Source organism: Blastocystis hominis (assembly GCF_000151665.1).
Source record: "Blastocystis hominis, Singapore isolate B (sub-type 7) whole genome shotgun sequence assembly, scaffold_13".
Taxonomy (NCBI): Eukaryota; class Bigyra; order Opalinata; family Blastocystidae; genus Blastocystis; species Blastocystis hominis.
Window position 1 is genome coordinate 38 of NW_013171820.1, and position 139,424 is coordinate 139,461.

At 41.1% G+C, this 139,424-nt stretch overlaps 36 protein-coding genes; 21 read left to right on the plus strand and 15 right to left on the minus strand.

Annotated features, from left to right (window-relative positions):
- Window positions 1–888: 888 nt before the first annotated feature.
- GSBLH_T00001653001 (uncharacterized protein) lies at window positions 889–1,473 on the plus strand (the record flags this gene model as incomplete). XM_013040080.1 has 3 exons in its annotated part: window positions 889–924; window positions 956–1,082; window positions 1,115–1,473. 3 exons carry the CDS (start codon window positions 889–891, stop codon window positions 1,150–1,152), a joined length of 201 nt encoding a protein of 66 aa, XP_012895534.1. The 3' UTR covers window positions 1,153–1,473.
- A 17,108-nt stretch (window positions 1,474–18,581) lies between these two features.
- GSBLH_T00001655001 (uncharacterized protein) lies at window positions 18,582–19,911 on the minus strand (the record flags this gene model as incomplete). The annotated part of the gene is made up of 2 exons (XM_013040081.1): window positions 18,582–19,654; window positions 19,686–19,911. The coding sequence occupies 2 exons, from the start codon at window positions 19,909–19,911 to the stop codon at window positions 18,582–18,584; spliced, it is 1,299 nt and encodes a 432-aa protein (XP_012895535.1).
- A 12,415-nt stretch (window positions 19,912–32,326) lies between these two features.
- GSBLH_T00001656001 (uncharacterized protein) lies at window positions 32,327–32,431 on the minus strand (the record flags this gene model as incomplete). The annotated part of the gene is made up of 1 exon (XM_013040082.1): window positions 32,327–32,431. One exon carries the CDS (start codon window positions 32,429–32,431, stop codon window positions 32,327–32,329), a length of 105 nt encoding a protein of 34 aa, XP_012895536.1.
- A 1-nt stretch (window position 32,432) lies between these two features.
- Window positions 32,433–32,567, minus strand: GSBLH_T00001657001 (uncharacterized protein; the record flags this gene model as incomplete). The annotated part of the gene is made up of 1 exon (XM_013040083.1): window positions 32,433–32,567. The coding sequence occupies one exon, from the start codon at window positions 32,565–32,567 to the stop codon at window positions 32,433–32,435; it is 135 nt and encodes a 44-aa protein (XP_012895537.1).
- Window positions 32,568–32,686: 119 nt separating this feature from the next.
- On the plus strand, window positions 32,687–33,823 carry GSBLH_T00001658001 (uncharacterized protein; the record flags this gene model as incomplete). Its single annotated transcript, XM_013040084.1, has 4 exons — window positions 32,687–32,785; window positions 32,821–32,898; window positions 32,932–33,247; window positions 33,285–33,823. 4 exons carry the CDS (start codon window positions 32,687–32,689, stop codon window positions 33,821–33,823), a joined length of 1,032 nt encoding a protein of 343 aa, XP_012895538.1.
- A 2,496-nt stretch (window positions 33,824–36,319) lies between these two features.
- Window positions 36,320–37,000, minus strand: GSBLH_T00001659001 (uncharacterized protein; the record flags this gene model as incomplete). The annotated part of the gene is made up of 1 exon (XM_013040085.1): window positions 36,320–37,000. One exon carries the CDS (start codon window positions 36,998–37,000, stop codon window positions 36,320–36,322), a length of 681 nt encoding a protein of 226 aa, XP_012895539.1.
- Window positions 37,001–45,558: 8,558 nt separating this feature from the next.
- Window positions 45,559–46,909, plus strand: GSBLH_T00006303001 (uncharacterized protein; the record flags this gene model as incomplete). Its single annotated transcript, XM_013040086.1, has 2 exons — window positions 45,559–45,787; window positions 45,837–46,909. 2 exons carry the CDS (start codon window positions 45,559–45,561, stop codon window positions 46,907–46,909), a joined length of 1,302 nt encoding a protein of 433 aa, XP_012895540.1.
- An 18,177-nt stretch (window positions 46,910–65,086) lies between these two features.
- On the minus strand, window positions 65,087–66,070 carry GSBLH_T00001660001 (uncharacterized protein; the record flags this gene model as incomplete). Its single annotated transcript, XM_013040087.1, has 1 exon — window positions 65,087–66,070. The coding sequence occupies one exon, from the start codon at window positions 66,068–66,070 to the stop codon at window positions 65,087–65,089; it is 984 nt and encodes a 327-aa protein (XP_012895541.1).
- Window positions 66,071–68,214: 2,144 nt separating this feature from the next.
- GSBLH_T00001661001 (uncharacterized protein) lies at window positions 68,215–69,217 on the minus strand (the record flags this gene model as incomplete). XM_013040088.1 has 3 exons in its annotated part: window positions 68,651–69,217; window positions 68,416–68,620; window positions 68,215–68,385 (listed from the first exon to the last, which is right to left on the minus strand). Exons 1-3 carry the CDS (start codon window positions 69,145–69,147, stop codon window positions 68,215–68,217), a joined length of 873 nt encoding a protein of 290 aa, XP_012895542.1. The 5' UTR covers window positions 69,148–69,217.
- A 1,530-nt stretch (window positions 69,218–70,747) lies between these two features.
- On the minus strand, window positions 70,748–72,832 carry GSBLH_T00001662001 (uncharacterized protein; the record flags this gene model as incomplete). XM_013040089.1 has 8 exons in its annotated part: window positions 70,748–71,229; window positions 71,261–71,351; window positions 71,383–71,504; window positions 71,534–71,621; window positions 71,653–71,873; window positions 71,903–71,958; window positions 71,989–72,205; window positions 72,641–72,832. The coding sequence occupies 8 exons, from the start codon at window positions 72,830–72,832 to the stop codon at window positions 71,026–71,028; spliced, it is 1,191 nt and encodes a 396-aa protein (XP_012895543.1). The 3' UTR covers window positions 70,748–71,025.
- A 1,025-nt stretch (window positions 72,833–73,857) lies between these two features.
- Window positions 73,858–74,859, minus strand: GSBLH_T00001663001 (uncharacterized protein; the record flags this gene model as incomplete). XM_013040090.1 has 4 exons in its annotated part: window positions 73,858–74,535; window positions 74,568–74,645; window positions 74,681–74,762; window positions 74,795–74,859. 4 exons carry the CDS (start codon window positions 74,857–74,859, stop codon window positions 73,888–73,890), a joined length of 873 nt encoding a protein of 290 aa, XP_012895544.1. The 3' UTR covers window positions 73,858–73,887.
- A 577-nt stretch (window positions 74,860–75,436) lies between these two features.
- GSBLH_T00001664001 (uncharacterized protein) lies at window positions 75,437–75,822 on the plus strand (the record flags this gene model as incomplete). Its single annotated transcript, XM_013040091.1, has 4 exons — window positions 75,437–75,505; window positions 75,535–75,607; window positions 75,643–75,778; window positions 75,816–75,822. 4 exons carry the CDS (start codon window positions 75,437–75,439, stop codon window positions 75,820–75,822), a joined length of 285 nt encoding a protein of 94 aa, XP_012895545.1.
- An 11-nt stretch (window positions 75,823–75,833) lies between these two features.
- Window positions 75,834–77,145, plus strand: GSBLH_T00001665001 (uncharacterized protein). XM_013040092.1 has 8 exons: window positions 75,834–75,905; window positions 75,934–76,070; window positions 76,136–76,220; window positions 76,252–76,576; window positions 76,608–76,717; window positions 76,747–76,885; window positions 76,916–76,973; window positions 77,005–77,145. The coding sequence occupies exons 2-8, from the start codon at window positions 76,028–76,030 to the stop codon at window positions 77,130–77,132; spliced, it is 888 nt and encodes a 295-aa protein (XP_012895546.1). The 5' UTR covers window positions 75,834–75,905; window positions 75,934–76,027; the 3' UTR covers window positions 77,133–77,145.
- A 3,222-nt stretch (window positions 77,146–80,367) lies between these two features.
- Window positions 80,368–80,633, plus strand: GSBLH_T00006304001 (uncharacterized protein; the record flags this gene model as incomplete). Its single annotated transcript, XM_013040093.1, has 2 exons — window positions 80,368–80,412; window positions 80,445–80,633. 2 exons carry the CDS (start codon window positions 80,368–80,370, stop codon window positions 80,631–80,633), a joined length of 234 nt encoding a protein of 77 aa, XP_012895547.1.
- A 49-nt stretch (window positions 80,634–80,682) lies between these two features.
- Window positions 80,683–84,103, minus strand: GSBLH_T00001666001 (uncharacterized protein; the record flags this gene model as incomplete). XM_013040094.1 has 1 exon in its annotated part: window positions 80,683–84,103. One exon carries the CDS (start codon window positions 84,101–84,103, stop codon window positions 80,711–80,713), a length of 3,393 nt encoding a protein of 1,130 aa, XP_012895548.1. The 3' UTR covers window positions 80,683–80,710.
- Window positions 84,104–86,295: 2,192 nt separating this feature from the next.
- Window positions 86,296–86,871, plus strand: GSBLH_T00001667001 (uncharacterized protein; the record flags this gene model as incomplete). XM_013040095.1 has 4 exons in its annotated part: window positions 86,296–86,376; window positions 86,408–86,575; window positions 86,611–86,740; window positions 86,773–86,871. 4 exons carry the CDS (start codon window positions 86,296–86,298, stop codon window positions 86,862–86,864), a joined length of 471 nt encoding a protein of 156 aa, XP_012895549.1. The 3' UTR covers window positions 86,865–86,871.
- An 85-nt stretch (window positions 86,872–86,956) lies between these two features.
- Window positions 86,957–88,667, plus strand: GSBLH_T00001668001 (uncharacterized protein; the record flags this gene model as incomplete). XM_013040096.1 has 3 exons in its annotated part: window positions 86,957–87,230; window positions 87,261–88,091; window positions 88,125–88,667. Exons 1-3 carry the CDS (start codon window positions 87,180–87,182, stop codon window positions 88,665–88,667), a joined length of 1,425 nt encoding a protein of 474 aa, XP_012895550.1. The 5' UTR covers window positions 86,957–87,179.
- A 2,166-nt stretch (window positions 88,668–90,833) lies between these two features.
- On the plus strand, window positions 90,834–91,179 carry GSBLH_T00006305001 (uncharacterized protein; the record flags this gene model as incomplete). Its single annotated transcript, XM_013040097.1, has 2 exons — window positions 90,834–90,903; window positions 90,935–91,179. 2 exons carry the CDS (start codon window positions 90,834–90,836, stop codon window positions 91,177–91,179), a joined length of 315 nt encoding a protein of 104 aa, XP_012895551.1.
- Window positions 91,180–91,377: 198 nt separating this feature from the next.
- On the minus strand, window positions 91,378–92,444 carry GSBLH_T00001669001 (uncharacterized protein). XM_013040098.1 has 5 exons: window positions 92,402–92,444; window positions 92,297–92,370; window positions 92,167–92,265; window positions 91,998–92,136; window positions 91,378–91,967 (listed from the first exon to the last, which is right to left on the minus strand). The coding sequence occupies exons 1-5, from the start codon at window positions 92,427–92,429 to the stop codon at window positions 91,399–91,401; spliced, it is 909 nt and encodes a 302-aa protein (XP_012895552.1). The 5' UTR covers window positions 92,430–92,444; the 3' UTR covers window positions 91,378–91,398.
- Window positions 92,445–92,566: 122 nt separating this feature from the next.
- On the plus strand, window positions 92,567–93,356 carry GSBLH_T00001670001 (uncharacterized protein; the record flags this gene model as incomplete). XM_013040099.1 has 4 exons in its annotated part: window positions 92,567–92,686; window positions 92,718–92,797; window positions 92,830–93,179; window positions 93,210–93,356. The coding sequence occupies exons 3-4, from the start codon at window positions 93,096–93,098 to the stop codon at window positions 93,354–93,356; spliced, it is 231 nt and encodes a 76-aa protein (XP_012895553.1). The 5' UTR covers window positions 92,567–92,686; window positions 92,718–92,797; window positions 92,830–93,095.
- A 329-nt stretch (window positions 93,357–93,685) lies between these two features.
- GSBLH_T00007026001 (uncharacterized protein) lies at window positions 93,686–94,446 on the plus strand (the record flags this gene model as incomplete). Its single annotated transcript, XM_013040100.1, is given in 5 exon segments — window positions 93,686–93,783; window positions 93,818–93,864; window positions 93,896–94,152; window positions 94,168–94,259; window positions 94,290–94,446. 5 exon segments carry the CDS (start codon window positions 93,686–93,688, stop codon window positions 94,444–94,446), a joined length of 651 nt encoding a protein of 216 aa, XP_012895554.1.
- A 2,767-nt stretch (window positions 94,447–97,213) lies between these two features.
- Window positions 97,214–100,572, plus strand: GSBLH_T00001671001 (uncharacterized protein; the record flags this gene model as incomplete). XM_013040101.1 has 6 exons in its annotated part: window positions 97,214–97,348; window positions 97,378–99,245; window positions 99,278–99,470; window positions 99,504–99,673; window positions 99,703–99,863; window positions 99,894–100,572. Exons 2-6 carry the CDS (start codon window positions 98,892–98,894, stop codon window positions 100,570–100,572), a joined length of 1,557 nt encoding a protein of 518 aa, XP_012895555.1. The 5' UTR covers window positions 97,214–97,348; window positions 97,378–98,891.
- Window positions 100,573–102,973: 2,401 nt separating this feature from the next.
- GSBLH_T00001672001 (uncharacterized protein) lies at window positions 102,974–104,184 on the minus strand. XM_013040102.1 has 8 exons: window positions 104,060–104,184; window positions 103,932–104,029; window positions 103,847–103,901; window positions 103,738–103,818; window positions 103,569–103,706; window positions 103,271–103,537; window positions 103,128–103,240; window positions 102,974–103,099 (listed from the first exon to the last, which is right to left on the minus strand). Exons 1-8 carry the CDS (start codon window positions 104,168–104,170, stop codon window positions 102,988–102,990), a joined length of 975 nt encoding a protein of 324 aa, XP_012895556.1. The 5' UTR covers window positions 104,171–104,184; the 3' UTR covers window positions 102,974–102,987.
- Window positions 104,185–105,373: 1,189 nt separating this feature from the next.
- GSBLH_T00001673001 (uncharacterized protein) lies at window positions 105,374–106,542 on the minus strand (the record flags this gene model as incomplete). XM_013040103.1 has 1 exon in its annotated part: window positions 105,374–106,542. The coding sequence occupies one exon, from the start codon at window positions 106,540–106,542 to the stop codon at window positions 105,973–105,975; it is 570 nt and encodes a 189-aa protein (XP_012895557.1). The 3' UTR covers window positions 105,374–105,972.
- Window positions 106,543–107,134: 592 nt separating this feature from the next.
- Window positions 107,135–109,184, plus strand: GSBLH_T00007027001 (uncharacterized protein; the record flags this gene model as incomplete). The annotated part of the gene is given in 5 exon segments (XM_013040104.1): window positions 107,135–107,286; window positions 107,318–108,196; window positions 108,225–108,392; window positions 108,403–108,753; window positions 108,788–109,184. 5 exon segments carry the CDS (start codon window positions 107,135–107,137, stop codon window positions 109,182–109,184), a joined length of 1,947 nt encoding a protein of 648 aa, XP_012895558.1.
- Window positions 109,185–115,438: 6,254 nt separating this feature from the next.
- GSBLH_T00001674001 (uncharacterized protein) lies at window positions 115,439–118,090 on the plus strand (the record flags this gene model as incomplete). Its single annotated transcript, XM_013040105.1, has 2 exons — window positions 115,439–117,385; window positions 117,422–118,090. The coding sequence occupies 2 exons, from the start codon at window positions 115,439–115,441 to the stop codon at window positions 118,088–118,090; spliced, it is 2,616 nt and encodes an 871-aa protein (XP_012895559.1).
- A 998-nt stretch (window positions 118,091–119,088) lies between these two features.
- Window positions 119,089–120,016, plus strand: GSBLH_T00001675001 (uncharacterized protein; the record flags this gene model as incomplete). XM_013040106.1 has 2 exons in its annotated part: window positions 119,089–119,513; window positions 119,558–120,016. The coding sequence occupies exons 1-2, from the start codon at window positions 119,277–119,279 to the stop codon at window positions 120,014–120,016; spliced, it is 696 nt and encodes a 231-aa protein (XP_012895560.1). The 5' UTR covers window positions 119,089–119,276.
- A 24-nt stretch (window positions 120,017–120,040) lies between these two features.
- On the plus strand, window positions 120,041–120,253 carry GSBLH_T00006306001 (uncharacterized protein; the record flags this gene model as incomplete). Its single annotated transcript, XM_013040107.1, has 1 exon — window positions 120,041–120,253. The coding sequence occupies one exon, from the start codon at window positions 120,041–120,043 to the stop codon at window positions 120,251–120,253; it is 213 nt and encodes a 70-aa protein (XP_012895561.1).
- A 2,041-nt stretch (window positions 120,254–122,294) lies between these two features.
- GSBLH_T00001676001 (uncharacterized protein) lies at window positions 122,295–122,968 on the minus strand (the record flags this gene model as incomplete). The annotated part of the gene is made up of 4 exons (XM_013040108.1): window positions 122,295–122,471; window positions 122,502–122,696; window positions 122,727–122,849; window positions 122,891–122,968. 4 exons carry the CDS (start codon window positions 122,966–122,968, stop codon window positions 122,295–122,297), a joined length of 573 nt encoding a protein of 190 aa, XP_012895562.1.
- A 1,279-nt stretch (window positions 122,969–124,247) lies between these two features.
- GSBLH_T00006307001 (uncharacterized protein) lies at window positions 124,248–125,262 on the minus strand (the record flags this gene model as incomplete). Its single annotated transcript, XM_013040109.1, has 4 exons — window positions 124,248–124,347; window positions 124,373–124,998; window positions 125,050–125,145; window positions 125,215–125,262. 4 exons carry the CDS (start codon window positions 125,260–125,262, stop codon window positions 124,248–124,250), a joined length of 870 nt encoding a protein of 289 aa, XP_012895563.1.
- A 2,842-nt stretch (window positions 125,263–128,104) lies between these two features.
- GSBLH_T00001678001 (uncharacterized protein) lies at window positions 128,105–130,027 on the plus strand (the record flags this gene model as incomplete). The annotated part of the gene is made up of 1 exon (XM_013040110.1): window positions 128,105–130,027. The coding sequence occupies one exon, from the start codon at window positions 128,105–128,107 to the stop codon at window positions 130,025–130,027; it is 1,923 nt and encodes a 640-aa protein (XP_012895564.1).
- A 17-nt stretch (window positions 130,028–130,044) lies between these two features.
- GSBLH_T00001679001 (uncharacterized protein) lies at window positions 130,045–130,988 on the plus strand. XM_013040111.1 has 5 exons: window positions 130,045–130,205; window positions 130,253–130,391; window positions 130,425–130,555; window positions 130,588–130,796; window positions 130,828–130,988. Exons 1-5 carry the CDS (start codon window positions 130,176–130,178, stop codon window positions 130,946–130,948), a joined length of 630 nt encoding a protein of 209 aa, XP_012895565.1. The 5' UTR covers window positions 130,045–130,175; the 3' UTR covers window positions 130,949–130,988.
- Window positions 130,989–133,578: 2,590 nt separating this feature from the next.
- On the plus strand, window positions 133,579–135,677 carry GSBLH_T00001680001 (uncharacterized protein; the record flags this gene model as incomplete). XM_013040112.1 has 1 exon in its annotated part: window positions 133,579–135,677. The coding sequence occupies one exon, from the start codon at window positions 133,579–133,581 to the stop codon at window positions 135,559–135,561; it is 1,983 nt and encodes a 660-aa protein (XP_012895566.1). The 3' UTR covers window positions 135,562–135,677.
- Window positions 135,678–135,961: 284 nt separating this feature from the next.
- Window positions 135,962–137,017, minus strand: GSBLH_T00006308001 (uncharacterized protein; the record flags this gene model as incomplete). Its single annotated transcript, XM_013040113.1, has 8 exons — window positions 135,962–136,062; window positions 136,093–136,225; window positions 136,263–136,437; window positions 136,470–136,625; window positions 136,658–136,771; window positions 136,792–136,817; window positions 136,840–136,944; window positions 136,979–137,017. The coding sequence occupies 8 exons, from the start codon at window positions 137,015–137,017 to the stop codon at window positions 135,962–135,964; spliced, it is 849 nt and encodes a 282-aa protein (XP_012895567.1).
- A 717-nt stretch (window positions 137,018–137,734) lies between these two features.
- GSBLH_T00001681001 (uncharacterized protein) lies at window positions 137,735–138,963 on the plus strand. XM_013040114.1 has 3 exons: window positions 137,735–137,912; window positions 137,943–138,661; window positions 138,694–138,963. The coding sequence occupies exons 1-3, from the start codon at window positions 137,767–137,769 to the stop codon at window positions 138,924–138,926; spliced, it is 1,098 nt and encodes a 365-aa protein (XP_012895568.1). The 5' UTR covers window positions 137,735–137,766; the 3' UTR covers window positions 138,927–138,963.
- Window positions 138,964–139,299: 336 nt separating this feature from the next.
- Window positions 139,300–139,424, plus strand: part of GSBLH_T00007028001 (uncharacterized protein) — a gene marked incomplete at both ends in the record, with an annotated part of 904 nt that continues 779 nt past the window's right edge. The window contains 2 exon segments of the mRNA XM_013040115.1: window positions 139,300–139,314; window positions 139,319–139,424. The exon segment at window positions 139,319–139,424 is cut by the window's right edge and continues 20 nt beyond it. Of these exon segments, the coding sequence (XP_012895569.1) occupies window positions 139,300–139,314; window positions 139,319–139,424 (121 nt within the window).

The following is a 139,424-nucleotide window of genomic DNA, read 5'->3' on the forward strand; positions in this document are numbered from 1 at the left end:
GTGGTAGCAAGCTACCACAATGCAAATTCTCGGTACCAGAACCTGTTTGGAATCTCAAGCAGAAAGAGATATTGTGTAGCATACGTTTGCAGGCAAAGCAAGCTCGTATCGACCTTGGCTGGAGAACTGACTTGGATGACCTGAACAGCTAACCAAAGTAAAGAGAGTGGTCTATTTTCACTTTGGTCATCACAGTTAAGCCAAGTCGTACTTGGAACGTAAGCCACGCTTGCCCTTTCTAGCTGTGGAGCTTGGCGGACTGGCATGGGGCGGCTTCGTCACACCGGCGGGATAATATCCCGCCACGCCATCTCTCGGCTTTTGTACGAACTGGAATTCCTTGGTGTTGATGGCTTTGCTGTAGTCCTGTGGTTTGATTTCAACGGCTTCTTTGATGTCCAAGAGATTGTACGTGCGACTCTTGTCTCTCTTGTCTCTCTTGTTTCTCTTGTCCTCACTTCTCGCTATACCCTTGCCTAGTTCCTCTTCGAGTTGCTGCACTTGTCGTTGTTTCTCTTCCACTTCTTTGCGTTTTCGTTCATCACTCAATGCCTTCGGTAACTTCGATCGCATCTTGTTGATCGCTTGTTGTTTGCTACTCAGCTCGTATGGGACGTACTCGACCAGTGAATCATCATCCAGGTAATACCATCGTGTGTGCATGCCCATCTGGATATCACGAAGTACCTCGCTCAAATTGGACGGTGGTGGTATCTTCATTTTGCGCCACAGATCCTCTCGTCCAAGGATGTCATAGTACAAGAAGATTCGAGTGGCGTTGTCCAGGATCTTGCTGCTCAAGTGAGTGAATCCTTGGAATGCAATGAAGCAACTGGTCTTCCGATGTCGACTCATGCAAGCCATGGTGTCCATGAAGTTCACTACCCAATGATCGTTCGGCTTCGTGTACAAGTCGTCGAAGATGTAGATGGACGGATACGTGGTGTCGTTGTAGATCGCCACACTTGATCCATCCTCATTCAATTGTTTGTACGCGACGTCCTCACTATCGGTAAAGTCAGGACGTACTTCGTTGTCAGTGTTGATCCATTGTGTCTTGATGCCTGCTTTGTTGGCGACATGTTTGAGCACTTGTGGACACTTGTTTTCATAGCTAACCTTTCCCATGAAGAAGCAGATCTTGTCGAATGAGTGAGGTATCTCGTAGCACAACTGGTTGATGAGGAACGACTTACCTGACTTGGAAGGAGCAATGATGAGTGTGAATTGATTGAGGAATGTGTCCTGACAATCGAGTTCCCAGTCGAACTTCATAATGCCCATGCTCTCCTTGTTTTGTCGAAGGTCTTGCAACTGCTCGTCAATGGTTTGCTCTGGCTGGATATAGTCGGCTAATTCTTTCAGTATTTTGGCATATTGCTTGCTCTTCTCCTCATCGGTCTCATTCTCCATCCGTTGTTTGATGGTATCCTGCATTACTTCGGCTTGATTGAGCGTATTTTCTGTTCTTCTCGTCAATCGTTTGTTGTTGTACGGACATCGATGGTTAAATCGTCTTATTCGGTTCTTGATAGCGAGCAATGTTGTATCAATGTTGGGAATGTACGGACTATCTTCCATTTATTAGGGAGGAACGAAGTTCCTCCCGGGGCAACTGCGTTGCCCCTATTTACTTTGGTTATCACGACATCCGCGATGCCCAAAGTGAAAAAGGAATCTATCACACATACCTCTTACAAGAAATCGCAATCGAAGACACTATTCATACTCTTGATCTTGATTTGAGTTGCTGTGAGAGATATGTACGAAAACATATCACCATTTTTACCCTCGAATTCATTGCTCGTACCAGTTACTACGATATCGATCGTTGCGTCCTTGTATTCACGAAGATCAGTACAGGGTACATTTCGTAGATCGATCTTGATCGGTTTCTTGTCGTTATTCACGATCTTCGTGCTCGGACTCAATTTCACTTTGAACTGGATCTCACCTTCGTATTCACTGTACGGCTGATTCTCTCTCTTCGTCTCATCGAGGATTCTTTTGAACTCTTCCGATTGCTCCTTGGGCAGTGTGATGGAGAAAGTGTTGAACAGTTTCTTCTTGTCTGTTTCGAACTTCGAGTTGTCACCCACGAAAACAATGGTAGCATCGGTGATCTTGCAAACATACTTCGCCGATTCGCCTTCTTTCTTGAATCCAGTCGAGGTGAGAGACACATTGGAAGCATTGGAAAGATCGAAAACCTGAATCTTGTTGCTCATATCTATTTATATTTATTTATTGAAATCTTTAAGTGATATTAGTTAGGCGGAACGAAGTTCCGCCGGGAGGCTTTGCCTCCCAAGTTACCATACAAACCTGCGGCTCCCCTTACGCTCCCACCGTGTTGGCACGGATCATGATGAGGTGCATCTGGATCGTCGCTGCAACATCGTCTTCCAACTCGATTTCGAATTGGATCTGATTCGCTGCTCGCATCGGGAACCACTCGGCCAACGGGAAGGCGAAGATTCGGAACTGATTCAACCACGTCTTGTACGTCAACAGCGTGTCGTACTCGTCGGAACGACTATTGCAAAGATAGTCCATCCATTCGAAGAACGTGTGATCAATTCCATCAGGTGTGTTCGTGTTGTCCACATTGATGATACGCTTCTGTTCACCAGCGATGTTCAATGAGATACGTTTGAATCGCACATCAAGGAGTTCCGAGAAATCACCATCGTCGTCCGTGAACATCATGAACACCATCTTGACGGGGAAGTTGACCAGCACACGATCATCGATGAAGTTCTGGCCAGTAGGAATACGGAACGTCTTGGTCATGATCTGGTTCTTCACCAACTGAGTGTCTTCAGGATCGAAGGTCGAATCATCGCTCGTCTTGTAACTGTGATACCAAAGCGTGCACGTGTCGAAGTATACACCGGTGAAAGCCGTGGCTGATGGAACAGCGTCCGGACTTGTAGCGGTATTGATTTTGCCAGCATCGATGTAGAAGTATGCATCGTCGTTCGTGGGATAGATCTGAGCATCCATCTGCGTGAGATTGATGAATCGTTCCTGGGAACAACCTTCAAAGATGTCTGCAAAGTTCACATTGATCGTCGTGTACGCCGTGGTCGATCCAGGTGGCTGTACGAACTTGAGCATGTTGTAGAACAACTTCCCGCCATAAGGTCGACCCAGGATGGCCGCAGCTCTCTCGGTTTCATCGTCAGTATCGTAGTCCAATGCATCGTAGTAGATGTAGGACAGTTCCTTCAATCCTTCATTCACCACATTGTTGTGCTTGTTGTCCGTGAGCGCATTCAAGAGTGACCGGATCTGGCCGATGTTTTCATTGTCTGCACTCAGAGGCAAGGACGCCAAGTTCTCACCATTCCAATAGGTGTACGTGACCTTCGTGTTGTTCACGATGCCCGACATGTTCTTCTTCACCGGAACATAGAATACCTTGGGTGAACCTGTTGCGTTATTTGCCAATCCGGTGATCTTGAGCTTGAACGTCATTCGAGACTTGTACAGATTGAAGTACACGTCATCACCGGATGGTGCGATCGTCCAATTGATCACATCGGTCGACTTGATGTTATTGGACTGATTGCTGAACACAATCTGCGATTCGTAGTTATGCACAGGAGGAATTGTAGTTGCCATTTACTACAGGGAGAAAATATTTTCTCCACAAAGTAATCAAGGGGAGCCTGCGGCTCCCCCGGGAGGAAACGAAGTTTCCTCCCTAGTATAAATGTCAAGCACAGCAGAGAAACTTGTATATCTCCAGAATGGAGTGTTCAAACGCAAGGAGATGACGAATGGTCTCCAGTACTACCATAATGGAGCATTCAAGACCTTCCCACTACCAAGTGGGAATGGCACCTTCGTGCTCAGCAATTACAACAACGACTTCACCTGGGTTGATTCGGGTGCCGTAGTACCTGAGCAGCCTGAAGAGTTCACCACGCTCGACAATTCGTACTTCAAAGGCAGTGACAACCAGGCGATTACCATTGATTCCAAAGGCACGATTCCATACTTTACCAGCAATAGCACCTTCGGTGAACTCGATCTGCCGGGTAGTGGCAAGTACGTGCTGAACATGGACGAAGATGGCAATCCTTCGTTCTTGTTATTCAGTGCGACTACGATCAACACGGCTATCGGCCTCGGTACCACATCGAACAAGTACGCGATTGCCAACTGGAACTCGACAACGAGCACTCGTAAAGATCTGTTCCTGCCAGATCAGTCCGGGACGTACATCCTGAAAGGAGTAGAGGCTGGAGCTTTCGGAATTCAGTACACATTCGAGACAATGAACGCCTCAACTCTATTCCACGATTGCCTCGGCGTGCAGTCGACGAACCTGTGTCTCATTGCTTACAAGGGCAATAGTGCATTCGGTGTGAACGTGCCTGCGATGAATAACTCTTCTGGCTACTTCGTCTTCAAGAACGAGACAAATACTGAAGTACCCACAACGAGCATCCTTGACTCCAATGTAATCTATAAAGATATTCTTGGATGTACGAATGAAGAACAATGTATCGTGATCAATTATGGAACGGGTGTGAGCAAATTGACCATCCCGTCCAACTCAGGATCGTACTTGCTGAACGTGACTAGCAGTGGAATATCCTTCGAGCCACAGCCTGCCAAGCTCTCCAAGACGTTCACGTACTCTTGGTCTGGTAGTGGTCACACCGTCGTATCCGAGATACTCGGATCAGACAATTCGAACTTGACGGAAGAACTCATGTTATCTTCGAACAGCAAGTATCTGGTCACGATTAATTTGAGTCTCAAGTGTGATAACTACGAACAGGCATTCGTAGGCTTTACAGACACGCCGACCTTGGTAATCACTACGTCTCAAGCAACGTTGCTGAAGACAACACTTGACAACCCAACCCCAACAATGAACGTCTCTGGCACATCTATATTTTCACCGTTAAAAGAGGGTGGATTACAACTCGTTGTGACACGCGGTGGTGATACAACTATCTCGCACTTATACTCGAACTTCCAAGTCACGATTGTAGAACTTTAAGGGACAAAGTGAAATAAGGGCGACTTGGAAACCATAGCTTCCAGTCTTTTACTTTGGCGGTAATCGTTTACCCGATACACATTCGAGTTGATCAAATGCAACACCATCGATATCAATGATAATTATATCACCACCTAATGTCATCACACGATGACCTTCGATATCATAGATATTCTCATTGAAAGCACGGAGTTCAGCAATGTTTCGGGGAAGGTTCGCTTCCCCGGCGGGACTTTGTCCCGCAAGTCCTCCTACTTCGTGGGGAGGCGAAGCCTCCCCGGGGCGACTTTGTCGCCCCACTTCACCCCACTTCACTATGTATTTATCATCATTACATGATTTCACAAGAAGATGTTGAAGATCGGGTGAATTTATCAACATATATGGAGGATTATACTCATTATGATAATTTGTACCTTTTGGGTCCTCAACAAATGAATTAATCATATCATGCACGTATTTACGTGTGATATCAAGACGTTCATCATTCATCCAACAGTTCATTTGTATTTCTATTTATGTTTACATTATTTAAATCTATTTAGGCATCCCTCATTTCACTTTAATCTCTGTCGGACTGATCGATATGTCACTTCCACTGTCGTCATCGGATCCATTCTTCTCATTGTACACGCACAGGCAGTGACATCTGTCCTTGCATTTCGAGTCCACCACCAGTTTGTGGTTCTTCCTTCCACTCATCCATTTCCATGCACTTTTCAGCCATTGAATAAAGCGGTTCATTTATGAATGAAATCAAGGAACTAAGGAAACCAGCCAAGCGAAAAGGTGCAACTCGAGTGATCATCAGTGGCTTCAAGAGAAACATATACTTCATCGATCTCATCGATTTCTCTTACAAACAAGACAAATGGATTCAGGAAGTGTTGGGCAGACAGAAGAGTACAGGATTCCACAAGAATCGTGGATACAAATATGTCCTTGTGTGCATTGATGGATATTCGAAATACCTGATGGCTCGGCGACTGAAAAGCAAGAGTGCCACAGAAGTCACGCATGCGATGAAGGATATCATTCAAACATACGGACCACCAAAGCATATTTGCTCTGATCGAGGTACCGAGTTCACCAATGCCATCTTTCGTACCAACATCTTGGACAAGTATGACATCACCATGTATCACATGGATTCAGCGAATAAGGCAGTACTAGCCGAACGAGCAATTCGAGATATCAAGGAAGACATCATGGTTCCATTCAATCAATCGAAAGGTGTGTGGTTCGACTTGATCGATGGTGCGGTTCGTAGACACAATGCAAGGAAGAACAGAGACACCGGATATACACCAAATGACATTTGGAATAACAACATCTTGTACGTGGAGAAGACAGAACCATCCAACATGACAGCGAAGGACACAACACCTCAATTCGATGTGGGTGATTATGTTCGAGTGACACGAAGACCTCGCGTTCTGGAAAAGCGATCATTGACGATTAAATGGTCTCAGGACTTGTATCAAGTTGTTGACATTGACGATCGATTCATGCCATTGATGTACGAAGTGAAGAATATGGAAAGCGGTAGCAAGCAGAAGTGCTATCATTGGGAACTCCTGGCGAGCAAATGCAAACCACAGCCAGCACCACCAGTCACGCGATCCAAGAGTCGAAAGGAACCCAATGCATTGCGAGATGCAGCAAGGTCACATCGACCCATTACGAGGAGTCAAAATGGGACGACGAAGTGGGGCGACAAAGTCGCCCCGGGAAGCCGAAGGCTTCCCACGAAGTCGTCCCGGCGGAACTTTGTTCCGCCACAGAAACAACGTCGCCTAAATGTTCGAAAACGATCGTGATGCTCTTTACACCACCTAGAAGCATGAGAGGGAGATTCGAATACGTACGAAGGACAGGAGAGTTGTAGGGGGAAGCGTTGCTTCCCCCAATATTCACAACAGCATAACCAGTATGAGACACAAGACTATTCAATGTATCGATGTAGGGTCTGTCTAGGATAGGCGTGTTGTCAAACGTGACTAGCACTCGATAACCCTTTTCAACCACCGATTCGATTGACATGCAATCGTTGAACATGTCTTCAGGAAGGTACGTTATGACAGTCGTGGTTATCAGGTACGATCCGGACGGCATAGGCGGCATACCATCACCACCCCATTCGCTATTGAATGATTCGGTAGCTTCTGGTGTGTACTCGAAGACAAATGCTTCGTTCGCTTTCACGATGTAGGAAGGAGTACTACCCCACGAGTATTGAGGAACACCATCCACTGTCTCTCGAATTAATACATGATGACCGTCCTTCTCTGGCATGTTGATGAGCATGTTGTCGAGCTTCTTGAACGTGTAGTTGTTTCCATTGCTACTGAAAATGTACGACATTTACTTTTTTTATTTACTTTGGGGGGAGACATCGTCTCCCCGGGGCAACACAGTTGCCCCCCGTTTGTCTTTGATATGCACGAACGTACACACCCTTCAAACACGCTCCATCATCGATGAACAGATCGGACAACTCGGGAGGCACTTCATCATCCACCACCTTGAAGACCACGCGTACATAGTAGTTGGAGAAGAAGTAAACAGCACGATTCTCTGTTTCCACAGACACCACATAAGGATAGATTTGCTGTTCCCGTCCGAAAACATTCAGAGGCACACCGAGCAAACCGTTGGATTTCAATTGAGGCAATAGATACTCCCATTCATCCTCGGTAAACAAAGGTGGACGAGTTTCATCCAACGTCATCTCCATGCAATCATAGTCGTGCAATATTAAACCACAGTTCACATTTGCTTGCGGAGTGCAAACACTGAAACCGAATAGACGCTCGGAATTGATCGGATACTTGGTGTGAATGATGATGTCGGCGAGTTCGATATTCTCGTCCTCACAAGTGCGTACCAGGGAAGACCATGTGTTGTTCTCTGTTTTCTTGTACTTCATTTAGGGAAGCATCTAGGGTTAAAAGAGAAAATATAAATATATAAATATATAAATGAATAGACCTACTCACACTTTGAATCCCAATACTGGCCGAGAAATCCAAATCAACGGAGTTCGCTTCTGGAACCTTCTCAAGCGTGGATACAAGTACGACGAGAAATTGAATCGCTTGTACGATACACCATTACCACCAGGTACGACGAAGTACGTTCCCAAGTCGAGAATTCTTTCTCCCAGCAATCGCTCCATGATTATTGGTGGCACAGCATACTACGAGTTACTCCATGACAACTACAGACGCGTAAAAGGACAATGGGTGAAAATGACCAAAGAAGAAGCTGAGGCATACGATAATGATCCAGACATTAGCATTGCATTCGCTGACCCCAATTCTAGTGATTCTGATTCATCGGAATCCGAGTTCTACGACATCGATGAATTCGAGTACGATGCGGATGGTCATGCCATTTTCCCATTCTAGGGATGCCTTCGGTAGCTCAAGGAGGAAGCCAAGCTCCTAACTATTTCACTTTGGTCACACGTGTATCACCACTTAAAGATTTTGTGACCCTTATATAAATGAGTTCACAACGCGTAGGATATACTATCAACCCTGAGACTGGAAAACAAATCAAGATCGGTGGACCGACCTGGAAGCGATTGGCCGCCAAGTACTACATGATCGGCGATACGTTCACCGATCAAACCATGCCTGACACGAGAGCCTATGTGTCGAACAAGATATTCGGGAAGAAACTAGCAACACCGAAAGCACAGGCAACACGTCGTAAGCGAGTAGCAAACCCTGCCATCGAGGGAAAGCACGTGTACGTAGGAAGCGAGGCATGGAATGACCTCTACAACCAGTACGAGTGGGATGGGCACAAGTTCGGTGAGAAGCGACAACGTCACTTACCCGCTTACCTGAACACCGTGGAGAAGAGACGTGAAATGAGACGCAATAAGGCATACGAACGATTCGATCGCAAGGTATCACAGGGACGATTGAGTGATGTGATCGATTCAACTCTCGGGTATGCACTCACGTACTATCACACCGTACAAGGAGATATGTACAAGGAATGGGTGAAAGAGAAACGAACCAAGAAGGACTTTCGCCTCAACAACGATTTTGACAACAGGTTGTGGGTTCGACTACCGGGTGAGAAGAGCGATGAGGAAGTGGAACCGATCAATCTCATATTCGATGAGACAAATGAATTCAATGAAGTCTTGAAGAAGTACATCCTCAATGGTATGCGCGAGTACAATCAGTGCTTCATCACCATCATGGCATACAACCTCATGTTGACACATGACGGAGATCCCAAGATCCTCAACCTCACCGATGATCGATTGGGACACCTTCGCATCGTTCGTCGAGAACGCATCGATGATTGGATCGAGGAGTACCTGAAGTGGTACCGAAATGCCGTGGAGGAACAAGAGACAGAGGGAAGTGGCTTCGTGTACGCTGGGTGGATCGGCTTCCATATCGAGATGTTCCCACTACGGACATTCGTGGGGTACAAGCAGCACACACCGTACGTCATCGGGCGCACAGCGCTCAATCCGGATTTCGATGATAACCGGTGCCTGCAGCGGTGTCTCATTCTGGCCAGTGAAGGTGGGCACAAGATCGTCGCGAATTGCAAGATTGGCGATGCAACCGTGTACAACAAGTGGTGGAAACAACCCGAGAAGAACAAGGTATTCGGAGTGACAATTCACGAGGTAGAGGAGGCGATGGGCATTCGCGACAACGTCCCATTCGATGCGAGTGAAGAGAAATTCGCCGCATTGGAGGCATTGTTGAACGTATCACTCAACGTCTTCGAGGTCACACTCTTGCCTGGATACACCGATAAGACGAAGGAACAATTCGACTTATTCACATGCGATGTCGTGTACAAAGGTAAGGGAACGAAGCTTCCTCTCTCCCTCTGCATCTTGAACGATCTGAATCTACCTGAGGGAACGCCCAAACACTTCTTGTACATCAAGGACTTGAACGACTTCAAGCATCGTATGATGCGACGAAGTGATGCAAAGAATTGCCATACATCGAGAAACGCAAAGTGCAGATTCTGTGACGACTTCTTCGGGTCTCGCAAAGATGTTCATAACCATGAAGTACAAGTGCACCGAGAACTCGTTGATGAAAGCGAGCAGTACGACTTGTCAACCAATGAGACTCGGTTACGATTCACCAACCAGCGATATGAAATGCCGGCACCGGTTGTCGTGTACGCTGACTTCGAGTCAGCAATTGACGACAAGAACAAACACAAGCCCATCATGTTATCCTGTCTAGCCGTGTCACGCATTCCTGCCATTGACAGCCAACTGCGAGTCTTCCGTGCACCACGGGAGAACGAAGAGGACCTTCGTCCTTTCGTGGACTATCTCATGCAATTGCGGGAGAGTGTGAAAGGGTATCTCTTCAATGAATTGCCATTGGAGAACTCGGCGAAGATCGAGAGGGACTTTCGTGCAACAGCCGCATGTCCCTTCTGTCACAAGAAACTCGAGAACGACAAGGTACGACATCATGCACATGTGGCAGGCGATTACACAACAGGGAATGGAGAGGTACGTCACTTCGAAGCCGGGCAGTACATCTGCACCTGTTGTACCAAGTGTAACCTACAACTCTCGTTCAACAAGAAGAACTATCGTCTACCCGTCTACTTCCACAATGGGTCACACTACGATTTCACCTTCATCATGAAGATCATCGCGAGTCATTCAACCTCTAGTGACTCCTTGGAGGTCATTCCAACCACTGAAGACAAGGAGATGCAGATCGAATACAATGGCATACAATTCAAGGACTCGTTGAAGCTCATCAGCAGTCCTCTCAGATCCATTGTGGCACAGACACTCGGTGGCAACCTCGATTTGTACGTGCACACCAAACAACAACTACGCAAGTATTGCGAGTCACGTGGCAAGCAATGGAGTGACGAATACATCGATCTGTTGACACGGAAGGAACCCATGTTTTACAGTCTCATCAAATCGTACGACACATTGAACAATACCACCATTCCTTCTCGTGAACAATGCATTGATGATATGAAGGGAGAAATGATGCCCCAAGGCGAATATGATCACATGGTGAAACTGTGGAAGATCTTCGATATCAAGACATGGGGTGAGTACTACGAGTTGTACAATGTACTCGATGTAACTCTCATGGCTGATGCATTCGAGCACTTCCGCGTTACCACACTGAAGGCATTCGGTGTTGATCCGATGCACTACATCACAGCACCACAAATGGCCTATTCGCTCTTCTTAAAGGTCACAATGGAGGGCGATCATAGCGAGAGTAGCCTCATGACCCTCGCAAGGAAATGGGCTCAGTACATCATGCGCATCAACGCGAATGAGGGACTTGAGGAGAAACAACTGGTGAAAGTGTTCTTGAACCGCATGGGTGAGTTCTATGAGAGCAAGGGCATTCGATTGATGGAGACAAATGAGATCGATGACTTCATGCGTCTACTCAAGAATCTGCGAGGAGGCATCACTCAGATCGTGAAACGACATGCCAAAGTCAACCTTGACAGCACCGCCAACAACGGAGGGCAATCATCCATCTACTACCTCGACGCCAACAACCTGTATGGTGGAGCCATGCACAGAATGATGCCTTACGAATTAGTGGGTGTACCCGAACGACGAGAAATAATGGAAAGGATCAACCGTGATCCGAATGGGTGGGTGCAATCACTCAAGACATTCGGTAAATATGGGTTCTTCATCGAGTGTGATATCGAGGCACCAGTGGAGCTGCACGACAAGTTCAATGACTTGCCATTCTTCCCCGTACAGAAGGCAGGTATGTACTCAGACGGAATCAAGAAGTACGCAGCGAAGAACGATATTGTGGACAAGGTCAAAGAGGTGAATACACCGAAACTCATCTGCGATCTTGTACCTCGACGCAAATATCTCGTGCACTACTCTCTGCTGCAATTGGGTCTTCAACAGGGTTATCACGTCACGCACATCCACCGCATCATCCGTTTCAAACAAGCACCCTTCATCTTCGAATACGTCAATATGCTGAGTGAGAAACGAGCCAAATCAAAAACCACTGTAGAAAAGAACCTGTACAAATTATTAGCAAACTCCACCTATGGAAAATTCGTGGAGACTGGGTTGAAGCGAATGAAGGTGAAGTTCGCTAGCACATGGAATGAACGTGAAGCCATCATCCAGAAGCATGGATACGACATGATCGCAGGAACCACCATGTACTCCGAAAATCTGATCGGCATCAAATTGAACACACCGGTGCGCAAGGTAGAAAAGCCTTTCTTCATCGGGTTCGCCATTCTCGACATGTCCAAACACATCATCTACGATTTCTACTACAACGTGCTCAAGACGACATTCGACACCGTGGAGCTGTTGGGACAGGACACGGATTCGCTCATCGTGCAGTTGCACGATCGCGCTAACATCGTTCACAAGATGTGTGACATGTACAAATCATTCGACTTCTCTGAACTCGATAATACGAGCTACTTCTACGGAGAACTCGTAAAATACTACGAGCATGAAGTGGACAAGAGAAAGTTCCCTTCATTGGAATCATTCCTCAACTTCAACAAGAAGTTGCCGGGACCCATATTCAAGGATGAGCATAACGGACATCGTATCACAGAGTTCGTGGGACTAAGACCGAAGATGTACTGCTTGGTTGATGAGAAACATGTAGTGCATAACGCAGCAAAGGGAGTTCCTCGCAACGTCGTGATCGATGGAGAGAGGATGAGCGTGAAGAACATCGAACTATACAAGCGTGTCCTTAAGGCAGAAAAGAAGGGAGATGCAGTGATCGAAGGTACTTTCAAGCGTATCAACAACCAGGCCTTCAACATCAGCACGAAGGAGCAAACCAAGACCCTCATGACTTGCACGGATAACAAACGTTGGATCTTGGACGACAACATACACACACTTGCATTCGGGCATTATAGACTGAAGTAAAGGAAGCAATCTTTCACTTTGGACAACCATGGATACCATGGCCTACAATGGAAGTCAGGTTAACATTGCAGAAATTGGCCGAAATTGGCAGCCATGGGTTTCCGCGCGTTTCTTGTTATGGACATCGAGGTGAGCAGGTAGACAATGGCAGAAAATGGCCGAAAATGGTAGAAAATGGTAGAAAATTGATTTCCGCGGTTATTTGGTAGAAAATGGATTTCCGCGTGTTTTACGCCATTCCCCTACTACTGTGGGTATTCATTCATTGACATAAATACATATAGTTAAGAATTAGGATTTTACAAATACTTTGTTTTTTTCCAACCCTTGTTAGTTATTTGCTATCTGCCTTACTATTGTTTTCATAGCATGTTCATACATATATTTGAATGAAAGCCAATGACCAACACAAAATAATAATGAGTATTATTTCTTCATTTTACACACTTTTGAAAAAGTATTTCTATTTAGTAGATCATTTAAAAAGTGTGGAATTACATTTTTGTGATAAACTCATTTTACAACTTATCAGTCCATATCAAAACTAGAGTTTAAAAATGCCATTGATTGCTCGCTCACAAGCATCGTACGTAATAACAACAAACTCATAATTTGGTGAAAAAATAGATATGCAATTAATATCAGCAATAGTGATATGAATAATGATTTTCATAGCTGTAATAGATAAAAATAACTAGAATCAATATTGACTTTATTCTGTTAAACGTGTACATGTACTTTTTCACTATATCTACTTAAATATATGCCAGTATCTTTATAATACATTATCATAGTATAGAGAATGATTTAGTGCCTAAATGTGAATATATAACCACAATTTCACACTGTAATAAGTTCCACTTAGTTTGTATTATAAAATTACTTGTTTTCTATAATAGCAAATATATAATAACTCTTTTTTGATTTTTGTGTCAATAATATATATATAATATAACATTTTTAGACAATAATTACTGTATTCATTAGAGATATATTAAATCAATTTCTTAAATTACTAATGTGTTGGAAACAAAGGAGTCTAATGGTCGATGTAGTAATCAGTACCAAACAGTACCAGTGTAAAAAATGTAAAATGCTCGTGCGACTACAAACACTATTTCTTGTAGTATTAGCGCCCAAAATGCTAAATAAGCTTTAAGCTCTATATTTTTTATTATTCGGGATTTGTATATTCGAGCTGCACTACTTTTCAATTTACTACATTTCTAGATTTGCTTAATGAGTCCACATATTTTTCTAATTTGCCTATATGTATTATTTGCACAGCTCAATCGGAAGTAATAGATGATTCAATCGTGTTACAAAACGAGATAATACCCGATCATATGGCTCTATCTCACATAGTTATTGAAATATTAATGCGAAGTCAATAAGACTAGTTTTCTGTGTCGATTTGTTTGGTTATGTGGCACATATTATTATTCAGTGGTTAAGAAATACAGTTCAATCAGAACCTTGCGTCAATGAACAGACCTGAGGTAGAAAGAGAACAGAAAAATACAGAGGACATAGAGGTTAGTATTGGAGGTATTATTGTTAGATTTTGATTTGGTAAAATGAAATAAATGCAAAGTATAATTTATAGAAATGCGACACGCTGCCATTATGCTGATTTGTACCACTGAATGGAGTCTTACAACAATGAGTTGCTTTGCATAAGCAGCTGGCATACATATTTATAAAAATAAGGCAAGAATTATAAAATAATCGAATATTACTATTTATTATTTTTCTTAGTATTTTCTTCATTGCATTACTACATATAGAATACCAAAATGTTGTTAATAAAATAGTTTTGTAAATGTTCCTTACAATAAAAATAGTATTACCAAGAATTAGAACGAAAGAAAAGAAATACCGTTGTAGAGGCATAATTTATGAAATAATTGTCATTATTCGTTCACGATATAAATGGGAGAACTCTTGTGATATGAAATAAAAAAGAATGAAATATCAGTGATAAAAACATAGAAAAATTACAGAAAATATGTCATGCATGTGATATTACGGTAGTATCATTATAGTATACAATATCACATGCATACTATAATTCAAATAATGGCTGTAATGCAACATATATTGATTCTAATATGATAAATATTCTTATTAATTGATTTGCCGTTTAATAGCACATACCAAAATAATGTGTGGTGCATTGAAGGTTTTTTGCAATCATGCATCCATAGAAATTTCTATTATTGTAGAATGAATTAAAATAAAGGCACGAATAGTGTTAAACTATTTGTGCAAACGGTAAAAGTGTAAATATTGTGATTTCTCTATTAGATAGTACTATTCTTGAATGTTCATAATTTTATATAAATCTACAAATTAGTTATATTATAATGCGATGGCAGAGTAAAGAAGAATAAGTAATACACAAAGCATTAATAAGTAAGCACCATAACTTGTTCATAACTATTTCTTTTTCCATGATTAAAACAAATACAGATAATAATAATAATAATAATAATTGCATTGCAATACTAATTTATATATAGTTGATTTTTGATTTTGTTTTTTGGTTGTAAATTTTAATTTCTTTGTCATCTACTCATACAGAATGTGTGGAATAACAAACCTCAATATACTCTTCATATGAAGCCTTACTATTTTCTAAAATGAGGTTTTCCAGATAATTTAGTAAAAATATTCCAACTTTAATATTCTTAGTTTTTTAGTAATTATGAGACCTTTTAAAATATTATTAAAATTGACATATATATTATACTCTTCAAATAAGCAATATGAGCTATCATTACTTAGAAATCTTTCATTACTGCAGCATCGAGTGTGATTCTTGTATTCTTGATTCAGATATCTGTTATATACAATATTTTGTATATAAAATAAAAATATATCCATTGCTTGAATTTATAGAACGCATTTTCCATTTTTTATGATTATAAGCCTTTTATTATTGCATATTTGCTATTTCTTTTTATTTCCTCTCTTTCTAATTGATGTATACCTTTCAATTATTGTTTTCTGAGTTATATGGAATGTAATATAACACTTCTAGATCTTGTAGTAATTGCATCCCTTATTTTATCCTTAATAAATAATCGAAATACACAAGTAGATAATGATCTCCCGTGGAATAGCAAAGAAAAAACAATACTACGGTAAATTTAGACAAATATTAGTGAATATGAGTTACATTTACATCGTATAAATTATCAATAATATAAAAATAGCGAAAGAGGGAATTGACCATCATCAATAGAGATTGAGTTAATTATTACATAATACATTTCGAAAATTAGTATTTACTGCAATTTATGTGTATAGACAACGGTGCATGCTATTTCCCAATCTAGTATGCCAAATAATAATTGTAGAACCCGAAAATATCCTGAAAATCAAAATGAGTTAGATTTACAAAATGACTAATAATAATTATAGAAAACCAAGAGAATGTAGAAACCTGTCAAAAACAATGCATGGAATGTCAATGACATAATGATGACTAAATATAGTATTTATAGATAAAGAGAAAAATGTATGTATATATATATTATCACACATAATAAGATTTATATATTCTATATTACATGGTATATTTTCTATATTCTATATTTAGAAACACATTACATATCATATATTATTTATTAAAAATAATGTGTTATATCATATATATCATATATGATATATGAAATATTATATATGTTATATATTATATGTAATATATTATATATAGTGGCATATATATTATATATTATGTATTATATATTATATGTTATATAATATATAATATATATTATTATATATATGAAACGCCCTTAATTATGTATAATGGCATTTTCTTTTATAAACTATAATTGATATCAACAACTATTATTTGTGATTTACTAATAATTAGTAAACAGGTCAAAGCATGAACTCATAATAATACAACAACTCTTTTTCTAGAATTGGATAGAAATGCAACTACATCCCAAACGATTGATATTGAAACCGTGAGTGAAATAATAAATATACACACTAATATTTACTACTTTTATTAATAGAATAAAAAGAGGAATAGAAAACTTACTTTTTTAATTATTAATTCTATTTTGACAACTGCATCACCAAAAAGGCACATAATATTTGTTAAATATTAATTACGACGATTATCAAGTTGTATCAGCCTCAATAATAAATCCAAATAAATTGTAGAATATCAAATAGTATTGTACGCAGTGATTTCGCATAAATTCAAAAATTAGTATATAACATTTTAGTCTGTATTGGGAAGTTTGCAATATGGAATATGCAAAAATAATCGAAACTACTTATATGAGAAAACATAAAACCTTTTAATTTTGTACTTCACTCTTTTTCTATTGTCGTGAATAATCATGTAGTAAACTAAATAGCAATAATAGCCAATTGCCATAATAGTTGAATACATTACTTATTACTCACAATAATATATTAAGTGATATCACAAAATATATATTTAGAAATTTCACAACTTTTGACATAACACCATTATTTATGCATACTATTTATATTACTCATATTACAACAATGATATTTTAAAATTACTTTAAAATAGATTGTAGAAAAGTATAATATAACTAGAGAACAAGATAATAAATCTAAAGTGTCAATTTGTGAAATATAGTAATTTTCGAAATATCACTTGTATACAAAATACTAATATTGCCTGTTTTTAATTATGTATAATGCAGTCCTTAGATTTCTGAAAGAGAATTAATATTCAAATTGCATCGAACTAATTGATCCGAACATGTTTTTTACTCATAAATGGTTTTATTCTGATGTGAGTTAAAAATAAATATAGTTCAAAATGATACGCATGCTTTCTTGTTCGTTCTTACAAAAAAAGTTGAAAATACAAAAATAAACAAATGCAAACGTGAATAAAATAGCAAATTATCATAACTGTAAATAAAAAAAAACCCTACAACAAAATTCTATTATTTTTATATTTCTTTGAAACACAGTTTGCCACAAAAACAATATTCAACCCAAACCAATAAGTATGAATAGAAAAACAATATCAAAATAAGGCCTAAAAGATTGATCAGCATAAAGAAATGATTTAGTTTTAATTTTCAATATTCTACACCACATACGAAACTTCAACATAGAGAAATTGCTAATCAGAGATTTAGCTATTCAACTACTCATATCAACAGAAATCGTTATGAATTCTATACACACTTTCCAAATTGCAAATCAAGTATAATCTCTCTATTGTTAAATGGATTCAAATATCGTGAAGGATCCATTCTTATTGTGGAGTATTTCAATTTGAAGTGTATGTATGACATAATAGATAAAGGGATGGAAAAAGCGAGTATACGAAATACCTATAATTCCTTATATTTTAAAGTTGAAATTATTCTTTTTCCCTAAAATTATGCACTACATTACAATAATAAATGCAAGCAATTCAATTAACGAGTTTTTTTGATTCGTATTTTGTTCAGAGTAATCAGATATATTTATTCGTAACTCAAGTATTGTACAAATAGCAAATACAATTGATTATGACATACCATACTAAATATATACAAATGTCATTTTAAAAAGAATATTTATTATCTCATCATCATTAACCGAAGGTTATTTACAACAAACAATGCCAATCTTCTAGCTTTGTGGTGCCCATTCTTCATCTACTGGACGAGATACAAATTTATAGTTTATAGGTGTATACGAAATATTGGTGGTTTTGTAATATCTATTTTCGATTTTTATTTGATATGTATTTTGTATACTGATTAAATAGTTGTTCAGAATCTTCGTACAAAACTTTTCATTGTTTCCTCTTTCTTGGCGTAATGCTGGTAGTGCCTGGTATTTTGCATCCATTGATTTGATAGTGCCAATATTGTTCACCAATGCTGATAGAACAGCTTGGTCTTGTCTATGATTTGTCATATTCGATCCTTGTGGAGATATGCACCTCTGTGTATAAGCACATTGTTGATATGGTATTATCACTCTGTTTATGACAGTTTTATTGGACCAATCAGTAATCAAATGACCGCCACAACCCATTCTCCATTTTGGGTCAAATGAGTCAATAAAATGGTTTTGCTCTAAAAACTTGATCGTAGTAATATGTGTCCATTTTCCTGCACCACCACCAGATACAGGAGTATAGATTCCTTCAAGACGAGCATTTGTCACTTCTCTGCTGATTCCATCTCGGATAAGACTTCCTCCATCAATCCAAAATGTGATTGCTTTCCACGAAAACAAAGCATCCATGTAGGACACCACTTTCCAAGTATAACCACCACGCTGATCCTTGTTCTCAAACAGATTCATCCATTTGGGAAAAGACCTCCAATTGAATTTGCGATATGCGATAAACCCAGTGGATTTCATTTTCTTCTGAATCTCATGAATTGTTTCGAAATGAGCAAACAACTTTTCCTTCAATTCAGGTGACAACCCTAAATCAATGTACATATATGAGGCATATGGATCTGCCAAAACCATAGAATATAGACAATTAAAGCTACCATAACCATGATTATCTGATGCACCTGTCATCATCAATATGTCAGAAGTGTGTAAATGATAGGTGGGAATATCTCCAGTTAGAAGAAATGGTAATGATTTATTTGCAATTCCATAGTTCTCGTAGTGTGTTGAAACGTCTGATACTAATTCATTGAAAGGAACAGGATACTCAATATCGTCATAATCATATTCTATACAGTCATAAGAATGGCAATACACTACGATTTTTGGAACAGCATCCAAATCTTGGCAGCTTTACAGGGTAGGAAACAACATCATTTAGTTTATGCAGCGTTTGTACTGTCGAGCCATATACTTCTTTTGCTTCTTTACTTTGCCTTATAATGGAAAGTATGTACATATATACAAAGAATGAGCAAAAGGAAAGTGCATAAAATATAAAATTCATGCTACCTTCTTGTAAAAAAGAATTTGAACTTTTTAACATATCTTGTTATGACCTATAATGCCATTTGATGTTATGCTATGAATGCATAATACTTTATGCATTTGATTCATTCCAGGCTTGTACTATTTGGACATTTGTAAGTATGACCAACAACCAAAATATCATTTTAGTAAAGTAGTATTGAGTCATATTACTTGTACATTGTCATACGAATGAGTGAGATATAGAGATGAATCAAGTTGTTACTAATTACTTGTACAGCGAAAACTATTCGTAAGCAAATGTTACAGAACAATCTCCATATTATTCTAAATTAGTCTTGATATTATTATTACGACAGTATCAGCAAACACAATGAAGTACTATAATGATGTGTTGTCGTATAGATTTCCTTTTTTGTGTATAATATAGATGAGGGAGTTCGGCAACTGCAAGCTATTGTCGTCGATCGATCGATCGATCTTCATCTCCTCCCTGTTCATGTTTGTATCGAGAGCAATTTGCTGATCACCTGTTTACAGCTCTATCATAGTTGGAATACCGTCGATAACCCCGAAAGAGTCGGTAGAAGACAGCTGCAGTTACCCTCCACCGTCTGATCTCTTCCTTCCTATGTAAAATGGACGATTCATCACGCTGAACAAGATATTCGGACCCGCAATCCTCCCATTCCATTGTCTGCAATGATTTCAAAACCATTATCGCGAGTTCAGCTATACGAAGAATCGAGACATACTCGCATCCAGTTCTTAAAGATTTCACCTGTCAATCTCTCTGGCTTTGGGATCCCAATTTATGTCCTCGAGTTACGAATATTTTACTATCCAGGATTTGAAGTGTGTTTTCCCACAGATCAGTATTGATGAACGATATCCTCGACGAATCAGCTATGTGCTTTCTCAGCTATTGTCCACCTATCGCAAGTCCTTGCTGTTCAGTCTTCTCTTTATCGGTTTGGAGAGCAAAACATCTGGCAATCTCTATCGATTCGTTTCTTCCTTCTATCAGAACATCAAAACGTTGGGAGACAATGTGATTACCACTTTATCCAATCGCACATTGTCACTTGTTCGCATGCTTTCCTATGTGAGCGAGTATATCGATGCACAGATCGTGAATATATCTCTGTCTGGAATCGATGTAATGATGGGCTTCACAAGTTGGCTCTCATATTCTTCCAGCAAGTGAATGTTTTAGCAATTCCACACACACTCCATGGAGAAATCACACTGCAAAGTCCCTACATCAAATCGAAAAAGCGTTATTCCTTGCTTGGAAGGCTGTGGAATCAGAATTCAACATTGATATGGTATATGATAGGAATGATCGGAATGGTTTCGCGTCCTCTGCAAATGGTTCTCTTCGATCTCCAAACAATGCGACATTATCTTGATGGTGAACAAGTCAACAAAACGCGAGCCAAACCTCCCAATGTAGCCATCGGAGGTATTGTAATGGTAAGAATTTGAATTGGATTTGATTCATTGTAGCCTTTTGATGAGATTTACAGAAAAGAACGTGAGTTGTTGTCTCGTGTAGAAGATGGAAAATATGAGATGGAAGACTGTATTTCGGTGTATTGGTTAGGCAATGCGTACCTATTAACGACAAGGAATCATTTACTGATTGTTCAGGAGAAAATATCGGAGATTGTTTTACGATGCTGTGTGGCTTTCGATGAATGCTACAAGGTTTATTGTCGGAGGAATGTGGATACGAACAATGTGGAGTTGTGTGTTTTGTGTGTATGAAGAATTGTTCGTTGTTCAAGAGTCGATGGGATCGGATTCAGCTGAAATTGGAAGAAGTGTGTGTGAATATGGGGAAGAGTGAAGACACTGAGAAGAGGTGTGAGAAACTGATTGGTATCATCGAGAATGAGAGAAGAAATCACAGTTATAATAAGTTTTGGAGAGGAGGAATGAGTTATAGTTTGGAGATATCAATATTCGTTGAATACATTAGTCCAGTTGGAGTAACTTGTTTGTTGAAGAGTAAATAGTGGTAGGTAATTGAGGTGTATCGCGCCTAAATAATCGGCCGTCTTTTTCGGGATTCTTTGACCGAAGATACTCTTCAAACTTAGTCAATTGCATTCAGGCACTTCAAAGTCGCCTCAAAAACCTTATCTTCCATTGATCACTGTTTTTCACCCCAGAAAATATGAATTCTTAGGTCTTCACAAAAAATAAGAGGCATAAAAATAACCTTAACTGAAAATCGACGGCGTGCATTGCGCAATAGTATTTGACCGTATTTTTTGCGCCAATAATGCCATTATTACCAATTAGCCTGGTCGGCCTTGCTAAACGTCCCTCTATTCCTCGCTTTCATGGTATTCGAGTTACCTCTGACGCCACACATCAGCAGGAATTAATTTTTCGAGCCAAACCACGTCAATTTCAAACTGCTATGGTGAAGCAGATGCACTACTTCATGCTCATCCAAGGCTCAATTAGTATAGGCAAGTTCGAATGGATCAACCCCTATAAGTACAGGAATCCCTACATCACTTCCTTGACTGTCCTCTTCACACCCAATCAAGTCATATTCAACAACCTGGATTCTACTAATGTGGTCACGAACTCCAATGACGAGGAGCTAACGATTCCTCCTGGATACTACGCGATCGGTCAAATCATTGCCATCCTCAACACCATGACCGATACTACGTTCTCGATATCGACGAAGACTTCGAGATATGGGTGTATTTATATCCAGTATCCACACACCATTGATTTCACCAATGCTCCTGACAATCGAGAAATCCTCGGTTTGGAAAGGCGAGCAGTCATTCTACCTGCTTCGTTCCGTGGATTGAACGTGATTGATATCATGCGAAATTGCCAAGTGATCCAAGTGTACTCGTCTCTCGTACGTTCCTCCGATCTGAAGATTACCAACCAGAACAACAATCTGCTAATTACAATGATTATTGACGATCCCGAGGTTAATTATCTCTGCACCGTGGAAGACATCTGCATTCCGATGATAACCCGATTCGATCAATTGATGATCCTGTTCCGCGATATGGATGGTAATATCATGCGATTGAACGGCGAATTCGAGCTCCAATTGACGATCGAAGATGTGTTTGATCAAGTGTCTTCCTCAATTCTACCGATGAACCAGTTCAGTATGATGGAAGTGTTCGGTAATACTACGAAGAAGGAAGTGAAGCTGGGCAATCCTCTGTCATTCGATCAGTGTTCCATCTCGTCTGTGTCACAGTATACTGATTTCGTGTTACACAACGTACCAACCGATCAAGTGATATTAATCGATGTGGGGACATCCCCACACGAGGTGTTAATACCCAGAGGAGCCTACGACATCGAAACGATCATTGCAATGCTGAATGCGAGTGATGCCCTGTTCGAATTAGTAAATAGCGGTGAGAATGCATTTCACATCACGGTGGATCACTTCTAAACGATCGATTTCACTCGTGCTCCCGAGATCCAATCGATCCTCAGATTCGAATCGAGTGATATGGTGAAAGGACTGGGCAACCCACGGCAATACTTTCTGAATACCTCGTGCAACCAGGTAGTGGTGTTGTCGAATGGCGAAACCTCCCTCGTCCTATCGATGACTACTGGATACTACACGTTCTCCGAGTTCATCGAGGCAGTGGACAACCAGATGGTGAAAGTGCTTTCCCTTGTATCAGTGACAATCAATGAGAACCATATACGCTTCAATATCACTTCCAACAGTTGGTATTTTGATCGAACTAGTGTTGACACGACGATCAATGGTTTTCATTGGACTCCATGGTTCAAACATCTTCATCCGTGCACAACCTGTGTATCGAACGTCCCGTGGAGAGTGTGCTTGATCCAAGAGGTCCAAGTTTACCCGATACGACGAATGATCAATGTCTTGGAGGTCATGCATACCTCGATCAATCACATGTTGTGTATGACTGGAAAATGCGAACCTCGGACTATCGATTCGTGATTAAACCTCTTGCGACATGCACTATGACGAATACCGATGGTTCATTGCTCGATTTCGGCACCTTCTACATCACTGAGGACACGACTACATCACTCACCATGAACTCCTTGACGACGACATGTTTCAATGAACTCAATTCTTGATATGCTGAGATCCGTGACATCCCACCATCGCATCAAGAAGCAATTGTATAGACAGTGAAAAACAACAGAGATACTATGTCATGGAGTGCGAAGGATAACGCAGCGGAACTGGAATTGAGTATCACATCAGGTAATACGCCCGAGTTGGTAATGAATGGTTCCTCGATCGGTCCTTGGTAATCTAAGGATTGTGTGTACAACTATAGTGTCTGGATTGATACATCGCATATCGTTGTTAAACTCGAAAATAACGATAAGACAGTGGATGAAACAATACCACGAGGTGTATACACTACTATGTCAATTGTGACCAAGATTGCAGACGGTTTCAATTCCATCGATAGATATCGAATCCTTGATCAAGAGGAAAATGGAGGTATTATATTCTTAGCACCTCGAAGTAATGAACATCCTTCGATGGTAGTGATATCCAATGACAATCCCTTCATTCCAGTGAGTCCAGGTATAACTCGTAGACTCGAATTCACATTTTATCGAAATTGGGACATCGGAATGCCCGAGTTGACATCGCGATATGAGTTTGCGATGGCGAACATCGACGGACTGACGGCGGAGAATATGATCAATGAGAACACGTACTCCGATCGTACTGTGTCGATAGAATTCATACAACCAACACGCATAGGATTCACATAATCCACCTCGTTTGCGTCAGACGACTTCATTGAATGGTCTGCGGATGACTCATACTTACCCACTACGATGATTCGTTTCCCGTACGGTATGATGACACTAGACAACGAATATGCCGTAGAGATATCCATAACCTACACAGCACATACTGTGAGTCACACGTGGTCCATTTCATCGATAAAGCCAGGCTTATTTGATATGGCATTTGAACCAGCGCTTCGACTCGGCTGCACTGGACATACAGTGGATAACCGAAGCAGATGGTTATTACAGTCACGTGGACCACGTATTCTCATTGAGTGGCAACCATGGTACGACAATATCTATATATGGATCACTATCGCATACCTAGCACATTACTTACGATAAGGGAGCATATTATGTCAACTACGGTCCGATGGTCAGTAAGTACCCTGTTGATATCACGAATGGTCTATCAAACATCCGTCTGTATTGCAACATCGTGAAGGGCAAGACCACTCCATTGCTTACCAATGTTCCGATGGACAGTTTGTACAAGAACTACTTCTACAAAAATCGCATGTTGATTCTGTGTTCCGAGTTGTCTGATTTGTTCATCGATGATGGCGCATGTCTGAAGGGTGTATATGTCAAACCGTACGAACGAAATCAACCAAAGTAAATTGAATGAATATATGTGGTACATATTCAGCAGCAATGGAAACAATTACACGTTCAAGAAGCTCGATAACATGCTCATCAACATGCCAGAGAAGGATGGTCATCATGTGCTAATTCGAGAGACAGTGGATGGTGTTCCTCAGTATTCGTGGGGCAGTGCTTCATGCATCGTGAAAGCGAACGAAGCATATGCTTTCGAGTACACACCAGAAGCTACCGAATCATTCAATGGCGAGTGGGGTGGTGATGGTATGCCGCCTATGCCGTCCGGATCGTACCTGGTGACCACGAATGTCATAACGTACCTTCCCGATGACATGTTCAACGATTGCACGTCAATCGAATCGGTGGTTGAAAAGGGTTATCGAGTGCTAGTCACGTTTGACAACACGCCTATCCTAGACAGACCGTACATCGATACATTGAATAGTCTTGTGTCTCATACTGGTTATGCTGTTGTGAATATTGGGGGAAGCGTTGCTTCCCCCTACAACTCTCCTGTCCTTCGTACGTATTCGAATCTTCCTCTCATGCTTCTAGGTGGTGTGAAGAGCATCACGATCGTTTTCGAACACCTGGGTGACGCTTCTTCTTCTGTGGCGGAACTTCGTTCCGCCGGGACGACGAAGTCGTCCCATTTTGACTCCTCGTAATGGGTCGATGTGATGTTGCTGCATCTCGCAATGCATTGGGTTCTTTACCACTCTTGGATCGAGTGATGGGTGGTACTGGTTGTGGTTTGCATTTGCTTGCCAGCAGTTCCCAATCATAACACTTCTGTGTGCTATCGCTTCCACATTCTTCACTTCGTACATCAATGGCATGATGTAATCGTCAATGTCAACAACTTCAACCAAGTCCTGAGACCATTTAATCGTCAATGATCGCTTTTCCAGAATGCGAGGTCTTCGTGTCACTCGAACATAATCACCAACATTGAATTGAGGTGTTGCTTCCTTTGCTGTCATGTTGGATGGTTCTGTTTTCTCCATGTACAAGATATCGTTGTTGTTGTTGTTAAACCAAATGTCATTGGGTGTATATCCGATGTCTCTGTTCATCCTTGCATTATGTCTACGAACTGCACCATCGATCAAATCAAACCATACACCTTTCCATTGATTGAATGGAACCATGATGTCTTCCTTGATATCTCGAATTGCTCGTTCGGCTAGTACTGCCTTATTCGCTGAATCCATGTGATACATGGTGATGTCATACTTGTTCAAGATGTTGGTACGAAAGATGGCATTGGTGAACTCGGTACCTCGATCCGAGCAAATATGCTTTGGTGATTCACCATATGTCTGAAGGATATCCTTCATCGCATGCGTGACTTCTGTGGCACTCCTACTCTTCAATTTCCGAGTGATCAGGTATTTCAAATATCCATCAATACATACAAGGACATATTTGTATCCACGATTCTTGTGGAATCCTGTACTCTTTTGTCAACCTAGCACTTTCTGTATCCATTTGTATTGTTTGGAAGAGAAATCGATAAGATCGATGAAGTATATGTTTCCCTTGAATCCACTGATGATCATTCGAGTGGCACCTCTTCGTTTTGCTGGTTTCCATAGTTCCTTGATCTCATTCATGCTCCTCACACACCTCGATAAATGAATCGCTATATTCAAGGAATGAACAAGTTGTGTCAGAGGAAGAATCACAAACTGGTTATAGACTCGAAATGCATTTTCTCCACTATACACTATTTCAAATAGAGCATCACTCGCATTCAACAGTGCAATGATGGTTTCGATATCATATGTACCTCGTGAAATCGATAGAGTATGGAGACTGGATCCAAATACACTCATAACTTGTATCCATTGTGGAAATTGAGAATGTAGTATTAATCATGGTGTTCAGAATGGCAATGATTTCAGTCAGTGTATAATAACCAGGCGAGATCGTTACCTCTTCACCATTGGTGTTTGTCATCACATTGATTGAGTCCACAATATTGAACATGAATTGATTGGGTTTGGATAGAACAGTCATGGAAGTGATAAATGGATTTCTGAACTTGGAAGGATTGATTGAATCGAATGTACCATTGATAGGTGAATCTTGTATGAGAATGGAATAATGCATGTTCTTTCTTTACCAAAGACACTTATGACTTGCACAGACAACAATAGATGGATTTGTGATGACAATGTACACATATTGGCTTTCAGCTATTACAAATAAGCAAACAAACATGTAAATACGAGAGAAATAACAATAATTCACATTAGCTAGGTATGTCTACTGCTTTCTAGCATCCAATTATAACTGACGCAACAAACAAAAATAGAAACGAGCACTAGGTTGATAGTAAAAAAGAATTGGCGTAGGAAAGCACGAAACCTGGTTCCTGACCGATGATTGTCGACCAGACAGCCTAGGAACGATAGCATCATAGAACCTTATCACGAATCGGTTGGTCGATTACAACGACAGACCAAATGGTGGATGTCGTCATGGCGTAAAATAGCACATAAAAGTCGATTTATAGGTTTCGTGCGAATCGCTTCGTGTAAAATAGTGTTGTATCTTGTTGGTTTTTCGTCCTATGGAGCATAATATATTGGCCTTAATATCATTGGACAAAAAGCTTCATTCTCTCAATAGTTTAATAATAAATCTTCTAAATGCTATTAGTTTTTGATTCAGTCATTTAGAGTTGAAAGAATGATGCTAAGAAAAGCAAGAAATACTATGTCTGCAAATATTATTATTATTCTTTACTGAGTCCAATATTTTGATGAGGGTGATAATAAACAAATAAGCATCAAAAACTAGATTGTTCAATCATACTAACGAGACTATTGTCCAAAACACTTATCCTTATCATCCGTTAATGTGATAGGCGGATTACCAGATAGTGCACATCCAGCAAATGCAAATGTACTGTCTTTTGTCATGATACACGATTTACTTTTACCCAATATGTACAGATCTGCCACTGCTGTATATGTAGCTAAAGAAACACTGTCTAAATTCATCACTTGAGTATCTGAGAATAGAGCTTTCTCATTCACAAAACTCACATTTCGATTCAACAGATGCCGTTTCAGATAGTTCTTTGCATACATCGAATCAGAAGCAATATAAATGTTATTTGTTTTAGAGTATGATTCTATACAACGAACTGCTACAGAAAGAGATTTCATTGATAACCATTGTTTAATCATGGGATAATCTGAAAGACTTCCACCCATTCTCAGTTGAATCGCATCAAATGGTTGCGTGTCGACGATTGAATATCTCACTCTCATGATCTGCTTTGTCAGGTCAGTGATTTGCATAACGTTTCTCAAAAACTCTCCATAACAATAGTATTGCTGCAGATAGGATGAAATGTTCTTCTGATAGCTCACTATTCCATTATACTGTAGAATATAATGATATTCCACAGAGTCGATCACAAACTTCAGCAGGAGTGAATTTCCGATTACTACTGTTATTCTTGTTGGGAATATAGGATCAACCTTTCCTGTTTTGATTGCATTGCTTGTGTATCGCATATCTTGTATTTTGAACTTTCCATAAGGTTTAGCCACCAGTAAAAAACTATAATGAAATAGATAGTTTATATCTATGTAATCAACGATTTTCTAGACGATACCTTCATCAGGAACATAAACAATCTGTCCAGTATAGTTCTGCCGAATGTTCCACACTCTATGCCACATTGCAGAATAAGGAACTATAATTAAACAACGGTTTTGAATGTACTGATAATAGGGATTCTGTGCCTAATTGAAAGAAAATACAATCCACTGAACAGCTGTAAACGATTTCCCAAGCCTTTATAATTGGGCAATAGAATCAATCGCTGGTTTGATCTCACTCTATGCAATAATAAAGGCAATCATGAGTAATACAAAGACTTTAACTCAGCAGACTGTAATTGATTAGTATGTATTGGCGATTTTCGCTTACCCTTAACTCTATCGCTACTTCATAATTCATAATCATCCAACTATTACCCAAATTTGTTTATGAATCCAGGCAGTGAATCTCGAATCTTAGCTCCTTTTATTAGCTGATGGGTCTGGTTTGTATTGAGTATGGTTATTACATTGATATCTGTTGTTATATTGCTACTCCAATCTGCTGGTCGAACTAACTGCCCATTGTTTCCCAAAACACTTGTAGAGTCCACTTTGATTCCATTATCACTCTGCTGAACTAATGGTACATTATACTGTTGACTTGGATTTCCAGAACGTCTACATCGAATAAACAGAGTGATTTGATACCTGAGTGATAATAGGAGTGTATGGCTAGCTTTAATTGAATAGTTACATAAACTATTGAGGAAAGTGTTCGTTGATGACAGTTGTGACCTACATAGAATAATCTCTAAGAGAATTACAGCAAGTAACTTGCAATTACAATCAATATTAACTGCACCATACGAATACCGAATTACCAAGTAACTATAATGATCTCCTAATTCCCAATATTTCTTGTTTTCCAAAAATCATATTCTACTAGTAGTTGTATGATTATTATGCAGGTATTTTACAATAACATTAGATCAATCTTTCTCTATAATAATATCATTTCCCTATATTCTGTATTGTTATCTCTCACCTGTTCTTTATTGACTATCATTATTAGATAGTGGTAATAGCTCGTTAACATCCAATTCTAATTTACATTGTTTTTCAACAAATTGGATATCTACAAAGTACTATTCATATCATTGCGTGTGTATTTAATCATATTACGATATGATAATATTGACAAATCTTTTTAAAGAATTGTTGTAGTATTCTAATTTGTTGTTCACAAATAGAACATTGAAATCCTAGTCACATTATTACCATTTTGCATTGTCCTTTCCCAACTTGGCTTCATTACAGTTCTTTTAAGCTATCACTTTTTAAACATACTTGTTTCGTCCATGGAATTATCACTGGTGGTTTCCCTGTGATAGCACATCCAGCATAAGCAAATGTACTATCTTCCGTCATTATGCATTGTTTGCAATTTCCCAGAATATAGATATCAGCCACAGCAGAATAGGTAGCGATAAAAACACCTTCCATGTTATTCAGTTGACTATCGGAAAACAAAGACCTCTCATTGACCAAAGTCACATTTTTGTCTTGTAATCTCTCTTTCATGAATAGTTTGGCCTTTATGGAATCAGAAGCTACATAAAGATTCTTTGACTTGCAATAGGTGCCAATACATCGAATAGCAACATTCAATGACTCCATCGTAAGATAATGATTAGGCATGGGAACATCCGATAGTTTTCCTCCCATTCTCAGCTGAATTGCATCATAGGGTTGTTCAAAAACGATTGGATACCGTACCTTCATCATTTCCTTTGTCAGATCGGTAATCTGCATAATGTCTCTTAAAAACTCTCCATAACAATAGTAAACCTTCATATGGGACGACACATCTCTTTGGAAACTAGTAATTCCACTGGCTAATAGAATCGAATGATACGGTTTAGAATCGAGAATGAATCGAAGAATATGCGAATATCCGATAATCGTTGTAATGCCTGTAGGTAATCCAATTCGCTCATCGCCCGTCATGATGAAGTCCTTGATTCTTTGCAAATCTGTTCTTACATAATTCCCTATTGCTTTTACAACGATTAGATAGCTAAAATGAAATAGATACTTCAAGTCTATTCAATTATATGATTATTCATTTATCGATACCTTCATCATCAGCAAAGACAACTTGCTGAGGGAAGAATTGCTTGATAGTCCAAAACTTGTGCCACAAGGCAGAATGAGGGACTAGAATACTTAAAAGAAAACAAAGCACAGTCCTACTCACAATAGAGCAGTTATGTCGGATGGATATGAAATACAAACCACAGAATAGCTGTAATCGATTTCCTAAACCTTTGGTATTTGGAAGAAGGAACAGTTTTCGTTTGGAACGAACCCTAATATTTGACTTTACAAAAACGAAACCAACAATTCACGTAACTCTTCGGACTTAATCATGGAAGGATCTAATCGTTCGGTGCTATTGCCAATCAGCATATCACTACAAAACATGAATCAACCATTTCCTACCCATATCTGTTCTTTCCCATTCCAGGAAGATTATCTGAAATGCCATGACCTGTTTTCACTTTATGATTCTTTGTTACATTTAGGACCAATTCTAAATCTTTGGAATGATTCCTGTGATTCGATTCGTTTTGATTGTTATTATCATTCTTTGTAGAAATTGGCACACTGACAGTAGGGTTGACACGAATAATGGAAACAGAACTATTGTTCGCTTTCTATAATGTTATCAACATACCTAGACTAATACAATAGAACTGTTGATATCTAGTATTACTCTAAACAATAATAGCAATAGTTAGTACATACCTTTTAGTCGAAATATCACGTATGTGAATAGGTACATATTCGAAAGATGAAAAATAAGTCGATAAAGAAACATATATCAATTGTACTCTACAACTTACCAATTGGCACAATATTGAACACTAAATAGATTGAAACAAACAATAATTGAAACATAGGACACACAGAATGGTAATAGTAAACTTAATATGATACAGGTGAGCTGTGTATGAATCTATACTTGATTTTGTTTCCTTATTCTTTGTCGTTTGAGTGAATGGATTGATTCTATTGCAAAAACTGTAATGAATACTAAATCTGAATGGGTAGCCAAACATACCATTTTTGATTTGTTTAGCATTATTCAAATAGATGGGAATGTAGTTCTATACAATACGATACGATACAAATGGAACACATATCAAATCCCATAGTTGTCAAGAATACAAAATGGGAAAACAAAGTCAGTAATCATCATGTTCTGTGTCTATACACTCTGTCTAGCCAACAATAATCTATCTATCTATCTTTCTATCGATAATTTACATCATTTCATCATTAAGAGATATCTTCACTTTTAAGGTATTCTTTAGTTTCATTGCATTTACTACTACTACTATAATATATATATATATATAAATGGGGGCAATGTCTAATTTCCAGCTTTCAGATTCTAAACTTTCGAGTTGTTTTAAACATGCAATTTGTGAGATATCGAATTTATGAATAGTACAGAATGAATGAATTTTGTGTATTAATAGAGTTTCGTAATTTGACACTTCCATTACTCTTCATAACAGCACACATCATTTGATTTATCAACATATTAGTTTTGTTCTGGATTGTATAGTACCAAGTGTATCGCTCTTACATGCTTAACCGACTCTTTGTCCAAAATCGCTTCATTAGATGACAAACACTCTACATCCTTTTTTTCATAATACAAGTATACATATTTCATATCCACATCTCAATATTGATAATATCTTCCATGAAATCAAGCAAAAATAGTGTATTTTTCGTGGAGTAGTTTGGTTCATTATATTTTGGTTTTTGGTTACTTTACAAATTCTATTTAAAATGATAGTATTTCTGATCCTTGCAGTCTTAGGGGAGCTTTCTATTCTGTTACACAATAGTCATCCAAACTGGAGTTTGTCATCAGTTCATGTCTTACAAGTAAGTTCTCCCTTCAATTCTTTCATATTCTATAGCAAATACAATTATCGTCTCACAAAGTCTTGTCTCATCATTCGAAAACTATTACCACAACGTTACCAACAGCTGCTCCTGTATTCTTTCCTCTCACATCCTATTATGACTAGTATATTGATTTTCAACCTCTTGATAAGCGATATGGAAAGAACAACATATATGTGCAAAAGCTAATGAAGATACCCTCCCTCAAGCATTTCAGCAATGAAAAGAAGTGTTTTCAACAGCTCGTTCCATATTATCTCAACCCATTTGCGAGTTCAGCTTGTCATAATGCCAGTGATTTGTTTGATTTCTTCAAGCACAACAAAAAGAATCTGTTTTTCGATTGCCATGATTCACATCCATACTCACATTGCCAGCAATTCTATGTCGTTACATATGATACAATGAAAGATGAATGTTCGTCCTTCAAAAGAAAGCCATGTATGATTTATGAAAGTTGCTCTCTCTTACATACTAGATAATCCCAAGGATTATGATGATGTCACTCTAATTACAATCTTAACGTTAGTTCGGAAAGATCGATTTCCCTATTTGATGAAGAGATGGAAACATCGAATCAATATGGTAATCTTCGTTACAGAGAATGAGATTGATGAGTTAAGAGAGGTGATCGATTCATACAAGTCCTATAAACGAATCACCTTTATACTCTACATTGTGAAGTCTAGGATCGGCTCGCGTTATCAAAGCATTTATTATGATGAGAAAAAACCCGTTTATCGAAACAATACAATCTTTCCTATCAATGTTTTGAGAGACTTAGCGATCGAGTTCATTGATACAACTCATTACTTTGTGAGTGATATCGATGTATTTTCATCCGATACTCTATATTCGACACTCCAGATTCATAATCAAACACTGAAGGATCCGAAAGCCGTATTGTTGCTAAAGTCATTCCTAATGAATGAAAAAGAAGTGAATCACAAGAATTGTTATGAAAAAGGATTGTGTGAGAATATGTATATGATTTGTGTGGATCGTTGTAATGGTTAGTTGGGATATGGTTCCTCATACAAAATCGGAATTAAAGCGAGTGTATATGCATAGTGTTGTTCCTCATCCTACAGGTCGACATGTAGTTTATATAAATTCTGAACCACACATAGAGAATTGTAGATGTAGATAAAATGCTTGCCGAGAATAAGAACATTCTTTACCGATACTATGCTGATCATGAAATGGAACCCTATTCCATAGTCAAGCGTTCAATGGATAATCCCATATTCCATCCATATTTCATTGATTATGGATATAACAAGGAAGAACTATTGAATCGGATGATATCTCAACGTATTTGATTGTGATTTGTCCTATTTTGTAGATTATCACTTTTATGTCTTAGCCAACGAATTTTGCATTGAAATACCTCACAAACGAACCAAAATATCAAAGGACTATAAACGAGGCACTTACATGTGGCAGCTTGCTCAGATAATAAGAAAGACGTATGGAATAAAGCTAGTATAGAGTGTTTTGCACTAATCAGATTATAATTGAACTACAAAGATACTACAGACCATAACCACATATATGGTTCAAAATGATTGTGGTCATAATAATAAGGATAAAGAATGCAAGGAGTATGAGCATGATAAGGAAGGAATATCAAATTGGGCTCAATGAACATTGGATTCTTAGTGTATTACATTAATTATGTAGCTTTCGATAAGAGGCGTACATTTACTATTTTATTGTGCCAAAGTCGAAATTAGAAAATAGTTCTATTGATAAAAATGGAATTTTAGTCAATCCTATTATTCTGGGCAAAAGCTCTAGAAATGAGTAATTATTGATTCTATACAATAGCTTGAGTTTAACCAAAGCTTGTATATTTCATTCACTCACTCATTCCAATAAGAATACAAGCTTCTAAATTACAATCTAAATATACCACAATCTATATATATATGTCCATGGAAGTTGTGCAGAAATACGTCACAATATGTGAAAAAACGATGGTATAGTATTTTGAATAATAGTGAAGCACAGAGCATAATATAGCACATGATGCAAACAACTAGTTTTGCTTGTATTTTGAACTATTGTCTTCATTCCCTTCTTTTGAGTGTGAATATGGATTGATGGAAATATTTACTTCCATTTTAAATAAGAATTGGCTCATATGATACTCCCACATCAACATCATTTTCGAAACTACTTAAAAATGTACTGAGATTTTTATAACTATACGAACCATATTAGAAATGACTATTCAACTATGAATAAATGAAATGAAGCTATCCTATGAAGAATAAAATGGTAAAATCGAAAAATCAATACCAATAATCCTATTTTTCCTTCAAACCAAATAAGAATGACTCTGTGACTTTTAAAAACTATTTAAAAATACTAAGGATACTATTTTCTTTACATATTAAATGGTGATAATGCTATAAAGAGTAATCCAGAACTCATGTACCAAACCTATGACTAATATCGAAAAATCAATACATTACAATTTTAGGACAAAAGTAATAATCAGTATTATTTAATATATGGTACATAAATAGTACTATTCATAAGAATAATGTATTGAATCAAATGTTCAAGGGTTTTTCGCTTTAATATAAGAAAATATAGCAATTTCATTCTGATGTATTGGCTGATTGTATAACATAACAGAAATGATTGCAATACACATTTACATAAATACAAATCATCATAAGTGTGGAATAAGCTTGTCATTATGATGATGGCAAAAACAAAAGCAAAAATTCTTTTTGTATTTTATATCGATTCTCCAAGGGGTGTGATACATTTCCAATAAGTCAATATGAACAATAAAAATATATAAGCATGCTATTTTGAAAAAAGAATCGATTGCTATTTCCAAAACTTGCTTCGTGAATATTTTCACTACCAGACCTTCTTTTTACAATTAAAAATTATATTCTTGTTACTTGAAAGGAATTGCACCTTTTCTAAGTTAAGCCTTTTTTCGAGCAAATGTGTATACGGATGCAGTCGAATGACTTTCTAATAATTTATTTGTGTACATAATTATATATAGTTTCTTATTTAATAAAGAAAAATATATTTTGCCAAGTATTGATAGAGAAAAATTGAGTTTTGAGAAAAATGGATCCAAAACACGTATAACAATATTGAGAATTTGAGTCACGTGATTCATATAATATGCTATTTTTCACTTTTAAAATTCTGATAGCTTAGTATTAAATCATCTATGATAATAAATTTGATTATTAATAGTTTAGGAATATATATAAAATAGAATCATAATTATATATCACAGCATCACAAGAATTGCTGGTTCTATTGTATAAATTGTTATTTTGTGACTCATAATGATGAATACTATTTATTATTTATATTTCATATAAATAAAAGCAATAAAATGATATGAGTGTAGAAAAACAAACAATCAAATAAAGAAATCCTGTATATTAATAAAAAAATCGATCCATATGCAATATTCACACATAATTCTTTTACAAAAATACTATATTTTGTAATATTTACATATCAACTTTAGTAAAAACTTGTTTCTCCAAACCAGTTCAACGATTGCCTCCAAGTAGTGGGCATTACTCTATTTACTTGTATTTTTCGAAACAACTTATTCCATTGCATTTTGTTGTGATTGATAATATGCTGGCGATACTTCAAATTGCATTCATACACATGAGAATAATTCGTTGTTTTCATCAACTCAACTAGGTGCGAGATATTGTTGAAAATAATTGAGCATGGAGTATAATAGGAAGCATATTGTAGCCAATATTCAGTGGCCTCTTCTGAAGAATCCTCAGGTGAATACAAGTGTTTTGAATTAGGATGTCGAGGAGGTTCCTGAAATCTCTTTCCACAGTAGGAAGGATCTCCGGCTTTCATATCATAACTAATCTTATTTTGAACGATAAATGATGGTGAAGGCACAAACATTGGAATAGCAGCAGTAATCAAATCTGCGAGATAATAGGATAGAACAGCATATGGAAATACAATCACTGCCTTAAATGAATTGATATCAGAATATGTGAACCTTCCTTTTATTTTTTCTCGAATATAGACAACAGGACACTCAAAATCAGACGATTTACAAGCCTTCGATATTGCTGCTTTGTAATGTTTATAAAATGGATTTCTTTTAAATGGAGCATACAAATATTCATTATATTTCGGTGAATAATCTCTAGGCGGGGAATACATGAGTACTGTAGACGCAATTATGTAGTCCACATTCTTTCCAGAATAATAGTTGATGTATTCTGCATCATACTTTCCTGCAGCCATTACAATAATAGGAGCTTTAGGCTTATTGAACATCCATTTTATAAGGTTATTTGAATCACTTGAAGAACATCGTTTGATCAGAAAACGGTGAGCAGGCATGAATATAACTGTTTTGTTAAATGCTAAATAGTTTTGACATTCCGATGGATAGAACATACAAATGATAGCACCAACACGTTTAAACAGAATATCGTTATGAAATGTCCACCAGAGGCGTTCAACAGACTTCATATTATATGCAAATAGTTTTGATGTTTTACATAATTTTCGAGAAGCAAAAATGATTCTTGATTTATTCTTTGTACCACTCAATCGCAAATATTGTTTTTCACTAAGAGTCTTCGAACGAAGACCAGTATAAGCAGGCAAAGCACCCTTTTTATTATAGAAGTAGATTGAATGACCTTGTGAGGTCAGAGAAATGGCAAGATCTGTCATAGTGCCATCGTGAACATCAGGTGAAAAGAATAGAAGAGACTTTGATTCATATGGCTGAATCTTTTTTGTTGGAATAGTCAAATTGTTTTTGGAAGTGACAGAGTGAGGTACAGAAACATTTATAGCCTTTTTATGACTTCCTTTTTTCGTACTTCTCCAAGATGTTGTTGGCTTTGTTATGATTTCCATGCTATCATCTGAGACTACTGAAACATGTACCAATATTGTTATCAAGGTGTAAATGCATATTATTATATAGACTCTATGCATTAGAATGACTAAAATGAATGGTAATAAAATAGTACATTTTCTTTTTTTCAATAGATTTTTTTTACTAGTGCGTATATTTTTTACTCTATATATTAATATATATATCGATTGTTTTTTATCATCGTAATCAATATGTATTATGCTCTATAATATTTCTTATATGATAAAAATATAGACAATTACTATTATTTATGAAACTCTCGAATTTGACATATATAACAGTAATAATAAGACTATATATGTGTATTTGTAATAAAAAGAATATTAATTCATTATATTTATTATTTCAATTGTAATCATTGATAAGTGCTATATATATAGTAGTACAATATTCTTTAAGGAGGATATTAATTACAAAAATGTTGTAAATAATCGGTCGAAAAAACTAGAAGCAATGATCAAAACTATTTGGATTCATATTATCAAAATGGATCATGATTATAATAAATAAACATCGTGAAATATAAAATCATACATAAGCAATTGATAATGACTTAGTATAACGTATTTCGAATTATTAATTACTTTAATAAGAATAGCTATGCTCATATTACATAGTGCCCATATATAATTTATGATCAGATCAATATCTGTAAAATGTTCAAAGCACAAATTGACCATAATAATCAATAAATAGTATCAATGAAAATTTCACAATAGTAATAATCTATTTAGTATGCTAGTTTTAGTGTTTCACAGTAATAATACATAAAGACCTTAAAATTATGAGTCATACAGTTTTAATTAATAATGAAATTATTTCCATTTTCATATATATTCGAATTTATAAACTTAATTTCGTAAAGCAAAATGTTTGTATAATTTATTTGTTGCAAATATAAAGTGAAACAAATATATTGATCTTCTATTTACATGGCAAATGGTTTGCTGATCATCAATATTATAACATTATTATTATAAGTTCTTTGCATCATTACTGTTTGTTTTTATCATAACTTATTATATGAATACTATCCAATTTGCATAGCACTTAGTTAGCATGTTCATAAACTATTTTGATGTTCTCTGGTCAAATAATTCTACTTTTACAAAATAATAACTTTGAAACGAACTTGTGACCATATCTTAGTGTATATCCGTTGCTATGCCATGCTATACTATTTGTTTAAAAATGCATCTAGATAATTAATCATAATAGTATTATAGCTTGATTATTTGGTTGCATTATTCGAACTTTGTAACAAAAAGACATTACTTCATAAATGCTACTTTTTAGTGCCTAATCCATACGTAGAGATGACGGATGCTCGTAATTTTCTCATAAATAAAGCTTCTACATTAGCTTTGCCATATTTTCTTTGGAAGTTCCTGGATATTTTGGTTCTGTTATGAGGAATGTCTACACAAAACTCATTGACTAGCACATAATAGTTGAATTCTATGTATCATGTTAGATAATAGTTATTTACTCAAATTAGTTAATCGACTAAAAAACTCAACTTTGTTAAATCCATAGTTGATATAATATGGATGAAACAGTGGGACTTTTATAGAACGACGAATCACTGAGTATGGTTCCATTTCATGATTTGAATAATATGGTATGACAATATTTCGTTGTTCCTTGAACATTCTTTTAACACTTATTACATTCTACCTTGTCATAGTAAAACATTTATACATGATATATATATGGAATATCACCTATTGTACGACGATATTTTCGTTTAAGTTCAGACTTGTTCATAGGTACTAGATCCCATCTATAAATTCAATTTTATGTTTCTATAAGGTACATTTTGTTGCATAATCCATACTTACGACATTGATTAGCTTGTTTCTTTGATCTGGTTATCACTTTAAACAGCTTCAATACAAATACCGCTTTATGATCATACAATAACTCTTTATGCAAAACAATTGAATCATACAGTGATTTCGAAGGAAATGCGTCAATATCACAGATGAAGTAATGAGTGGTATCAATCGACTCAATAGACAAGTCACGAAGTAGATTAATTGGAAAAATAGCATTGTTTGAATAAATGGGTCCTGAGTCATCATATAAAATAGACTTGTAAGGAGTGTTCATATTATTAATAACATAAATCACAAAGGTAATATGCTTGTATTCGATATAGCTATTGATTAATGCTTCAACTTGTGCTAATTCCGATTCTAATACTGAAATAGCCAAAGCAATGTCATGTTTCCAACGCTTTAGTAGATAGGGAAGCCGATTATGTCGATCTATTGTGATTACGGTAATCAGGGTTACTCCATCGAAGCCTTTATTATTGTCTATGTAAATCAATATCACCATAGAGCTACATGGCTTTCGCTGAAATGAAGTACAATAATCGTTTTTGGAATCATACAAAAACAGATAAAACTCTTGACAATGCGAAAATGTTGTGTTATCTTGACAATGAAACAGCAAATCTTGTTTAAAACTGTTAAAGAACGATATAACTTGAGCTGCTGATAAACATGTTGAAAAATGGCTCGGATACTTTTCATAGGGAACAAGTCGATGAAAACATTGCTTCTCGTTGCTTAATTGCTGTAAATTCTTTATATCGAGCAACTTCTGGACATAAGTATTATTTTCACCATACTGCCTATCCACTTGCTCAAATAAACTATAACTGATAGATTTCGCATTTGAAGTCAGTGAGCCAAATCTGAAAGCTATATTTGAAATACTTTTTTTTATTCCTGACTTCATTAGGTATTGTATTAGATATATTGAAATTATATACAATAGGCAAAATGAAAACTTGACCAAGAAGAATATCATATTATGATTTATTGGGTAATATATATGTTCAAAATAAAAGATCTTGTATGATAATGTGACGATAATTGTGTTTAAGTCTTATTCTATTATTTTGTGAATGAATGTTTCTATAGTAATATTGTTTATTCTATACCTGTACGTGTTACATTTATAATAAAGGTTGCTTCTATTACAAGGAATATATGTAAATTAGTGGTATAGTATGTACACTGTTTATGCTATTTCAATGTTTATGGCATATAGTAATAAATATCTGAAATAGAATGAATTATATACAATACTGTAAACGTGAAATCGATATGAAATATGCATATTCTATCAAAATGTTGATGGTCTTTTTTTATCTCTAAGAATCGTGAACAGAAATGTAGAGAAAGATTAACATTTGTGTTTGTTTATGTATAGTTCATAACTTAGGACTACTTTTCTTTTTATGTTTTCTGTGTAACTGCTTGTAATCCCAAGAATTGGTTAGAAATATGTGATTGGGATAAAAAGCAGCAAACAATCTAATTTCAATTTTAAGCAATCAATGATGAATATATTGCATGAGGCTGTTTTGAGGAATAGTTATTCTTTTCATAGTAGTGTTTTAATATTACATAATCAACGTATGCCAAAATTACAATTTAGAAATAGTATGTAAATAACAATACAAAGTTATTTTTGGTATTATGACTCTCTCATTTTCATAGTAATAATGCGGGATAAAACATAATTGTAATATTCGGGGAAAGAATGCATTTTTATTATCATTGTTTGAAATGTGTGTAAAGAGAATTCTTCGGAAAAAATATACCACAATAATACTATATAAAACGATCTAGATATAGCATATACAACTAATAGCAAAATGCTATAAATAATCTAGTCATCAATTGCAATCAGTGGCTACTGTAATGTGAAATGAATTTTGCATTGTTTAGCAGGTAGATTTATCCTAATATCTTCATAACAGACTACTATTATGAATGATAGGAAATAAGTATTGAAAAATACCATATTTTAGGTAATATTATTATCTCTTTATATTACATTATTTATCATTTCAATATTTCGATTCAATTAATATATAGTAATAATTATAAATGTGAATGAATTCCTTGCAAAATAAGAGATATAACAGTGTTTCTTAGTCACCGACAATAGTTTTGGATTTTTGTTACAAAATAATATATAAAAAATTCAAATCTAGTTAACTTCTGTTTATTCAATCATTTCTGGAAATATAGTTATCATTTACCATATCTCACATCTACTTATTAGTCCATTAGTTGACATAAATTATATATCAAAATTTCTATATTACATTCAATTAACTATATTTCTTATGAATTTAAGATTTCTATACAAGCTTCATATATTTTCGATTTATTTCCCAGGATATGCTGTCATTCAACACAACGCCTTGTAAATTTTATGATCATAATATTACATTATAATTCTCACTCCACAATAGCCATGTCTGTTATTCATCACAAAATAAAAATTAAAGTTGGCAATACGTTACATCTTTTTATTTTTCATTTTCAATTGTAGAATCACGTTAAGGATATCAATAAATCCACAATTTACTAGATCATAATCATTATCCAGTGTTAATACAAATAATGAGTGTTGTATACAACACACAACATTTACCAATTGTAGATATGCATTTGTGCACAGTAATGCTTATAATACCTATTAAAGATGCATATCCATTATTCATTGTAAATAAGTTCGCACAACATTAGCTCGTTCTTCAAGATTTTACTATTCATTTGTTTTTATCAAATAGTACAATATAATTAAAATAAACAAATTCAACATATGCTAATAAATTATACCTATTAACATGAATGAATGTTATAATTAAAAATGTATTCTTTATAATATTTATTTAGCATTATTTAATGAGCATAGAGTGATTATAATGAATAGTATATACGCGATATACAAAACTACACTACCGTATATAAACAATATTACATAATATTTGTAGATTGTTGTTGTTTGCTCTTTTTCTTCCATCTCTTATATTTAAAGAATACAATGAATCTATTATCCCAGACGTTTCAAGTACTATCCATTTTGTTTCAAAGAATCGTAGTGTTTCATTTTATTCAGATAAAAATTCTACTTCATTAAAATGGATAAGACCTACATTGAATATCTCCTCTTTTTCTTCTAGCAGGAATATATCTATTCTAAAGACAGAAATCAACCTGACTTATCATAATGTATGGTCCAAGAGACATAATTTTCATAGATTAAAACTCGAAGTTGATTACAATTTTGCCAAGAAACTTCGTCAAGCTCAAAAGAATAAAAATGTACCGTTAGTTAACGATATTATTGTTTCCAAAAGGAACAATTCTTGGGCAGTTTATGTAATTATTAATAACGGTAATACTAGAAGCAGAAGATACAATAAGTATTCTAGTTATAATGTGGAGCTGTTCCTGAATGGTACTAAATACAATAATGTATTTAGTCAAGTTAGAGAAGGACATCTAAGGGTTCTTAAATATGAAATACCTAGTTTACCATCATCCGGAACTGTTTCCTTATATGATCGTACAATCAAAGTCAGATATGAAAACCTACCATACAGAGCCCTAGCGAGCCAACCAAAGAGAAAAATAGCTGTTTGTGCATATATTTCAAATTACAATACAGTCAATGAAATAAAGTCGCTATTGGCTTACTACGTTTTACAAGAGGTTGATAATGTCATTCTGTATTGTACTGTAAAATGTCATTATTTCCAACAGGCATTACAACTAGAAATTCAAAGTGGATATGTTATTCTTTATGAATATCCATGGCCATTAACGAAAAAATGGAAGTTTACGCAATTATCCATTCAAGGTAGTCATATCAATAGTTGCTATTACAGACATCGTGACTACTATAAATATATTATTTCACAGGATGTAGATGAATATTTTTATAGTGAACAATACCCCTATGATTTGTATAAAGCAATTCAGAGGATATTCACAATAAATCCAGGAAAACAAACCCTTGCTGTATTCTCGTATTATGGAGTGAACTGTAGGCGGAATCGTTTATGTACCTTGGAAAAGCAAATAGAGAAAACTCACTGAGATATGGTACGCTGTTTGATGACTTCACAATTCGCATGGATAATAAGAAATCAGGGAGGCCGAAACAAGTTATTGATACAAAAGCTGAAGGATACTTTTATATACATGACTGTTATTATTGTAATTACGGGCGCAATGTACCGAGAAACATATTACGGATTGCCCATTTCAAAGTGAGATGTCCTTATAAACAGAAAACAGAAAGCACCTACACATTAACCAATTATACTAAGGATATGAAAATTAATGTTGAGAAATTACATTCAAAGAGTTAATAAGCAAGACTTTGTATTAAACACTTTTTCATGTACTTTATTTCGTGGCATTTTGCAGTTCGATGATATATGCAAAACTAATATAATTATTTATAAAATAGTTCAAATAGAACAGTAAAATAAAATTCCATATATTACCTTTTGATATTCTCTCCAATTTCTTGTTGTAATTTTATCTAGTTGCTTTAATAGATTTAGATTCTCTATTGTATTTAGTTGCTTATTGTTGCGGAAATCAATTGTTACTAAATTTGCTTGTGGTAACTTATGATAGTTCGTGATATACTTGTGATTACATTTACCGTTCTTACGACAAATTACCAATCCCTTATATCCTCCATAGTATCGTAATTGGCGAAAACAACTGTTGGTTTCTTTCCAAAAGCTTTCGGGTAAATGAACTATAAATCATATCATTATTCAAATCAAACGCAAAAATCGCCGTCCTAACAAAATTGCATAAGTTATAGAATGAAATACTGATAAATATTTATGTCCTAAACCTCCATTGAAACTACCAGATATAATATAGAAAGTATCATTTTTAGTAATTCGCTTTAATACATTGTTACAAATTTGATCATAATTGAACGAATCATTCCATGGAAAATAGTGTATTTTGTTCCAAGAATGATCATCGAAAGGTGGAATATAGACTTTCGGATCATTTGTATGATTGATGAACAGAGAATCTCCAAGTAATGCTTGATTCGTGGATGTGAAAATGATTGGTCTCTAACAAGTTTCAACAATAAGTATCGTACTGGGAATTAAACATTGATTTTTATAAATTAAAAAAAAGTAAAATGGTTGGAATACCAAACTATTTGAGGAAATGTAGTGTATTAAAAACAACCATTCATAGTCTATAAATATTAATAGAATTGTTTTGAATCAGAATTGCTTAATTTTGATTTTATGAAAGTTCCGTATAAAGTATTTTGATAAAAACCTTGATTATGATATTTCCCACCTGTCAATAATATGGAGTTTGTTAATTTCACATGTCAAGATTATTTACATATCTATAATAAGAAACAAAGGAGTGATGTGAATACTCTGTTTCTAATTCTACAACCAAAAGAATTATCATATACTAACTTATTGGCAGCGTATTCATCAATATCACAATCCATGCAAAATGTTTTTCATACAACAATAGCTATTTATTATCACTTGTGCTTTTGAATTAGATACACAAGCATGCCGTGTATGTAATTCAAGATTACACTGGTAAGAGAAGTAACGTGCAATAACATACACATACCAATATCGAACTGTAATTTATACAGAATTATCTATGAGATAAGAACATGTAATGGAAATCTTTAAACTTGTATTTTTAGAATCTAATTGAATTAGTTTACAAAAGAAATACAAATATACATATTTACAAAAGATTTGTTAAATATATGAAAAAAAATGGCTTTGTACGAAACAGAGGTACGGTTAATTGAGTGCAGGCAAGAGGCATTTTCCAAAATTAACCACAGTATTACTCCTGATAATTTCAAATTACGATTACTCACTACTTATTGTCCAGTAATTGTGAAGTAATTTCTTTCTTTCTTTCTTTCTTATTTTTAGATGACACCTTATAATACCAATAATTGGTTACCATGGATAGTGTCAGTGGTTATGTCCTTTGTATTGTCACAATATCTGAATCAGTTGTCTCTATTACAATATAATGTTCAAGTGCATTTTAGTTATCCTGTGAAGTACATTCATTCTTATCAAACAACAGTAATAAGTAAATATCGTATGAACGAGTCTAATGGAACAACAAGTGAACAAACTACTGTGGAACCCAATATTCGAACTTTTGCAGAAGATCTGCTGACTCCTGTCCAACTCAAGGACTTCGGTAAATATTCAAAGAATCGTAAAAATTATCTACTCTTCATTATTCATAGAGTATGATTATGCCAATATACATTATCCAGTTCCATTCAATAAGCTGGTTTCGGATATCTCCAATCGATATGTTAATTATGGAGTGAAGATAGAATCAGTTCCATTCGTTCTAACAGGTGATATACCCAATTTTGAGAAACAAACATCAGAAGTGCTAATGATGACTGGAGCATCTGACAACCATGCTTTGGGATCGTTCAATTGTCTCTTCTCTATGGTAGTAGCAGATCCATATGCTTCTTATATGTATATCGATTTGGGATTATCTACAAGATTCAGAAACATTTTGTTTACTCATTTTAATACAATTCATCAAATCCAAAAGAAAATGAACTCGACTGGATTCATTGCATATCGTAAATTCAAGTTCAACTCATTTCCAGCATGGATAAAGCTTGCAGGAAACAAACAACAACGAGGTGGATATGCATGGAAGGTAATTCCATTAGGAGATGCCTATTTTGCTTGGAAAGGCATTGTATTTTGGCTAGATGGAGGAAGCTTGATTCGCGAGGGAATAAGTCGTGAATTGACAAATGTTCGAATGGATGGAATTTACAGCCCACCTTCTTCAGGCAATCAACATAAATGGACTTATTTCGCTACAGCAAAATTCTTAGTACGAAATCATTTGATCGATCGATTTAACCCCAGGGATCCAAATGCATCTGGAGGTCATCTGATTATCGATTGGTCTAACAAAACCGTATTGAATAAGGTAATGATTCCTTATTATCAGTGTGCTTTTACCCAAAAATGTATGTCACCTCGCGGATCAAGTATGAAGAATCATAGACAAGATCAAGCAGTGTTGTCAGCCTTTTTAAGCAATCTCAAAACTACTCGATCCATGAATAGCAACTATCTAGCTATTCCTGGTTTACGTCTAGAGCATAATAACAATTTTCAAAAGTGCGAATTATTATTAGGCAATGAACTGAAAACCATACAAAACAATTTTCAGATAGATGTAAAAAGTACTTTCATTTCCAAAAAGAAAATGAAATACATTCGAGTGATGACAAAATACGGATCAAGGTCGGTTGATAAAGCTTGGAATCCAGCAATCTAAATATGTGAGCTCATGATTTTGTGTAAAGAATATACATCACCTGTAAACATTAATAGAATCCAATGTTTGTTTATATTTATCAAAATTGTACATGTATGACAACCATCTTTTGTGTAATAGTATTTAGTATTATTGTCAAACGATAATCTGCTATGTAAGACGTAAATAGACATCAACTATTTATCTTTTCAAGAGACAATAACAGTATTGTATAAATTAGCATATATTATCATAATCTACATATATGTTGTGAATATCAGTACTCCATAGTAACTCATATTATCAATGTGATATTAATCAAAATACGTGAATCTTTGGTAATTATTGTAAGAATTCACTGCGATATAGATACTCAATAAATGTGTAATTATGAGTAAAAGCTGTCCACAAAATCTTAATAGAATAACAAATCAGAAAACAAGATAAACCGGTTTGTAATGCTTATATGCAAGGCGTATGATTTATGAATAAGTATCAAATAGTGCTTCATAACAGCATTGCTTCCAAGCAACTCAAATAGAGGAATATCAGAAATAAATGAAATGCAGAGCTAACAGTCCATCACTGGAAATAGTAATAATATGTTACTCTTGTGCACATAATTTACACTCCTAACATATAAACAAAAATAATATGTCTTTTCATTCCTAAAGTATCAAGAAAAGCATGCAATTTTCTAATAATTGTGAATAAGGATAAATGGGAGTACAATTTTAACGTAACACACCAAATATTGCTTATTGCAAATTTCATAATAATATTATGATATCATCAATGAGATAATGATAATAAACATAATGGAAAAACAAATTAAGTAATCGTTTCGATTATATTAATTGCATTCCTAATTGTAAATATATATTATCTTATATACCTTTTATATGTGGAAAGATGTTTCTGTTTTCTAGATAAAATAACAAAGAAAAACTAATAGGATTCTATTGTTATAGATAAGCTATTTGTGCAATATAAAGTCTAAGATTGTTTTTGGAAAATATCTTATAATGGTTATTTCATTATTACTCGAAAAGCTCAAATGTGGAATACGATATAAAAGCGTATATATGAAGCGATACTACAAATATAAATACTTTTCAGAGGATATACAAAAAGCGAATAATCAAGCTTAATAAAAACAAGATGACACTGGACGTACTATGTTCGATTGCCTGATCACATAATCTAAAACATATAGAATATTAACAAATGTTTACACTCCGATTGTTATTTGATAGACACTCTATAGAATATATTTTCATACCTATCATGTATATCGTAATGATACAAAATATACAGTAGTACTTCATTGAGGTATTTAGTCGATTGTAATCCCAAATAATATGCAATAAGCATATAAATATAAATAGCAAACATTTGATTGTATTACAGATTTCTTATGTCGATTTATAGTTAAGATATGTCTGTAAATGTATTCTTTATTGACAAAATGGATGGTATTCTATTCTATGTATATTGTTATTAGAAAAAACAGTATGTAGAATTAAAGCATTACTTCCCATTGTGTAATCTTTCTCATACTAAATATAAAAAAACTTAGAATCTAAATGCTCAAACTCAATAGATATACCAATATTCCTATTTGTACTGTTACTCCATGACACTGAAATATCATATAGTGGAATGAAGTAATTCCTCAATAGTTGATAAGCAACTGTGCATGGTTGCCTGTACTAGAATATCATATGTGTTGATTCTGAATAATAGGAATCGTTAATAACCATTGATGTAGTAGTTTAAGGTATTTTTCATTACCATATTATAAGGTATTTCACGACCTAATAATGTATCAGTCATTACCAAGATACTATATATACATTATTCAAAAATTATCATATAGCTAAACACCAAAATACATATTATAAATACAAACAAAATGAATCAATGCATATCATATCACAATAAAACATTCTACGACTACCTGCAGTATAATTCTCATTTAAACAGGAATCAATTTGACTACTTTAGGATCTGACATTCCTAAGGCAACTTTACTAAATCCACTCCTTTTAACTCCAATAAATGCACTGGATCTGGAAAGGAGAAATAGATCTGTTAGTGAGGACGCTACAATGATCTGGTTAGCACCAGTGGAATGGCCTCTTATAACTTGCGTGTTTGATATTACATGTATAGGTTTTAATAAAGATGTGAGTTTGTCGAGTGCATACTTGCTATCAGTTGCCAAAAACACTGCATGGTTGGAATTTACATTATTTTTTCTATATAAGGTTTTGATCAAACTGGAGACATGTCCCAGTTGGTTTTTCTTGATCATTTGAACTTTTTCTTTATACTCTGCAAGGTTTCCAGCACATCGAATATGAACTGCCACTGAAAACCATTGGGAAGGTAAATCACGTAGTACATTTTGTATAGAATTTTGTACTTTTAGAGAAGGATTTAATAGCAACCTGTATATTACCTTTTGATATTCTCTCCAATTTCTTGTTGTAATTATACCTAGTTGCTTTAATAGATTTAGATTCATTTTCGTATACAGTTGCTTATTATTGCGGAAATCAATTGTTACTAAATTTGCTTGTGGTAACTTATGATAGTTCGTGATATACTTGTGATTACATTTACCGTTCTTACGACAAATTACCAATCCCTTATATCCTCCATAGTATCGTAATTGGCGAAAACAACTGTTGGTTTCTTTCCAAAAGCTTTCGGGTAAATGAACTATAAATCATATCATTATTCAAATCAAACGCAAAAATCGCCGTCCTAACAAAATTGCATAAGTTATAGAATGAAATACTGATAAATATTTATGTCCTAAACCTCCATTGAAACTACCAGATATAATATAGAAAGTATCATTTTTAGTAATTCGCTTTAATACATTGTTACAAATATGATCATAATTGAACGAATCATTCCATGGAAAATAGTGTATTTTGTTCCAAGAATGATCATCGAAAGGTGGAATATAGACTTTCGGATCATTTGTATGATTGATGAACAGAGAATCTCCAAGTAATGCTTGATTCGTGGATGTATAAATAACTGGCTTTAACTGAACAGAAAATTCGTTTTGCGATACTTCTCTATTACGAGTTACCTTATTCAAAACAAGAATTGATGAATTGGATGCGTTGTCGAGTTTAAGCACTTTTCTGGTTTTTACAAAATGTATAAACCATTCATTACTAATGTCTAGACATAATGAATCACATGTATGTATACCACTTGTACTGAATGAAGTTACGGATGATACATCCCAATCAGTAACAATATAGGGCAATATGAAAAAGAGAGTTAAACACAAATATCTAGGTAATGAATCAACAACATAGCACGTTATACACAGGCAAGTATTGAAGAATGAAAAACATATTATTAATATGAGTGAGAGAAACGAAAAACCAAGAGTAATATATGTAAGGACGAATAATTAATATTGTATGATGATTCACTATGAAATAACATATGAAAGTAATGGTAAATGAAGATAAGTTGCTATATTCTTATTAAATCTGAAAAAATAGGACTTCGTATGCAAGTGAAATATATAATATGTAAGAGGATTTAGCCAAAAATACATCGCATTATATTCATTATTATCGAAGCATTTTGACAATTTTGAAGAACTTATACTGTATTATATAGTGGTAGTTATTTGTAACTCAGTAACACATGGTTTGCCAAATTGGTATATATCTCTTGTTATAAACAACTATTGGTGCAAACAACAGGTTCGATACAAGGATATCATATTCGAATTATTCGTATAATTTCTGAGATGTCATTAATACGAATGTATCTACTTGTCGCTATGACTAATGTGGAAATGAAGAATACAATAGGGAATAACATATAAGTGACTAATTAGGATAGTGTCATATATTCCTATTATAATATTGAACATGAACACTACAAAAGAAACATCGTTTTTAAGCGTAAAATGAAAAGAATACATCTGGTAATTTTCTTTACATCAGTCTTATTTGATGAAACATATTAAGCAATTTTAGAATAATTGTTAGAATGGTGCTACAATAGTAAATCTAGTAATCCTTCATTCTTAATACAATACTTATATTTCTGACTTATTTATTGCATATTATTCTATAATTACCACTATAATAGTGTTTTCAAACATCTCACTCGTATATCCAAATATCTAACTGTGCTATTCAGGTTTTTTAACTCACGTTTTATTAGTAAATAATGGATAGCTTTTGTTTTCATAAAAAATATATATCTGATTCAATTATAAATACTGACGTTTTTTATTACAGTCAAATAATTAAGGAATAAGTATTTAGTCGTATATCTAATTCATTCCAACAATATTGGTCGTAATACTGTGCCCACTTAAATTCAATATGCAGGATTCTTACTCATTCTTTCCTGTAATTTTTTGTAATTGACAAAATAGCTAAGTGTTTGTAATTCTCTAAATATTCTTTGTTGTTTATTTTTTTCCAATGTTGATATTTCATTTCCTATATTTCGTTTTTCGTTTCATTTATCTTATAGAATGATGTAAATCTATTATTTCTATTGAACACTATGTTATGTAATAATGAGTTTTCCTTTCATTTGATATCTATAATCTAACAGCAATTGCTTACTCATATCACTCTATTACTAATTCGCGATTTCTAATTTGTATTCTCTCATTTATATTTTATTCATTAGTGATTCGTTAATTTAAGTTATATTTATTCAAAATGACAAATTTGATGTGATGAAAATCAACCATATTATCCATTAATCGATAATTGTGCATTGGAAATAACAAAGAAATTGTACCATACAAAGTACAATCCGTTATACACAAAAAATAGAGTAATATGCTTGTACATATTGATTATTCTGAATTCATTAATACTAGATAAATGTATGTATCACAAAATTATATGTAATAATGTAGAAAGTATTACATCAATGACTTTGAGTCTTATACTAAAGGTATTCCTATATATTTATATTTATACATACACTTTTATCAATCAGAACGATTTTAAAGTTGTCATTATTGTATTTGTTCCTTACATATTTCTACTCTTTTTTAAAGAGTGATATGTTGTTGTATAAATTACTCTTTTTATCACTATTATTAAAATAAACACAGAAAATAACCATATTACTATATGTCTTATTATCACAAATCTGCAGTGTTGGTTCTATAATAATCGGCTTTTGTCCAGTCAAAGCACACATCGCTAAACTATATGTACTTCGTGTTGTCATAACACAGCGTTTTCCATGTCCTAAAATGTATAACTCAGCAACAGCACTGAATGTAGCATACGAGACTAAACTGTTCTGCATCATTTGTGTATCTGCTGGAATTGTCTGGTTCTTGGAATAGATCAACGAGTATTGTGTTAAGTTCCTTGCCAGCCTCATTTTCATTTTCACAGAATCGGATGCCACATAGAGTTTTTTAGGTTGTGGTAATTGTTTGATGCATCGGAGAATCAATGGAAATGATTTCAGTGGCAAGAACTCAACAAACACAGGAACATCAGCCAAGTCGCCTCCAAATCTAAGGTGAACAGCGTTATACTCCTCTTTGTCATAGTTTGGATATAAATAATGCATATATTCTATCAAACTTGCGGATGGAATCATTATATTCCTCAGAAACTCACCATACAATTTGTATGAAAGAGCATCAATTGTTGAGTTGTAATGATGACTTCTGAATCCCAATTTTGTTAGCGTATTGTTGTAGTATGAAGTCATAGCAATTACATTGATTGTAAGCAAGTTACCACTGACTGCCGTAATTTGAGTAGGGAATATGGAAGAAATAGTGTTGTTCAATATAGCACTAGTAAAGTTACCACGATCAGCTGTCGATTGTTTGGAATGAAATGATAAATAATAGAAAGAAGCGTAATACGCCAGCTCATGAGCATCTACAATTATTATTATATCATGCAATAGTATCGAACCATCATCACAAATATAAATGATTTGATTTGGAAATGACTGTTTGATATTCCACACTTGGTGCCAACCTGCTGATAATGGAACTAGTCATTTATGCATATAAAGAATGAACTTACTAACGATTGGTATCCGATAGTGATATGATAGGACATACAATCCGCTGAAGATTTGCAGCCTGTTTCCGACTCCTTTTAAGTTTGGCAAATAAAAGATTCTTGTACCATTATGCAAACTAGATTAAGAAACACTCTCATTCAAACTACAGATTAAAAACATGCGTAGATTGGATATCATTCTTTGATGGTAGATTCGTTCGATTATTGACAACCTTATAACTACACAAATCATCGAAACATTTCATATTTACCCAAGCTTAAGAACGGGGTCAATTTCTGGCAAAATGGTTGATATTTCGTATTTCTTTTGGTAGAATTTAATACTTCTCCTTGTTAGAAGCTTATATGCATTCTGTGAAAGGGAAGTACTTGTGTCATTTTGAATCGAACTATCGATCAATTACCCAAATTCAATTAGTACTCTTCCATGTTTAGTCTCACATGAGGAAATGTAAACACAGAATTGTCTCTTCGGCCTCTACATGTAGTAGTTTAGTGATAACCAATTTACAATAAATGATGATACCGATAGTGTATAGATGAATCAAATAAAAGATTACTACATAAGAAAAGCACACAATTCCTACATTGCCAAGAAATATAACAGTAACGGTATATAATGTATCCTGTATAACATTAATAACTCAAGAAAGACAATATAGTGTAAATATATGGAACAGACAAGGAAATAGTGTTTATATCTCAGATTCAGCATTTCCTCACTTCATATTTTTCCACATGTATATTCACTGTATTGTAGATATTATTGACCACAATCACCAGAAGGTGATATTACTATTTTCACTGTGTTCCTATTGATATCATCATTTGTTGAAGTATCAAACATTTGTATAGAACAAACAACACTTTTTCATCTATCATTAGCGTTTTGATTTTATGATATCGTATGTTGGCCTAAAGAGACGTGCTAGTTTTTGCATTTGAAGAGTTTTGTCATAGTTTGATTTCTTCTTCGACATATATTCCTTTGACATCTTTGTGCGCTTATGTGGAATCTCTATACAAAACTCGTTCAGCATGACATAATAGTGGAATTCTAAGCATCAATTCAATCAAATACATGGACTCAAAAAAGTCATTCGATTCATCAACTCTTGCTTGTTAAAACCATAGTTAATAAAATATGGATGAAAAATAGGATTATCCTTAGACCGACGAATAATCGAGTAAGGTTCCATCACGTGATCTGCTTTATATGGTAAAAGTTTGTTTTGTTTTTCCTTGAGCATGAAATCAACATCAACAATAGCCTATATTAATAATTCCTTCGAATATGCTGATACATGAAAAATAGTTGGATGCTGAACTACAGTTTTGTTGTAAGCAGCAATCAACATTGATTTGTTGCGAGGAACTTGATCCCATCTACATTTCACAGTCATGTGTATTCTAACTACATATATGTACATTGTCCCTCCGTATAGCATGCTTCGTGATCAATGTATTCTTCATTCATTAGGAATGACTTTAGCAATAATACTGCTTTTGGATCACGTAGAGTTTTATTATGTAGCATCAAAGAATCATACAATGTCTCTGAAGAGAAAACATCGATGTCACTAACAAAGTAGTGTGTGGTTTCTATTGACTCAATGGCCAAATCTCTCAGCAGATTGATAGGAAAGATCGTCTCGTCTGAATACGATGGTCCTGTTGTATCATAGAATATGCTTCTACTTTTAATCGATGGCTGATCTTTGATAATATATAATAAGAAAGTAATTTGACGATAGTGCTCATAAGCTTGAATCAGATCGATCACTGAATGCAATTCCGATTCCATTATCATAATACTCATCATGATTCTATGTTTCCATCGTTTCATTAAATAGGGAAGTCTATCTTGTCTATTCAGAGACAGAATCGTGATTAGAGTGATGTCGTCAAAGGAATTTGGATTGTCTAGTGTTAATATATGAGCCAATAATATCTACAAGGCATTCTCTGGAACGAAGAACACATTCTCTTTCTTGTATCATACAGCATCACATAAAACTCTTGGCAATGAGAAAAGGTTGTACGATCATGGCAGGCAAAAAACAAATCACTCTTGTATTTGTTAAAAAACGAATGTAGATCCTCTGAAGTCTGACAAGTTGAATAATGACATGGGTTGAGTTCATAAGGAACCAAACGATGGAAACACTCTTTTTCATTGCTGAGTAACTCTAGTTCTGGAATATCCTTCAATTTCTGGACATAGACATCATTCATTCCATAGTCATCATCTAATTCTGCGAAGTAAGAATAATTCGCTAAAGTAGAACAAGGCAACCGTGTCCGAATTGAGGGCAATTGAAAAATAAGTTGATTATCCATGGCAAATGAACATGACATCAACCACAATTCAAACGAAAATAAAGTCAACAGAGCAAAGAAGGCTATTCCTGAATAATAGTGAATCATAAAGAAAAAAACTAAATAAAGCATTCTTTGATTAATATTACTACTACAACAAATTCTCTTTTAGTTATTTATAATTTTATTTCGATTTCAAGGGTTGAAAAGCATATAGTTTGATAAACCTATTTAAAACCATATACTAGCAGTATTCTCGAATAACTACACAAACTACAAAAGAATAGATCGTAGCATTTCCGCAGCATAGCGATTCGATTTATTTTTTTAGTAGATGATGATTGACTTACCTTCAACAATTAGCCGTCTATTCATTCAAATTGTACGTATTGCACTTAAATCGATTAAATAGAGTGATCTTATTAAAGTTGAAACATGCACGCTCGATTTGCAGGTTCTCACCCATAACTGCTCAAGCCATGGTATTTAGTATCAATAATACAAAAGTATTATGCCTTCACTATTGTTAACTCGAAATCTTAAATTCTAATAATCATGTGTACTAAAATATCATATGTTTTAATACTCTCTATTATACGCAGTAAGCTTCATATAGACATATGAACATCGAAAGGTAAAGTCTATATCAAGTTATAGATGTCGTGAATAATGCAAATAATAATAGAAAAAGAGTTATATGATATTACCCGCTCACTTGTCTTTATCTTGATGAGCAATGTAAAATGCTGCTAAATGATATCGCTATTTCAGGAACATGACTGAATCATATTTGAGCTCATTTCAAAGACCTTTAGATTGCTTTTGTATAATCAATGCCAACACACTCTATAAGCAATAATAAACCTGAATTAAGGAGCATTCTATAAATTCGATCTCATCTCACAAATTTCACATAGATCCAATTCACTATAATAGTAAACCATCATTATAACTCCATAACACGTATTTTGGGGTATATTTCGATTTGAATCCATAGTTATCACTCCATTATTTCTTGTTCATCATTTATTATATTTCTTTGGGCATAAAAAAGAAGTTTAGGTGAATCTATTAAATGTCTATTTTAATGCATCAAACAATAGCGTTTTTATATTATTTCATCCTTCATTATTACCTACGATATATGCCTTGATACACTACGAGCATTTGAGCAATCAATACATACAAATAAGAGTTTTAAATTCATCCAAAGCGTTTAGTTTAATATTCTTGCATTTTCCTATATTTATATTTCCCCTTGCTTTACATAAACTTTCTGCTAACTTCCAGGATTAAGGTTTTACAATTTGAGTTGTGTCTTCTATTGTCTCAAAAACTGTACATTTATCAGAGCCTTAAGTATTGTCACGATAAAAACTCTCTAAAATACACATTTTGTTTTATTTTAGTTTCAAGTAGTTTTTCTGTTTTCTATTTCTTATACTAATTCATTGTCATATAGTTTAATATTCAACCTTTTCACTACCTATCTTATGTTAAGTATTTACTAGTTGACTTTCTGATATTATGCTATATTTGATAGGTGGAATCTGTCTATTTTGTTTCATAATTTTAAGTCTTAAGTAATATTCTACACAGGTTTTATACTTTTCTTTTCTTGATGTAACCTTAATTTTTGATGTTTTCTCATCGATATGAATTGAATTTTGCAAGCTTTATGACTCATAGTTGCTATATTACGAAATACAATCATAAGAATATGTAGAATCGCTGAACTGAATTCATTAACATCATAGAACTAGTGAAAAAAACAGACTTAACACTCTATTACACAGCATTCAAATTAGTACAAATTGTATTGAAAGTCATATTTCCATATTCTTTCGCTCATAAAAGTTTTCCTGCTTTGTAAAATTGTTTAAAGTCATTTATTATGAAAGCAGAAAAATTGCAAGATAAATACTAAATAATAATTAATAGTTATATATCAGTGTCATACAATGATGGGTAATTTCTAATATCTATTTTTCTCATTCACGAATGTTGGTGAACATTTTACTACACAAACGAAATAATTTGTAGTCCCTGAAATACAAGGCTAAATAGCATTCAACTATGTACTCACTTATGTTCATTATTTTGATCAATTCATCTACATAGTCCACTGCCACATTTTTACAAATAGATTGCTTTTTTATCACAAGGTATTTACAACGAGCATTCAACAGTTTTACGTGACAAACATCAATATGCTATGCGAATCCTTATTGTCGTCATATCTTAATACCTGGAAATTAGCAATAGAGAAAAGAACTCTATTTATCCAAAATACCATATCTAAATATTCATTTTACAAAAACAACAATGATTTGCAAATAGAATAAACTTTGTATTGATAGGTTATAACTACTCTATGAATTTATATCAGAATACGAATAATCTTATTCCATATCTTCTTTATGTATCGATGTGGTATTGTTTTTTTAGTTTTACTAATAAATGTGTCTCCATTCTTCTTGGAGTACAATACATAATTAGTTTATTTTGCTCATGATGTAATGAGTTTTCACATGTTATATTCAAGAAAAGCTATATTTTTCACATGTAGTACTTCAATATTTTAGAAAACAGATCAATTATGAGTTTGTTATTCAAATCATTATTTCACAAGAGAAAATCGAATTGTGCAATTTAAAACACAATCTGAATCATAGAGTAGCATAGCAGAACAATTATGTATAATATACTAAAGACCTAGGATTTATATTAGAAATATAATATCAAAATGGCACAAGACATTTTACTGCTTTTGGCTTTGTTATGTAACTGGCAAGATTATTTTCTCTAATATTTACAGTAAAATAGTAAATAAATAAAAAAAAATATATATATATTATTTTTACATTATACGAATAATTAATAGTTGCTGACTCAAAGTGGATAAAAGAGTCAAAATAATGTCAGTACAATTATACAAATTGTCTGTTTATATTTATTTTTGCTCGAATATATCAAGCGCGAAACACAGTAATACCAAAATAAGTGAAGGAAAAGATATTAATCTCACAGGTAAATAGTATATAATAGTTTTTTGAATAAATGCAAGAATTCAAATAAAACACAGTGATTATACATCATCTTATTTGTATCTAATCTTTATCTAAAAATATTTTTATGCTTTCACTACGATTATATCATCATCGGCAAAATTATCAAAATAATATGGTAATCCTATATCCGAAGTCTCGTTTATTATACCCAAATCATTTATCATTTATCATCTTCCATTATGTGATTATATATCTTTATTCTATTCGATCCTATTCCTGCTTAACAATCGTATTCCTATCTTTTTCGTTATTCGCACGATATTTTTACTAATTATTGCTGGTAATGAAAATGGTAAATAACAATAGTGTATCATTAGGATTTGTTTATTTCTTTTCAACTCATTTATTTTTAACTAACAAATTCCATTTTTCTTATTTTGAGTTCAATTAAGAATCGATAGTAACGGATCAACATTAAAGTTCGATGAATTCATATATCTTGAGAATTTCCTCTGGATATTAGGTGTCTTTCGTTTCCTTATCTAGATAATCTGGATTTAGTGAGTGGCACATCTCACAATACTTGTTTGACGTTGAGTTATAATACATACATGATTGACATCTCCATTCATTAACCACAAGAGGAATAACGCACTGAGACGGTGTAGGTACAGTCATATCAATATTGTGTATTATTGCATCATGCTTTAATCTTTCGTTTTCACTTGCCAGTGTATTTGATCCATCTAGAATTGTATAACCCTTAAATCGATTTATATTTTTAATTATATAGCAAATCAACAAAAATATGATAAGCACAATTGATCCAAGCACAATATACCGTGCGTTATGGTTTTTATTATACGCGAAGTAACTGGCTTCTAAAGTAACACTGTTAGAATCATTAGAATTATAAAATGCATCTTCTATAATATATTCCTTGGTCTCATACTGGATGCTGCATACCAGATAATAGTATTTTTCTGGTTGCATATTAAAAGAGTATTCTCCATTAGAATTATAATAGATTTTGCTATCTGGCAAATTTCCATTTAATAAACAAGTAGGATAGTGAACGTGGTTAGTGTTAATAGTAAAAGACAAATAGGATTGAGTCTGGTTCCATCGTGTTATTTTCATATAACCTACATAAAAGTTCATGTAAAATAATACTATTAAGAGTTTTAAATCCAACAGAACTCTCCGCAATACTTTTCCTCATCGGAGATTTGTTCACGGATTCAGCGTAGCAGTACAAGTTATAATCCTCCGAAGGTGTGAGATCTTCTATTTTTCCTTCAGCATACAGCCGCATAAACTGTTTGCGCTTCCTTTTTAGTTCTGTTACTGAAGGAGGCGGAGTACTTTGAAGATATGCTCCACACCAATAGTAACAAGGAATGGTGGAGTTGATAATATAGAACACGGATGTGGTAGAACTCTCTCTAATTGAAATTATGATGTTGGGCGCTTCCTCCTTTATATCCAGTGGTGTTTCTATTTTGATAATTGGAAATATCACAAAGTCAGAGCTCATAACGAGACAAAACACTTTGTTCACTTTTGCTAGTTCCACAGAATCTATGACTATATGTGTATTTATCTTCTCGGAGTACAATTGTATTTCGTTATGAAAAGCCAGGTAAGCCAGGTAGTTCAAATCAGGATCCATTTCACCATTTAATTGAGGATAACAGTAGATGTAATAATCGTTCTGGTCTGAAAAGTGCGGGGTCAATATGATGTTTTGCGATATAACAGTAGGATATATTTGCACAGGAGACATACTGGTAGTTTCCTTTTTCTTTTTCCATTGCGTATTGGTTAGGTATTTCTTTATAATAGTATCATGAATATTAGGAAGAGAATCCGCAGGCAGGGAGGTATAAGTGGCATCTACTAATTACAATGAGAAAAAATAGATTCTTTGTTTTTCCATTTTTGCATTATGGTGCCTTGCGGATAAACGTCTGGTAACCGAGGAATTACCTTCTATTTCATCTCTAATTTAGAAAACTCCGTTGTATACTACTCTTTCACTGGAAAATATCGAACGATTTGCTCTAAATGTAATACAATTCAGAAACCTACTTAGATTACCACTAATATGCTTCTTGAATGTACTAATACCTGAATCATTAATATGATACAAGTAAATACCTTTAAGATTATTTGATTCATAAGGAACATATTCCATATCATGAGTTGCTTTTTCTATGTACTTTATTTGATTTTTAAAATTCCTGTTGCTTAGAGATATAAAAGATAGTATTTTTCCATTTCTAATATTTGCTTTTACACTGCTGCTACTGCTTTTACTTACCATCACTATTAAAAGAAGAAGAAAAAAGAATATCAATTGAACTGACAATACTTGAAACATTCGTAAGCAATCACAAAAATGAAAATGGTAATATTTGCATGCTTCTAATACAATTATTCAATACAAAAGAATTATTCCTTATACTGTATTATCCCTATTTTTTGTTTATTACAAAAATAAGAGGCAACTACTGGAGATGTATAAAATTATATTTGTGCTACTGTTATTGTTTCTATGCGAAACTATTGATGTGGAGGAAGTAGAGTATAAAGGTACAATCATTCACTATTAATACCCTAGATAATAAAACGTGTTTTGTGACTATTATTCTTGATACAAATCGTACCATAATCCCATATGAAGAAATAAGAGACATCACCATTCATTCCTGCATAATCAATTATTTTTATGTAATTTCGCATGATATAAACTATGATATGCGTACCCTTGCAAGTGAATCGCAACTACCTTATCCTTATATTATTCGGTCGTCTTATCCTGATAATGGATATTTCCCTTTTATTCTATCTTTACTAAGAACAAGTAATTATACCCTTATTATCAAAGATATCGGGTTTGAAGAAGGTTTGCCAGATGGTTCTTGGATCGATAAATCAATTAGGTTATTGTCAAATTCTTTTCCTTCTAGTGTTATTTCTTGTGCCTCACCTTATGAACCTGCAGATAAGTGGCAAGTTGATGGATGTTTACTGGTTAAGTCGATCGAGTTAAGAAGCATTATTGTTAACACAGAGTTCAAGAAACAAATGGCTGATGCATTTTCCTACTTTTCACAAGCGTTTTCGTGTCTATTCAATTCGAAAATACAGTTTATTCCATGCCCAACTTACAAAAAAAAGTATAGAAATTTTCGAAACCAGGATAAGCCATCATTATCGGTCCTCAATGAGACTGAACAAGAATGTAAACAACGCTTAGGCTTAGAAAGAGTTGAATGCAAAGGTAGTTGGCCACAAAAACGTCAGGTGTCCTTGGTGTTATCTCAATTTAAAAGGCAATACTATATGGAACAAATCGAAGGGATTCTGAGTTCATCCGAAGAGCTCGGCGAAATAGTGGTATATCAAAACGGTTTGCACGTGAATTACAAGCCACTATTTGACCGCTTTAAAAATATCAAACACATTTGGGCCATTAATTGGGATTCTCCCTTCTTTTTACGCCACTTAATTCCGCTACTGTTCACATCATATTATCATATTGTTTTCGATGATGATATCATTCCCTCAAAGTACACGATCAAACACTTATTAGATGTGATTGATAAATATGATGCTCCTACTGGAGTCGGAGCACGTATTGTCTCGAAAATGCACTATCCAGATTCCTCTTTTGATTTAGTGAATGCTGATAAAAATGATGATAGCACACCTATTCCGGTTGATTATGTGATTCAGGTGTATGCCAAAACATATGTTCAAGCAAAAGTATATTGGAGATATCGTCCATATACTCACCGAAATGGTGATGATATTCATGGCTCAATAACTTGGTTTATGGAATGTCATCAAAGGCCATATAGGGCTTCCTTTAAAAATGAGGGAAAATACAAGCATTACGGAAAGGATGCAGTTGCGTCGTACAAAACAAAAACTCATAACATAGTGAGACCACAAACATACAGAAGTTGGATAATGGCAGGATATAAGGGAATCCGAGACCAATCGGTCAGAGATAGGTTTCCGTGGACAAATCAATACTGGGAGAGTTCATATTTACGTCAAATCCATAAGCTATGTTTCTTTGTTTATTGAGAATAAATAAATTGTGTTTTTACAAATCAGGAACATAAAAACAGTTATGTGAGTTGCGACTAATACAAACCATAGTTTGCTTCACTTTCTGTATTCGATAATAGTATTGTTGCTACTGAGCTACGTTTATTTATGAAGCGTAGTTTTGCTGTTATTATTATAATTATTATATAATTTTAATATTTTGTGAAAACATACAAAATTGGAGCACTGTCAAATAATATGTATCTTTCAAAGTATTCCACATTAGAAACATATGTTACTACATGATCCACAATTGTTTGGACATAAAAGAATAAGTTAGGAAACGTTCACTTTAGCTTTTGGTGTGATGTAGTAATACAAGGCAGATTAAATTAAAACAATAAAATATACATACCTTGATACATAAGGAAAAAGCTAATCACTAATTGTGATGTATAAATTATATCACTGATTACAATAGTATTAAATTGGATACATAGAACTTGACACTATCGTGGATTTGCATATTTATGTAATATCACTAATTCTTATTTCTTAATGGGACGTTCTAAGTTTATTCTATTTTATTTTATTCTTTCATTCTATTGTATTTCAAACTATAATAGTTATCGATTCCAATTCTCTTGTGAATATGTTGCTGTGTATATACTTGATCCAAAATTACGTGTGAAAAGTACTGTTCTTCATAATCCTACCAAGACTTCGGAGTCCATATATTCTGAAGAAGTTGGACTGTTAATCAATCATCTTCCAAACAACCAACTCAAGGATATCTCGATTCCATTCGTTATTGATTCGTCCTATTCCATAATATCAAAGCTTATTGTTGAAGAGGATTCTTGGTATATAAAAGACTACGTATATTCCCAAAACATCTGGTTATTAAAATGGGTATATTTTTATTTTTAGGAAACAAAAGTTTGATGTAATCGTGAGGATCCTTCAAAAAAAATACAACGAAATGTAGTTCTGAATTACACATATGACATTTAGAGAATCCAAGAGGAACCGTAATGAGACCAAATTCCTAGCAAGCGATTACTCGGTAGTTTCAATTAAATGTGTAAAAAATACTCAGTCACCATTTATGAATGCTCATAATATATGTATTAATTCGTCCATGTACTGGAAGATATTTTTAGAAAGCGGAAAATTCAACATTCATTATCCTCATAATTCTAGTAACCGTTCTATTTCTTTTTTCATATCGCTTTTAGATGGTCTCACAAAATCGATGTTGTAAAGGGGAAGATACCTCAGAATGTGAAATGGATCAATACCAAGCAGTTTTTTGTTTCTCAGCCCTATGTATCAAGGCATTTAGGTCACTTTACAGAATCAGTAAATCACGCTTTATTAAAGCTTCGTTTTCCATCTGCTTATTTGCCATTGACAGATCTCTTCTTCCCAACCTTTCCTGTAGATAAAGTTAAATGGACAAATGCATATCTAAAACTACTATTGAGCCTCTATCCCGATAATATGCGTCCGTTAGTTCATCTCCCTGGTAGTATTCCCATTGACACCCTGACTTGTTTTCGAACTGCTGTATAATTAGGAATTGGTACTAATGATTAGGTGTTGTTAGATAAATGCATGTTTGGTGGGGGATTATCGTACTGGCCAGGCTTTTTTTCTCAAGATATGATGAGAGCATCGGCATATCGCTATGTTGACATTCCCACAAAATTGAATAAACCACAATTGTTATCTTTGCTTATCGTCGATCGAAAGAAAACGAGAAGTTTTATTGATGGAAAGAAATGGATACGAATCATTGGTTCCCGCTTTAAAGTTTATGCAGAGATTACTAGCGTTATTTTTAGAATCTGTCCATTTCGTACTCGTTATTAGAAAACATTTCCTTCAAAAAGCAGGTCCAACTTTTTTACGAAACGGATATTTTTATGTCTACTCATGGTTGTGCCCTCATAAACATTATGTTTGCTACCCCACACTCAGTAGTGATTGAATGTGATCCTCCCTACTTTTATGAAATGAGTTACACTGAAAATGTTATGATATCGCGAGTTCACTATATTTTGGTTTCGTCTTATTCCTCTCATCCTGCTAATGATACTCGTTGGATGAAAGCGCAAAATGCATACATGGATGGTAGTTTCTACGTCATTCACAAACAGTATGTGAATCTTAAAGTGGATCCTCCATTGGAAAGTGTTCTGTTTGCAGTACAAGATGCTATTGAATATCTGAATCGATGGCGTTTCATCTATGAAACGAATGATAAGTGGTCTCCCTTATTCTATTGAAGTGTTTTCTTTAACCCACATTACGATGTAACATTCTAAATTGTGATGCAAGGTATGCCCAATATAATACGTTGCAATGTTACGTTGTTTGTATTCCTGTTTCCATCTATACTTTTTATTATCACATGCTAGTGGTAAATATAGCTCCCTTTATTCATTTGTATATATATATATATACATATATATGTGTTATTTGTTTTACATAATACATTACTTACGATTCTTACCATCATCTTCTTATTGTCTATTTGATCAAGCATCTTTCCTTCACATAGAAAAAAGATTCATTCTGTGTATTCTTTGAATAGAATACTTATGCTCATGATTCCTCAATTCCACATTTTTCCTATCTAAATTATCATTCACACAGAAATTATCCTTCGACTCCTTGTATCTATAAAAAACAAACTGAAGAAAATAGTTCATTTTATATGATTTACAAAATTATGGTTTCCACTCCCTATCAATCACTCTCGACACATAGGGACCATCTAGTCTTGTATACTTCATTATTGATCTTGGAATATATGTATTATCTATCCTGATTTGATATGTATCCTGAATTGATCGTAGCAAATTTCCTGATATTTTCTTACATTTTTCCTCATCATTTCCAAATTCCCAATGAAAAGCGGGATGATAATCAAAGTCCCAGTTCATTGATCTGCGAGGCTTGATATTATTTAGTAAAGCAGACAAGACAGATTGATCCTGCCTGTGGTTATCTTTATTTGAATTACGAGGAGATACGCACTTTTGCGTAAAGGCGCATTGATAATAGGGATATAACACTCTTTCCACAACATCACTATGAGACCAGTCCGATACAATCAAGCCAGTCGAACAATTAGGGTCATCGTAGCTGAAATGATCGATCAAATGATGCTGGATAAGGAAATTAGCAGTATCCGGATGCGTCCAACGCTTTTGGTTTCCTTCCGACGGAGGACTGTAAACTCCATCCACACGAGCATTCGTTATCTCTCGACTGATTCCTTCCCTGATTAGATTGCCTCCATCGTTCCACATTGTAATACCTTTCCATGCAAAAGCGGCATCCATGTGGGCAATCACCTTCCCGATATTCTTTTCTGTCCACATCCATTTCGGGAATGAGTTCCACTTGAACTTTCGATAGGCTATAAAACCATTCGACTTCATTTTCAATTGGACTTGGCGAATCGACTCAAAGTGAGCAAAGAGAATATTCCGTTCTTTGTCCGTGAGTCCGAAATCGATGTACAGGTACGAAGCATAAGGATCGGCTAATACCATAGAATATAAGCAATTGAAGGACGCAAATGCTTGGTCGTCCGAAGCTCCAGTGACCATCAGTACATCCGATTTTTGATATTGAAATCTAGGAATATTGCCGGTGAGAACATAAGAAGGAGAACCAACTGAAATTCCATAATTCTCATACCGCATTGAGATATTAGAGACCAAGACGTTGAATGGAATAGGATACTGGATATCGTCATAGTCATATTCTATAGATTACAGCACGAAGAAGAAGAATATACGATTGCGTTCAAACTTTCCAAACTCGGTGAATTTGTCCCAATCGTTGGAACCATCCGTTTGTTTCATTTCAAACTTCTGAGCAGACTCGCTGTCATAATTCTGTCTTATTGCCATATCAGAATGGTGACCTGAGTTTTCATTAGAGAAAACATGCAATTCATGAATAATATTGCCTAGAACTAGCATACAAAAGAGCGACAAAATCCAGGAAATGCACTTTTGTATGAAGCCACTCATATTCATGAAAAAATAAGCCAAAAGGAAGACAATTATTGAAACTCCCATCCTTTACAGTTGTTCGCTTGGAATCGTTTTGGGTCGTTAGGGTCTCCATTTGAATTAGGATCGAAGGATATGGCTTAAAGATCATAGAAGTGAATTCGTTTGTCTTTTGTCACATGCAAGACAGTTTATAGGTGCAATATGAGTATCTAGTTGTAGAAGACAATTGGTGTATACATTTTGCTTCAAACCCTCAGCTGGACCCACTTTGGGATCTTTCATGCAAACATTCCCATATCTTCATGTCTCACTATTGCGTCACCTGAATAATAACAATGTGAACCTCCTATCTTTCCTACCAATCGGTTTTTAGGTTTTTACAATTCATTTTTTGGTCCTTGGTTTTGTATTATTAATATGATAGTGTGCTGGTATCGAAGGGATATTGGATGCTTCATTGTTGATAATGGTAGGGTGTTTTGGTCTCTTGTTTCTAGCAAAGCCTTCTGACCTGGATTCTAGTTTTGATTTCTCGTTGCCAGAGAAGGTTTTATATTCTAAAGTTTACTTTTCTACCCCAATCATTGATTTGTGTACAACTACCGAACTATCTGCAGAATCGTTTTTTGATCTGTGCCATGAGGAGTCTCCACTATTCTTTTTTCGATTCCTTGTGTTTTCCAAACTCTGTAAGTGTGGCTGGTATTGATTTTCCACAATCTTGCGTAAATTATAAGGACTGTTACGAGTGGCGCGGATGTAGGGTGCGATTATTGCCTCTATCCCACTGATGTTGATTCTTCGCATTCCTTGTCTCTCGTTTCGTTGGAATACCCGGTTGGAATTGGTTTTTCGATTTTCCTGTTTTGGTTCACTGGTAGTTCAACCTGTTGCTGGAAGTGAATTCTTTTCGTCTAATTCTTCAATTTACTCTCCTTATTCTTGTTTTTTGTCGGAATCAATTCCGTCGCAACTCAATTTGAAAGACAATTCCAATACAGGTGTTCACTGGCGAGATATTCAACGTTTTTCTCGCCTCTCGGGCATTCGTAGGAAGTATTGGAATCGCGCAAGTTTGATCACTTCATCTCCACTCTCTTGTCGTACCCTTTCTGAAACGCTCAACTTGGATCGTTCCTCGTCCCTTTCGCTTGTCCAGTTTCAGGTAATCGACTCTTTTCTCTGTAAACTCTCTCAGCACTGGGATCCTGCCCATCCATCAAGCGAAGCCGCAGAGTATGTAACGAAAGACTAGTAGCATGTTTGTGAACAAACCTCCGAAACACGAATGACTCACATTCTTGGTTCCCGCACTTGCTCTCCCATCCTGGGATCATGCCGATCGGGACGATCTGGACGATCCGGACGGTCGGGACGAGTCGGTCGACTGGGGAACATGGTGGGTACGCGATTTGCCAGTCCATACGCCCCGCTCGCCCCACTCTCATAAGCGCGGTTCCCAGTTCGATTGGGATACGACGGGACAGCAGGCTGCGTTTCGCGAGGAATGTATACACCAGGAAGAGTCGAATTCATATATGGATATCTCTGTACAGGATTGACCATACTCATCTGAGGAGTAGGCCGTGCATGGCTCATTGCCTGCATCTGGACGGTGCGATTTATAGGATTACGGTAAGCAGCTACAGAGCAACGCCGGCCAAACACTCACCTTCTTTATACATCTCACGGAACTCGGGCGGAGCAGCGTATTTGAGGGCACTGAGCATGTAGCCACTCGAGTTCAGACAGTGCTTAGGCAGCTTGCTGTCGTTGAACTTCTCCGTTAAATTGACCCAGTCGTACACACCATCGTTCTTCAGCTTCTACAAAGGGAATCGGGAGTGGAAAGAGCCAACTCGTTCATCCAGAGCAGTTTTGAAAAGTCGACGTAGATAGCGATAGTTAGGAACTTGATCGAACTTCAGATTTCGACAGTATTTCATGTAATCAATGAACTGAGGCGGAATTCCTTCGCAGAGCGACTCAAGAGATGTCTACATTTCAGGGGCGCAAAAACTACAAACTGCCATTTTCGAACGCTTTATCAACTCGTATTTCTTTTGTTTCGCGGTGGCTGGAAGGCCTTGCCATGGGAGACGGCCCTTCAAGAAGTAAATCAGAACATATCCAAGAGACTCCAAGTCATCACGCCGACTTTGCTCTCTTCCTAAATGATTGTTGATCGATGCATAGCGAGGAGTGCCTGTTAAACTCTTGTTCTCTCGATATCTATTGTTCAACCGCAAAAGCAGACTCTACGGAATGTGCTCCTTTGTTCCGGGTGTTCGATACCGTTTGGATAAACCAAAATCAATAACATAAACCACATTCGCTCTCTCTCCCAGTCCTAGAACAAAATTGTCGGGTTTGATATCGCGGTGAATAAAATTTCGGTGGTGAATAAACTCCAGACGGGTGAGCAACTCAATTCCCAGCATTAGGACTGTCTTTTCGGAAAATCGTCTATAACAGTAATTGAACATGTCCTCTAGGCTTGGGCCCAGCAGATCCATCACCATTATGTTATAGGTTCGGGAATCTTGTTGAAAGAACACCCGAGGAATCCCCATTCCACCTTCGAGGTATTTGTATACTTTAGCTTCATAGGCGAGTTGAGGGCTTTTACAATTGGCCATCTCCTTCTTTATGGCTACAGATTGCTTGGTCTGCACATTCTGGCCAAGGAAGATTTGACCAAATGCTCCTTGCCCTATTAGGGCACCTTCCAGATAGATCCCGTTAATCAACTCACTCATGTAGATTATAGAAAATTATTACAGAGCAGATTGCAAGAAGATGATTTACGACTCTAGGAAGTGTTTTACCTTAGAATGGTAATAACGAAAATGGACTCGATTTTGCATATTTCAATAATTGCCCCTATTTTCTGTGATTGTCAATATTCTATGTTTTCGTTCCTAGTTGTATCGCTGGCTGTTTGGCTACGCTATTCTCCAGGAGAATGAAAGGAGCGAGTCTGTACTTTCCATTTGGTAATTAGGGAATCATTGTTTGTATAAGGGTTGGAAAATTGAATCGCTAAAGAGATTTTGTGCTTATTGCGACATGTATAATGTACTGTATTCTCTTTCTTAAGATAGCAAGAATTTGACTAGATATCTGCAGGCAGTCATGTCTTATCTGAATAAAAACACTTGATTTTTTGTGTTCATGTTGTTGATTTGTGAGACAACCTATGTTACTGCTGAGTAATATCTATTTTGCAAGCTAGAATTGTATCCATATTGACTGTGTAAAGAGAAGATACACAACAAAGAGTCGAATCGACCTCTTGTTTGATAAATAACAATCCACACTCAAAAACTAATCTCCTCCATTATTATTATTACTATTATTATTTGGTAATTGTGAACTAAGTACAAAAAAGAGTGTTTCAAACAAACCAACTAAAAACCTATAAAACATTAGATATGTCCAAGCAAAAACATCAAAGAAACAAAAATATAGAGTGTTCAGACATCCAAGGAAAATCCTGCATCAGTGTATACTTTGCCAAATATACACTCTTGGGTAGCCTGCGAATGGAATACCAATTTTTTTCATCTCTACACCCTCACATGTGTACTCAGACATCCAAGGAAAATCCTGCATCAGTGTATATTTTGCCAAATACACACTCTTGGGTAGCCTGCGAATGGAATACCAATTTTTTTCATCAGTGTACACCACCAAACAAGTCAGAGAGCAACGTAATCTTCTAACACGGTATCTTCAGTCCGCCCGTTGCCAGCTCATCATCCCGAAAATCCAATCTCACTCCACTTACCTATACCTAGATGAACTTGAAAGAAATAATGCCGACCGTTCAATGCTCACCTATCATATGAATGAACAGAATTTGGTTCATCCAATGATTTTGCACTTAGAGTTCTACTCCAATTTGTATCGTATAGGATTAGAAAGGGTATTATATCAGAGGCCACGAATGTAGTCTACGAATGGTGTTGAAAGGGAAGGAATATGAGCAGAGTGGCTTTGTCTCTTTCAAACGTATGCTCGGGTATTGAGCAGCTTGTAGCAAGAGCATATAGAGAAGTGCTTGTAACATAAATGCAGGTAACTGTTATCTTTCACCTGCAAATTCGCTCACTACTAGATAATATTGTTGCTAGTTTTTAGCCAACAATTTTTTCATCGAATTTGCATAGATTTGTGGTTTATGCTTTATAACTGTATTTTCGTTTCTGGAAGTGTGCTTTGCGTTTTCAATAGATTGTATGCATGCTGGATATCGTGTTTTGAAGGTAATATAGAAACACAATCCACCAATCTCTTAAACTCGCTCCTTTCTCTTTACCAATTCCCCTATTCTGTATGTAGTTCCAACAAATAACATAATCAAAGTATATCCACTTTTAATGCTTGCCCCTTTGCCATAACTTATCAAATATTTCCTTCTCTTGATCACACCGTAGCTGAACCATCGCCTTTGCAATCTCCGTAGCAAACTTGTCGATATCCACCGCATCTTTGCCTTTGACCTGGGTATTACTATTGAGCGTATTTTCCTTCTCAGCACCCTCCGCTTGCTTTTTTGCCTTGAGTTCGAGCATTTCTCCTTTGATGATTCGCTGAGCATCCTCCCCCGAAATGGTTTCGTGTTCCTCCACGGCCTACTTCACTAGAAAGCAAACGGAGCCTACATCAGCCAGTTTTAGCAAAATGTGCTTATTGTTCTCGATGAGGGACTTTGCGCGGTTGTAGCTCTCCGAGAGGATTTCTTCGATCTCCAAGTCGTTCTTTCGCTTGGTAGCTTCCGAATAGTTCGGGAGCGGATCGTGTGTGAACCGATCAACTCCCGTTCGTACGCGGATTGTCTAGTGTATGCACACAGTCATCCTGCCCTACGCTGCCCATTCCCCATTCGTACACCGCTTTCCTCGCCATCTGCGATGCTTGCTGAAGGTCGTTTTCCGCTCCAGTAGTCACGCGATCTTTTCTACAGTTGGACGTAAATCCAAGCAAACTACCCAAAAAAAACCTCCTCCGCTGCTCGGCCTCCCATAGCCACATCGATGCTCGCAAGCAGCTGCTTCTTGGACCGCGAATACAGTTCTTCCTCGCCCAGAACATGGGTGACATAGCCCAGAGCCTTGTGTCAATTCGGCGCGCTATTCCTACATTACCGCGAGGAATGATAGTGATTTTTCCGATCGGAAGCGTTCCGTCGGTGAGGAGAGAAACCAGAGCATGGCCGCACTCGTGGATTCTACATAAAAACGGAGAAAAAAGGAGGGAACATGGTGTTTCGAATCGCTTGCTTATCATCTCCGAGAACTTGCTTGGAGCCGATCTGAATGCGGTCCAAGGCTTCCTGGATGTGCTCGAACTTGATATCTTGCGAACCGTTCGACACGGAGATCATTGCAGCGACGTTGATCAGACTCTCCAGCTCTGCGCCAGAAAATCCAATCGTTAGGCGAGAAAGGACTTCGAGATTCACGTCTTCGGAGAGGCGCGACTACGGCAAAGAGATGCGATGCTTTCTACCTTCGATGTGATCTTCTTCAGCAGAGTTTCGCGTGCTTCGCGATCGGGTAATGACGCTATGATTCAATGCGCAAATTGAAAAATACTTTGAATCTCCACGTCAAATCGTCCGGGACGGATGAGTGCAGGATCGAGAACGTGCTTCAGATTGGTGGCCGCGATGACCAGAATGCCTTCGTCGTCGCGGAAACCTCCGATTTCGTTGAGGAGCTGATTGACGGTTTGGCGGCCGGATCCGCTGCTGTAAAAGGAACGCTTGAGACCGACGGCATCGATTTCGTCGATGAATACAATGCAGGGAGCCTAGAAGAGATGAGCAAATGGAGCGGGGTGGGAGAGAGGAGAGCATTCTGCATTAGAGAAGAGAAAGTGCGGTGTTAAGAGAATGAATAGTATTACTGTCATCACACTCAGTTAAAAAAATACCATGGTCATGAATGAGCAAACTCGAATATCATGGCTGAGCAAACTCATTTCTACATCCATACACACACACAACACTTGAAAACGCAGCAATCCAACTTAACTTGCACACACTCACACACACAACATCCCATTCACTCACACACACAACATCCCATTCACTCACACACACAACATCCCATTCACTCACACACACAACATCCCATTCACTCACACACACAACATCCCATTCACTCACACACACAACATCCCATTCACTCACTCCAACTCACTTCAAATCGATGCTCCGCCCATTTCAATTCTATCAACACCTACATGCTTCCTCGCATCTTCGAACAGTTTCCGCACTCGCCTCGCGCCCATGCCCACAAATATCTCATCAAACTCCGATCCAGAAACGAAAAAGAATGGAACTGACGCTTCGCCAGCAATCGCTCGCGCCAGCAACGTCTTTCCCGTCCCCGGAGGCCCCGTCAGCAGCACACCAGTAGGTTGTTTGATTCCCATCAGCTTGAACTCGGAGGGATCCTGGAGATACTTCACCAACAACTTGACTTCATCCAGCGATTCGCCCAATCCAATCACATCGCTAAAACGGGTCTCGATGTTTTTTTCAGGAATGTACTACATATAAACAGAACGCGGAGGATCCACGGATATGGTCGGGAATATGTCGGTCTCCTTCTTTGAGGATACTCTCTTCCAAAACCAGACAACAAGAAGGAGAGAGAATGCAAGGATCACATATTTGCTAATGTTTGGCTTCTCGAAGTAGTAATGCAGCTTCGAATACTTGGATAGAGAGTTGGCCACTTCCTCCATTTCACCCTCCGTTAGGCCACAAAATGAAATCCTTTTTTGAATGTCTTCAGATGGCAGATTAAGAAGATTAGGATCAAAATAGAGCAAGTATAAGGAACTATCAGTTACCTAAAACTCCAGTACATACAGAATATAAATGTCTCTTCCATATCTTCTACGATCCTTTATTTGCCGGAGACAGGCTTGAGACATATGATAATTCCCTTGCGAAAAACTACTCTACACTTCAAAAATACTATGAAACACATACCATCGCATAATAAAGATAAGTCTTATCATCAAACCCCTTAGGTTGAGCACCTTTACTTGGGACTTCAACTTTTTGCGCTTCTTTTCCATTCTCCGGATTTTCTAAAATTGGTTCACTCCCTAAGCTCGTTAAGAAACAGAACTAAGTACCAATTCGATCTGAATTTACTGAAGAAGCAATAAAACGTCGCACTATTTGAGGTCTGGCTGGGCCTTGAATGAAAATATAAAGAAAGTACGATATTTATCAAGAGGTGTGAAACGAGGGATTTGCTTGAAAAGTCCAGGACTCTCACGAGATAGTGTGGAGACAACGGCTCTCGGTAGAACCCGCTGACTTAATGAGAGCATAAAACTATTTTTGGCCTCAATTGGGTTCCCTTCTTTCGCCCGGTGCTATAAATAGAGTGAGACTCCTTCGTCTCCTCCACTCCTAAGCTACGATTTTCAACAAACAAGAAGAGGTAGTCTGAAGCCCAACAACTTAAAACTTAAGAAATCTTGTTGAACGAAGCGGTCTCAGTGGACTGCACGTCATTCTCGAACTGCATAATGGCATCGATGACATCATCCTCAGAGCAGACATCATCCTCAATCACGCAGGAAATCTGCAGGAAGCACAGTCCATAGGCCAGAGGCTCGATGTTGCAGGTCTCGCTCCACTTGCATCCCTTGACCTCGGTGGCGCGGATCTTCTCGAACAGAGCCTTCAGATCCGTCTCCTCGTCGTAGGGCTTGATGTTGATCACCAGCAGAGACTTCTCCACCTTCTTGTTCGCCTCCTTCGCGGCCTTCTTCTTCTCAGCCTCAGCGCGCAGCTTCGCCTCCATGGCAGCAGCGGCCTCCTCGTCCTCCTCGTCGTCGTCATCTCCGAACAGATCCTCTTCCTCCTCTTCCTCTTCCTCCTCTTCCTTCTTCTCAGCAGCAGGGGCAGCAGCAGGGGCAGCAGCAGCCTCAGCACAGTCACAAATGATCACGTAGCTGACCACATAGGTGAAGTGGCAGAACTCCCAAATACGCATAACCTTCACCTTCTTTCCATCAACAACGGCAAAACCGTTCTCAATAGCTCCCTCGCAGGTTTCCTCAAAGGTGGAGTCAGTAATGGTCATCTTGGAGTACTTCTCGCACTCGCAGCACTAGACTCTTATCCAAAGGTTGGAACACCTACGCAAACCGGCTTTCCGTTAATAACAAACTTGGTGCAGCAGCCATACTTGACAGTAGCAGCCAGTTCCTTGATCTTCTCCTAACAAATTAGAACTACATAGGACAGTCAAATACAATGTAAGAAGGAATAGGCTTAGTAGCCAGGCAACGAGTAGAATAGACGGGGGTCTTGCAAATACAGAAACGCTCCATTTCGCTATATATATAAAGCAATCCGAACAAGAATACGAATGAACCAATATTATGTGATCAAATGAATTTCTGGTGGTGAGGTGTATGTCGGACATTATCATTGAAACTCTCTCTCATGGGACGACATGCGCCTCGCAGATTTGTATGAAACAGCATATCGAAATCGATTGATACGTCTGATTCATGGAAACTGTTTGAGTTGTCTCATTCGAATGTTGAATCGATGTTTTGCTTGAGGTTGATCACATATAACCAAGAGATTCGTACAGCATTTAAAAATGGTTTTGGTTGTAATATGTGGAAGCAATTTCTTATAGTTATGTATATAATTATCTCTCATATCAACTGCGTGAAATCGAAAAGGAGAAAACGATTTCTCAGCACTTCTAAAGTTTCAATAGCTATTTTTATCATGAAGGTTCACGATTAGTTTGTTATGTCACTTCTCCTCAAACTTGCTTCCCATATATGAATATGAAAGTCCAATCCTTACCATAGACTGATTCTTTTTAACTGCATCAATGCTATATTCGCTTCAATTTCTAGTAAACAAGGAAATAGGATTTTGCTCCGCAATAACGATTCTACATAGTTTCTATTTTCTTAGAAAAAAGAAAAATCAGCAAAAAGATCAAGTTAAATTCAGTTTGGTTGTTCATCCTGTTACATTTTATTTTAATGCCTCCAAGTCAAAGAGTTTTATTTGAACAGTTTTACAAAAAGGCAGTAGCTCTAGGTGCTAAGAAGGTAGATTTCGTACGTACTTCTCAACATAGGGAAAGAAGTTAGGGAAGGATATTTATAATTTGCTTTGCCAGCAAACTCTTATGATATGCTCATATCAAGAGGGTATAGGCTATCTTGTCTTGTTTCACTCTTTTTAGTAATGCATAAAGAATATGGTCATTCTGCCTTTTTTGGAATATATATCCGTGTTCCCTATAACGGAAAGGACTATATTATTCCTGGATCGCTCCTCGTTTCACTTCATTACTTTTTAGACAAGAGACCTTTGTTAATGTTGGTCAAGAAGAATGAAAGTAGGATTACTACATAGATTTTAATCTCAGATCTTCAAAAATTGAACCATTCTATGGTCGGGGAAGATGGAATGGTAAATACGGATTATTTCCAAAACTGGACACCTGTATTTATTTTGTGGCTATTTCATATAGGATTCTTCTTTTGTTGAGGCCATGCGTGATCTTGTGGATAAGCTCCAGGGCAATCCTTACGAATACCCAGCCGAGGAAGAAGTTTCAACATCGGATGCTCCAGAAGTGGTTCAGGAGCCTCCCGTGGTGTAGGTTTGGTAATTTATTAACCTTATGATTTAGGAGCTCAAGTTCCCATAAACTTTGAGTTCGTGATGTGTAGAGTTCAATCCCAATCTTAAATGGGAAGATATCCGTCTCACAAGCACCTTGCTTGGCCAAGGATCCTACGCCGCTGTGTACAAGGGGTGAGCGGAATGGCTTTGGCCTCATGGGTAGCATCTATAATAACGAAGAAGTCGCTGTGAAGGTGTGGAAGCAGCAGTTGTCGCAGAGCGACAAGGTCTACTTTGATCGCGAGGTGGACATCCAGAAGAGACTGGACCATCCCAACTGTCTGAAGCTCTATGGAGTGACGACAAGTCCCCAGGGCTATCCTGTGCTCATCACCGAGCTCGCAGACTGCTCGCTGACGAAGCTCACAACGCAGCGATCGCCGCAATTGCCTCCCCTGAGTGCGCAAGAGAAGTACAACTTCATTCTGGAGATCGCGAGGGGAATCGCGTACATCCATTCCTGCGGCTTTGTGCATCGCGATATAAAAGTACGGTGCAGACGGGAGGATTGAAAACTAGCTGGATAACATCCTGATCAAAAACGGACATGTCAAGATCGCTGATTTTGGGCTGGCTCGTTCGATGCAGCCGGTCTCGCTTATTGTGACGTTCGCTGGTTCGCCGATGTTGTAGGGATTTGGAGAAGACTCGAGACTAGCATGGCACCCGAGCTGATTATGGGGCAAAAAGTGACACAAACAATCGATATCTACTCTCTGGGATGTGTGATCGACGAGATCATGACTGGAAAGACTTGCTTTTGGGATTATTGCATGAAGGGAGTCACGCAGGAACGAGTTCGCGTCCTACGCTCGCTTTATACGTAGTTCTTTAGAGATATTCGCCACGGACTGAGACCTACTATCGATCGAAGTCTTCCAAAAGGTAGGCGAACGCATGCGATAGCCATTTGTAGAAGTCCGCTATTTGATTGGAGACTGTTTCAAGGAAAAGAAGTATCGTCCCAATGCGGAGACAGTTTGCCATTGGATTGAGAATTGGGAATACCAGAAATGGGAGCCCAAACAGAATAAATGTGCGTAGATCATGTGATGGTTGTGTGTTTGTTCATGGAAACAATGGTTGTTTGACGATATTACATGATGAGGGAGAAAAGGTTGTGGAGATGTTTCTAGTTTTAGGATAAAAGGACTTTTTTTTATATTTCTAAGGTAGAGGAAGATAATTGGGATATTGGATTCGGATAAAAGGGTATTTGAAAAAAGGAAAAATGAAGGATTCGTTTGGACAATACATTTGAAATAAAGGCTTACAGATTGCAGTATTTGAAGAGATTTGTATAGTGCTCGTGATTCAGTTCGGATTGCGACTTCGTGAGGATAGACCTTTCATTCATTGAGTGTGTTCTTTGATCCTGTACACTTCGCTGAGTCGACAGATTCCTTTGCGAAACCAGGTTTTCCACTCACATCAAAGCCACAATCTGAAAATCACCCAATCCACTCCAAAGAATACTCGATAAACGATAACTATATCGACTTTTTTCAAGAAGCTCAACAAAGGATACCGAAAGAAATCGAGACAGCGGAATATCTATATATTACAAAGCCATCAAACCTATACTCTCTAAAACCAGTCTTTGCAAGGGACAGTCTTTTCTCGATAAATAGTTCTGGAGCGCTATCGCATCGTCTTGGTCGATGATTGCATCCGATACACGCAGATATAAAAGATCAAGCTTCTGCTTCGCCAGTATCTCACTTAAGAAGGTCGAATAATTGTCATAGCAGAGAGTTAGCGAGGTCAGACAAGGAAGATTCGCTCTCGTGATTTGCTGAGCACATTCGATTTGTTGGCTGCATTTAAACTGATTCCCTTCCAAAATTAAATGCTTCACTTCCTTGCAACTCTCTTTCAACTTTTTCAACAATAAATCACATCCATGTGCTCCTCGTTTTATCCCTAATCCTCACATCACAAGAAATATAGTAACATCGGAAGGATTCCACATCCGGTTCCACTTGATCATCTCGAATCATCATTGCGGAACTCATTTCACCATTGATCGCAGAATAAACACTGCTAAAATCCTTCATGTTCACTGCGTTCTTCGATTCCTTGCCCGCTATTTCGTTGAAAAACGATTCCAACATTTCGGTTTTCGTGAAGTCGGTCTCACATTGTGTGGAAGAAGAATAAGGACGAGGAGAAGAAGAAGAAGATGATGATGATGATGATGATGATAATCGCTTTCCATTCAAACTTGTGTGGATATGGCGATTTAAAGTAGCTGCCTTCTCGATCACTTCACGATATTGAGCAACATGAGTTTCATTTACTAAATGAACAACTCAATCCTCTTGTTCCTACGTTCAAATTCGATTTCAATATCATCAACATAACTCTGGTTATGGACAAGAATTTCGAGGTTTTGGTAATCGCTCATGAATAGCTCAACTAATCAATCAACAGCAATCCGAACAAGTAACAAGGAATGGAAATCTCACTGAAACTAAATACATAATCTTGAGAATGAAGAAGGTCTTCCGAAATCACTCCTTGAAAATCAGAAATCGAGTCTATTAATCATCCATTGAAAGGTTACTTTGTACCAGAGATCACAATCTTCTTGATGAGTTGTTGGGTAATATTAATATCATCCATATTTAACGAGTTATTACTACTCAGTAGAGCCAGGAAATCGAGCAAAGCTTGGGATGAAGTGATTTCATCTATCATTCAAAACAAAAAGAATGCAAGCACAAGTCATCTGCACAGAGTGAACGTCCCACAACAAACAGCGATCACTTTCTGATGAATCGCTCGACGGAGAATCTGTAAGGCAAATTGTCTTGTCAGCAAATCGCAATTCCACGCGTTTTAGTACGAACGAATAGGGCATCGCCAGCAAGGAAAGCATGTAGTCGATTTCAGACATCGATGGATCAATGCATTCTATGGCAGGAAGAATGAAAAGCCTGCTGAAATCGAAAAAAATCGGTTGAATTGCGGTCCGCCCCTCCCTCTTTACCCACTCATCAAACGAAGGAACAGATCGGAGAAACGAAACATCAACTTCCTCTGTGTAGTCGTATTCTTCCTCTCCCTTCAAATCAAACGATGGGTAATATGCTTACAAATAAAGCATTGGCTAACGAAAACACTGGAGAATGGATGGCGATTTGAGCAGAAGTGTGGGTATGCGTGATTACATTCGAGAGCAACACGGAATGCATCGGGATTTTGGTAAACGAACTGTCTTTCCCAAGCCATCTAAAAAGCATTGACGAATCATGTTCTGTGTAGCTTAACGGCTCTCGTGCGAAATGGGAAGTGGCGAGTGTAGCATCCTTAAAGCGGTCCTGTAAAGTGGATGCAAAAGGAATCTCGACGATCGAATCCGAGACAAGGAAATGAAGTTTGATTTCAAACTCGTTTGCCTCCACATTCCGTATTCTCAAGTTTTCCTTTGATACTTCATACAGACTCTATTGCTCACTAAACTCGATCGCTTCATTACGGAAACGGCTTCCAAAATACACTCTTCTAAACCACTACCCTCCAGTGAATCATCCACAGTCATCTGGTCCGTGAACGACCCTCCGAAGTGAAGATTCACCCATTTCTTTCCAGGACTACAGCATGCATACACAGGGAGATCGTTTTTCACTCCAATATAGTCCACGATTTCGAGTTCTACTTCTGCATGTAGCAAATGATGGAAAAGTGGATAAAAACATATTTGATATCTATCCTGAAGATGAATTCCGTGATAAGATAACAGAATGGACTGCTTATGACCAAATCGAATACCATTCCTTGCAAGACTCTATACTGACAGGAAATGGACTGACAATTACAAATGAGAAATCCTGACAAAACAAAGATACTAAGCAACGCTCTGAATGGCGAAATTCCACTCGTTTGCTATTGATTGAACAACACAGTTCTACTAGTTCGTTGTCGACACAAAAATCGAGTAAGGAGCCTTGCTGGATCCCTAATTCGCTTAAGGATTTGTTTTCATTCCTTATATTTCTCTCATCAAAATATATACACTGCAGATATGTGGGGATGTAATAAACTGCCTACTATTTCAACTTGCAGTTTAATGCTACACGAATTGTCTCCTTTAAGCGACTAACAGATGAATCCAGGCAAATATCGACAGGATATTGACCGTCATCCGTGTTTAGATAGATCCGAACTGCCATAGGATGAAAAAAATGAAGTATTGCTCATTATTTTCTCTATTTATTCTAGTATGTTTACAAGTCACGAAATAGCTTCTCAAAAAATAGTATTTAAATCGGTAGAGATGACAGAGACGCTCCAAAACGAGGTTCTTGAACTAGCGAAAACCGTACTTTTTCTATTCATTATTTTCAAGGATAGGCGATGTCTTTGTATTCCGTTGAGAAAGATATCGCAAAACACATCAAATGTCAGCTCGACTCCCTGAAAGGAGGAGTATGGCATGTTGTTGTTGGAAAAGAATTTGGATCCTATATTACCCATGACCGAAATTGTTTCATTCACTTTTCGATCGGCGACTATTCTTTTCTTGTATTCCGTATTGGCTAATCTGTTTATTACCATCGTTTCATATGTTTTTTTTACACACAAACAAGCCTTTGCTTCCCAAGAACCTATATACTGACTTATTCGATAGCAGGGGGTTGAGGAGTAGGCAAGAGTTCATTCACCACAGGACGGATAGCAAATCCAGCAATACCAGCAATATTCGCATCAGACGTCGTCTCGCGGATGGGGAGACGATACACAAACGAGTCACAAGCACGCAGTCTCGACTCAACAGCAAAATAGGGCCACTCAGCAAACTCAGGGGCTCCTTCCACAGCATACTGCAAATACTCCACAACCACACCATACACAGAAGGTCTCCAGTAAGCATTGGTGAAGTACGGGCCTTCAGCACGATCATTGCGGTAGTACTGGAAATACTCAGGGTCCAGACCCATCGACACCGCCGTGGGACCCTTCATCACCAGCTCAAACAGTCCCAGCTTGTTGTACACATGAGGCTTCTCATAACCGGCAATATGGTACTTCTGCTCGTCCGGTACAAACTGGCACTGATTCTCAGTACCAGTCTGAGGATAGTACTGACGGAAGGCGATTCCGTTCTCGAACGCATAATCGAATCCCCACGCAATAGGCAGACCATCGCACACCTTGCCCTCCATATCGTGCTCCTTGCCCACGCAATCAATCAGCTCCTGCGCAGAGAGCGCCACTTCCACCAGCTGATCGTAGGTGTCCAGATACAGCTTCTTGATCGCGTACTCGATCGAGTTGGTCACGGCAAAAGCCCAAGAAACGGAGCAATTCTGAGGCTTGCAGACCAGTTCACGGAGATGATTTTCTCTGCCCTCGAAAACATCGTCACAAGGATCCGAAGAGGGCATCAGATATCGCCAATTCGAGTTGTTATACACGGGGACCGTGAACGGAACATGGGCTTTCACTCCCGTGTAGCGCTGCTTCGTGGTCGTCAGCTCTTCGAACTCCATTGGATCCCAATCCGCATAGAAAGTAAACTCGAAATCATAACGACCGCGGAGATTCCAGTCGTGAATCTTCTCGCACGAATCGATGAAGTACTCCAAACGGGTCTGGAACTCGGTCGTTGTCACATCGCGCGATGTGCACTTCATGGTTTCTGGCCATGCGTTGAGATAACGCAAATAGCCACTCTGATCGCAAGTATAATCCGATTTGTGATCCGTAGGATCAGCAGGATAAGCGGGTTTACCGCTAAGAGGCTTGCTCTTATCGAAGTCGGGACGAGTGTGAGCTTCCGGCACAGTGGTGTAAGGACTCTCTGTATCCGAAATAGCCAGTACTACAGAAAGAGCCGGCACCTGCAAGGAGAAGTCTTTATCAAACGAGTCATAGTTGACGTTGACCACCGCAGTATCTTCACAACCCACATAGTAATAACCAGGGTTCAAACAATACTTCTTCTTTGTTTCCAGACCATTAATCAGTAACAATCCGTTCGATTTACCCGTGATATCCGAGACACGAATTTGGCAGGCGGAGCTACCCGACACTGAAGAGAAGGTAACCTCGACGAATCCACTGGTGCAAACAAGTGGAGCGGTGGGAACTATCGTAGTGGGAGAAATTGTAGGAATGGAAGTTGGAGGTAATGTTGTTGGAGGAAGAGTTGTAGGAGGCAATGTAGTGGGAGGCAACGTAGTGGGAGGAAGAGTCGTAGGCAATAGAGTGGGGACAGCTGGATGCTCGTCAAGAGTTGTGTAGTACTCAGCCGGGAACATCGTAGGATCCATAATCTTTAACTGGGCATCGACCTGAGCAGTAGAACTCACCAAGGCAACAAGAAGCTGCGGCTCCTCTTCGGGAGTGGCTTCGATCTGACCATAGGCCGTGAGAGTATCCAAGAGTCTTCGATATGCTTCCTTTTTCTCCCAAAGCTGAATGTACTGCGCACTAATACTCAATACATTCGCGTACGCCTGGCGCACTGCACTCAGAACGTCATCCGTCCAGTAATTGTTCACGTTATGACAAGTAATCAAGAATGGAATATAGATCTTGCCTTCAGGAGGAATCTGCGGGATGCAATCTTCGGAATTCTTCACCCACACTCCATAGCCCTCAGGAGCCGAACAAGTCCACTTAACCTGACCAATGAAACCTGCTCCACAAGAAACATAGAGGATCGTTCCAACTACACTTTCAGGAACATCACTGTTAGCAGGACACGTAATAGGTGCTGGTGTAGTAGGAGGCTCGGTGGTAGGAATCTCAGTGGTAGGAATCTCAGTGGTAGGAGGTTCGGTGGTTGGTGGAAGAGTTGTAGGAGGCAGAGTGGTAGGTGGTAGAGTTGTAGGAGGCAGAGTTGTAGGAGGCAGAGTGGTAGGTGGCAAAGTTGTAGGAGGCAGAGTGGTAGGTGGAAGGGTGGTAGGTAACTCAGTAGTAGGCGGCAAAGTGGTTGGTGGAAGAACAGTAGGTGGCAGAGTAGTAGGAAGTTCAGTGGTAGGACCTTCAGTGGTAGGAGCCTCAGTAGTAGGACAGTCAGCGGTGGGAGGCAAAGTAGTGGTAGGCAAAGTAGTGGGAGCTTCAGTGGTAGGAACCTCAGTAGTGGGAAGTTCGGTGGTAGGAACCTCAGTAGTAGGAGCCTCAGTAGTAGGAACCTCAGCAGTGGGAACTACGGTGGTAGGAACCTCAGTGGTAGGCAAAGTAGTGGTAGGCAAAGTAGTGGTAGGCAAAGTAGTGGGAAGTTCGGTGGTAGGAATCTCAGTAGTAGGAACCTCAGTAGTAGGAACCTCAGTGGTAGGAGCTTCAGTAGTAGGAACCTCAGTAGTAGGAGGCAAAGTAGGAGCTTCAGTGGTAGGAACCTCAGTAGTAGGAGGCAAAGTAGGAGCTTCAGTAGTAGGAACCTCAGTAGTAGGAACCTCAGTAGTAGGAACCTCAGCAGTGGGAGGCAAAGTAGTGGGAGCTTCAGTGGTAGGAACCTCAGTAGTAGGAGGCAAAGTGGGAGCTTCAGTGGTAGGAACCTCAGTAGTAGGAGGCAAAGTAGGAGCTTCAGTAGTAGGAACCTCAGTAGTAGGAACCTCAGTAGTAGGAACCTCAGTAGTAGGAACCTCAGTAGTAGGAACCTCAGTAGTAGGAACCTCAGCAGTGGGAGGCAAAGTAGTGGGAGGCAAAGTAGTGGGAGCTTCAGTGGTAGGAACCTCAGCAGTGGGAGGCAAAGTAGTGGGAGCTTCAGTGGTAGGAACCTCAGTAGTAGGAACCTCAGTAGTAGGAATTACGGTGGTAGGAGGCAGAGTGGTAGGTATCTCAGCGGTGGGAGGCAAAGTAGTTGGTGGAAGAACAGTAGGTGGCAGAGTAGTAGGAAGTTCAGTGGTAGGAGCCTCAGTGGTAGGAACCTCAGTAGTAGGAATTACGGTTGTTGGAGGCAAAGTTGTAGGAGGAATGGTAGTAGGAGGTGCAATATAACTCAAAGTGAGTTCGGCAACTTCAATTCCCTCGCTTTCCGACTTTGAGAAATACACTCGATACATCGCATATCGCTGATAATTGTCAAAATCCCATTCATGAACCTGACCATAACCGTCCTGATACTGCCAAGAGAGAGTATGCGAGTCAAGAGAGTTCCAAAGAGATCCATCATTAGAAGCTGTAATTGTCACGTTTTCAGGACGACGTCTTCGAGTATTACCAGCATAGAATTGAACGTGGTTAATTATCTCACCATCTGGATTGAACGGTGTCCACTGAAGCCAGAAAGATGATTCTCCACTCGCAACTGATGAATCCAATAGAGTCAACTTTGTGTTCGAGTTTTTGTCCACGGCAAGGTAATAACGTTCATCATAGGAAGAGTCATAAAAACCAACATGAGATGCAATAACGGTTCCTCCAATAGCAGGAACAGGAACATCAGCCACCAAAGCATTACTCAAAGTAACTTCCGCAATTTCAATATCATTCGATCCTGATTCTAGGCATCGAATACGATAAATGTTATACGCCTCAGTATTCTCAAAAGACCAGTCTTCATGATAATTCCAGCCATTACTGCTAGACCAAGAAAACGTTTTGGTACTCAGCACAGTCCAAATGTTGTCTCCATTCGATGCAAGAACCGTGATGTTATGAGGACGACGATTACCTTCATTTCCAGCATAGAAAGAAATGTAGTTAAACACATAGCGCTTTTCATTATTCGCCTGCATTTGAACCCACACACCCTCGCTCTCCGGTCCATTATCCGTACCCATAGCCGTAAATTTGGTTTGCTTATTCCCATCGAACGCCTTCGTATAGCGCTCATCATATTCACCAGAATAATACCCTTCATGTGAAGCAGTAAAGCTACCACGCAGAGTAGACCAATTTGGAATATATGTCCAACTCAGACCCAACTCTCTCACTTCCACACCTTGGGATGATGGACGTCCCATGTAGATTCTGTATATCGGGTAAGCTTCATCATTTTCGAAGGAAAAGTAGTTATCGCTAGCAGACAAACTCACAGATGAAGATTCCCATAATACATCCCATATGTCATTTCCATGACTAGCCTGTACAGACAAATATCGTGGGCGGCGATTGTCTTCACTTCCAGTATAAAAGCGCAAACGATTGTAGACAACAGGCACATTACCTATGGATGCCCACTGTACCCAAACGTTCACTGTTCCCGCAGCAACATCAGCATCTTCAACGTAATACTTGTTGGAAGTTGACCCATCCATGGCGTATATAAATCTTTCATCATAGTTGGAAGAATGCAATCCAATATGAGAAGCTGTTACAACACCACCGTTATAAATGGTTGATTCTTCATCATTTAATACGGTAGCTGACAGCCTATCATCTCGTAAGTGCCGACTCACTTTATTTGTACTCTCTCCACAATTACCCAAAACGCACTGGGCAGATACTGTAACTACAATTAAAAATTAAATACTTTATAATTACTCAATAATACTAATAAAATACACGTGCTGACCCTCATTAATAGACTATTCTATTTTCATCATCATTACCAAGATTCACAAATTAACCGCGAATGTGTCTAACTAACCATTAATATAATGGGAGATTAGTATTAAAACAATACTAATCAATTTATGCTACATAATGAATTACATGTCGAATTTACTGGGTAACCAACCCTTACAAGCCATTACTTCAATTCCATCAAGGTACTTTATGGATTTGGATATTATAATTGATCACAAATTACGGATTAAGCATACGGAATACTTGAGAGTCGAACTCTATATTTGTTATTGTTATTACTACAATAACCTAGTTTTAATGGAATTCCAATATTATGGGGTAAATTTTGCTTTAGAAATCATTTGAATACTCCGCTAACTCATTCATAATCAACCAGTAAATCATGGCAGCAGTTGATGGATGGGTCAATGACGTCGAAGATGTGCTTTCCAAAGCCGAAAGTGCCTATCGGCAAATCACACAGGATACATCGCTCGACGACAAGAGAACGCTGTTGGTCGAGTCAAGAAAACTTGTATTTGCATTGTTTTGCGCTGAGTTGTAGATGAACGAAGCAAAAGATAATTTGGATGCTTTGGCTGTACAAATCAAGAAGCTTCCGCGAGAGTCTCAATTTAATTATCTAAATGTGCAAATACAGCGTTTGTATGATTGCTAGAAAAAGACTGCATTTTCTGAGCGAATCAAAGTGCTGCAGTCGGACCTGAAATTCCAATTCCAATCGATGGAACGCAAGGATCTATTTGGCGAAGGGAAGACCGATGGTGTCGAAGGAGGAGATATGCTGATTCAGCATGCATTGCAGGTACGCAATACTGTATAATGACAAGGAATAGACCCAAGGAAAGACGATTGATGCAGCTAAGAACACGCTCCTATTGCTCCACGAAACAAAGCAAGTGGCGTTGGAGACAACAGAAACTTTAGCGAACCAAACTGACCAGATTGGAGGAATGAAGGGGAATGTGCAGGATATTGATAATCAACTAAAACGATCGGAGCAGGTTTGCATCGTTCTGCACTCTACTAATATGTTTAGCTGATTCGCACCTATCTGGTTCGAATGATGACGGACAAGATTATCATGGGCCTCGTTTTTATTCTCGTTGTGCTGATCGTCGTCGCCATCGTCTTCTATTCGCTTTTTGGAAAGAAAAATGAAACAACCAGTGAGAAACAGGAAGGGTTTCATGAGTTGTAGCAGCCCCGACAGCGCCTCCGATCGTTCCATCGTTCGTCAAGATCGCTTTGAAGAAAACAGGACAGTCAGCATTGATGTATCTTAGAGAATAGTGGTTTTTCTGTGTTTGTTTCAGAATTGGGGCCTTTTGAGTGGATTGGTCCCAAATAGTGGGAAGATGTTCTTCTTATTCATTTTGGTTTGTTTTCGAAAGGGTATTAGCTAGAATGCTCCGTTTGAAGGAAGGAATTTTGGGAAACAAGGACCAGAAGCCCGCAAGAAGGGCTTACGTGAGTAAACCCGCTCCGGCCACCGAGAATAAGCAAACTGCTCAGCCCCAGATTTTGGGAAGATTAAAGATGGGTCACCGTGTGATTCAGTTGAAAAAGAAGTTGGGACAGGGAGGTTACGCTATTGTGTACCAGGCGATGGACGAGGACACGTACAAGGAGTACGTGCTCAAGAGAATGGATTGCAAGGTAAGAGGAGCGTGTTTGGTGTGATGGTAGACCCCCGAGATGGAGAAGCTGTTGGATAAGGAGTTCAAGGTGCTGCGTATTGTGCGCGACCACCCGAACATTGCGAAAATCTACGCTCTGCAGAAGCGCAAGGCTCCCGGCGGCTGGGAGGCTCGTGAGCTGATGGAGCTGTGTCCGATCGGTCTGTTCGACTACCTGAAGGTGCTGGAGAAGGACAAGAAGTACCTTCCCGAGCAGGACATTTGGGAGATGATGTACGATCTGGTGAACGCGATCGGCTTCATGCACAAGCAGAACCCTCCTCTGGTGCACCGCGATCTGAAGCTGGAGAACGTGATGCAGGGGAAGGACGGTCGTTGGAAGCTGATCGATTTCGGGTCGGTGGTGTTCGGCACGGTGAAGCTGGCGACGAAGGACGACGTGGACCGCGAGGAAGAGCAGATCGAGAAGTACACGACGCAGATGTACCGCGCGCCCGAGATGGTGGACTTCTTCGGAGTGAGCGAGATCACGCCGAAGACGGACATCTGGGCGCTGGGCTGCATTCTGTACACGCTGATGTTCCTCAAGCAGCCGTTCCTCAACGCGAGCAAGCTGGCCATTCTGGGCGCCAAGTACACGATCCCGCCGCGCCATCGCTACTCCGCCGAGCTGGTGGATCTGCTGAAGCGAATGCTGACGCCGGAGCCGGAGAAGCGCGCGTCGGCGGTGGAGCTGTTCAAAATAATCAAGGCGAAGGTGGGGAAGCGCGTGCCGCGGCGCGTGCAGATGGTGGCGAGCAACTTCCACGACGACGCGGTGTCGGAGGAGGAGGAAGAGTCGGAGTCGGAGTTCGACGATGAAGTGATCACGGAGGTGGGAGTAGGGAGAGAAGGAAGCACGGGTGAGGCGTAGAGACCGAAGCGGAGAGGCGTGATGGGCAATCGGTCGCAGCCCGATCGGATGCGATTCCGCGAGAGCAGCGATGACGATGATTACAGGCCGAGAAAGAAGAAGGCGTCGCGCTATGACGATGACGACGACGACGATTACAGACCGAGAAAGAAGAAGGCTTCACGCTATGATGACGAGGACGACGAGGATGATTACAAGCCCAGAAAGAAGAAGGCGTCGCGCTATGATGACGACGAGGACGAGGAGGAAGAGGAGCGTCCGCGTCCCAAGAAGAAGCCCGCGAAGAAGGCGTCGCGCTATGACGACGACGAGGAAGAGGAAGAGGAAGAAGAGCGACCCAAGAAGAAGAAGCCCGTGAAGAAGGCGGCTCGCAAGGTGGTGGAAGAAGAGGAGGAAGAGGAAGAAGAGCGTCCGAAGAAGAAGGCGGCGAAGAAGCCCGCCAAGAAGCCCGTGCAGGAAGAAGAAGAAGAAGAAGACTTCGGAGAAGAGGCCGAGGAACTCCAGGCCGGAACCCCCATCGAGGAGGACTTCCTCAGCTGGTAAACCTAGCCCTGCCGCTGCTGCTGCTGCCACTGCCACTGCGCTGGTTTGGAATGGAGATACCGCGAGTGTTCGTATTTACTTGTACACATTTTGTTTTTTTGAAAATGAATCTTCCGCCTCCTGCGCTACCACCCTCAGATATCGCTCTTAGGGAAGGAATTCTCTCGGTGTGTGAGAATATCGCTAGGGGAGGCGATGATGTTGAGAATGCTTATCGTGAGCAAGTTTATTCTATTTCTTAGAGTATGAAATGGTAGGAATTGCCCAATGCATTGTCAAGTTTTGCATATTTGGGTAGAGGGTGTGATTACTTTTGTTTTCACCTTGCTTGCTTGAAAAATCATCTATCCAAAGATGAAGAAATACAAATGGTAAGGATTTACTGTCCTTTTCACAATAGACGCGCAGTTTTACATTTTTGCCCATAGTAACATTCAGACATAGATTCCGAGTTGTCAAGAGAGGATTTGGAAAGAATATCTCGTTACTTGGAGCAATTAAAAGGTGTGTGTTATTTGGATGTATAATAAAAGGTTCTGCAAGGAGTATCTCCGAAACCCGGAAGTGCTTGCTGCCTCTATTTCCCCAAAAAGGATACTCCATTTGTCGTTTGTTATATCAGAAGTTCTGCTCGCTCACAACCTTTTCAGAGAAGATCGTCGTTCTCTATTTAGTCAACGATCTCGTTGCCGCCGGCCACAGAACCTATCCGGGTACCATGCTCTTCATTGACCTCTCCTACCCATCTAGGCCTTTCTGACTGCATCAAAAGCTACATCGACCTAATGCTTTACGGGATTGTCCGTTCTCCTTCTTTCCTTCCCGAGAAGCTCCATCAGCTCGTGGATCTCTGGGACGTTCACCGCCTGTAGGGTTCGAGCCCCGCTTTTCTCTAGTTTTTCTCCCTCCACCATCCAGCGATTCCGTGAAATCATCGCTGGAAACACTGTTTCCTCGCCTCCTGCACCCCCTCAGCCACCTCGACCCACATCATTAGCACATGATCCCCGATGGCCAGCCGGTGGTTTGCTGAGCGAACTCTACGAAGAGCACCGCAATCTAGGCGTCAAACCGTACACTCCGGTGGAGCGCGCAGAGCTGCGAGTCCGGAAGCCGAAGGGCGGGACCGGGCGTTTCGACGAAGATTTGATTGACCTGATGGCGAAGTACGAAGCGGGCGAATTGTTTGCAGCGGTCGACGAGAAGCCGCGCGAGTACGGAGAGGAGGACGTGGGCGAGGGAGAGCTTATCTTCCCCGCGGAGAATGCGAGGAATTCGATGGAACGGCGGTCGAGAAGTCGATCGAATTCGATGGAACGGCGAAGGAAACGGTCGAGATCGAGCGGAGAACGTTCGGATTCCTATGAGAAACGACCCAACTCGCGGAGCAGAAGCAGAAGCCAAAGTCGAAGCAGAAGTCGAAGCAGAAGTCGGAGCCAAAGTCGAAGTCGAAGTCGGAACCATTCTTATTCATATCAAAGCTACTCACATTCACATTCACCATCTCGAAGTCGAAGTCGAAGTCGAAGTCGAAGTCGAAGCAGAAATCGAAGCTATTCGAGATCTTCACCACGGTCGAGGAGTTTTTCTCGACACGGGTCAAGAGATGCGCGATTTTCTAGAGATGCATACAATAAACATCCGTCTCATCCAACGCACGGCTCTGAGTCGTTTAGAGATTCGCACGATTCACGTTTCTCTCCTCGCCGAGGTAGTTTGGATCGAAGAAGCATGTTTATTATTATCTCTTTTATTGTAGGTTACTCCCACTATTAGAGAAGGCTTTCCTGCGTTTCTTTTCTTTCTTTCATTCATATTTATCATTCTGACTTGTTTGTATTCCAACACGCTATTTCTGCACAATAACCGTTTTGAACGTTAAGTCACTTTTGGCAAATAATAGAAAAATGACCAAACTTTCTAGCCTAATTTTGCTAGTATTTCTTGAGAAGTAGAATAACGTACTAGTCTTTTGTTTTTGCTGTGGTTCTATCTAATGGGCTGGGTGGATATTTTGGAGAGTATATTCGATGGAGAAGCTACGAAGAAGGAATGAAGGAGATCAAAGAATCAAAGAGACCAGGAGTTGTGTTAATTCACCGTGAGTGGTGTGAATCATGCCGTACAATTGGGAGATATTGCAGGGATGATATTCCTTTGATTAAAATGTCAAAGAAATTCGTGATGATTAGCTGCCCGAATGGAGAGGAGCCTCAGGATGATACATTTAAGATGGGTAATTGCTCTGTACTTGTTCTAATTCATAGATGGTTCGTATTTCCCCCGTCTTTACTTTATCAACCCTGATGGATCTGTGAACTATGATATTGTGTCGAATCCTAATATTGAGCGATATCAGTTCTATTATTCTGGTCCTGAGGATATTATTGATGCGATGAAGCGAATGATCAAGGATTTGAAGTTGAAAAAGCAGCGAAGACTAGCTCGTCAGGCAGCAAAGGAGGAGTTGAAGGATGTGGATGATTCTCAGTTCCAGGCTGAGGATTTGTAGTTTGTTTGGTCGTGTTGTTTGTTGTAATGAGCTGAATTGCAAAAGTGTGTGCGAGCTTTCTAAAGATGGATTGCTTTATCGTTCTTATCAATGGGTTGAGGGAATGAATCGTGTACTCCTAGCACATACAACCACTAGATGAAGATTGGGATCATTGTTCTAAGAAACAGAGCAAATTATCATAGAAACGAACCAAAATTAAACGAACTAGACAAACATTTACTTGCTCTCCTTCTTGGATTTCTTTTCTTTCTTTTCCTTCTTCGCCTTCTTTTCCTTCTTTTCCTTTTTGGACTTCTTCTCCTCCTTAGGCTTCTCCTCCTTGGGCTTTTCCTCTTCCTTGGGCTTCTCCTCTTCCTTAGGCTCCTCCTCCACCTTCATCTTTTCCTCTTCCTTGGGCTTCTCCTCCTCCTTAGCCTCTTCCTTGGCCTCTTCCTTAGCCTCCTCTTCCTTGGGCTCCTCCTCCGCCTTGGCTTCTTCCGCCTTGGCTTCTTCCGCCTTGGGCTCTTCCGCCTTGGGCTCTTCCGCCTTGGCTCCCTCTTCCTTGGCCTTCTCCGCCATCTGCGACTTCGGTAAGAACTGTCGCACCGCGATCGCACGGCCCTCCAGCTCGGTTCCGTTCATTTCCTCGATCGCCTTCTTCATCGCCTCCTCCGTAGCGAAGCGGACGATTCCACGGCCACGGCTCTTTCCGCTCTGACGATCCTTCAGCACGGTGCACTCTTCCAAGTTACCATACTTGCTGAACGCCTGGCGGAGAGAATCATCGTTCACGCTCCAAGCCAAACCTTTCCATTAAACCATGATCCGAATCGTACTGGTGATGATAATCTTGTTCGTGTCGATGAATTCCTTGGGAGCAGCCTGCTCATGCTGAGGACGATCCTTATTCTCCTTCTGATCACGCTTAGGGCGCTCCGTGGCCTTCTCCACCTTAATGGTGCGACCATCGAACTCCTGACCATCAACCACAAACCACGATCATACAGCTCCGTTTTTCTCAAGAGCATTGTTGAAAGCAGCCTCAGAGGCGAACGTAACAAAACCAAAACCACGCGATTTCTTGTTTTCTCTGTTCACCATCACCTGAATAATAACTACCCAGCCAAACACCTACACGGCTATCAGTGATCTCACCGCACTCCTGAAAATAGTCATAAAGAGCACTATCATCACAACTGAAGGGCAGACCTAGAGGTTACATAGCACAACAGCTTGTTACCCAGGACAATAACCTTATTTTCGCTCATGTCTACAATAATTTGTGAAAAAGGATTATTAGAGGAAGGAACCATAAAATCCGCCCCGGTAATTGATTGGATGCCCTATTTCTCTAGACCAATCAGATCGTGTTATTTCAAAATCTTTGATTTAGTTTTCTGTGAGTATGGAGTGCTCTGACCTTCCAAAAAACTTGAATTCCTTTTTGGAAGAGTATTTAGAAAAGATCGGAGATGATTCAAAAGAAATAAAGCGAGATCTTGAGCTTATTCAGCAGCTCGACGAGGTAAACGCTCTTTCTTTGTACGACCATAGAGGTACACATCTCTTCTTCAGGAAATCGAGGAGCTTAAAACCCAGCTGTTGGATACTGCGGAGGAGAGAGTGAAAGCGAGCAGTTTGTTCTCTTCTGAGATGTGTGATGTGTAGGCATTGACAACGTTGATGAACTGCTTTCAAAGGACTATTTGTTTTTAAAGTTCAAGGAAAAGACGGGAGAGGCAATTGCCGTCTCGGAGGAGAAAGTTCAAATATCTCAGAGAATCACTCGGTTAATGGACAATGCCATCGCTCGTTTGTCAAACAAGATCGATGAATTTGGAGACGAAAGGAAAGCAATCGAAGAATCGCAAGCAGAACTAGCGAAGAATGCGGAGCTACGGAACTCAAAGAAGAAGCAAAAGGAAGAAGCAATTATGACAGATCCAGCTATTGCCGCCGCTGCTGCTGCTGCTGCTGCTGCTGCAGAAGAGTCTCAAACGTATTGTACATGTGGTAAAGTAGGGTCAGTAGAATCCTGTTAGTTGTAGCCTTCGTATGGAGAGATGATTGGGTGTGATAATGATAATTGTACCATAAAATGGTTTCATCTGCGGTGTGTCGGGTTGGATTCCATTCCTGAGGGAACTTGGTATTGCCCGATTTGTAGGCCGCTAATGGAAAATCAGAAAGCATAGTTGCTTTGTTTGTTGAAAATCGTTCGTTTTTTGTGGTTTGATAGTTTTTGAAAATGGCTGGCTGCAATTGTTCTATATATGTGCTGTAAAGAATCAATATAAGATTGCAAATGCTGCTCTTTCTTTTTCCATTCAACACTCATCAAATTATAACTTTTCCGGGTATACTTCTGTCTCAAGCACAAGCAATATCTGTCTAGAATTACAATAATCAAACTGACAATGCAATCGTTGCATGGGAGTTGGATTCCCACGGGAATGAGTGGAGTTACGTTGGATCGTAATTCAATTAGGATCACTCAATAGCAAGATTGTTCAACGAGTCAAATATGCCGTCTTTGGATTTAAAGACAGGAAGTGTAAATAACTATATTACCGAGTTTCTAAAGGAGATCGATGACATCTTTCTAAATCCTGAATTTAACACGTATGCGATTCATTCTGTCTCATAATTTGCATAGATTGGATTATGTGCTAAACATGATGAACAGGTCTCAAACAACTGAGGGTATGTATTGGGATCATCGTTAATCGGTTAGGAGAGAAGAGGGAAATGGAATTTTTAGACAAACAACAGCAGGTGATCGAGAAGTGTTTAGTGCCTGTTGTTCAAGCCTATTATAATGACTACAACAAGAGCTTAGCGAGTTTAACAGCAATTTGTGATGATTTCCGCAAAAACCAGGCAGAGGTGATAGAATTATCGAAGCGCATCCAAGACGTGAAATCTAAAATGTCTGGGAATCGCGGCGGCATTAAAGATTTGTTTTATGAAAGAGTGGGGCTTGTTACTGCAGTTTGCTGATTGTAGCTCTTGAAGGAATACACTCTGAAATCCCTTAAGAACGTGGAGTATATTCGCCAAGCTCCGAAAATCATGGATTCTCTGATCTCGAGTCGACTGTAGATTCGCTGCATGTTCGTGAGTTTTAGCTTCATTCGAGCGAGCAATCTCTACAACGAAGTGGCGACTCTCGTGAACGACAAGAGCATCTCCAGCATTCCAACGATCATAACGCTGCAAGCCCTGTGGGAGACGAAGCGAAAGGATTTGGAGAATGTGATGATGGACACGCTGCTTTCGTATTGAATGGGACGAGCTGCGATCGTAGAGTGGTGTACAAGGGCGATACAATGGAGTGGCCTTCCTACAAGGACGAGAAATACGATTATTTCGTAGAGATGGAGGAATGGGTTGAGTGGTAGGAATTAACGGAAGAGAAAGAGAAGGAGTTGGTGACGAATGGAAGTTGGAACTGCAGCAAATTCACAGTCATCGCGGTGATCATCAAATCAGCAACCATTTTGGGTGGGGATTCGAGAGGGCTGTGAGAGACAGGATGCAATCTAGCGGCGCAGAATCGCTTGCTGAGCAATAGCGTGTCGAACATCAACGAGATCGTGCTGCGGTTCGTGAACCAGGCGATCGCCCGCATTCAGGACCCGAAGGATCCGCTGGTGAAGGGAGAAGCGGCGATGGAATGGACGCTGAAGAACATTCTGATTACTTGCGAGGATGTGCTGAAAACACACATGTAGGGGAGAGGAAATCCAGTGAATTGGAAATGAATGGATGAATTTGGATTGAATGAATTGAATGAATTGAATGAATTGAATGAATGAATTGAATGAATTGAATGAATTGAATGAATTGAATGAATTGAATGAATTGAATGAATGAATTGAATGAATTGAATGAATTGAATGAATGAATGAATTGAATGAATTGAATGAATTGAATGAATTGAATGAATTGAATGAATTGAATGAATTGAATGAATTGAATGAATTGAATGAATTGAATGAATTGAATGAATTGAATGAATTGAATGAATTGAATGAAATGAATGAATTGAATGAATGAATTGAATGAATTGAATGAATGAATGAATGAATGAATTGAATGAATTGAATGAATTGAATGAATTGAATGAATTGAATGAATCATTGAACCACCAATTGAATGAATCATCGAATTCATTGAGCCATCAAATGAATGAATCATTGCTTGATTGAATGCTCCACTACTGAATTGACCCTTTTGTTTCCCCATTCTCATCCCATCTAGTTGCTGTATCGAGGCTTCTCTCAACAGCGTGGTCGTCGGCAATCTCGACTACGACAGCAATATCAATCCCCAATACAACACGATCGCCATCTACGAAAGCATTCAGAGCGCCATCAAGTCCTTCATCGACCGTTTCATCAGCGTTTCCCCGTTTCCTCACCCTCATCCCCAGCTCCCCACCACTTCTTCTTCGCTCTCCGCCCTCAAATTCGCGCAGAGCAAGAACGCCAAGGGCATCTCGATCTCCTTCTCCTTCGCCGCGTCGCCCGCCTGGGTGTCCAGCCAGCAGACCGTTCTGAGCGGTTCGCTTCCGCCCTCTCCCTCACCGCTAGACCTCAACGGAAAGCGGCTCAACACGAACGTGTTCTCGCAGCTGGCCGATCCAGACCCGCTCTATCTCTGCCCGATCTACTTCTACGTGAAGTCGTTCATCCTGCAGTCCACTCTGCTGGCCAATCGTTCGCCTTCTCGATTGGATTGAGTCGCAGAATCGCTAACTCGCATGTCGCTTCTCATCGACCGCTTCCCCAAGAGAATCGACACCCATCAGGACGTGGACAGCATGAATTCGCTCATGATGCTCACCAATTATCTCAACGAACACGTCGAAAACGATCTCGCGCCCGCTCTTCTCGACAAGGCCGTGTCGATCGTCCAGTCCGCCGTTTCGATCCCTGAATCGTTCATCATCAACGAAGAGGATGGGAAGCAGCTCAACGTGCATTCGATCGCTTTCGATGAGAAATAGTGCGTTCTCAGCCTGATCGGCGGATTCAAAACCATGGAGAGCAGCATCATGAAGCTCCAGCAGAACTACGATGTGGCCATTCCAAGTGCGATTGATCGGGGTTTTCTCACGCGCAGGCCTCACCAAAATGGTCGACTCCATCGCTGCCAAGTTCACCAACCTGATCGACGAGATGGTTCGCAATAGTTTCGCCAAGAAGCGATGCGATTGGTTCGGAAACAACGGACGCATGCTCCTCCTCAACAACCCCAACTACAAAGATATCATCGCCGAGATCTCCGGTTTCCCCGATTTCGTGCGTCCTGGTTTCCACGTTTCCCCATAGAGCTTCCCGGTTTTGGGCGAGCGCGAGCGCGCGGACGAAGAAGCGGCGATGAATGGCGATCTGCTTTCCTTCTTTGTGGATCCCGTGGAATCGGATCGATTGGCTGACGATTAGCCGATCGATAAAGAGCAATTGCTACTGAACGCGCGGCTTCTGCTGCTGTCCAATCTCTGCGAAGGCTCCGTGTCGATCATTCGCGCCATTCTCGAAAGTTGGTTTTGCTCGTTGCGATGAATCCAAGCCAAACAAGCGCGTCATCTCAACTTGGATCCCGCGTTCCCTGTGGATTTGGTCGGCGCGCTGTGTGGAAGTGACGCGTAGGAGAACTACGACGGCGTTTTGGATCGCTGCGTGCTGCGATTGAAGGAAGTGATGGACTACGCACTGGAATTGCTGGGAAACGAAATTAATGGCCGAAGTTTTTATTACATCAGCAAGTGGGACGAGGGAAAGAGAGAGGATTGTGCGTTGTAGACTCGCCGATTCGTTCAAAACGAACAGCTATAACAACGTGCCGCCTGTGATCATGGAGTTAATGAAGGACATGAAGGGCTTCTCCGATATCGTCTCCAAAATCGTGCTTCTTTCTCTCTCCAAATCGAAGCGTAGCTTTCGCCAGCGAAGGTTCATCTCCTCGGAACGCAGCTGAAATCGATGCTCTCCATCCTCATGATGCGCGTAGCTCTTGAACGAACGAGCGCGATGTGTAGTCGATCACCCACACGATGGTGGAAGTCGTGGACCGCAATATCATCCGCACGCTGAAGCAGAGCGCTGTGTGCTGCTCGCAGATCATGACGATGATGCTCCCCATGAGCGAAACCATCCGCATTGCGCGCGATTTGAACGATGTGAGCAAGGCGGGGTGGGTTGAGAATAGTATTTCTCGCTGGCGACGATGAAGAAGGAGGAGATTCGCGAGTATATCACTCGCCATCCCACGCGATTCACAAACCTCGACTATATGAATCTGTTTAAGATCACCACGGAGGATCGAGAACGCGACGACGCTGCGATCGATTGGATTGAGGATATTCTACAAGCAGCGAAGGCGGAGAGAGCTGCGAAGGCGAAGGGTGCTGCAAAGTCGAAGGGTGCTGCAAAGTCGAAATCAAGAATGTAAAAAACTGAATCATATTGTGGATTGTTTGTATTGAGAAAACAAGCCAAGCTACGAACTGCCAAAGATGATTGAGGGGAAATAGTATGTAACAATGCCTTGGTAATAGTCGACCCAAGCAATTCCTTGATCGACAAAGGAATCCAATTCTTTGACCCATCGGCCATGGTCATCGGTTCCCAAGTCAGACACACATATTTTCCCATTTTGTCTGTTCGCTTTTGAAAGGACTTTGAGTGAGTCCACGGTGAAGTTCATATCTGATGACTTAATATACTCCACGACTCCATCCCTATCTTCGATGGTTTCGATCGTGAGCGAATTGGATAGACAGGAAAGCTTTCGCACAGCGGTACGAATATCATCGCGGTGGACATGCTCAGCGTTTTTATTTTGATTGAGTCGTTCCTTGACTTCCGTGAGACGGATCAAACCACCGTTTTCATAACGTGTGTTAATACAGACTCCGAGCACACGCATTCCAAGCGATTTATAAAATTCATCCAAATTCTTGTTTAATAATCCTGCTAAAAACCCTTTCTTCTGAGTAAAAGGATCGACTCCGATATCATTGCAAAGTTTGTAGAATTTCTTTTGATACTCATCATCTCCCTGTAAAACTTCCTTCTGATTTTCCACAATACGCTGTAGGCAGGATTGTAAAGTCAGAACTGAACTCTTTAACGTTTCCACTCTTTTTTGTTCTTCATCATCGTCCAGCTGTGTTCTTTCTTCCATTCTTGTCAAGCAACAAAACCCAGTAGACTGGATATGCAAAGCAAGCTATAATGATATTCTGGGTTAAAATTCGAATTTCCCGCGGTTTCACTGACTTGATGGATTGACGCTTTTCTTTTTCCTGAAATCTTACTGAGCGTGATTGCAATCCATTGCTCCTATACACAGCTCCATGTCCAACCAAAATAGCAAAACTATATTATCAACTTGCATATTACTAGTTGAGAATAGTAATACACGACCTGCATGTTTTTAAGAATCGATGGGGTATCTTTGGCTATTTTGAGGGTTGCCGCGGGAATGCAGCCGTTTTTCTCATATATCGCCTCGATCATATTCTACTCATTCTAATAGAAGGATTCTATAATGCAACCAGGTAGGTATCATGAAATATATGATATATTGTTATTTTTGTAATATGGGTTCGTTGCTAAATTTGTCTAGAAATAGAGAAATACGTTCCTCCGCATTTGCGACATGCAATAGCGGACAACAGTCAAGTAGCGAACAGACCGAGGCCCTCTGAGACCAACTCGATGGCAAATAGGGGCAACAGCGGTTATTTATGGAAACGAAATTCAGAGGGAGGGTCATCTGATAGTTACAATCCTCCTGCCAGCTCGAACAGCAGATTCCAAAACTCCAGAGAAATGCGAGATGATCACTCCACCCACAACTATTATCCGCCACACGCCACTTCTAATCCGCCAATATCGAGTCGTTGGGCTGGATTGGTTCAGGAAACATATCCACCTCGCCGCTGGACGAACCGACGCGGAGCCTACAAGAATCACCTTGGTTTCCATGGTTCTTTGCGCCCTTCCAGATTTTCTGAAAAGGAGTTATTCGAGTCAATGGAACATGTAACGGAAGGAATAAACTTTGATAACGTACGTGTCGAATGTCTAACTCTCACGGGAAGTACGACAACATTCCAGTCGAAGTGAACGGTGACAACATCCCCGAGCCCATTCCCGAGTTTTCGGAAGAATACATTCCCAAATCGCTTCTCGATAATATCATTCGCTGCGACTACAGACGTCCCACCCCTGTGCAAAAATACGGTCTCGCCATCGGCTGCATTGGCCGCGATTTGATGGCCTGCGCGCAGACAGGTTCTTTTTTTTCTCTCTCTCATTTGACCGCAGGCTCGGGCAAAACCGCGGGCTTCCTGTTCCCCATCATCATCTCCATGCTCCGCAACGGTCCCAGCAAGGCTCCGCTCCCCGACGACTACGGCGATCGCTACTTCCCGACCTGCCTCATCCTCTCCCCGACGCGTGAGCTGGCTCTCCAGATCTACCAGGAATCGCAGCGCGTAGCCCCTTCCTTGCTCCTCACGAGCAGTTCTGCTACTGCACCGGCATCGCCTCCGCCGTCGTCTACGGCGGCACGCCCATGCGCGAAGTCCTGGACTCGCTTCGCTCCGGCTGCGACATCCTCGTCGGCACGCCCGGCCGCGTCAAGGACATGATCCAGCGCGGCATTCTCGGCCTCGAAGGCATCACGTTTCCCTGGTTTCCTCTTTTTACTCGCAGCCATCTCGTGCTGGACGAGGCGGACCGCATGCTGGACATGGGTTTCGAGCCGCAGATCCGCGACATCGTGGAGCAGTCGGGCATGCCGCGCAACCGCCAGACGCTCATGTTCTCCGCGACGTTCCCCGACGAGATCCAGCGCCTCGCGGGCGACTTCCTCATCGACTACGTCTTCCTCGCCGTGGGCCGCGTCGGCGGCGCCGCGCAGGACATCGAGCAGCGCGTGATCTACGTGGAGGACGCCGACAAGGACTCCTACCTCCTCCACGAGCTGGAGAACTGGGGAAACGGACGGATCCTGATCTTCGTGGAGACGAAGCGCAAGGCGGACATTCTGCAGCGCTATCTCACCACGCAGCACTTCCAGGCCGCGTCCATCCACGGCGACCGCTCCCAGGCCGACCGCGAGGACGCGCTCAGCGCGTTCAAGCTCAACCGCGTGCAGATCTTGGTGGCGACGGACGTGGCCGCGCGCGGACTGGACATTCCCGACGTGTCGCTGGTGATCAATTACGACACGCCGCAGAACATCGAGGACTACGTCCACCGAATCGGACGCACGGGGCGCGCTGGAAACACCGGCGTGGCCATCAGCTTCATCAACGAGAACAATCGCCCCATCGCGCGCGATTTGTACGATCTGCTCGATGAAAATAGTCCCGATTTTTGGATTCACTGAGACGTAGACCAGAAAATCCCGCCCTCGCTGGGAGAGCTCTGCATGTCGCGCCCGCGAGGCCGCTCGGGACGAGGAGGGTTCGGAGGCCGCGATATCCGACATGGAACTCCGCGAGCGACGCGTAATTTTGGTCGCAATGGAGATCGCGCTGGGAAAAACGGATACACAAGAAAGGGAAGCGGGTATAGTCAAGAGAAAGAGGCGCTGGAGAGCAAAGATTCTTGGAGATAAGAAGTGGAAAGGGGTGGTAATGTTCCTTTTCGGTGTTTGTTGAAACAAACCGTTGTGTTTTTGTTTTTGTTTTTTTTATAAAATGAAAATACGCAGACGTTGATTCTTTTGGGATGGGGCGGGATAAAGTGCGATTTACGAACTGGAGGATGTGGGTTGGCTCAACTTTGAAAAAAACGCGTTCCAGACCTCTGCAACCCGCGCTGTATCATTGCTCAGACATCAAAGCAGTGAAGTAGTCTTACGACATCAATTAGTTGCTCCATATTCATGTTTAGCCTCTTCATACTATTTACCACATCTTCGAGAGACTATCCTATTATGATAAACAAGGGTTTTCTTACTAAGGTAATTTCCTCAATAAGTCGAATCTTTTCATCATGGCCAGTGGACTACGTCGTACAAATTACACTTCCTTACCAGACTCATGATAAACAAATCCAAGGGAAAAAATATGCAGGAACGATTGGATCATTATAATTTGAAAAATACCTGAGCCTTTATATATATATATTGATAATGGTATGGTAATAGGTTATGACTTTTGAGTGAAAACAAGAGAAATGACAAAAGACAAGAAATTGGAAAAAGTATTCAAGAATAAAATATTTGTGTGATAAGGGGTAATGGAAATGAGGTAGTGAAGAAAAGAATTGGATTCATTGGATTCTTGTGCCAGTACCAAATGCGAGCTATTCATGTAAACGGCAATATTTCAAATCCTAATGTGAAAATAGCTACAGAATAGACAAGAAGATTGACCATAACGTTTTAGAATGACTTACTTTCATCAATCTTGCTAGACATTACAAAATTTAATAAAAATCATGCGATACAAACACTAAGACTACCAGAGATAACAAAGAGAACTTCCACACAAAACATCAGAAGTAGCTTTGATAACCAAAAATCACTTCGCAAAGCTACAGAATACTTATAGGAACCAGATCAGAGTGTGAATTTGCCAGGGATTATGTACTTCCGAAGTGCACATCACAATATACTTGTTATACTTTGTAATAGCCATCCAAAAGAAAGTTATATAAAATCGTTAACAGCAGTTACTAGATTTATGGTGCTATGTCACGAATTGAATTAATATATATATTAAGGTCGAATCTAATGTTAGTGACAGTTATGTGATATTTCGGCAAAACAATTTACCTGATGAATTTATAATAAGATACATATAAGACAAAAAGAATGCTGCTGATGTTTTAATTGGTTATCCTTACTCAGACTGTAAAATCGATACAAGACTTGTAAACTCGAAAATGGATGGTGCTTTAACAATTGTTAACAGTGAAAACGTTGTTATTGCAATACTGAATATCGATAATGGAATTGCGACAGGACCCTACATCCCAAAAATGACATGAGTGGCTTACCGTATTTAATGGGATATTTAAAAAATGGATATCGTCATGGAAGAGGGCAAGAGTATGATCTAAATGGAAAAATGACATTTGATGGATACAATAATCAAGGTAAACGAATGAAAATACATCAAGTTCCTGAAATGAAAAGATATTGGAAAGAATTAGATGAAAATGACATTGTTACATGTATTAGTAAACGGGATGATCATCGAAACAAATATGGGATATGTTATCTCTATAATAGAAATGAAATATCATGTATTCGTGAATGGAAAAAGGAAAGGAAATGTACATTGTTAAACAGTTTAATGGTTAAATAATAACTGAAAATAGAAGTTACCACAAATGATATGAATATGGGTATTTAAATGGTAAAGGACATGGCGAAGAGTTGTCATACAAAAGAAGATTTGTTTATCAAATATCTATGTGGATTCATGGCCATAGTACAAGAGAAATATGGTTCTATTTAGCATTATTATTAATAATAATGACTGCGATAGCATTCATATATGTTTCTATTACAATTAGATTCTTGGTATTATTGTGTTACTAGCAAGCCTAATTCTTTTAAAAACAATATATAGATTACTATTTCACAACATTGATGGTGTAGAATACTGTAAAACGCTCTTGGTATCGAGATTCAACACGAATTGATTGCTTTGCTCGAAAGAAAATCCTTTTTCTCCTTCTCTCCCATCAAATCCAAATCCAAATCCAAACTCAATCTCCAATCCACTTTCCCTTCCCTTCCCTTCCCTTCCATTCCATTCTCCAACAAACAACTCAATACCCTAAATGACTACGACTCTTCCTTCGGGTTTTCCTCTTCCTCTTCCTCCTCCTCTTTCATCGCAGCCGCCCTCTCTTCCTCCTCCCGCTGCTTCCGCATCCGAATCTTCTCCTCCTTCGGCCTACTTCGCACGCATTTTCCTCGCCTACTTCGGCGCATTATCCAGCAAAATCAGCATGAACGTCATGTTATCCTTGCTGTCTCGCTCCAAACACACATCCAGCAGTCGGCAGCACGCCTCCTCCGGCGTCTCATAGCTCTCCTTCGCCTCACTCGCCGCTCCTTCGCCTACCAGCAGCTCGTTCATCACCGGAATCAGCTCGTCGGGGCGGAAAACGTCCCAAATCCCGTCGCACGCGAAGATCAGATAGTTGTCCGAGGGGTCGCGCGCGATCACGCGGATGTCCGGCTCGCAGGACACCGGCTGCGCGATCGGAGACAGCGATTTGTTCTGCTTGTAGATGAAATCGCCGAACGAACGCGACACCGCGAGATCGCCATTCACGCGGTTGTTCAGAACGTACCCACCCGCGTCGTAGATTCGTTTTTTCTCGGATTCCTTTGCAATGAAAGCGAATGCGAAGCCCTACGAGCGCGGGCTTGTGATCCACCGAGAGAGGGCTGGCATGGCCGTCGCGGGACAAAACGCAGCGGGAATCGCCGAGGTTTGCAATAACAAAATGAGAAGGAGACACAAAGCCGCAAATTGCCGTGCTCCCGCTCATTGCCTAAAAATCAGCGAAAACGCGCGGAAATAACAATATTCGCTTCGTGGATTTCATTGTCAAATGCAATGATCGCGTCACGGAATGATTCATTGAAAGCTTCTGTAGGAGTACCCTAAATCACACAAAATCGAGAAAAATACTGAAAGAGATTGCCCCTTCATCTTTTGCTTCATTGAATCCACTAAGTTCTCTCTTCTTCACATCAAGCGAAACATGGAGAAATACATATACGAAGAGGTTGCTGCGCCACCATGTCCATCAAAGACTCCAAAAAACCCGCAATCAGGTAACCATTCAAGCTCAGGCTCGCAGATGTGCTGGTCCTACTTCTGAGCCCTTAGACCCGCTCTCACTTCCATAGAGATTCTCCACCCTTGCATTGAGACTACTACTCCCTTGTTTCCTTTGAAGGTAAACGAAGTAACATCCTTATCTACTACAGGCTGGTTGAGAATATTACCCATTTCGAGAAAATGAGTTCTACCAAGTTTTTTAGAGAAATGGAAATCATGTAATCTCCCGCGGGAAAAAAAGCTCTCATTAACAAACAGCTGATACTACACTTTTCTTACTCTTCCTTCATAAACACGCGAACTGTCAGCTTGTCGCCCAAACGACTGTACGTATACCCAGACCGGCGGAACATGTTCTTCATCTCTCTCACGTTCTGAAACGCGGGCTTTACATCCTCCGCAGTCAGAACAACGTATTGGCGGACTTTGTTCACGTAACGAGGAATTAACTCTCTCGCCACATTCCAGTCTGAAAGTGAGTCAAACGCTTTGAAATCGAACTGTTATCCGAGATATCTATAAAGATCGTGTCAATGCGAACGCCATCGTTAATCAAAGTGTCGATTGTGTTTTCAACGAGAGAAACGGAGTGTAAATCGTCTATTACACGCTCTGTCCAGCGATCCTGAAGAGTGGAAGGAATGGAAATTGGCTGTTTTGGTGTGTGAATTGACTGGATCAAAGCGAAAAACCATTCTATACGATGATTGAGGGATTAAGCGAGGAATGTAAAAACGGAGTTTCGAATTCATCTCGGTCGTGGTCTCCTATCGATACAGCCACCCTTTTCGTTAGAAACACAGAGAAATGACACTTACATGTTTGACACACCGTCCACCTTCAGTTTGAATGATTTCGCAGAGACCTCGACATCATGAACAACGGATTCTGAAATAGAAGGCTTAAAACAACACACATACTTCGAGTAGCAAGAGGCACATTCAGACCTTTGCGATTTTTATCTACATTTCCAGTCCATCTCGAATTCATACATTGATTTACAGACAATTCCATGTTTCGATACTTGTCATTGTCCCAATCCGCATTGAATTCTATGGATTTACTGCAGCTCACTCGGCATACTTCGCGTGATTTCTGAGATTGAAATCGAATCAGGTTGTTTGTTACGATTCATCCCAATACAATAAAAGAGAGCTCCAGAGCAAGCAACAAAGGCGATTATATAGAGAAAATTCGATGTGACACCTTTCATAAAATACACTTTCTGTTAGACTTTGCTCTTTCCTCTTTTTTTATTTTGGATTTCCATATTGTTTGTTGTTTTCACTTTGTATCTATCTGAATATCTCTATCATTTTTAATTCCTCTCAATTCCAAATGGTACAATCCGCATTCTCTAATAACAAACATTAGAAACCAAGCTCAAACGACTAAAAGTACGGTAAGTTACTGCTGTGAGAGCAATTTTGTATTTGGGTAGTCCAGTTCACCCAAACTAACAGTGACAAACACAGCAGCGAAAGAGCTGTCAAAGCGAAGCTGCTTTTTTGACAACCTCATTATATCGACATTGGAATGACCTCAATAAGTTATTTGTATAATGAAGATTCAATATCGGAAGTCATTCGAGAAAACTCTCCGCCATTCCATGATCCGAAGGGATTCGACAAGCTATTATCTCTCGCAGTAGACTCAATCGACAAGTTTCCTTATTCTCATCTCTTTTCTACCACCGTATTACAGCGAATTGCCACCGTACCCCAATTCCCCATTTTCACGCCTAGCACTACACAGAAAATTCAGAATATGACTCTTCCAAATCTCCCAGCCAGACCGAAACCATGGACCCGCTCCTGGTTTCGTCCGTGAAAGAAACAGACCCGTTTGTTGAAGACTTTGTTTCCTGGTTCATCCAGCAACGCATCCGCAAAGGCGACGTACTCCTTCTCTACCACTCCACCAATTCTAGGCGCAGCTCCGAACCCTCTTCTCTCCCTATTTCAACGACCTCTTTAAGAAGCAATCCCTGAAAGAGCGTCTTCAAACCGCTCTCCATTCCTTTTCTCTCTCTTCCGAAACGATCCAGGATCTCCAATCGTCCTGGAATCGCCACGAAAACCAACCCTTCCTTTCTCTTCTCTTGTTTTGCGTTCTATTTGACAAAACCGAGCAAACCACAATTCTTTCACGCCAAATCGAATCCATTCTCCACGAAGAATGTAACGCTCTCCTTCTCTACGATTTCGTGCACCACTCTCGCATCGATGCCGAGCCGCCCAGCAGCATGTGCGCTCATCTCCAACGCGGCTGGATTCAATGCGAATGTACGTTCGATTTGGCGGGAATTTTATGCAGCGATTCCACTCGAAAAGCCGCACTTCTGGACGTTTTCGTGCTGCGTTCGCTTCTGGAACTGCGCGGAGAACGTTCCGTTTCTGCAAATCGACGTGTTGTCCCACACAATCGAACTCTTTCTCAAAGCAAACACGCTCTGGGTGCGCATTGGAGACGACGAGACGGAGTCGCCATTCCGCATTTTGGATGACGTGTGGACTGGAATCGATTTTGTTTATGATTCTCATCTCGAAATTCGTGTTTTCGAGAAGAGTTTCCTTATCGAAAAAGCGTGTCCAGGATTGAAATCGTGTCGGTTTGGGAACGAAAGCACCACAATGGACGTGCTGTCGTTCCAAGCCAATCAACGCCAAGTGTTGTTTTCGTTTTCGTTTTCGTTTTTGCTTGGTATGGGCTTGTAACGCTGTAGAGCAGCAGAACCTTTTTTTACTCCCATCACTTCCGATTTTTCTTCCCGTTCGTATCCCCTCTCCATTTCCTTCTGGAATGCCTACTGGGGAAACGTGGAACCGCTTTCCGTAACGGAATCGACGCTCCTCGCTGCGATGAAAACCGAAACGCTTTCCGCCAAACCAACGGAGGAGGAATCAAATTGGACAAATCTGCTCGAATTGTGGAATGACAGAATTCAGAAGTATGCTCGCTTTCGTGTTTTTTTAAACTAGATTTCGAACGATCAACGTGAACCACACGCAGACATCCACTCCTCCTTTTCCACTCCCTTGCCAGGACCAATCGGCCTGCCTTCTTCTTTTGATCACACTCACATTCAATCACCCCTCTCTTCTCAATCTTCTGGACAACACTCTTTCTTTCCACATGCCCCACAAATCCCACCCCGCTTTAACTTCCCTGCTTCCCCTTTTACTCGACATTTCCACTCGCATGGAAAGCAAAACGCAGCACAAACGCGAATCCGAAGAAAACCAGCTCGACGAACAAACCAATCTCCCCGAACGATCCCCCTCCGCGTAGTTTCCCCGTTTCTCCGATCACAAATAGAGAAGAAACGGGCTACACTCGCATTCTCCAAATCATCTCGACCCACTTTTCCTCTTTTTTTGGCAGCACGGAAGCCCAGCTCGACTACTTAATTTCTCTCACAATCGCCGTCACATCGCCTCTGCTGTCTCCCAAATCCACTTCTGAAAACCGAATCGCCGAGGACGTTCTCGAAGCGGTCTGTCAGAACCACTTCCTCATCACCGAATTCGCTTCGTCGCTCATTCCAAACCGCGACGTTTTGCATTGGCAGCATCGCTATCACGAGCTCAACGCCGATTTGATCCGATTCGACGCGTCGATTTCCACTGCAGGCGTCGCGATCAACTCCAAAGGCGACTTCGTAATCAACAGCAACCCCAACCGATCCAAGTTCAACGCGGCGTTCTGCTCGCCCGCTCTGGAGAGCGGCGTGATTGAGATCAAATGGCGCTTGGAGGACGACCGCATGAACGACGAAATGACGTGCTTCGGCTTCACGACGAGTCCTTTCGAGTCGAATAAAAACTACGAGGAGAGCCAATCGATGTGGGTGTATCGCTGTTTCAACGGGGATTTGTACAGCCAGGGACGGAAGCTGGAGAGATCGCTGGAGAAAGCGCACGCAGGCTCGGAAATCACGTTTCTGTTTAACTTGGACGAAGCGACGGTGTCGATTTCGATCAACGAACGAGCCTATGGCGTCGTGTTCGCCTCCATCCCGACACCTGTCTATCCTCTTGTTTTGTTTTACAACTCACAACCCCCACAGCGCGCCGTTCGCTTGGTTTCGGTCACGTGCCAATCGAATTCGATCGCTTCCTCCTCCTTGTCGAGCGAGCAGCCCGAAGCTTCTTCAAGCTCGGGAAACGTGTCCTTGCTAATCCACCATCTTTCAGAGTGTGTTTACTCGCCTTCTTTTCCATAGATGTTACTTCACCACGCACGACAAATCCATTTTGTTCACGCTCCAAATCCTTCTAGAGCGCCTTTTCAGCTCCTCCCAGCTGCTGCGACGCTGCGGATTGTACGACGATGTCTCGCCCCCAGCCACGAGCGTCCGGCTCTCTGGCTCGCTGTTAGATTGGTGTGACGAGTGTTGGTAGTTTTTCTGCTCGGCTTTCACGCAGCAAACCTCCCTCGCAGCTCTCGCACCCTCTCCACTTCTCCACCATCCACACCAATCTTCTAACGGCGTCCGAACATGTCCTCACGCACACCGCTAGCGACCACTGGGCCTTTGCGTCGTTTGTTCTTCCGGAGCGATCGGACGCTCTGTGGATCGTCCGCATCACCTATCACGCAACGAAAGAGCCGCAGCTGATCGTTGGAATCATCGAGGAGACGCAGGACTCCGGTTCACTCATCGAGCGTCGCTCACATGTAGACGAAGTGAATTACGAAACGTTTCTGGGCAGCGATAAAAACACGTGGGGCTACAAAACATCAGGGCAGCTGTATCTTTTTTTATCTCCTCCTTTGATTGGCTAGATTCCACGGGAATCAATGCACGGGCAACGTGATTCGATCGAGCCCTCAATCCTCGCTCGTGTTCATCTTCGACGGCATCCAGCGCGAAATTCGCCTCCAAATCGACTCCATGAACCACGTGACGCTCTTCGACTCGCTCCCAGAACACTGGATCCCCGCGATTGCTCTTCTCCGCGAAGGTGATTCGGCTTCTGTGGATCTTCTCCCCTCGATCACGTCGGTCTCGCAAGAAACGCGTTGGTGCGACCTGTACAAATCCTACAAAGGCGACGTGTATCTGGCAGGAGAAGTGAGTGAAAACGTGGTGCGCGTGGTGGAGTTCGTTCTGCAGGACCTCGTAACGCACTTGAATGAAGGCGAATTGAGCCAGAATCGATTGTATGGGATCGAGTGTTGATTGAGACGAAGGCAAAACTATCTGAACGACTTCATTTATCCGATGCTCGCTACGATCTGTCTGGCTTCATTCACCAACGAGCAGTGGACTCTTCTCTCTTCCAAATGTCTCATTCTCATGAAGCGTCTTCGACTGTTGAACCTCCAAAACCCGTTCAGCGAATTCTTGGAGTGCCTTCTGGTCCAGTTCCTGTTCTCCTACTCGCAGCCACTTTGCCATTTGACGCTTCTGCAAGGCGCGGTGCATGGGTTGAAAAGCAGCGAATTGGCGACTCACAAGTTCGGAGAAACGGCCATCGAAGTGGATTGGAACCGCGAAACGGACGAAGAGCATGTGTGTGAAGAAATGATTGGAAACGGAACCACGCGAATGAAACGATTATTCGAATTGTTGAATCATTCCTTTCAAATTCCCGCCAATTTGGGCAAAAAATGGGGAGAATTGGCGGGGATTTTTTGTCGATCTTGCTTCACCTTTTGTTGTCACCATCTCTCCATGATTTCTCTGTATCGGTTCCACGTTTCCCCTTCTCTATAGAATCGATGCCTTTTCCACATACCTTCTCACATCATCATCATCATCTCCACTTTCATCTTCCATTTCAACACCCACCATTCTCACCATTCTCTGGAAACACGTCACCTTTCTCTTTTGCTCGCGCGTTTCCAATCTCCAACCCGATTCGCTCCAGCGAATCATCGATCGAATCCAAACCCTCACACTTCACACCGCTTCCCAATTCGACTTCAACGCCGCCACACGTCCCTCCACTTCTCTCTCCGTCGATCTCGACGAGACTCCACGCGTAGTTTCGATCGAATTCCTCGACGTGTAGAGCGTTCCAATCCCCATTCAAACATTGTATTCGCTGCCTCGCTCTTCTGCGATGGTCGAATCAATCGATTTTTCGTCATTGTCTAGTCCGCAGTCTTCCAGTCGCTCGAAGAAGCGTTCAATTCGCCGCTCGCAGCCTCCGAAGTGCTGCAGACCATGAAAGAGCAGAGCAGTTATGCGATGGAGAAGCTCCAAATCGGAGAAACCATCCGCGAATGTGTGAACGAATTCAGCGAGGAAACGCCCGTTTCGGTGATTTTGACGTGTTTAAAATGCCTGAAATCGTTCGATTCCTCGCCGATTCCGATGATTTGCATTGAATTGCAGACGGCTCTGCGCGAACAGCAGCACCACGCGATTTCTTCGCTGGTCCATCTGATCTATTCGATGATCATGAAGGGCATCGCGGAAGGCGACCACTTGCTTTCTCTCGTTTGCTTTCTCTCCTTCCATTCGACGTAGTTACTCCACATTCTGAACTATGATTGGTCCGAGGAAGACCTCATTTTCCTCCAGCAGCTCGACATTTTCACCACCCTCGAAACGCTTCTCCAGAAGCAACTCGAGTTCCACCCCTCCCTTCTCTTTCTCGAGTGCACACTCGACCAAATCGTCATCATGACGCATCGTCTCACCCACTTCTACCACCCTCTCGCCGATGCCTCCTCTCCCTCCTCCAGTCGCGAGTCCACGCTCTCTCATTATCGCTCCAACTCCGTCGGGCTTCCCTGCATCGTCTCCCTCACCTCCTTCCTCTTCTCGTTGCTCCAGCAGCTCGCCACCAAGCCCGAATTTCAAGGCCTGCTCACCACCTCGATCGTCTCGCGCCTCCTCCAATCGCTCCAGCTCCTCCTGCCCTCCTCCAAAGAAGGAATCGTCGACTGGATCCAGACGCTCTTCCTCTGCCTCGCCATCTGCGACCCGTCCGCGCAAATCACCATCATCTCCTCCATCGAGCTCATCCTCCTTCTCATCCCCAACATCTCCGTCCACGACGCCTCCTCCATCACTTCTCAATGCTTCGCCATCCTCGTCGGATGCTTCGCCAACCTCTTCGCCAGCGACGTCTCCGTCCTCGTTCTCTTCGTGAAGCAGCACGTCTGCGTGCAGCTCGTCCGCCGTCTCCTCCACCTCCCCGTCTGGCAGTCCATCGCGCAGGACGAGCTTCTCCGCCTGCTCCGCTCCGACGACCCCCACGAAATCCTCGCCGGCTGCAGCGTGCTGGGCGGCGAGCTGATTGGCCTCTTTCCTGGCGCTCCCGCCACGTTCACGCCGAAGAAACTCCCGGTGAACGAGAAGACGGGGATCGGCGAGATCTACCGGCACGCGGAGAATTGCAAGGTGCTGGAGATGGATTTGGAGCGGGAAATGGCGACGATCCGGATCTTCCGGACGGGAGAGGAGCGAGAAACGTCGATCTGCTCGCTGGACTACCGTCCGCCGCTTCGCGCGGAGCTGCAGTTGTTCTCTGCGTCGCACGTGAATCAGCTGTTCGCGCTGTTCGACGCGCATTGCAGCCCCGATCGAAAGTAGCGATCTCGCCGTCCATTCAGCCGTTTAGGATGGAAACACACATCCAACACGAGGTGGAATCGCACTTCTTGCAAGTGTCGATCACCAAAGCGATGGAGCGTCTATTCCGCTGCATGACGTCCATTTCTATCCAGCAGATCGACCTCGACTTCGTCTTCGCTCTCCTCAAACACAGCCTTCGCCTCACTCACACGCCCGGCATTTCCGTCGTCCCTTTCATGATCCACATCGCCGTCTCCTCCGCCATTTCCCAGTTTTTTTCTCTCTCTCTCCCGCCATTCCGTAGATTCAACGAGTTCACCGCGGTTTTCCAGCCGTCCTCGCTGCTCCCGATCCCCGCTGCTTCTTCTTCTTCTTTTTCTTCGTCGTCAACTTCGTCGGATTCCTACGCGCCGGTTGAATTCATTCAGTGGGAAATCGGCCGCGACGGCGAGGCCTGGAAGCCGCTCTCTCGCGACGACTGCGACCTGCTGAACGAGCTGGTGCGAAGCGACGTGGGCGCGTGCGTGGTTCGCCTGCAAGGAACCGACAAATATCTCCTCGACACACACGAATTCTCGCTCGTTCACATCCATTCCGGGTATCTTTCTTTTTTTAATTTGATGTTTTTTTCTAATGCATAGAGCGGAGTGGAAGCTACGACAGGGCTCGGCAATTCCTTCCGTGTCGGACATCCTCATCGGCATGGGTTTCACTCCGAACCACGTGGATTTGGCGGTTCAATGCCACGGCGAAGACATCGAGGCCTGCATTCAATTCATTCTCTCTCTCCAAGCCTCCAGTCCCTCCGCCTCCGATTCCTTCTTCCCCGCGGAATCCAAATCGGGCGACTCGCTGCGGTCGTCGTACGACTCGGTATTGCTGTGCGTCGCGGACGAGGAATTGCCGAGTTTGACGGAGTTGGATTCGGTGAAGAAGGATTGCGCGAGCGACACCGAGGGCACCGACCGGTACAAGCGCTGCTATGGGGGCGATCTGAGCCAGATCGATATCTGTGAGGAGATTCTGACGAGTCATGCGAGCGGAAGCGGGAGTGCGAGCGGAAGCGGGAATGGAAATGCGAATTCCAATGGCAACGCTGCGACCGCACAGAATGGTTCGATCGATCCGGAGGAGCATTTCATGAACTATCTGTGGACCTACGCGTTCCGCTACGACTTCTGGAGCAAGCAATCGATCCGTACATTCCTCGCCGATCCGTCACTTTTAGGCCCGAATTCTGGAATTTCCCAATTAGACGCGTGTCGTCGCATCCTCGCCAACCGTATTTCCCCTTCTTCCCCTTTTCTCACATCCAGTCTCCAAGATCGTGACCATATTATCGCGGGAAATCCTCGTCCGTCTGCTCCTCCAATCGAATCTCCTCGACGAACTTCCAAAAGAACCCTCCTTTCTCTCCCGCTGCTGGAAAATCCTCAAAATCGTCCTCCTCCAAAGCTCCGCCCCTCTCCTCAAGCCCCGTCTCCAATCGCGTCTCCTCGACGCTCTCCCCGACTGGCGAAACGCCCTCGAACCGGATCTCTCGAGGGCGTTTCATCTCCTCGCGCTGCCGCAGTACGGCGAGAGCCGCAAGCGCAGCCGCTGCATCGACTTCAACACCGACTGGGACATCTGCGTGAACCCGCAGCTCCGCGTCCTTCTGGCCGTCTCCACGCTGCTCTCGCCGCAGGCCTGGAGCCCGGAGGCGCGCTCGTTCTTCCAGTGGATCGCCTCGCAGTGGATCGCTCTGCTCCCCAACGCCTCCTTCATCGTCAACGAAGCCGCCTACACCGCGCTCATCCACTGCGTCCGCGTCGTCGCCGAGGCCAGAGAGCCGTTTCTGCAGAAGTGGCTCTATCGTCAGCTGCATGGAATAACCGCGGAAGGCGTGGTCGTCGCGGAAATCCAGAAGGAAATCGAGCAGTGGCCGCTCTACTCGACGCAGCTGCAAAAACTCGTCGAATTGGCGCTGTTGAAGGATTCGTTGCAGCCTGTGGATGAAACGCCCGAAACGGAGAAATGGCATTGTTACCACTTTTTGAAAGGAGGAACAATAACCGTGAAAAACCGATTATTGTTCCCGTCCTGGACGTTCGAGTTTTCCATCCGCGTCGATGAAACGCTCGGCGAAACGCCCTTAATAGTGTGCAGCGAATCAGAAAGTGTGTTCCAATTCGTCCGAACCGAATCCAATGAGATCGTGTTCCAGTTCCTCGGCGAGAACGAATCCATTTCCTTCCTCTGCGATCTCCCCGCGGGATCCTGGACGCACTTCGCGTTCGTGGTGGACGCCGTGACTACCGTTTCATCCCTCCTCGCGATCTGATTGGTAGAGCTGCACCTTCTACGCCAACGGCTTTCCTCAGCCCCCCCAGATTTTCTCGTCGCCCTGCCATCTGCAGGCGCTGGGCAGTCTCCAGAACACACAAGCCTTCGACCTCTGCGAGGTCCGACTGTGGGCCTGCGCGCGCCCCGCGTCGCTCCTGCAGTCCTTCCAGAAAACAGAGCTCTCTCTACCGCTTGTAGGCCCCTTCTTGACGCTGTATCTGCCGTCGATCGCGAGGAAGGACGCGGCGTTCCAGCCGACCGACTTGCTGAACAGAGGAACGCGGTTCCACGCGCAGAACGTGGAGTTCCGGACCGGAGAAGCGGAGGTGTTCCGGTCGGTGCAGCCGAAGGAGACGCTGCTGTTCGATTACCGGGGCGTGTGGCGGTTCGACGCGGCGGATTGGATGAGCGGGAACTGGAACCAGGCGTGGAGCGTGGAGTGTCAGATTCGATGCTACCACGCGTTCGATTATTACCGAGCGGAAATACTGTTACTCGACGAGCTGACGGCCATCGAGATGGCGGGCGAGGCCGAGAAAGACTCGGCAATTCTGCGCACGACGCAGATCCACAGTTTGAATCCACTCACCGAGAATTGGATCACGCATTTGCGACTTGTTTTATCGCTTTCCCACCCCTTCACGTTCTCCTTCCAATCCACCTTCCCTTTCCACGTTTCTCCGATGAAACCGCCCACCTCGATCGGGTTCCACGTTTCCCTACACTCCTCCATTCTCGACGTTCCTTCCGCCACGCTCGTCCTCAACAAATCCGAAGTCAAACAATGGGGAATGGCCATGGCGGTCCTCCATCCCGCCCAGCGCACCGCGGTGATTCCTCAGGGCATCACTACGGGCACGTGGGCGTGGGATATTTCGATTAAACGTTGCTCTACACAATACATGGGGGTCGGAATCGCGTCTCTCGGAACCAAATTCACCTCCTATCTAGGCAGAGACTTCACCGGATGGGCCTTTCAGCCCACCGGAGAGAAGTGGCATGCCAACGTCGGCACGCCGTACGGCCCGCCACGGCCGTCCTACAGCGAGGGCGACACGATAACCGTGGAAATCGACATGGATCGAGGCGAGCTTTCCTTCTACAAAAACAATTTGTTCTTAGGCGTCGCGTTCGACAACGTGCGCCAGAGCGCCGTCGCCTCGAAGTACGGCGTCTTCCCCGCGGTTACGTGCTATCGATCGGGAGACATGCTGGAATCGCGGGGATTTCGGAATGGCGAAATCACGGACTATTTTTCGTCGCTGGATATGTTAAATCGCGTGAAATGGACGCAGATGTGGTCGAATGGAAAACGCCACGGATACGGAATGATCGAATATCAGAGCGGAGAAAAGTGGCACCGCGTTTGGAGAAACGGAGTTCCCGATGACCTCGTTGTGATCGAAAATGATGGAACGTGGAAAATTGAATTGTTGAATTGTGACGAACTCACTCATTCCGAAAACCAAATCGATGTGGAGGCCTATTTTGGACGAGCCGTCTCGATGGACGAATCCCTCGTCGCTCTGCTTCGAGCCATCGAATTACCCCCGATTTCTGCATCTCCAGAAATCAACACGATGGTGACCGTCAGCGGAGCTGGCCAGCTTTTCCCATCCCAGCTCTTCACGTTCTCGCCGGCGCACTGCGCCGCTGGAATCGAGCTGAGCGACGATTTGCTTTCCGCTCGCTGCGCCACCAATAATCGATGCATGGTGCTCGGCTCCCGCGGTTTTACCAGCGGAAAAGTGTACTGGGAAGTGTCCGTGGAGAACTGCGACTACGGAACACTATTCATCGGGGTGGCGGGGAAATTGGCGGGGAGCAGTCATCAGTGCTGGCGCGATTACGGGTTCGTAAGCAATCGGTCGTTCCAGGACCACGCCAATGAATACTTCTACGGCGTGCAGTTCTACAAGGGCGACGTGATCGGGGTTTTGCTGGACATGGATCACGGCGAACTCTCCTTCTTCAAGCAAGGCAAGGACTTGTACTACTCGCATCATTCGCTGCTGTCGTTCGGCGTGGCGGCTCGCAATCTTCACTCGAATGGAGGCGAGCTGCAGGTGATTCCGCTGTTCCCGTCGATCGGATTCAAGCGCTGCGGCGACGCCGTGACGCTGCGGAATATGAAAGGCGTGGAGGAGAGCGGGAACGACGCGGAGGGAAGTCTGAAGCAGGTGCGATTTGCGTATCATTTGATGCGAGCGATGTATGTGGGGAACCCGGAATTGCTTCCTTCCTTTGTGAGAGAGAGTATTGTGAGGGAGTATAGGAGAAAGAACGTGAAGACGGTGCTGGCGAGGGGAGCGATTCGAGTGGAGATCGATACGTCGCAGGAGAGGCTTGATCGGGTTTTGAGGGAGCGAAATCGGCTGAAAATCGGGCAGTTGATGAATGGAAGGAATGGGGTGAAGCGGATTGTGGGGACGAAGTTCGATCAGATTTGGTACCAGTGCGAAAACCATGACAGCTATTGGTATTTTAACGTGAACGAAATGAAGGCGATTTTGCGTGGAGGCGAAGTGAATCAAAACGAATCATTGAATGAATCATTGAATGAATCAATGAATGAATCCATCGATTTGAATGAATCCATCGATTTGAATGAATCATTGAATCCATTGAATCATCAATTGAATGAGTCAACCAACGAATCCTTCGATGCATCCATCGCTTTCAATGCATCGCTCCCTAATTCCACCGACTCTCCTCCCTCTCCCTCCGATTCCTCCACCCGCAAAGACCCCGACTGGAGTTTCATTCTGAAATCGATTTGCCGCGGGGACCACCACGGGCTCGCGGGCTCCGCTCTGCGCCTGCTGAACCAGAGCGTGCCCTCCTTCCTCCCCTTCACCCCGCTCACCTGGAAGAACGCGCCGTTCTTCGCCTCCTCGCCCGTGTTCTCCGCTCTGCCCTCGCTCTCCACGCTCTTCCTCGCCTTCAAACCGCTCCTCTCCTTCTCCTCCAAAAAACTCCTCTGGCAAACCGTCCTCACCGCCACCGCCGCTCACGCCATGAAGCTCTCCGACGGCGTGCAGACTCCGCTCACCGTTCCTGAGGTCAAGATCAACCGCATCGCGGCGCGGCGCAGCCAGCAGAGCAACGAGTCGCGCAGCGACATCCTCACGAAGTCCGTTCTGAACCAGATGATTTCGTCGATGGAAGTCGTCCCCGTCGCGAGCTTTCGAAGAGAATTCGGCCACGCGGAGGACGCTGGCCAAAAACGGAGCTTTTTTGTGAGGCTGATCGGAGAAGGCGTGTATGATAGCGGCGGTCCGTACCGCGAAATGATCGAGACAGCGATCTCGTTTGAGCCGTTGTACGTGTTGAATTTGGCCCGGAAATCGGCGAACAACGAGAACAATCTCACCAACGACGAAACGTTCGAAATCATAAACAACAACGACACAGACAACCCGCCCAACACACGACGCATGCAGTTCTATTGGGGCGTTCTGCTCGGCGTGGCGATCCGCGGCGCGATCTCCGTCTCGCTTCCCCTCTCCTCGATCTTCTACAAAAGCGTAGCCAACGAACCACTCAATCAAAACGACATCGAGAACGTCGACCTCGGCGTTGTCCACATGCAGACCAACTGGGACGAAGTCCTCGCCGCCTTCGGATCCACCTCCGAGATCATCGACGTTTTGCCCCTCAACCGACTCGACAAAACCAAACTTCTCTTCTGGGTGGACCGCGAACCGCGGTCTTTATGGTTCCAGCGCGTCTTTCGCGCCGTGCTCACGCAGAAATGGACAGATTGCGAGCTCGTGGTGCGCGGCATGGGCGCCGTGCTGCCTCTCCAGTGGATCATGCTCTTCACACACGCAGAACTCAAAACACTCATCTGTGGAAACGAGGAAATCGAGGTCCGCGACCTCCAGGAAATCGCGGAATACGCGGAAGGCGTCGACGTGCACGGCGACGTCATTCGACGCTTCTGGAACGTCGTGGAGGGGCTTTCCAGCGAGGACCGCGGGAAACTACTCGAGTTTGTGTGCGCGCGAAGCCGAATTCCCGCGCCGCCGCACCCGCCAATTTCGTTTAAAATCGCGGTTGTGAAGGGCGGCGATGAAATGCTGCCGCAGAGCCAGACGTGCTTCTCGATCCTGAAGATCCCGGCGTATTCGTCGGAGGAGGTGATGAGGAAGCAGCTGCTGTATGCGATTTATAACGCGCCGACGATGGAGCTGGACGTGCAATTGCATGATGCGGAAGGATGGGAATAATGCGCGTATGCATGTGTATATATTTGTTTATTTATTTATTATTTTTTTTGTTTGGTTGTTTGTTTCCTTACATTTTTAATTCGATTTCGTGAAATGGTGAGGAATAAGAATCATTTCATGCAAAAAAGATGAGACTTCATTTGCTTCTTGTCTTATTCGTGCTTTTCACAGCGTACTCTAAAGTATGGAATGCTCAAATGGGGAGTTGAGACTCTAGAAAGTCACAGTTGAACTTGAAGACGAGCGCGCGCTTTTAGATGGATCAACTGAGTCAAAGTGGTATTGTAGAAAGGTTCTTTTTCCAAAATACGTTGAATCGCTGCTTGGAGTCATTCCTTTCAAAAAATCATTCCAGTGCCTCCTTCCCGGTCTTTCTGGGGAATCTACATACGATGCAGTTCTAATTGATGAGATATCCGAGCCTACAAGTATTCCGTACGCAGCGGAGTTTTATTTTTAGAAAAACATGGAATCTATAATTTGTACATTATTAGTGCGAAATCAGCCTCGTCTCTTTTCGAGAATTACAACCTGACAGAATTTGTTAATTTCTATTGTTTGTCCACCTTGCATACTGCGTGTCCGCAAGGTTTTTCCGTGATCCAAAGCTTGAAGGAGATCAGACTTCACTCACCTTTTATCTTAGTTCGTCCACAGGATAACGCTGTCGATGTGGAGGAGCGGATTTACGTATAGTCGCCTCTAACACTGGACGATGTGAATCAATACGTTCATCGTGCTGGCTTAAAAACGCTTCGTTCGCATATTTTGATTCAGGAAGAAGAAGAATTGCCAATTCTCTATGCAATCATCTTGATTGCCGGATCGACCGTTCTATTCCTCGGCTTCCTTTGTGCTACTTGGTGTTGGCATGGAGCAAAAGAGAAGAAGGAATAAGCAGAACATTTTGGAAGGTTCTAGAGATACAATAGTTTTGGCACATATTAAGTTTCATGTTTGAGAAAATAATCGATTTGATTGAGCATCCTGAGGATTACCAGGATGTAGAAGCGTACCTAGCTCCTGGAATCGATTTCTCCATAGTGCTTATAAAGATGCGACCAGTGCGCTCGATGACTATCTGAAATCGGATTCGCAGGATAAAACCGCTCTCGAATTGAAGGTGAGAATTCTGTTAAGGACTCGCCGCTACAATTACGCCAAGCAGGTAGCAAAAACTCTTTTAATGCTTGGCGGAGAAGAGTCGCAGTATCTCTATTATTATGGATTTGCTCTTTTGTGCTCAGGTGATTTCGAAGGAGCATACAGCACATTCCACCGTGCCTATTCTCTGGATCCAGACGGCAGTTACTCTTTTGGAAGCCTCGCTCGCCAGTCGAAGGAATTGAACAATCTGAAAAAGAAGGGAAATGACTTGGTATCGCAGGGGAAAACGGAAGAAGCCGTCGCAGAATACACAAAAGTATATTGTTTATTGTTTAGTAGGGGGAAGAGTGTAACAAATAGGGCATTGAGCTCTGCAACTCCAAGGAACTGCAGTGTGGCTACGTCTTCCTGAACAATCGCGCTGCCTGCTACATGAATCAGCAGCGATACGAGCAAGCCTTGCAAGATCTCGATGCCTCGCTCCTTCAGTTCCCGTTCTCTCCCAAGACGTATCTTCGCGAGATTCGCTGCATTCAGCAGCAGAATTTGCAAGAACGACTGAGTGTAATTCCTTCCTATTATGTAAATGCTTTGTTTTGCGGTCGGTATTCCGACCCTGCGCTTCGCACCACTAAACGAGATTACATCCAATTCTTAAAACAACACAATGCTTTCCAGAGCAATGTCCAACCCATTTCGAATGATCACGAGCTCTCTCGCGTTCTCCGCATTAATCCGGGAACGCTGATCGTTCTAGACATTTTCGCGTCGTGGTGTGGACCTTGCAAGGTCACATTCGAGTTTTGGAATAACATGTAGAAGCTGGCGCCGTTACTTGATGAAATGAGCGTTACTCATCCTTCTGTGATCTTTTTGAAGGTGGATGGAGATAAAGTCCGCGAAGTCTCATCGAAGTATCAAGTCGAAGGTTTCCCGACGATATTGTTGATTCGAAACGAGAAAGTGGTTGACAAAGTGGTGGGATATGCGCCGGAGGACATTGAAAGCAAAATCGAAGGCAAGTTGGAGATGGAGATGGATTTGGTCTATGCCTAAACATCCGGATGATTCTCTTATTGGTACTCGTTTTTGTTTATGATGTATCTATCAATCGGAAACTCATTACCAATTTTAATATACTTTTGATTGTTTGTTAGAATGACAAAAATCGAGACTTTTTTGGATTTCCTCAGAATAATCTGATGGAGAACGCAAACACTGCTCTGGATGAACTGAAGATGATCGTCAGCGGGATGGATACAAAAGCGTCCCAGCTTGCCGTGAAGAGGATTAAGGAGATACTGGACGAGAATCCTCAGATTGTAAATGAAGCATGCAGACATATAGAAGTATTTTTCAAAGACGTAATTGGTTTTGCTCGGGATTTACGATTCTAGGCCCCTGTGCAACATAAACGCTCGATTTTATTTCTACTCGACTATCTATTCAGTTTCCGGATGATCAATGTGTTAAACTACTTTTGTTCTTCTCTTCCCAGTATTCTCGGGTCGTACTATGAATCTGTTCGATTTGATTGTTCGAATTAATAAACAGGCTGGAGATGAGTTCCGAAAGGAATTAGGTTTTATCGTAGGAAAATGGTATCAGCAAGGACTCGTTCCTTACTACATCATCGACTTAATCAACGTACTTTCCGTTCCTTTTCTCACATCCACAGCGGAAAATCTACTCCATCTGCACATCTCCCGAAGAACAGCAATCCTGGCACATGAACTTAATGACGAAAGTAATTCCTCGCCAAGCGCAGCCCGCGCCTCCCATGCCCCAGCCCAGCCAGCAGGTGTTAGTATACGACGGCATCGACACAACGAAAAGCGAGCTGAACGCTCTGTTCACAATCAACTCGGATTTGCTCGAACGCAAAGTCCACGCCGTAAATCCGCGCGCTTTTCGCTCACAAACAGACCGTTCAGAGCCATTTCGAATACGTGCGTGACGTCTTCCTCTACCAACTCGAACAAAACAAGCGGAACAATGTTCCGCAGCCGGAGATCCGGCCGATCGCCGCAAATCCGGACATCGGTCCGATGCATTTCGATTTCGACTGGGAAAAAGATCGAAAAACGCTGCAGAGCGAAGGGCGACGCTACTTCTTCAACCTCGAAAAGAGCTACCGCTTCTCCTGCGATCACTGCGGCGTGCTCATTCGAAACGAAGTGGAAGTAGGAGGGATTTTTGGAATTCCAGAAATAGTACAAAGCGCATTTGTCGAACCATCTGCGCAATCGCGAGCTTTTCGAGCGGCAGAAGGTCAGTCGCGGCTGGCTGAAGCGGCACGTGGACTGGATCGATGAGGGCCGTCGGAAGGATATTCTGGAGGAAAAAGAACGAGTGGGGATGGGAAGAACGTTTGAGAATAGGAGCCGAGCGCTCGCGTGATGTACGATTTGAATTATCTGCGGTGCGGAATCTGCGGAGAGCAGCTGGAGACGGAGAATGTGAACGATGGCGTGGATAATGGGTTGTTGTAGGGGAGAAGGAAGGGAGCGAGGTGTAGCTTTAAGGACGTGGTGCGACCGGATCCGCAGGGACCGATTTATCACAAGGGATGCTATCGGATTCAGCAGAAACAGAGGGGAATGTGAAGAGAGAGAGAGGGAGTGGAATAGAATGGAATGATGTGTTTGTTGGATAAAGAGGGAGGGAAAGGAAAGAGAGAGAAGTAGGAAATGAGTCTATGAATCAATGAAACTTACAGTGAATGAATTGAATGAATCATAATACAATCCACAATCCATTCTTCAAATGATTCTCTCCTTTACAACCATTCAATTCAATCTTTCCATTCAATTCATTCAATTCATTCAATTCATTCAATTTATTCAATTCATTCAATTCATTCAATTCATTCAATTCATTCAATTCATTCAATTCATTCAATTCATTCAATTCATTCAATTCATTCAATTCATTCAATTCATTCAATTCATTCAATTCATTCAATTCATTCAATTCAATTCAATTCAATTCAATTCAATTCAATTCATTCAATTCATTCAATTCATTCATTCATTCATTCATTCATTCATTCATTCATTCAATTCATTCATTCATTCATTCATTCAATTCATTCAATTCATTCAATCAGTCTATCCACACATATTCCACTCCATTTTCCAATCTCTTTCAAACAAACACTCCACACCATCGCCATCAAACTACTCTGATATCGCTTCGCCTTCTCCACCAGCTCCTTCACCATTACTTCCCTCGCCGCAATCTTCTTCTCCCACTCCGCCTTCACCGCTTCGATCTTCCCTTCACTCCCTTTTTCCTCCCCTACTTCTCTCTCCACCTCCGCAATCCCGCGTCTCTCCGCTTCGCACGCTTCCTCCGCTTCTTCGCTCGCCTCCTTCGCTTCCTTCGCTTCGCGACGCAGCCCTTCGATTTGCTCCGCCTTCGCGCGCTCCTCGTTCGCCACGCGCACGCGCAGATCGTCCAACTCGCTCTGAAACCGCTGCGCCTGCAATTGGAGTTTCTACCGTTCCACAGTTTCCACAGTTTCCACCTTTTTCTCAATGGTTTTATCGGTGAGCTGCTGTTTCAAGTCGCGGATCTGCTGCTTTAGTGTTTCGATTTGTGTCTCCAACTCATTCCTAAAATCGAGCTGTTTTTTTATTTCCTCCAGTCGCTCCACAACTCCCCCCAATTTCTATGGAATAACCGCGGGACATCGCTACGGTGGAAGCCTGGCTCATAATCGCGGATTGGGATTGGAGGTCGGTCAGCTGATTGCTCAGCGTTCGACATTCCGCCGTGAAACGCGCGTATTTTTCGCGGTTATCGACCACTTCTTGCTGCCATTTGATTGGACGCTGTGAGTTCTACTTTGAGTTTCCGCGGGGAAAGAACGATTTGGCTGCTTAGTGTTTCGTACGTTTCGTTTTCTTCTTTGATTTGTGTTTCGAGTTGTTGCTTGCAGTGAGGAGTTTCATCGATCATTACGATGGTGCGCGTGATCTCGCGTGTTTCGATTCGAATAGAGTTTCCTATCTCTTTGAGTCGCTGCTGCTCGAGATTTAAACGCTCGATTTCCTCCTCTAAGCCTTTGTTCGTTTCTTTCTGATGCACAATGATGTCGCGATCGTACTGCTTTTTCGCTCTACATATCGAAATAAACAAATTTTAAATTACTCCAGAGCGTCGCGTGTGGTTTGCTTCAGTCGAATGTCAATTTCGGTCCGACGTATCTTTTCGGTCAGTTCATTCTAGTTGAAAAACGAATTATGTAAGTAAATCTACTTTACGAGTTCGGTAGGGTTGCAATTCTAGCACGATTTGGTCAGAAAAGCTAATGAAGTTTATAGCGGCGCTAATCAATTGCCGAAATCTTGCTCCCGTTGGTTGCAATAGATCAGATAGAGAGAAATCGTAGACGCAACAGGTTTCCATGAAACCCTTTCTATTGAGTGAATCATCCGAAATAAACGTTACAAAGGCTCAAAGGCATTGATAGCAACCAATATCGTAGAGTATCCATCAAGTGAGTACTTTTTTGCTGTATCTCGGTCAAATGATGTGATTTCGTCAGATGGAATGCCGGAGCAGACGCTCATAAATTGAACCAGTACCTCAGCAATCTTGGCCGGTTTGGGACTGTTGATTTCCTCAATCTCCAACGGAATATTGAGTTGTTTCATCACATTCACGATTTCATTGTCCTTTAAAATCGGAAACGAGTACTTATCATCCATCCCTCAAACAAAAATTTGAAATGTTTTCTCTCCTTTCTCCAACAAACAACCCAATCGTATTATTCCTTCATAATCCGCATCAACTCTTCCATTTCTACACATCAATCCATTCCACCAACAATCACCATCCGGATCATCTTCCTCCTCCTCCTCCTCTTCTTCTTCTTCCTCTTCCTCTTCATTTTCATTTTCATTTTCATTTTCATTTTCATTTTTCTCTTCATTCTCTTGTTCATTCTTCACTTTCTCCTCCTCCTCCGCTTCTTCTTTTCGTTTTTCTTCGTTCTTCGCTTCTTCCTTCATCCCCGCGGTTATCCCCGTCTCCATCCCCGCGGTTATCTCCACCTCTTCCTGCTGCTTCGCCTCCCCCTCCCTTTTTGCCGCCAAAATTTCGGCGCGGGATCGCACATGCAGCTCCGGTCCTTCCCGCGCCCGCTTCGCCTGATGCCCCGCGGCAAACCGCGAAACGCCCTGCTTCGCCTGCTGCGCCGCGCGCTCCAGTTCCGCGGGGGAGCGCGTTTGGCGGGGCTCGAAGCCGAGCGGGTCCAGGGACGCGTTGGCGCCGTCGATCACGCGAAGCGGTTTTGCCGCCAAATTTTTGGCGGCAAACGAGGAGGACGAAGTCGCCGCTGACCGCTTGAGGGACGTGGAAACCGGGGAAACCGGGGAAACGGTGGACATGGAGGTAGGAGGCTTCGCTCCATTTGGTTGAGGTTTAAAGGTGGAAACTGGAGAAACTGGGGAAACGGAGGTCTGGGACGTGGAAGTGGCGGCGGTGGGGAGGATGTGGAGGAAGGGGCAATTGTCGCCGTTCTTGCAGCATCCCCGCTTGAAAAAGGCGCATTCTCTTTGCATGGGCTGCGGCTGGGGCGCGTAGGGATGTGGATAATGGTAGGGATATGGCTTGGGATAGGGTTTGGGATGAGGGGCGGTGGGCTGTGCGTAACAAGGAACAAAAAACAAAACCAAGGATGTTAAATGAATAAAAGGGCACTCGGGATCGAAACACTCTCCACGGAGGTATTTCACGCAGAGGATATTGATATTTCGTACCTTTGGGTTATGACGGAATTTGCAGCTGTCTCCCTACGCAATAGTAAGCAATTCGTTCAAACAGACAAAACCTATCAAACTTACTTTTAAACAACCGGTTGTTAAGAAGTACCAGCAATCATGGACTTCCGGTTTCGTTGCTGCCTCTCCATTCGTATCTCCAGTCACAACAGCAGTCGTCTAGGGAAAATGAGCTCCTCCACTCCTCAGCAATTATTCCACTCAATCACTTCAAGGAAATTCACTTACACTTTGATCAGAAGGGTTATTATTGGTTGTAGGTGGAAGATCAGACATTGCTAGCAATATATCAAATTAAAACAAACCAATCTTGCAGCTACAAAGCCCTATTGTGTAGAGAAAGGCCAAATTTGCCTAAAACTAAGGGGCCATTTCATCATTTAGGACCCTATTTCTAACAAACATAACTATCACTTAGATTTAAAAAATGTATAGGACAAATCTTTAAGATCGTTGCAAATAGGCAAAATCTTAGTGTTGTTGCGATAGTAGTTTTTCACTTGGTCCATATACGCGTAACACACAATCGACATATCCGATTTATCTTTTTCCGTATTATACTTATCAAAAATCTGCCTGTACAGCGAGCTACCTTCAATCCCTTCCCTCATTCTTACTCATGATGAACCACGTCGGTAGCGAAGCCATCGCTCGGCAAATAGAACGAATAGCCTTGGAATCGCAAGTGATCTGAATATTGCACTTTATTACACCCATAATTGATAAATCGTTCATCATACAACAGCGTTGAGGCAGAGTTCCGTAGCATCATATAACTACGCATTTCACACACTCCATACCATCCATACGGTTCTTGAAATCGAGTCGAATAACAATTCAATCGCATCACCGACCGCGCCGGCGCATCGACCCACACTTTCGTTGCATACAACTACACGTAATTCCACACAGTAATATTAAAAAAACATGTGTTCGCGAGAGCGGCTTCTTCAAACTGCATCGCTGCTCTCGAATGCACTTCCGAAGCTGCAATTTCGTTTTGGGGAAGTATTTATCCGATCTAGTTCGCACTCAACATCCAGTTCTACAGAGCCGCGCACCCGAGCAGCGATTTGCACTTGTTCAGCATCAACGGACGCTGGATCGAAAACACTGCCGGTACGATCACCGCGGTTTTTTTAGATTGCAGAAGAGAGCGAGGCAGCGAGCGCAGAACCGTCCGCAGATTCGCTATACTAAAAGTAGAAACGTGGAAGCACGGCTTGGCCACATATCCATATCGAGCATGAGGAAATGCGTGGTGCGAACGTTGCGAATCCCGATGTTTCGAAGCAGATTCACGGGGAAATCGTAGTAATCGAGGTCCTGGGGTTCGACGATGTAAAGAATGACGGTGAATTTGAGCGGCAACCGAAGATCAGCGATCGTCTGCGTGGCGTTCGCGATAGCGTTTGCATTGATTTTGATGGTGGCGATGAGAAATCCATTCCACCGCTCTGCGAAGTAGTGCAGAAAGGGAATGCGATCGATTCTACGCGTCACGCCACGAAGGGAGCGGAACGTCGCTGTGGTCACGATCGTCACGTCCATTTTTTTCGAAGCGATTTCGCTCCAGTCTGTGTGTCACTCAAACAAAACAAAAGAAAAACCTTCGCCGCGGAACTCGTAGTCCCCACAGGACTGCGAGCCCACACAGCGAAGACAGCGCGGGCAAAGCCCCTGCTTCTCGCGCGCGGGAAGAATCGGACCGAACCATTCCTTGTGTTCTTGGCGCACTTCAATCAACCATTTGCATTAAACTCTACGGTACGCTTCGCGTTGTCGCATCGATTTCGTGCGCACGACTTTGTCATGGCGGGAAAATCTAGTCACTCAGAAGCAGAAGCAGAAGGAGAAACGGAGTGTAGGCTCTGGCTCCCCGCGGGGAACTGGGAAGGGAGCCCAGCGACTGCAGGTTCAGTGACGAAAATATGGGGTAAAAATGTCGCTTGCCCTGGACGTCGATGAAACGCCCTTCCAATCCTGGCGAATCGGTGGCGTTCGATGGAAGAGAATGATCGGAAGAAGAAGAAGAAGAAGAAGAAGAAGCAATCAATGAGTTGGATGTTGGATTGAATGAATTGATCGGGTTTTGAATGGATGGAGAGGAGGGTAGGGGAGAAGGAGTCGGAAGGGACTGTGTGGGAGCAATGGAAAGAAGTGGATACAAGAGAGGGTGAAGAATCTATGGAGGAAGAAGGCGATGATGAAGATGAAGATGGCGATGGCGATGGCGATGGCGATGTTGGTTTCAATGAAGAGAAAGAAAAGGAAGAAGAAGAAGAAGAAGGGTCCAAATTGATGGACTTTGATGTCGTAGGTAAACTCCCAGACTGAGAGGCCTTTGAAGAAGGAACGAAAAAAGGTTCAGGCTTCTTCGTTGATTGGTTGGCTGACCACATGATCGATTCTTTGTTTGCGAAAGAGTGGTTAGGCTCTTGAGACGGTTTGGAGGTTGTAGAACGAAATCCAGGAGGAACAAAACGAGCAAAACCCAAGGGTGTTTGTTTTGGCCCAAGAACTGGATGTTCTTGTAACTGACTAGTCTCTGAATGGTTTGATTCCGATCGTAGATTGATAGTAGGATTCTTAGAGATAGAAGAGAAAGTTGCGTTAAAAATGGAAACTTTCACTGGTTTTGAACTAAAATTCGAACTAATCATAAGGAATGAAACTGAATTGCACAGAAAAGAACCATCTTCAGATGGCAATACAGTAGAACTAGTTGTTTGCGTGTTCATAATGTTGCAAACTGGGAAATAATACCGAGAAAACAAATAGAATTTTGGAAAAACCCTACACAAAAACAATGGTACAAAACCAAAACTCAGCATATCGAATGTTTCCAAAGACCAACATAGAAATTAAAAAAATGCCTAGAATGGTCCGAAACATTTTTCAAAAACACGTTATACACAATACAAATTAACAAATCAGAATCGCGGTAATGACAATCTGATCTAAAGTCTTTGAGAATACTGCGATAATGCAGATTCGAATCGATGCAGTTTGGGATGAGGTTTTTAAACACAACATAATAGTAATGTCTTTGGAAATCAAAGTTGACACAATGAATCAGTGTATTCACTTAATAATACCAATTACAACATAGAAAAGAATGGTTCCATTTCCCATTTATTTCATGACTGAAGATCAGGACATTGTGATAGGAATCGATTTGGGAACAAGTACGACGTCGGCAGCAATTTTCCGAAAGGGCAAGCTCGAAACGATGCGGTTTGCGACTCAATCGAAGATAAACTCGACTGTTACGTTCAAAGGGTCTGAGATACAAGTGGGTATCGATACGACTAGCAGTTATGCTCGTTCAGGAGTAACGGTGTATGAAACAAAGCGATTGATTGGAAGGAAGTTTTGCGATATTCAAAAAGAGATAGAAAGTAATAAATGGAGTTTTGAAGTAGTTGAAGGAAAAGATGGCATGGCTGCCATCAAAGTGCCAAATCAATCAAATCCCGAAGAAAAACCTCGGATTGTATCTCCTGAAGAAGTGGCATCATACATTCTGCTGGAAGTGAAAAAGCAAGCTGAAAAATATTGTGGCTGTACTATCAAGCATTGTATTATTACGTGCCCTGTTATTTTTGATGCGTTGCAGCGTAAAGCAACCATGGAGGCTGGGTATCTCGCTGGTTTTGATATTGTGGAATTGATAACCGAACCGTGCGCTGCGGCAGTCGCCTATGCTCTGCGATTCGACCCAAACCCCGACAAAGAACATCATTATTTGGTGTACGACCTAGGTGGCGGAACGTTTGATGTTTCGGTGGTGAAGCGGAGCAAAAACACGTTCCGAGTGATCCGAACGGGAGGCGACGACCATCTGGGCGGAAAGGACGTGGATCTGAAGCTGATGGCAGCAGTGGAAGAGCGAATGGAGAACACCAGTTTGAAACTGAAGAAAAACGGCAAACTGTTATTCAAAATGCGTAGTAAGCAAGCGAAAGAGTCTCTCTCGGAGGTGGACTCGGTCACGCTGGATCTCGATTTTACGAGTGAAGAAGCGGAAGAAATGACCATCACTTCTTCTTATTTGAGTTATTTGGCCACCTCTCTCATCGAACAAACCCTCGAAATTGTCTTGAACGTGCTTCATGCTTGCTCCCCACCCTTAGAACCTTCCGACATCGATTTTGTTTTCTTGATGGGAGGATCCACCCGCTTACGAATCGTTCACTCCAAACTTTCCACTCTCTTCTCAAAGGAACGCATCGTGGTGGATGTCCGCGATCTTGTGGACACGGGCATTGCGCAGGGCGCTTTGCTCATCGCCGAAGGCAACCAATCATCGCATGCCACACAACCCGATCGCTATTATGCGGGAAATCCCGTTCCCTCGCTCAAAATATTCGATATTTGCCCACAAGCCATTCGGATCGCATGCGAAGAAAACACATTCATGGTCATTCCGGAACAGACCCCGATGGGAGTGCCGCGATCGATTCGATTGGTTCCTCTATCGAACTCGCACAAGTACACGGACATTCGGATTTATATGGGCAATTCGGAGCAGTGGAAACTCGATCGGTTTTTGGGAACGGTGCGAATTCCGATTCGGCAGAATGTTTCTTCGGTGGCCCAGACGCTGGATGTGAAAATGACATTGCTGAACTGGGAGGAAATTGATGTGGAGGTGGAATGTGAGTTTGATCATAAACGGTACCACTCTGTTGTCACAATGGGGCTTAACAGGCGAAACAAGTTAGATCTAACGGAGCTGCGGGCTCAAAACACACTTCGCGACACCATCTCTTCGAATGGGAAGGATTTGAAAAACAGGATCGCGGAGCTGTGCGATAAGTGCCGAGAGGTTCTACCGTCGGGTGACTCCTTGCGTCAAGAAGTGGATGTTCTCAACCAGATGGCTATCAATAAGCATTTGTCGAATAAAGAGCTCGAGAGTATTCTGAGTCGTATACGTGAAATATTAGCGAATCATTCTTGCTTTTCTTGTTGGAAACAGGTTTTGATGATGATCAAAGACCACTATACGCGCATTAGAATCATTGTTTCATCATAGTTCGGTTTCTTTGTAAACGATAAACATGCGATTCTCTTACTTGCTTACTCTCCTGTTGTTTGCGATTCTCTGTCTTGCTGCTGTACATATCCTTTTCGTGCGTGTGAACGTGTGTTCCTTCATTTTGAACCTGTGTATGCTCAAGAGGATGTTGACGCTGTCGATACCCCTGCCGAAGGTGACGATATTGACGATATTCTTGATGCCACGATTGAAGAACCCGAGGAGGCTGACGACGACATTAACTACGAAGCAGACGAGGAGGAACCTCTGGCGATCAAGCCTTTGAGACTGTTCACGCATCCCCTTACTGACATTCCTGAGCCTTCCTCTGATATCGAAGTGAGCTACAAGGTGCTGACTGGTAAGCATTGTGGAGCCTGTATCATGTGTTCAGAAGACTATGCCCTCACCGAGCCTATTCGTGTGATTGTGAATCTGAAGAACAACGGAGTGACTGTGTACAACGTTACGGATTGCATGGGCTCTCTGAACGATGTGGATGATTTCTCTCACTACCGCCAGAACGTAATCGTGTGTAGCTCCTAGTTGAGTTGTAGTTCACGGAGCGCAATTTCAACAGCACTTTGTACCCTGGCTATGAGATGAACTTTTTGTATGTGTTCGGCATCTACGACTTCATCGATCCTGCTGAATACCAGCTCGCTCTGACCATTTTCTACGAGACGGACAGTGATTACTACGCCTCCACCTTCCTCAACGAGACCATCGAGGTGGTCGATCACAGCCGTGTGATGGACTTCCAGATGTGCGTTGTTTGGCGAATGAATGAAGCGTAGGATGACGATTATCGCGTTCTTCTTGGCGCTGGGGTTCTTCGGCTACAAGTACATGACATCGTCGAATGGAAGAAGAGCGAGCGTTTCGGTCAGCGAGGGTAAGAAGAAGAAGCAGCAGTAAAGGAGGAGACGAAGAGATATGTGGGTTTCTCGGTTGGTATGGCGTGTTTGTTTGAAAGAGAGCACTATACTTTTATTGAGATTGTTGATGAGGTGAGCGAATGAGTGCTTCTGCGTGTACGGGAAGAGATTGTCTATTTGCATACGTACAGTTCGCTCTGGAGCCTTCTTCGGCGATGGACATTATAGAAGCCATTCGAATTGCGAAGCATGGTGCAAGTGGGAAGTAGGGATTATTGGCGAGAGCGATTGGTAGAGAGCTGACATTGTTGACGAGTGTGGAGCAGCACTTGAGTCTGAAGATTCATTCGAGAGAAAGGGAAGAGTATAGTGCATTGTTGGCATCGATTGTGATGGATAAGGAGTATCACCTGCATTACTACAATTTGCTGCGACTCTTGTATTTTTATTCTTGATATTGATATATATACTGTTTAGCTACTCGTTGTGTCTCAAACAATTGGAAACAGCCGACCTCTCCCTTTACACCTTTTTCTCCAAGCAGATGCTCCTCTTCGATCTTTTCCGCCGTGTCGATGCATCCATCTACCAAAAATACACCACTCGCTTTTCCTCCTTGCTCTGGAATCTCTGTGTGACTCTACTCGGCAGAAAGGAAACCAATCCCCTCGTTTATTCCATTGCCGCATCCAGTTTGTTGATGGCCCTCACCGTCTCCCAATCCAACCCACAAGCCAAATCCTGCCAATTCGACTCCATTCTCGACCGACTTTTCTCCGTTTCCACTTCCTCCTACTCCAAAAATCCTGCCTTTTTCCCCCTGGCCCGCGTCTTCCAATTCATTCATTCCACGTTTCCACACTTGATCCCATCCCCCGACCCCACCCGGGAGTTTCGTTTCCTCTTCTATTGGTCGCGGCTGGAACCGTCGCTTCCCCCGTGGAAATCGAAAGTCAACGAAATCACGCGCAGTTCTAACAAACAAGTTCGTTAAGCGTAGCGCTCAACACGCAGCCCAGTTCGGTTCTCTATCTGCAGAAAGTCATCGCGTACATGAAGGAAATCGAGGATCTCATGGGCGTTTCCAATTGGTGGAAACTCGCGATTCCACGAATGGAACACAATCTCGCCAATTCGAGGCGAATTCTCCAGAGAATCGTGGAAACCGGGGAATCGATCGGAGTTTCCACAGTTTCCACGGTATTTTTGGAGTTGTGGCACTATTTGAATTCCTTCATCAAAAACGTTTGGATTTCTGGAATTCCTGGAATCTAGTTGTTCTCGGCCATCAAACAGCACGCTTCCCACCCACCACCACCACCACCAATAGTAGGAGCAGCAGCACCAGTAGTAGCACCAAAAGTAGCACCACCAATCACAACACCAATGGTAACAACACCAATGGTAACAGCGCCAATAACAGCGTCAATAACAGCGTCAATAACATCACAAATAACATCACAAATAACAACACCCATAGTAACAACACCATCAATAGCCTCCTTGGCGGTCGAGGGCGCTTCGTTCTTACACTGGGCTTTGTGCTGCTATTCGAAATGCTGCGAAGCGAACCACCCAAAAAACAACGAATTTCGGAACCTTCGAAATCGAATTCGATACCTCTCCCTGCGCCGCTACGTCGCCTCCGTGCTGCCCTGCGTCGAGATCCCCGCGGAACTCATCCGCTCCATGATGAAACTCCCCGAATGGGATTGGAATTCGATGGAACTCCAGGAGGTTTTTTTCCGCGGAACGAGTCAATGGATAGATGAAACTCCTCAGTAACGCCCTGTTCAACGCCAGCCAATCGAATCCCCCCAACGAACTTCTTTTAGAATGTTCGCTGGACCTTCTGGAAACCGTTTTGCGCTATTCCAAAAATCGGGCCGAAATTGAGAATTCCAGAATTATCCCCAAATTCTGTCTGCTGCGCGGATGGGCCCATCAGCGCGGGGATGCGGACAGAACCGCGGAAATCAGCCAGCGGTTGATGGTGTGGTCAAACGAGCGAAGATTCGTCAAAGAATTCTGCAAGATGGCAAAAAAAGCCGTGATTTTTGCCATAAACAAAGTGATTTGTAGAATTGGGACGCGCGGCGTTTCTTCGCAAAAATTGACGAAATTCGGGACGATTTTTGGAAATGCGATTATTTGGCCTATTTTCTCCACCTGGAACACAGTTCCTGGATTCCCTTTTCCCCGCCTTTTTTGACTCCGTTTCTCGGTTTCTACGATTCTCCGAAGGTGGAAAAGGCGTTGGATGAATCGCTGAAAAAGGCCCTTTTTTTGGATCGTGGAAACTTCTCGGACGAAACGAATCCCCCCCTGGGGGCGTTTCATCCTTCGAAAGAACATTCTTTTTTCTGTTTTGTGTCGGATGAAACGTTCTGCGAGTTGCAGCGGCTTCTGCAGCGCAACGAATTTCCAAAAATCGTGGCGATTTTGAAGGCGTTGGTGCCCTCCATCTACCAAAAATCGGTCGAATTTTTGGAAGATGCAAAATGGAAGGAATTTTTGGAGTTGGAATATTGGATGCTTTTTTTGTCAATTTCGTGCTGTTTTTTGGAATTGTACAAATATGGCTTCTATTATTTGACAAAAGTAGGCGCTATTTTTGGAATTCCGATGGAATAGAGTTTCGAATTGTTCAAAAAGACGCTGTTTTCTGGAATGACAAAAATCGTGGAGATTTTGATCATCCAATTTTTGGCCCTTTCGGGAGATTCTTCGCTGCGTTCTGCCATTCCAGAAATCCCCCCGAATTTTGATTTCGTTTCGTCCCTCCAATCCACCCTTCTTTTTTCTCCAAAAATCGCCCCGAATTCTGTCATGGGTCAATTGCGTGCCCTAATTCTGGACTATTTTTGCATCTCCAAGGAAGGGAGTTTCATTCCGTTACACGTGAAACGGTCGGCGTTACTGTGGGAAGCGAAACGCCAGAATTCGTTCGAAGTGTTGGACGAGGCGATGAGTTTAAATTACAAGGCCGAATTCGATCGAATGGGGAGAGAAAAAATAGTCCCGAATTTTGGAAATGTGGATATTCGATGGATTATCGTGGAAATCGCGTATGACAAAAATAGTGGTGTTTTTTGCATTGGCAGAAAAAGTGGTCAGGATGAAACGCCCACGATTGTGTTTCCTCCGAGTGAAATAGTGTCGAAAATTGGAGTGATTGTGGAATCCTTTGAAACCCTCCTTCATGATAATGATGAATCATTTTTCGTTCCTCCAGAATCCAAAAATAATCCCGATTTTGTGAAAAAATGGTGGGAGGAGAGAAAACGAATTGATTCTGGAATGGCAAAAATAGTCCAGAAATTGTACAGGGAGGTGTTTGCTCCCTATTCATTTCTCTTTAAACAGTGGAAACGTGGAAACGAAATCGAGGAAATCATTCGAGAAATCATGCAATGCATCGATTGCTTTTCACCGATCGTTTCCACGTTTCTCCACTGCAATGAAACGCCCCTAACCACCGAATCCTTTGAATCTTTTCTTCCCCTGTTGGGAGTTTCATCCATTCAACCGGTTTCCCCTTTACTACTCCAAAAATACAACCGATTTTTGCTGAATCATGGCGACAAAATCGATTTGATTTTGGTTTTGTCGCCCTCTCTTCAGAACCTTCCCTTCGAATCCATGCCTTGTTTCTCCGTTTCCACTCATTCCACCATTTCCATTTATCGCCATTTCTGTCTTCAGAGCATTTCCGACTGCGCTCTCCCGCGGGAGAGCGTCACTCTTCGCCAGGGACACTACGTTTTGAACATATCCTCCAATCCAACGATGCGTTCGAATCGAATTCCTTCACTTGCAGCCTTCAGGCGATCTGCTGAAGACGGAATCGAAGCTTCTGCCCGTGCTGCTGCAGTTGGAGCAGTTCGGATGGACGGGAAAAGTCCGCAGCGCGCCGAGCACGGAGTTCGTTTTGTAGTGTTCGATGGAATTCGATCATGCAGAGAGTCGTTTCTTCATTCAGGGTATTTGTATATGGGCCATGGATCCGGCTCGGCGTATTGCAGCAACGAATCGATGTTGGAAGGCCCGGCGATCCGCGCGGTTTCCTTCCTGTTGGGATGCTCGTCGGTGCGGTTGGGAACGTTGAAGCCGGCGCAGAGCGCGAGAGAGGAGAAGGGAGAGAAGGGCGGAGAGGGAATAGGGAATGAGCTACAGAGCGGAATGAATACAGAAAAGGATTTGAAAAGTGTAATGGAAATAGAAAAGGATTCAAAGAATGCAGTGGAAATAGAAAAGGATTCAAACAACAAACAAACTTCACAACCCATCCAATTCACACAATCTTCCAACCCATCTTCTTTATCATCTTCTTTAACTTCCTCACCTTCATCCTTCTCTCCTCCTTCTCCTTCTCTCTCCTTTTCTCTCCCTCGCATCGACACCGTTCTCTACTACCTCCTCAAGCAAGCCCCCGCCGTCGTCGGCTGTCTCTGGGACGTCAGCGACGGCGACCTCGACCGCATCACCCACAGCCTCCTCTCTCACTTCCTCCAAACAAACAAAGAATACGATCTTTCCCAACTCACTACCAAAGCGCGCGCCGCCAGCCTTCTTCACTCCCTCGTCGGCGCCGCCGTCGTCGTCTACGGCCTCCCTACATCGTGCCGCATGGCCTCCAACCCGCCTCTTTAGAACGGCAGCCACGCCGAGTCGGCTGAATAGGGCAACTCCACAGAGGGCAAGGGCGCTTCGGGAGGTTGCCAGGCGGGATAGGAAGTGGTGGAAGGAGTGGAATCGTGTGTTGTGTTGCTGATTGTTTGTTGACATTGCGAAGAACCGATCGCCACGTTGGAATGGTCCAGTGTGACGTCGTGGAAAATGGTGGCGTTCTGAATGACGACGGCGCCCTCGCTCACCAGATTGTTCAGCAGTTCCGCGGTGGGCGAGACGGAATTTCCGTAGGAAACAACACGCGTTTCCTTGGGGAGATTCATGTGCAATCGCTATTTCTTGACGAGTGTGTGAGTGTTTGTACTTGGTAATGTCGCTTTAACACAAAATAAGAAGTTAACGATTTATGTCCGGGACCGTACTATTCCTTTACTGGCTTGTTTGTTCCATCTACCTCACATCCCACAACGGGACAATGCACACGGCCTTCCGGAATGATGAGCTGGTTGTTCAGCACCGATTCTACTCTCGATCCAACCCCGAGCCGGCTACCCAACGAGCAATCCGGATGTTGCTTTGCGTGGAATGTTAACAGTTTATACGTGGAGAATCGGCTCTCACAGCCGGCAATGCCGCAGACGTAGGGCTTTTCCTGCTCTAAATAGGGGACAGGGATCACTGCGGACTAGAACATTAAAAAATAAAAAGGAAAAAAGAGAAACCGTGGTATCGCCTTCGGTGACGTCGCGTTTGGTGTGCTGCTTTTGGAATTCCTTGTGGAATTCTTGGCGTTCTTTTTTGCTGATGAGCGAGGTCATCGCTTCCAGCTCTTTGATTCGTTCGCGCAATTTCTGAATCTGAATTTGTTGACGTAGATAGGACTCACGGAGGCGAATACTACGTGGAACACATATTGGGATCAAAAGTACCAGCGAGATTTGTTACATAAACTAGAGTCGATTCCCAAATGAACACGGTAAGTATGAAAATTTAAACTATTTTGATTTGTAAACGTCTTGAAACAACCTGGAATCTGGCAGGTAAACAAAGGAGCTGGAGCACTCTCTTCCTTTGTGTTTAAATTCCTTCAAATAACAATTCCCAAACACAGGCATACGATAATTGAGACAATTCATCCTTCAGTTCAGAATCAAGGCTCAATTCCGTCTTCTTTGATGCTTCCTCGTTGTGCTTTTTCTGATGGTTTGTAAATCCTGATCGAGAAGTAAACCTACGACAGCAATCCTCTACAGGGCACACATATTCTTTGGATTCTCCTAAAGCTTATAAAAAACATACAATACGACCTGTGTGCATCTTCATATGAACACGTAATGACCCGTTACGAGCAAAACGCTTGTTACATTGTTCACATAAAAACGGCTTGACACCTGTATGCTTAACCTAGATAATATAGTACAGTAACTACTTCAACTACCTCGTGATCTTTCAAGTGGGCGTTATCAATAAACGCCATATTACAAACGGCACACGTAAAATTCTTTTGCTTCTTTTTGGTACTATTCATTGAGAACGAGTGGAGGCACAGTATGGGAAGTTAAGTATTCTGAATAAAGAGCTAATTCAGAAGGCTTTGTGGTCTAGTGGTATGATTCTCGCTTCGGGTGCGAGAGGTCCGGAGTTCGATTCCCCGCGGAGCCCAATTTTTTGTTTTTTGTTTTTTGTTTTTTGTTTTTTGTTTTTTTGTTTTTTTGTTTTTTTGTTTTTTGTTTTTTGTGGATCATTCTATTACATTATATCCAATATGTGGCCATAAATAAATATTAACATAATATTAGGTAGTAAAAAATAATAAGGTACATTCCGTTCTATTTTTGCTACAATTGAATACATTCCAATGTAGCAAGTACTTTAAGTATTGTATAGTAACAGCCATTTCAGAAGGCTTTGTGGTCTAGTGGTATGATTCTCGCTTCGGGTGCGAGAGGTCCGGAGTTCGATTCCCCGCGGAGCCCATTTTTTACACTTTTTCTTTTTTCATTTCAATGAAGCTGTAATGTTTGTTGCATGACTTCTAGTATGGACAACAATTTTTGTGTGATGGAATGATACAATATAGTGGGTAGAGATGGGGAGCAAAAATGAGAGAAGAATAGTCTATTGCAAATGATAAACGAAACGACGGAAATGATGGTTTTTGCATATTATTCTTTTCTTGTAGGCTTCCTATTTAGTTTATTGATCATAGTGTTGTGAGATAAAATCATGAGAGTTGTTATTGAAAATACAAATGCGGATGCTTTGCGATTTGCTGCGGATTATATTGTGAGCAAGATCAAAGAAGCGAATCCAACAGAGGCAAAGCCTTACACGGTTGTTTTACCGGACCCCCTTCCATCGGTAAAACTTCTGTAGGCTTGGTCGATCCAAGTGATCTGTAGTTTCGATGATCTTGTCCGTGCCTTTGAAGTTGGGAGAATCTCCTACAAGCACGTCGTGTTCTTTCAATTAGAAGAATTCCGTGATATTCCCCGGACGGACAAACGAAGCTTCGCCTGGCGCCTGTACGACTACTTCTTCAAATTCGTGGATGCAAATCCGCATAACGTGTTCTTCCTCAATGGAACATCCAGCGACTTCGACCGTGAATGCGAGCTTTTCGAGGACGCCATCAAGCGCTACGGCGGAATCAACCTCATGTGCGTCCAAGTCAGCTCCGAAGCGTCGATTGGAGGAAATGCGCCGGGCAGCTGCCTCACCAGCCGTACTCGCCCCAAGACGACGACCTCCTTCGTAATCAACGACCGTTCCTACACCCGCAACGGTCTGGGGGACATTGCTGAGGAGGACATCATTCCGGTGGACGAATACGCGATTGGGAGCAACTACGTGCTAACGATGGGCCTGGGCACCATCATGGACGCGGAGGAAGTCATCGCATTATTCATCGGTCCTCCAGCGGCGCGTGCGCTGCACCACGTGCTAGAAGGCTCGGTGTCGAACATGTTCCCCGCGTCGGTGCTGCAGTACCACACGCGCGCGTGCATCGTGAGCGAGCACCGCTCGATTTCGACGCTGAAATTCACGACGGTGGAGTATTTCATGGGCATTCGCGAGAATTTCAACATCGTGAACAGCCTCCCCGCGCTGCAGACCACGCGTACCAGCAGAGAGAGGAGTCGTGACGCGTAGGAGAGTCGCCGTATCACCACGCCGTCAAGTTCACGCAGCAGCTGCCCAGCGAGTTGTTCCTCGGAGCCACCGCCGAGAGCTACCGCGAGCCGGCGCGCATTGCGTCGCAGTTCGCGGTGGAGAGAACGAGTTTGTCGCCGCTGATGGATAGTAGCTTGTCGCCCAAGACGGATACGAGCATTTCGCCGAATGTGGATGGCGTGTTTTCGCCGAACCAGGAGACGGTGGATTGAGGAGAGAGGAGGATGTGTAATGCATTTTGTACAGAATCGAGTGTTTGTTGGAGATGGATGGACAGGAGGGAGGGATGAAGGGCGTAATGTTGACCGTAGGAGTGAAACATCGCATAGAGTGCGTGCAGGGTCTATCGGCCAGCCGCATTTCGCCACTTTTTGGATTGCCCACACCTTTGCGGTCCTCAGAATATGAGCACAGAACAACACAATAAAGAGAGTGACGTAGAGCAAGTCTTTGATCCAGAAGAAGACGTTGATGATGTGACTTCCTCTGGAGCAAAAGATGCCCCGAAAGTGGATGACACTCCTATTATTTCTGAAGCGGAAAGGGAAAGGTGGGAAAAGAAACGAAATGTATCCTTTTCGATAGATGTTCTCTAATCACGTAGGAAGCGTTTGGAACCGTGTTGGATGCCGCAATCGAAGCGGATGAAAATGACAAGGAGCGAAAACCCAAAAAGAAACGTGGTGAGTTGTCTGTGAACGATCAAATTA

Excerpts from the sequence above, each read along its gene's own strand:
- GSBLH_T00001679001 (XM_013040111.1), top strand. The coding sequence starts at position 130,176 with ATGTTGACGCTGTCGATACCCCTGCCGAAG. Across the intron at positions 130,206-130,252 it reads TGTCGATACCCCTGCCGAAG|GAGGCTGACGACGACATTAA; the intron begins GTGACGATATTG and ends GAAGAACCCGAG. Across the intron at positions 130,797-130,827 it reads CGTGTGATGGACTTCCAGAT|GATGACGATTATCGCGTTCT; the intron begins GTGCGTTGTTTG and ends AATGAAGCGTAG.
- GSBLH_T00001665001 (XM_013040092.1), top strand. The coding sequence starts at position 76,028 with ATGCTCCAGAAGTGGTTCAGGAGCCTCCCGTGGTGTAGGTTTG. Across the intron at positions 76,071-76,135 it reads CCTCCCGTGGTGTAGGTTTG|AGTTCAATCCCAATCTTAAA; the intron begins GTAATTTATTAA and ends CGTGATGTGTAG. Across the intron at positions 76,577-76,607 it reads TTGTGCATCGCGATATAAAA|CTGGATAACATCCTGATCAA; the intron begins GTACGGTGCAGA and ends ATTGAAAACTAG.
- GSBLH_T00001672001 (XM_013040102.1), bottom strand. The coding sequence starts at position 104,170 with ATGGGTAATATTCTCAACCAGCCTGTAGTAGATAAGGATGTTACTTCG. Across the intron at positions 103,538-103,568 it reads TGGATCACAAGCCCGCGCTC|GAATCCGAGAAAAAACGAAT; the intron begins GTAGGGCTTCGC and ends TTCATTGCAAAG. Across the intron at positions 103,100-103,127 it reads TTGCTGGATAATGCGCCGAA|GCCGAAGGAGGAGAAGATTC; the intron begins GTAGGCGAGGAA and ends CGTGCGAAGTAG.
- GSBLH_T00001681001 (XM_013040114.1), top strand. The coding sequence starts at position 137,767 with ATGAGAGTTGTTATTGAAAATACAAATGCGGATGCTTTGCGATTTGCT. Across the intron at positions 137,913-137,942 it reads CTTCCATCGGTAAAACTTCT|TTTCGATGATCTTGTCCGTG; the intron begins GTAGGCTTGGTC and ends AGTGATCTGTAG. Across the intron at positions 138,662-138,693 it reads CCCCGCGCTGCAGACCACGC|GAGAGTCGCCGTATCACCAC; the intron begins GTACCAGCAGAG and ends CGTGACGCGTAG.
- GSBLH_T00001669001 (XM_013040098.1), bottom strand. The coding sequence starts at position 92,429 with ATGAGCGAAAATAAGGTTATTGTCCTGG. Across the intron at positions 92,371-92,401 it reads AAATAAGGTTATTGTCCTGG|GTCTGCCCTTCAGTTGTGAT; the intron begins GTAACAAGCTGT and ends TGTAACCTCTAG. Across the intron at positions 92,266-92,296 it reads GTGAGATCACTGATAGCCGT|GTGATGGTGAACAGAGAAAA; the intron begins GTAGGTGTTTGG and ends GTTATTATTCAG.